The sequence below is a fragment of the Cydia fagiglandana genome, chromosome 15, assembly GCF_963556715.1.
Source record: "Cydia fagiglandana chromosome 15, ilCydFagi1.1, whole genome shotgun sequence".
NCBI classification, from domain to species: domain Eukaryota; kingdom Metazoa; phylum Arthropoda; class Insecta; order Lepidoptera; family Tortricidae; genus Cydia; species Cydia fagiglandana.
Window position 1 is genome coordinate 17,855,066 of NC_085946.1, and position 117,443 is coordinate 17,972,508.

Genomic DNA, 117,443 nt, shown 5'->3' on the forward strand with positions numbered 1-117,443 from the left:
TACTTACCTACTCGTATTCCCTATGGTAGGTTAAGCAACGTTAGTAAGTAAAATCTATCTTACTCAATCAAGTATCAAGGTTATGCATAAATATAGTGCGTCAAGCAAATCTTGTCAGTAGCAATGTAAAGCAAACTAAAGTAGGGCAACACTCAAAGAGTAGTATTGCGCTAAGAAAAGCAGCAATGTACAATGTACATCGAACCAAAACTTTTTTTTCCGCTGAGCGCGCCTTGTCACGTACGTCAATTCAAATTGTCACTCGCGGATTATCTATTGAAAATGTTTGAAATTGTTATTAATACGTATGGACGGACAATTTAAAAGCGGTGTGTGATGTTGATAAAATTGATTAACTAATTTGGAGATCTCAAAATAAAATTGTAAGTGGACTATACCGTTAAACAAGAATGTATGAATAAAATCATTGCTTCAGCAGGTATATGTCATACTGGATTTTCATATTTTATTAGATTTCTCAGTTGGCACTGTAGGCATTGTAGGCACCTTAGCTTTAATTAAGCACAGTCTTGTTTAATATATTGGTATTTAATGGTGACACAGCAGAAATATCTCTTGAAATAGAATGTAAACATTGTAAACCATTTGTAAACAAACAAGATGATGGCTGTCATTCACGATCCACATTCCACAGATAAAACACAGATGACACGCGGTTTTCGAATTATTCGAACACAGTGTTGCTAACCCGCGATTTTTCAAATTTGCCGCCGTTTGCTACTGACAAGATTTGCTTGACCCAGTATATATATACTCTGTTGAGCTATTTCCGTTAGAAGAAAAGAGCGGCAAATTTAAAAAAAATAGGTGCGAAGTGTTATCGGCGTCCCATAGAAAATTGGAATTTTGCGCCTTTTTCTACTGACAAACTTGTTTGACCGGCTATATTTCAGTTTTTCAATTTTCCTGCTTTTTTTAGTTCTAAAGTGGTTCTAGCGCACAGACCAACCCGGTAGGCGGTGTTCTGTGTTCTAGCGGGTTCGCCTATTGGTAATTATTTTGTACGAAAGTAGAGTTAGACCAAAATAAGTCTGCAGCGATACCACAGACTCTGCAAGTGTTATTTATGTATTTTAAGTATGACGTTTAAAATAACACTTGCATAAGTCTATGCTATCAAAATCGCTGCAGAGTTGCAACACGCGTGTTGAGGACTTAAAGCAGATAGAGAGACATGTCGCTTGTATAGGCAAAAGTGATAGAGATGTAGATAACTAAATTTTTATTTTAGTGTACATTTAAATAACAGTATAAAGAAGCATGCGTTTGAGCATGGCCAAAGCAAGAATGATCGTCGGAGCAAGTAAAACACTGTAGATAGTTGGTCAAACCAATTTGTCAGTCAGTAAGAACCAGGAAACCTATACTTATCCTTTTCTTTTGGGTGCTAGTACTAATGTAAGACAAAGATAGGATGATTCTCTCTATCTATGATTGAAATGAGACAGTCCTTTGACAAACTTTATATCCATGTTCCTTGTGCAAGTAGCCCGCTCTGAAAATTCATTTTTTTTAAAGATGCATAGTGTGCAAGTCTCGTTATATTTAGGTTAAGCAGTGTTTAACCTTGCCTTAAACAGTTCAGCATACGTGTGACATTTCTTTGACAGTTGACAATGTGTCAACGCAAATTTCCTAACCTAAACACGCTTTGTGGATATACAAGCTGCTGTTTTAATATCAAAAATAGTAAGTTAATACAAAATGCCGGATTCCGAATCAAAGAAAAGCCAGTGAGTATCAAACATGTTTAAAAGTCAAACTATCCGTTTCATTGGGGAACGTTTCTGGTATAAGTTAAAGTTGAAGTTTGGATGTTGTTTACTTCTTTTTAAAATGTTATCTTGCGCTCTATTTAATACCCGAAGGAGTAAAAAGGCTTAGTTTAATCGTAAACTATAGATATATAGAAGTTTTGATGTACAGTCACCAGCAATAATATATTACTCTTTGAAGGCCGCAAAAATATGTGACACGCTCTTATGGCTCTACAAATAAGATCGTGTCAGATTTTTTGCGGCGTTCGTAGAGTAACATATTATTGCAGGTGACTGTACGTATGCTAGAACCTGGAAGAAAAATGTAAACACATCACGTTAAATACATAAATTATTCATTTACAGACATAAGAAAGGAAAACATGATCCCAAAGAGCAGAGAAAGCCTCGCCAGCAGCGGAATCAAGGAGCCGGTGAAAAGAAATCTGAAAAAAGAATACAAGAACCTAAAGGTATGAACACAAATTATTATTAGTAATATCAAAGACATGTAACTTCGTATAAGATGAATAAAGTCTAAGGAATAAATTAAACGTGCCTCGAAAATAACAATAAGTCATTCTCGGATAGATGCCGCACACACCTTTAGCCTATGCTCGGCTAGATGGCGTGATGACACCGTTTCATATTTAACAATTTTAACACATAGCTATGAGTGAATGAACATGGGTCAAAATGATATAAAAATAATAAAATCATTTATCCATATATATACATTTTTTTGATAATTTTATATGTTTTTACTTTGAGTTTTAGTTGTGTCGATAGATGGCAGTAATTTTACTGTGACTACAAAATTCACAATGACAGGACCCCTCTCTACTATCTATTCTTTTTGGTAATATTAAACATGAATAGCACTTTTGATATTCATTAAATTAACTCAACAAACAGCCAGTGTATTAAGTATTGATTGTCAAGTGACATTAAATTAAACACATATTAATATAGGTATTATAACTTTGTAAACAGAATCCCAAATAAAATTAGCAATCCTGTAATTACCGAGTATTGGATGTCACCTAACAAAATACTTTTTTTAAATCTATTTTTCTTAAAGGGGTTTTGTCACACAGTGACAATATCACCCCTGTAATGAGGTCTGTATTAATACTTTACAAATTTCACAATTTCAGTTGCCGCTCCTGAAAAACCAGCATTAGAGGAGCCTGGGCCAGAATTCTACAAAGGCTTAAAAAGGGAAACCGATGACATCCTCAAAATAACTGAGGATGCCAACTCTAAGTACAAGAAGAAAGAGATTAAAAGCAACTGGTCCAAGTATGAGGTCCCAATAGAGAGTTATGATGATATTGAGGAACAGGAGAATCTGGGGGCAGATTATGAGGTGGGAAATAAAACAAAATATAAGTATAAGGTCCATATGGGGAAGACCAACATATACATAAAATTTTTGGTTGGGAAGTTGTGTCATTAACACATTCATTGCCACCCAGCCAAACAAGACATCTGCGCTAGGCCACAACAATTTCGTCATATAAAGCAGTAGTACCATCATCCCGACTATCGGGTTGTCCGGTCTGGGACCGGAATCATAAAATACCCGATAATCGGGTTTTCGGCACTGAATGTGTTAATAGGCTTATAAGGCAAGAACTCTCTTATTTGTATATTTATGTATGTATGGTACTTGTATGTTTATGTATGTGTTAGTTATGACACAGCAAGGAAAAACTTTATATTAGTGGATGATGGAATACACAATAATTACAATGCTTAAATATTGCTCAAGCTATACCATCTCTATATGTAAGCCTATCCTTACAAATATGTCCAAAAAATGCATAATAATAATTCTAAGAGCAACCAGTAGCAAGATTAGGACAATATTAGCTCACCTTTTTGCATTTGGTTGACTTCCCGCCACTTTTACCTACAACACTCTATTTGTATATTTAAGCATATGTACCTAAACATTAAATATCTCTTATAATTATAACATTACTCTGTATTCCGACTGGTGAATATTGCATTAGGTAAACAATGTTATATTATATATTTACTGTTGTTATCACATGTTTCATATTTGTATTTATTATTTTATATTATTTTTCAGAAACTCATACATGCACCCATGTCACTTGGTGGCCATTTCCAATTCAAACATGAGAAGTCCTGGGACATAACAACAGGCCCATCTCTGTATGATAAATACTTTGACATCACGGGAAATGATTTTGCCACTGCTCTCTGCACCATACCGTTTTATGAAAGAAATGGCATTGATAAAAGTATATTCTCAGAGACAGATGTACAAACCATGGACCATCGCACATCTAGATATAAACATAAGTACTTTAAAATAGCTACAACTGAGTCAGAAATACAAGACAAACTAATAAATAGTTTGAAAGAAGATTTAAAAGAACAAGAACAAAGTAATTTAGATGAAAATGTTCATGATGAGCGAAATTCTGAATCAGAAGTTGATAAAAATAATGAAATTAATTTTGAAGAATCAAAACTGCCTAAGACTGAGCCGTCCAGTAATCAAGTAGAAATATTATTCAAAAGTAATCAAGATGAGCATAAAATAGAAACAATAGTAAAAGATGATAAGGGATGCAGTGAAATAGATGACATTGATGATATTATTGTTGATAAAACGAAAAAATTGAATTTAAATAAGAAGCTAGAAGTAACAAAGTCAAACCCTGCTGAAAAAGTTGAAAATATAGGTGAGTTTCTAAAACTATTATACATCACTACATCAGGTGCTCGGAAGGGCCTACCTGGAACCAGGCGTAATCTTACCATCCTTTAACAACATCTTAGTGTTAAGAGTGAGTGAGGTTTATCCAGATCACCCTGTATAATTTTATAATTATTTGTATCTCCTTGGATATCACGGGCCTATAATCCCGGTTTTTTGATAGGCTTGCGTGGGGACACAGATCCAACACGTAGAGGCCCCTTGGAGAGCTTTTATGTCATGTAGAACGCCTGCTGGAACCCGTTCACAGGTGCAACAATAGACACCCGTGAACCGGTCTCAGCAGGCATTGGGACTATTGTAGAAAAAGAGAACAGTATACCGGTCTATGGATTGAAGTTTGGGTGGACTATGAGACTGGGCTATTGTAAAAGAGGTCCGGACACCTGCCATAACAATGTTAACACCGTCATCGAGGCAGGCGGTGACTCGCCGCTGACTAGATGGGCCCCTGAAACTGCCGTCGTAAAGACGACCAGGAGCAACATCGGTGTGAGCGGCTCAGGGGTGTCGAGAGGTGTGCGCCGCTTTCTACCCAGTGGCTGTTAATAGCCACTGTGCCAACTCGCGTCTTATGCATCTTTCACTTCCACCCCTGGAGCATATAGCTCTAACGACTCCTCTCTGGACGGCCAATGAAGGCAAGCCAGAGCTGAGAGTCCTGCGGGTCCCCTTGGGGTCCACTCCGACCGACGAAGACACGCCGGAGACGAAGACCCTGACCGACTCTCGGGAGCACTCGGGTCCGTGGGGTCGTTACTCCCCAACAGCTCGCCACAAGCTGCCCTGCGGGCTATAATATTATTATGTTCTACCTGTTAATGATACTGCAATTTAATTTTTACTAATTAAAGTAATTAAGTATAGTGTAATGTAGTCGATCGGCTGTTTGAAATTGCCAAGTGGTTTTACACTTAAATGCAATGAAACCGGGTCCTTTTTAATAGAAATTTCAACTAACAATAGTTTTTTTTATGAACTCCATCATTCAATAGCATCATTTCGGTAGCTAATGTATTCATTTTATAATTTTCAGCTGTACCTACTCCTACAGAACCCAAGAAAACGCCAGTTATTGAATCTCCCGAGGATCTCGAAAAATGGCTTGACGACTTCTTAGAAGAATGAAATAACAATAATCGTCTAGGAAATTATTGGATGGATATTGTAGACGTCAGATCTATCGGAGCTCCCAAGATGCTAAATTAATAATCCCATCATACAGTCAAAAGGCCCATCCAGGCGCGATTGTCAATTTGATAAGAAAAAAATTGGCTTCATCGTCCACAATTTCATAGTGGAATGCAATGCAAGCCAATCTCCTTCAATTTAATTTACAACTGATAAAATTGACAACTGCCCCACCCAAAAAATTGTCCCGTCTGGACTGGCCGTAGACCTTTGACAATAGAAAGGCGTGTTCAGTTCAGATATTTATGAGAGCATTGGCCGCTTCGATGTATCTGATGGCGACTGTACAAAAAAGAAACGGTCTGATCTGCTTGAAAATTATATTAATTTTATGAATCTTGTTACAATTGTATGTATATAAAAAATGTATGAACCTGCCATCCAGTTTTAGTTTATGGTAGTGAAATCAAAGTTCCCGGTTCCCCATCTAAAAGTTATGAGACACGCGTAGTTTTTGCATGTGGAGCTGTAGATATCAGAGGGGTTACCGCGAAAACTGAAATTCGCAAATTGCGGGGATCTTTCTCTTTTACTCCAATGAAGGCGTAATAAGAGTGACAGAGAAATATGCCCGCAATTTGCGAACTTCGATTTTCGCGGTTATAGCCCAGCCCGCGTAGCCAATCGCTTACGCTTCGTAGCGATCGAGCAACTGTCACAGTCGCGCTAATATGGAAGAGTGATAGAGACATAAAGCTTTTCGTTGTCGAAGCAATAGCGATTGTAACCTTGACTAGGCCGGCTCGTTATTTGCTTTCTCTGCTTTAATGGTACAGGTACTTTAACTTACCTTATATAATTGGATGCTGATACGTAATAATGTGTCAACCCGCATTCATTTTGCAATACGAATTCAACTCAAAAAAACCGGGCAAGTGCGAGTCGGACTCGCGCACGAAGGTTTCCGTACCATAATGCAAAAAAAAACGGTCACCCATCCAAGTACTGACCACACCCGACGTTGCTTAACGTTGGTCAAAAATCACGTTTGTTGTATGGGAGCCCCATTTAAATCTTTATTTTATTGTTTTTAGTATTTGTTGTTATAGCGGCAACAGAAATACATCATCTGTGAAAATTTCAACTGCCTAGCTATCACGGTTCGTGAGATACAGCCTGGTGACAGACGGACGGACGGACAGCGAAGTCTTAGTAATAGGGTCCCGTTTTACCCTTTGGGTACGGAACCCTAAAAATTACGCTTAAAGTTGACATTTTATTGGAAAATGAATGTGGCTTGACACATTTTTGCTAAACACTATCATGTCAGGGGCCATTGTAAAATCAGGCCGATCCTAAAGTTCCTGTGTATTATGTTTCGACACATTAAACCATCAACCAACAGCTAGGTAGGTTCGTTAGGTTGCTTCAGATGCCTGAAGGGCAAACTGTCGAGAAATAAATAGGAGCACCCGGTAGCGAGGTTCCGTCGACTCAAGGAATAAGTCAATGATTTTCACATTTCACGATATGCTTCATGACCTGCCTGATTTTACTATCCGCCGCCGAAATGTAGGTATATAAGGATAATAGCTTCTCGATATGATACAACACTATGGTGACTTCATACCTTCGTTGCGTGAGATGGTCCTTCCAGCCGGATAATTCTTCAATCAAATCATGCTTTATGAATATCCATAAAATCTAATATTTAGTACTCAAGATTTTATTAGACAAGCAAAATTGAAGAAAAAAAGAAAAATACTTTGAATGCAGTTTTGTTTCTTTTTAAAAATAAAGAATGTCTCCTTTAAGTAAAATGAGCCAGTTAAGGTAGTTTCCCTCCAGGGCCCGACTTATCTTTCCACCCTGTATACACTTATTGTAACGAACCTAATACCTATAAGGTAACCAGGTACTTCTTTTTTATATCGGTACCAAGTAATTTTTAGGCAAGCCGGCGGAAATCGAGTTGTACGGAGACGTTGTCGCTGGTAACTGACATCCTGTATTTTGAAACACTAATACTTCCCTAATTAAAATTGGATTGTTGTATAAAGTAATAAAATAGTAGCACCGCCATTCGTGGTTAGATGATGTCTTTTCTTTCCCAGCGTACTCCAGTGTTTAGAGGCTGTAGAAGACATGACAAGTTTTGCGTTGAAAGGGTTAAAAATAAAAACAAATCCGTTATACTATTATTTAATTTCATATGAAAACGTCTATTATCAGTTTAGAAATTAAATTGCTTGAGCCTTGAGCTGAGCATCTTCAAATTACATTAACCCGAATGTCGGCATTTCCCATAATTATAGTGGGCACTTTCACCTTACTTTGAAGCAGTAGTGATTAATTTTGTATAGGTACCAACGAATGGTCATAGGTATTATCAGTGCCAATCATTCGGCAGTTTAGTTTAAGGGGCTCCCCCACGCGAATGACCTTCGATCTGAATCCCTTAGTTTTCTTATGTTTTTTGTGCTTAATATATTAACAGCAACGGCTCTAAGCAATATAGTATCCCATATTTACCTTAAAGTTCATTGTCTTCGAGATATTTGGCATCAAAGTTGAACAACTTTAGGCAAAAAAACCGGTTTTCAGGCCATAACTTTTGTGTTAATTACTTTAAAATTAAAACCTTGGACACGATTTTCGAGACTTCAAAGACGAACCCAAATATGTAGATTTCGTACATGTAAGATCCTTCACTGCAAACTAGATACGAAAAAAGTGTTTTTTTAGACAATGTTTAAAAAAATCATAAAAAAATAAGTATTATTTTTTTTCAAAATCCGGTGGACATAACCGGACATAAAAGATTGAAAAACCGATAACCTTTGTCTTATAATTCTATCAAAAATCGATGAAAACCTCGGGTAGCCCCTTAAATAAAAACTAAATAAGAAAACCCTGAAGATTTTCACAAATATATATGTACCTATGTCATAACCACCCATTCAGTAGTTTTAATTTAACGATTCTTATTTATTTAGATGAATGATTAACTTGGACTTGATGAATGATTGACTTTATAATAGTTATTTGTTTTACAAGGGGGCAAAGTTGTTGTTTAACCGCTCGTGCTTATATTGATACCCGAGCAAGCGAAAGAATCCAAAATTGAACCACGAGCGTAGCGAGTGGTTGGAAAAATGGAATCTTGAGTGTTGCGAGGGTTCCAACCACGAGGGTTAAACAAAATTTGCCCCCGAGTGAAACACAAAATTTTTCACCACACCAACCCGAAGCAAATATTAAATGTAAAATATCAAACAAAATCAAATCCAAATGAATGTTATTAAATATTTATCATCCAAAATCATCATTTAAAAGTCAATTCTACCAGCAAACATAAGAAAACAACTCAAAATTTGCATTTGATTACTTTGCCTCACATGTGGATAAAATGCAACTTTGCTATTCGTTTTTGAAGTGCAAAGTAATTCTTTCCGAGCTGGTGTGGTGAAAACGAAGTTGTTATACACACACACGAGACGTGAAGAATATAAAGTATCTACAGACGGCCGCACCGGTCCTTGGTGCTGTCAAAATATTTCTTTCTCCCTGTCAGTTATAGGCCTTATAGGCTTAAGGGCCACCCCAAAATAGCGTGTTGTGAGAAGGTTGTGAGCGTCGGCGTCTAGTCGGCGTTATAGAAATTAGCGTCGCTGCGCAGTTGCGCCAACGTTGCGTCGAGCAGCAACCATAGAGTAGACTAGACGCTAGTGTGGGGTGGCTCTAACGGACGTACGGTTGGCTACCTTACATTGGTGCGGCACAGTAGTCTGTAAACACTAATACACTATTATTAAAAATAACTGGTATATTCCCATTTGTCCCCGCTCCCCGTCTCATATGTGGCGGTGGTCACAAAGGGTAGGGACAAATGTAAATACACCAAATAACTCACTCAACCCAGGCATAATAAAAGAAATAAAACTTACTCGTAAGTAAAGTATCGAATTTAGCACACTTGATAGAAAATACATAAACATATTTAACTATAAGTCTATCGAAATATTCTTAATTAACCACAAATAATGCAAATAATTTTGTGACTGCTAATAGGAAATCCCCTCCATTCAAATCAAGTGTGAAAAATACTGATTTTAATGAAGACCAACAATCAGCCTGACTTTGGAATTGCCACCATTGGAAATTGAGTTACCTAAATCTTCTGTGAGGCGTATGGATATGGATATTAGCCAAAAGGTTAATATCGATAATTATTATAGTTATTCTGATACTGCTGATCATACTGTTGATCATACTGTTGATCGTAGTTCGGTCGTCTCATATATTGGTTAGCGTTAGGAGGGACAGGATCAGTCTGTTTCAAGGTCTTGGCCCGAGCGGCAAGCTGCGAGACGAGCTGCGCCGGCGTCATGTGAGCGATAGAGATAGGCGCACCGTCTGCTATACTGCCGCTCGGAGCGAACACCGCTTTAGAACTAATAAGGTCCTGCTCTACCACTTGTGTATGCACTGATGAACAGATAAACTCCGCGTCCACACTGGTGCTTGCGTCGCAGTGCCGCGTCGACGCCCGGATCTCGCAGACGTCGCAGTACGGCTTGCTGGTCTGACACGCCGCATCCTTCATGTCTTTAGGCACCTTTATCTTCTGTCTCCCCACCACCTTCTCCAATCCTAGCGTGTTGATGATACTGTTCACTAACTGCTTATTCTGCTGTGCTGTGGCTCGCCCGCTCATCTTCGTGAAGTGGAACTCGACGGCGCCTTGACGTTTCAGCGGAGAACAGTATTTAGGGACGAGGCTCTTCTGCTCCGGGCCCACCATGCTGTTGTTCATTACCAGACGGTTCGGCAGCATCAAGTGTGACAACTTGCTGAGTGACGAGGTACACCGATTCAACACTGGAAACACAAAACGATCACTGGCTTCACGACACAGTATACGGCGAAATAACGGTTCACTGGCTCCTTAGGAATGAAATAAACGTAAAATATGTAATACTTGCTAATATATAGGTCAATTCTTAAATTTTATTTCACTGAACACTTCATTGAGTCTAATGAAAATAATATAAAATGTTATCTATAATTATATTTATAGTTGACACCAAGTAAAACATTCATTATTATGACGCGCCAAACGGAAAATCCATGGAGCTCCAACACTGCTAAGTTTGAAACAAAAATATTATAGACAAGATGTCAAAGACAAGTTTAAAAGTGAAGAACTAAAATACACACCCATTACTCTTTTGTTTGTGTCCATACTGGTGACTGCAACAAAAATAATGCAAATTTCAAGAAATGTTCAAAAGAGAAACTGTATATTGCAGAAAAAATGCACAAACATAAAAAATATGATTAACTTTTTATTTCTTACCCTTTGTTGGTGCCAGCTTTAAATAGTCCTCCTGACTAATTTTGCCTTCTGCCACTAACTGAAACATTAAGAACCCATATTCATATGTTCAAAAGACACTTACACACTATGGGACATTATTTACAGTGAATTCATTTGATGAAAACAGAATGAAGTCATTGTAAAAATGCTAGTAAATAACAAAATAATTACTTGAGCCAGTGCATCAAACGGTTTAGTGACATTCTTAATAGGAGTGGGAAGCGGAGGTTTCTCTGGAAGAGGTACTTGTGTCGGGGCCGGGACCATAGCCGGAGGAGGGACAGGATTCATCATCGGCGGCACCGGGTTCATCATCGGAGGTGGCACCGGATTCATCATCGGAGGCGCCGCCGGATTCATCATAGGTGCGGGTACAGGTTGAGGTGCAGGTGCTGAATTTGGAAACGTTACTTGAACACCCGGAGCCGGGGGCTGCCCGGGAGCCAGAAAGTTAAATGGAGGACCAGTATACCCCGGAGGATATTCCTGGGGCATCTGAGGGTACGGGTAGCCCGGAATCGACCCGGGATGTACTTGAGAGAACTGCGGGTCGGGAATGTCAAAATGTGGATAGTCAAGTTTAGATTCTCTAGGGTAAAGGAAGCTGTCTCTGTCTCGTTCTCTGGACGACGAGCGTGAGCGGCGGGAGTAGCGGCGCGGCGGCGGCGAGCGCGAGTAGCGCCGGCGGGGGCTGCGGCGCGGGCTGCGGCGGGGGCTGCGGCGCGGGCTGAAGTGCCGGTTCATGGGGGCGATCCACCGCGGCTTGTAGAACTGGTGTTTCATGCGGAAAGGTGACGCGCCGCGTCGACCCGGCGACCATCTAGGACTGCGCCGCGGGCTCCGACGGGGGCTTCGGCGTCCAGGGCTGCGGCGGCCCGGGCTACGTCGTGCTGGGCTGCGACGTGTTGGGCTCCGACGGGGACTCCTCCGTTGGTGTTTGACCGGTGACTGATGACGCTCTTTCGATCTCGAACGCTTCTTTTTCAGCGGCGTCTCCTCCGGCGGCGGTTTCGGGGCCTTGTTTTCTTCAAAAAAGTCGTCCAGCTCCGTCCCGGGCGGCTTCAGCTCGTCCGTGGAGTCCAAACTCTTGGCGAGGAACTCCTTGACCTTGACTTCCTTGTCGCGTTTGATGGCTTCCTTCGTCTTGTTGGGGTCGCGGCGACTGCCCGGTTTGATGTACTCGTCGAGGTCGTCCTTCCTGCGCTGCCGGTCGTTGCCGTGGCGATCCTTGCTGTGTCGGTCGTCGATCAGCTCGCGAAGGTCCTTCACGCTGTCCAACGCCTCCGTATCGATGCGCGACATCCGGCGTTTCTTCTCCTTGTCGTCCCAACTGTCGATCACCTGCAGACCCTCCATGAACTCGTCTTTATTGAAATCGTCGAAGAAATCGCTGGGAACATCTTCGTCCGAAGCATCTCCTTTCGTTGTTTCCATCTCTATCACTTTAAAATAACTCGTATGATTATTACTAAACCTTACACATTGTATTATACGGCACCTACACGAAGAAACACACCTTTACACTTCGAATCAATTTATTAACATAGAAATTGATTTAATTGAGGCAACAAAGCGAAATAAGCGAATATTTCGAATTGCTGTAAACAAATAAATGTTTTAGGTTATAAATAACAAGAACAGTGATCAACGGTTTGACGTCTACTTGCATCCATTTTGCTGCCATTATAATTATGGCCGCTCCACTCCTAAATTGTCTATGGTTCATTCATACGTTTGTGATTTTTTTTGTAAATTTGAGTAATACCATTGTCCGTTCCACTATTTTTTGCTTTTCGTATAAATTCAGTTATTATTTTTTGCACAAAATAGGCAATCCGATAATTAAGGAAGTTAAATTTCCAATAAAAACTTTTGTGTCGGTACTTGACATGGACATGACATTTGACACTAATGACAGTTTAAATAAAACGCGGATTACGCGGATGCGTCGTGTTTGCCGGGAAACTTCTACTTGTTTTACTATATCTTTCAATGTTAATATATGGATCATTAATTAGATCTTCATCATGGAGATAGAATGTACTCAAAAGCTTGAGTGTACCCAGGAGATATATAACATCCAAATAGAAAGAACAGACCCCGAACAGGTTAGTATTTAGGCTTGTTTACTAACTATTAAAGGGTTTAGGCGTCGATTGATGTTGCTTTTATAATTGTGACCGTACTAAACCATTACAAAACATTATACCTAGACTAGAACCGTCGATCATATACGTAAAATTCTGTGTCATTTTATGTACCTACAAGGTTGTTCATGTACCGACAGTGATGACTATGTGTACTTACTTAGTATATAGTCTGTGCGCAAAGAGAAGAGTCGTGGACTATAAGGGTACCAATACATAGAGGTGCTGCCATCCATTATTTAGATAACAGCTTTTATTTTACAGATTGGCTTCCTGGGAATACAGGGTGCCACATACCCCATAAAAAGAGGTCCCAACAAAATAGGCAGAGACCCGCAAGCATGTAGGATTTACCTGAATCTGAATGTAAGTATCAATTTCAGAGTTGGTTTACACTTACAACTCTTCTTAGTCAGCAGCAATAGTTGCTAAGCGGGTGAGATGTTCAAAATGATCTTGACACGACTTTATTGTTAAGAGAATAAGAGTGAATCAAGGTAATTTTGAACACCTCGCCCTCTTAGCAACTTCGGGGCTGTCCATAAATTACGTCATCGATTTTTGACGATTTTCGACCCCCCCCTATAATCATACAAAAATCGTGCTTCAAATGACCCCATTTCCTCCTACTTCATGCTACCGTCATCCGATGTCCAGACCCTCCCCCTAATTTGAAATGACGTAATTTATGAATAGCCCCTTCTGCTGCTGACTGTACAATTGTACATGTATTTTTCATTTGTGTATCTACATAAACTACTGAAATCCGGAATATTCCTATACCGGAATATCCTTAACGCCTGGAGCGCCCTACTGTCACACATGTGCTGGTAACTAGTATAGGAGTTCCATACTACGGTAATTCTGGGGCGCTCCACAGGTTAACACACATCTATGGCACTGGTCCCACCGCGAGCTAGTAAGCTATGAGCTATCGGCTATAAACACGAACAAAAGATAAGCACTCCCGTGTAAATAAAAGAGACACGGCGATAATTATAGTTACTCGCCCAGCGGTGAGCTATAAATATCGCCGTGTCTCTTTTATTTACACGGGAGTGCTTATCCTTTGTTCGTGTTTATAGCCGATAGCTCATAGCTTACTAGCTCGCGGTGGGACCAGTGCCTATTGGTTCATTATTTTAGATGAAACAGGGAGCCAAGATGACAATCGTGTGCAGAAAACTAAACAAAACGCTATTGTCTCTATATCGCTCTTCCATATTGGTGTGATAGAGGCAGATAGCGTTTTGTTAGGTATGTACATATATATTTGTTTTTTTTTTGCAGTCAATATCAAGGCAACATGCTGTGATAAATGTCTTGAGCTTGAGCGACATCATGCTTATGGATTTAGATTCTTCCAATAAAACTAAAGTACAAGGTGTAAGTAAAAACTTTATTGTTCAAAAATTATACATTTTTGTCATATAGGAGCAATATTAAATCATACATAACATTATACACATATTAGGCATTTTGGATGTCATTGCTTATCATTGGATGAAATCATATTATACAATTTTTATTAATTATTAATTCATCTTACTGTCCATTTGTAAAGAGTAACAATATTACCTAATATTTAAATGACTAACAGCTAGATTTTGAAGTATGTAGTTTTACATTCATAAAGATTAATCATAATAAATTAACCCGTGGAGCGCCCTACTGTCACACGTGTGCTGGTAACTAGTATAGGAGTTCCATACTATGGAAATTCTGGGGTGCTCCACGGATTAAGTATAAGTAGTCAATTTATCCAGTGCATTATATTTTTTTTAATTCTTTGTCATTTATTTTTCTTTTCTTTTAGAAAACCTTGCAGCCATACATACCTTACCCGCTCAAAAACGGCGACATGGTCCAGTTTGGCGCCATATTCGGTATGTTCAGATTGCTCGAGGACGACAATGACTTGCCGATGACACAGGCTATAGATCTGCCTTGTACCCCGGCCCCGGTGCCCAAACAAATGTCTAGACTGGGGGCTCCAGTTTTGGTGCCGGAGTCGCCTGAAGTCAGTGACATGGTGAGACATTTTTTTTTTCCTTTTTGATTTTGAGTTGACTCTCACTGCTGGGCAAAGGCTTGATCCACAGACTTAAATATACCCTAGATGAAGCAAATGTCACGATTTGTATTGAAACCAAGCGTGCCGACTTTTTACCACCTACTGTGACGTCACAGCCGCAATTTAGTGATGGGAAATCCTAACCGATTCAAAGACACCAACGCCCCTCTGCCCCGCTACGAATCAACTGTCTTGCTCATACTCATAGATTTTATATCTGCGGTCTCGCTCGCTCACTCCCCGCTCCCCCGCGAACCACGCCAAAAATCACAAATCGATTGTCATGAATGACATCGATTTTGTGACAGACGAATGATAAGACGGACGAATGATAAAAACAGACGAAAAGCTTCTTCCCAACTTTTCCCTTCAATGAAACTACTCGAAGTATTTTCAAAATCTATGACTGGATCATGTGGAAAACAAAAATAATGAAAGTTTTTTTTAACATAATAGAAATTTATAAACATACTAAACGTATAAACATGTAATCGTATAGGTATGTTCAAATTGCCCTCATTTTTAAAGGTGTGTAAAATTACGACGTTTTTTTTAATCAATAACTACTGAAACATTTTTTATAATAGTTATCATTCATCTGTCCGATATCGATTAAAATCGTTTATTAGAAGCGATCGGTAGAACGAACAACACTAGTCGCTAAATTTGACAGACGAATGATAAATGGGCTGTACCCCGAAGTCGTAGCTATGCGCGACAGTATCGCTGTTCCGATATTCATCGACTCTTTAACACACAACGTCAGATCAAACGCTCAAAGCAAACGCGCAATGTAATGTAAATATAGTTTTGTAACGTTAATCTGTAGTTACTTAGGTACATTATTGCAAACATAACCTGAAATACTTAAAAAATTGTTTAAAATGAATTCACGCATAATATCATTTTAAAATTACTTACCTGTGATAGGAAATATGTCCTTGTTTTTTTTTTTATTATGAATGGGCTTACTCATGGCCACAGACTAGCCGAGGCGTAGACGTGGCCTACGATGGAGCGAGCTCGCCCAGAAGGTGCCTGTTCACTCTTGATTTGAAGGTTGCCGGGTTATAAGAACACGGAAATATAGACGCCGGCAAGGAATTCCATTCCTTGGCAGTGCGCATAAGGAAAGTAGAAGCAAAGCGCTTCGTGCGAATTGGTGGAATATCTACCAAGTAAGGATGGAAACCGGCCGTGCGTCTAAAAGTCCGATGGTAGAATGGGGACGGTGGAATAAGCTCGTGTAGCTCTTGGGCACACTCCCCGAAGTGCAACCTGTAGAATACCGACAGGTCCTTGCCCTTGAGTGCTTGCAATTTTTGGGCTGTTGCAGTTAATTGTCACGCAACGAGGCATTTTTTAATTTTTTACGGACTATCGGCTGCTACAACTGACGTGCGTGGACTGTCAATAGCGACGGCCAACCTCGACGCTTGGTCAGAGTTCGGACACGCGAAGTAGATGCATTTGCGTCATCTAGGGTATATTCAAGTCTGTGGCTTGATCTCAACACCCGATTCACTAATTGATACAAATCTCAAATTGTGTACAATGGCCAATCACTTGACAAAGCCTAAAACAAGGCCTAGTGCTTCTCTGGGTTGATCGGCATAGTTTTTATAAAACGCTGAAAAAGCGCTATATGTTCATGTATATGGAGGTTTTGCGATGAAGTTTCATAAAATAAGTTCCACTTTTCTTGTTTTCAGGATGACTCCTTTGTAATGCCATCACAACCTAAAAAATCTTCGGAATTCAAGAGCCCCATGAACAAATTTATAAAACCTTCCAACAAAACTATTGCTATACAACCAATGGGCAGCAAAACTATAGACAATGCTTACTGGGCCTCCGCTAAGAAATCGGACTCATTTAATTTCCAATTAGATGATTCTGGAAGTTCTTTCAATGACTCATCTGTTTCAAACAAATCAAATAAAATTGTTGAAGAAAGCAATGATAATATCCATGAAATGGAAACCCAGCCGCCTTTTAAAGCTAATGATAGTACAGATTCTATTTATACTGCTAATACTCAAGTAGCTTCGCCTTCCGTACATTGTATGGAAACGCAGCCACCTGCCTTAGATATTCATATGCAAGACACGCAGCAAGCGCCTGACATTCACGCTCTGGACACGCAGAATGTACCTGACACTATACATAATTGTGACACACAAGCTCCAATCACAGATAAATTACCTGAAGTACGCAAATTAGATGACCAAAAAGATTTACAAATTGATCTATTCTCAGCAAATAAAGAAAATGAGAATAGTTTGGACAATATATTTAATGCAGAAACGCAAGCGTTTGTTGCTGAGAAGGAACCAGTTTTGGTTGAACCAAACAAATCTGAGAATATTAATAAAAGTGTTGAAGAATCATTTAAAATTAAGGATGACTCTGATGAAGAAATTGCGTTTGAAGAACTGAATACACAATCATTCCATGACGATTTTGAGTCGCAGCCGATTATACCGTCTGGCAAAATTTCCCCACCGATAGAGAGGATAGAAAAGATTGAAGTAAGCTTGAATAAAATCAGACGAGAGTCTGGCAGTTCAACTGATTGTGAAGACATGGATATCATACCAAATGAAAAATTATCAACTGATATTGACATGTTACCAACCCAAAAGATTATAGTTGATTCGAAATCTGAGAAAATAGATAGTGATATTTGTGTTCTGCCAACTCAAAAAATTGTTGAGGATATAAAGATGCTGCCTACTCAAAAAATTGTGAATAATGATGATGATGACCTGACCGATTGTGAAGATGAAGAGGAATTAGTAAAAAATGACGACAAAGCAGCAAAGGCGAGTCCAGAAATAGACTTTGAAGATATGGCTACACAAATTATTGGGGATGACGTAATAGAAGCTGAGATAAATAAAACTATAGACCAAACTGATGGCCCCAGTAAAGGAATCAGTTTTGAAGAGTTGCCCACACAAATAATTACGGATGACTCTAAGGAAGAAAATTTCGAAGAATTGCCAACTCAAATTTTAACCGATGAAGGAGAAACTGATAAACCAAATGAACAGGTTTATTCTGAAGAAATGATTATTAGTCCTTTTAAAGTACCTTCCCGAACTCCTTTAAAAACTAAGAGAACTCCCACGAAAGCGTCAACTCCAAAAGTTATAATAAATGTTGATGATGATGACGATCCCAACTATTATGCAGCCACGCAAGATTTATTTAATGATCTTTGTACTCAAAGAGAACCATCACCAGATTCTATTAAACCAAATTCATCAAACCAGAAAGAGAAAGGTGATGATGAATTAGTGCCTTGTTCTGTAGAAGGTTATGAAATGGGTGATAGATTTAGGCACATAGAAAGTGAGATGTCGCCACTCAAAAAATCTGAGAGTGGAGGTAGTGATTCTAAACTTAATAAAATTACGAATGAAAAATCAACTTCAAATGCTGTACTTAAAACACCCCAAACTCTTAAAATAATGAATATTGATCTTCCGGATAGCCAAGAAATAAAAACTAGTGTAACTTTAAAACATAATTCTATTACAGAATCTTCCAGTGACACTGAAACGGACGAGGTTTCTGATCAAGACTCGGGAATCACCCACATTAAGAAGCGGAAACCAAAAGTACATGCCAAACGAGATCTCTCTAAAAAGCTCGAAGAACTCCCTTCTAGAATTATCACGCGTGTTCGTAAGCCTACGCTTAAAGTACGAGAAGCTCTCAAGATGGCTGATAGTGATGATAATATTGATGCAGATATTGTAAGCGAAAATATATCACGTCTAAAAAGCAAAACTGACAAAAAGAAAGGGAAAGAAGAAGAGCACTCTAAAATATTATTAGACGAGCCTACAAAAAGGCCTCATTCACGAAATGAAAATAAGAAAAAGGACAAACCAACTGAAGAGTCTGCAAGTGACAGTAAGGGTAGAAGTAGTCGATCTAAAACAAAGAAATCTGAGGAAACTAAATCAAAAACTGATGATAAAGACTCTGATGATAAAAAAGTTAGAAGTACTCGAAGTACAAGAAATAAAAAAGATAACAGTAAAGACGAGAAATCAAAGGGTAAAGAACAGAAGAGCAAAGAGGAAAAGAAATCCAAATCAGGAAGTGAATCTAATTCAAGAAAAGATTCTCATTCTAGGAGTAATTCTAAATCTAGAAGCGATCCTAAAAACAGAAACGACTCTAAAACCAGAAGTCATTCTAAAAACAGAAGTGATTCAAAAACTAGAAGTAGTAGAAGCGCTAAAGAAAACAATAAAGACACATCAAAGTCCAAAGAGAAAACCCCAGAAGAAGAGGTACGAAGAAGCTCACGACAAAAATCTAATAAAGAAACACCCAAACATGAAAATAGTACTGTATACTTATCCTCAGAGTCCAGTACAGAATCGCCGAAGAATTTGAAAAGGACAGCCACGAATGAGTTGGAAGTGCCAAGTCCTAAAAGAACAAGGTCTTTGCCTAATTCTAAGAGCGCATGCGCGGCCAGTACGTCGGTACAGGGTGCTCCTGTCAGGGCTGAAACGCAATATGTTTTGTTCACGGCGTTTTCTAATGATGATGTGAGGAGTAAACTCGAGAAGTTAGGTAAGTGAATAAATTAGTGCTGTATGTCCTAAAAAATAATCAAATTTTCGTTCCCTTTTAATACCTCATGCATTGAATAACCTATCACATTAGGCCATGAAACAATCATCATAATATTTTTTTATTTATTATTTCATTGCATGGTTTGAGAAAAGCTATACATGTATACCTAGGCGTGAAAAGGGGTTGTCGGCCTCATAACCATCTATGTCTATGTGTAATCGGCCGGCAACCCCTTACTTCCCGGCCACTGTAGCAATGTAATATTCCAAATTTCAGGAGCAGTAATAGTAACAGACGTGATGTCGTGCACAGTACTAGTGACGCTTCAAATAAAGCGCACGTTCAAGTTGCTCTGCGCCGTTGGTCTCGGGCGGCCCATCGTCGGCCCCGAGTGGGTGCAGGCCTGCGCCGACACCAATACTATCGTTGGTAAGTTTTATTCAAAATACAGTGGAACCTGGATAATTGCAATCTCAAGGGACCGCCCAGTTTTTGTCAATTAACCAGGTTTTTCATTTAAGCAGGTCGTTTCAATTAACGAGGTTCAAAAAATCGTTGTGTCAATTATAGGGGTTTTCATTAATAGAGGTTGCGTTCTGACAAATTTCTTTTATGGAGGTGCAAATAACCATTTAAACTGATTTACACGCTTACGTTCTGGGTTTCTGGATTATATATTGCTTCTGTCTATACTTGCACTTTTAAACTACATTAATTACAGTACACTTTATTTTCTTATCATTTGGGTTTAAAAAATTCTCTTGAATTGTAGAAGAAAGTTTTATTAGAATGTAAAAAGCATACTTTGTTTTTTATTGATCAAAACTGTTTCACCTACTACAAGCTGTGATAGATACCCAATAAATAAATTAAATTCTGGATGGAGATATAAACAAAATAATAATTGCTATTAAAATATTGTTTCTGCTGTCTATAACTACATTATTTCAATTACAGAGGTAATAAGCAAGACTCGTTTCAATAATAGAGGTAAAAACAAGAGCAAAAATAACGGATTTTTTAGCACAGTGTCAATTATAGAGGTCTTAAGTTGCGATGTGGTCAATTATAGAGGCAAAATTACGAAAAGCACTAAAATTTGAATTGCAATTATAGAGGTTCCAAAATTTCAATTATAGAGGCCTTTTGGTCTTAAGGGACCGGGATACTGGAATCAGTTATGTAACGCTGCCATACATGACCCAACATTTTTTTATTAGCTTCATCACATCTGATATTTGAGTAATTCTAAGCATTTCTAGCCTGGGGGGGGGGGGGGGGGGGGGGGTACAAAGACGGCCGCCACCCGTCATCTTTAAAAAAAATCTATTCTGATCCTGGTGGGTACTAGGGCAAGTTTGGTATCATTTTCGTATAAACAAAGACGTAGAATTCATTGCTGATATTTGTTTTTTTCAGTTTCATAGTAATTTTACAAGAAAAACGTAAAAAGGTGAAAAATTTGGTTGGAGATTTTTGCTACGCGGAGCCGAAACTACAAAAGATAGAAAGTTGAAATTTGCACACTAGATTACATTTATAGAGTGTACAAGAGATAAGAAGCGATTTTGAGAAATTCAACCTCTAAGGGGGTTAAAAAGGGGATGAAAGTTTGAATGGGGTTCAAGTTTTATTTTAAGCTAGGAATTTGAAACTTCGTAAAACGATATATTATTAAAATACAAGAAAACTAATTTCAGCGTTTTTGAAAATTCATCCCCTAAGGTGGTGAAAAAGGGGTTGAAAGTTTGTATGGATATCAAAAAAAATTTCGAACGCGGGACTTGAATCTTTGTATTCGGGGATATTATTAAAAGACAGGAAAAGTAATTTCAGCGTTTTGTAAAATTCATCCCCTAACAGGGTTAAAAAGGGGTTGAAAGTTTGAATCCATTACAAATCCGAGTAGACGCACATTTCTTATTGCCTCCCAGGCTTGAAATGCTTAGAATTACTCAAGGAACATATGTGATGAAGCTCATAGCTTAATAAAAAATTTTTGGGTCAACTTTATAACTGCTTCCGCTAGGACCGGACTTTTAGTTGCAATTATTGAGGTTTTCCATTTATCCAGGTGCCAATTAACCAGGTTTCACTGTATACCTACTGGGGTAAAATAAAATCAATATTAGACCGTGGAATGGATTGTCATACAATTTTCCCGGTCTAGGTCGAGTAGGTGGGCATTTGCGGTGCATCATTTGGTTTTAGTGAGATTTTCATTCGATATTGACGGTCTAAGGCCAGCCATGTTGTGATAGAAGCCTGCGTTGCAACATATCTATTGCGGAAGTTTTATTCGATGCGCCGTCAATGAATTTTCACACACTATTTCTGGCTTGTGATGGTGAAAATGGATCTAATATCCACATATCGGTTATTATTAGTTTTATAATATCGTGTAATTTCCGCGAATTTCTTTTTTTATCTAATAAAAGCGCTACACATACATCGCTTAGAAAAAGGACAGCTAGAATTTGTTTTATATCCCTAATGACTTCGTTATCCTCAGCTGTTCAAATGATTAGGTCATCATCATCATCATCTCAGCCATAAGACGTCCACTGCTGAACATAGGCCTCCCCCTTGGATCTCCATACGTGCCGGTTGGAAGCGTCCCGCATCCAGCGTCTTCCGGCGACATTAACAAGGTCGTCTGTCCATGATTAGGTATCTTTACCTAAATTAATCCTTCTTTCTTTCCAGACCCATGGCTGTACCTAATAAAGGACTCGCAAGCAGAGAGACGGTTCCAGTTCAGTCTAGAAAAGACCCTCAAAGGCAGAAGGAACTTCCTCGAAGGATACCACGTTTCGTCCACGCCCAGTGTGATGCCTACTGCGCCGGAGATGAAACGTGAGTACCATCGCCCACGCTGTTAACTGTACATCGGTGGACCTTATGCCTTTTATAATAAGGTCCACCGATGTAGGTACAGTTAGTAGTGCTACTGATCAACATGAAATTTAGTTATTCATATTTATAATTTTTTTACATACATTACAATATTTATACATTTTTTGAAGGGCTGGTGGCCTAGCGGTAAGAGCGTGCGACTTTCAATCCGGAAGTCGCGGGTTCAAACCCCGGTTCGTACCAATGAGTTTTTTGGAACTTACGTACGAAATATGATTTGATATTTAGGTACCAGTCGCTTTTCGGTGAAGGAAAACATCGTGAGGAAACCGGACTAATCCTAATAAGACCTAGTTTCCCCTCTGGGTTGGAAGGTCAGACGGTCGCTTTCGTAAAAACTAGTGCCTATGTCAATTCTTGGGGTTAGTTGTCAAGCGGACCCCAGGCTTCCATGAGCCGTAGCAATATGCCGGGATAACGCGAGGAAGATGATGATGATGATGAATATTTATGCATTTTAGTAGTACCTAACAGTTATTTATCGTTGAATTCCTTCAATATATTTTCGTTGTTCAGTGATCGTGCAATGCTCGGGCGGCGTGTGGCAGCCCTCCGGAGCCAACTGGGTGTGCGTGACGTCAGCGGCCGACCGGGGCATGTGGGCGGCGCTGCGCCGGCGCGGCGCCGCGCTCGTCTCCACCGAGTTCATCCTCGGCGGCGTGCTGCGCCAGCGCGCCGATATCGAGGATACCGCTTTTGGGTGAATATACACTATCCCTTTCTTACAAGTATATAGATCAAAATGACAGATAAAGACACGATTCGTAGCTAATTCAGGCTTGTAACGCGTTTATGAATAACACCGTATCGGTCGCATTGACACTACTCCTTATGTCCCTCCAATCCCTCTCTATACAGGCGGAACTAAATTTGATGGCATCTCCAGAGTACTCCAGACTCCACGCGTATTCTAAAAGTTGGCACCGTTTTGTGTGTACGGTCCCGTCTCAAAATATCGCTCCGGACAAAGTGCCATAATTATGCGGAATAAGTTCGTGTATATGTATATTTTTGCCACTTTATTCATGTCAATATTTTTAGATATAACTGTACAGTCGATCTTAATAGATGTATCGGAGCGGCCAGGGAGTATACAAATATTCAGCATTTTATTTTTATATATGCTGTATTTTTATATTTTTTCGAGACGTCTGAGTGCATATTTAGCACCTTCGCCGCTTCGAAATATCTTATGGCGACCATGTGGACACCCATGTTTTATATTTCTAGCAATTATATTAACTAATTTTTTTCAGTTACTATTTGCCAACGCAATATCTCCTAGTCACATTTGAAGAATAGTTTTATTGGCTTCAAAGAGCAATTCGTTATTTCTTGCATGCCACATCACAAACATTTTTGAAAGAGAAATAGATAAATAATTTTATGACAGCTTAGTTGGTACGCGGCTACACATTTTTTTTACCTCTTGGGTAGTATGGGGCAAATTATTCTTTATTTTTATTCTTTGATATTCATTTGCATGCACGCATGATATCAGGCACGGAATCAACGTGTATTTGAGTTATATTTTCATTTTCTTTATGCTGTTTCTTTGAACTCTCCCTAGATATATCGACGCGCATTCGGAAAAAACCGATAGGAACAAGCTTTATGTCTACGCAATAAGAGCGAAAAAGCCGTCGAAGCATCGGCAGGCGCTGGCCGATGCGAGCCGAGCCGAACGACGTCTTTTTCGCTCTTATTGCGCGGACATCTTGTTACGGGCTCTTGTTACCGAACCGGTGAGCTCCATTTTAGGCTCTGTCTTCACTTTCCATCGGGTGTGACTAGAGCCAATCGCCGTTCAGTTTATAATTTAAAAAAAAGCCACAGCTTTTTCCTATCGGATTTTGCCGATTCCGCGTTGACATAATTATGTGGGGGAACCCCATAAACTAGGAAAGGGGAACCCTAAACTGACATTGTACAAATACAAACTAGCTTTAAAAGTTGTTAAAGGAGATTGCCATTGTTACCTTAGGTTCCTTAATTATAAAAGCACTTAGATTACATTACTATGTATAAATAGTTTTAATTACTTATCTACATTCAAGTTACTCGTTGTAACATGTTGATTATTAAATATGTTTGAACTATGTTTGCTTTATTATTGTAGTTTTTAGTAACTTAAATAAATAAATTCGTAGTTCAGTTTAAATAAAATAACGATAATGGTAGTTTATCTAAACGACAGAAAAGAAACATAAATAAGATTACTTAAAAATAATAATCTGTTCAACAATAAGTTTTATGGCATAGTCCTCGTTTATTGCTAACCCATTTAGGGTTAAATTGGTTGTCGAATCACAAGAAAACCCTAAGGGACATTTTATTTAAATTACAATACACTTTTTTACAGATCTGAGAATTCTTATGGTATTTCCAATCAGAATCACAAACAACCTCAATGTGAAAGAGTATATCTGTCGGCGGCCGATCGTAAGATCAGGCAGATCGTAATGTTCCTGTGTATTGTTTTGAGGATAGTCACATTAAACCAATATATAGGTAAGATAGGTTCGTTAGGTTGCTTCAGATGCCCGAAGGGCAAACTGCCCAGAAATAGGATCCCCGCGTAGCGGGGCTCCGTCGACTCGGGGAACGAGTCAAAGATTTTCACAGTTCACGATATGCCTAGGAATTTCACGATATGCCTGATCTTACGATCGGCCGCCGACATAATCCCATTTTTTTTCGTTCCTTCCATACCGTTACCGTAACAAATTCGAAGCACGGATTTATCTTAGACTTGATATACAATGGTTACTTGTTTATGGCTATAATGACTTCAATTAGTCCGAGAGCTGGTAGACATTTATGGATAGGTATTTGAGGGGAAGCTGAAAATTTGTCTTATACTTGTCCTATCATAGGTACCTAAAGTTACTAACTGCAGCTGGAGCTGATGGGGTAATCAACCTTTATTCAGGGATTTTTTGCACAACTTAACAAGTTTCCTGAAATTTTTCATTATTTATTTTGTGGCAAATAAGTTTGCGCGCGTGGCAACTAAATGATCTGGCTTTGTTGTTATTACAGACTGCCTAAAGAACATTTTTTGTAAAATAATGTCTTTCTCTTTAAACATACCTATATTTAAGGGTTGAATTAGCCTTGTTACCGGCAGCAGCTGCAGACCTTCTGAGTTAATAAGGGTATGATAGGCGAAATATGAGAGCAATGTACAGCTTGTCTCAAATACCTACCAGCTCTTCTACTAAATCTCGTAAGTCATACTATCATTGTCACCACTAGAAAGCCCACGGCAAGTGCAGCCAAGAAGGAACCTTCTGGAGACCTTACATCCACTACAGCAGCTAAGAAACCGGCGGGGGACTTCGTATGCCCGCAGTGCGGCCGACGATGCCTGTCCAGGATAGGGCTCGCCTCACACGCCAGGTCACACACGAAAACCTAAGTACCTTTTGATCACCATGACAATTTTATGTAACACGCAATGATAAACTGTATTAGAATGTGTTAAGGTTTATATTATGGCGTAACTTTTGTCGGCTATGACCGACTGTGGCGGTCAGAGTTAAGAAACAATACACAAAAAGCTAACGATCTGTGAACCAGTGTCTTCAGTGGTTCATCTGTACATATAAGTAACATATCAGTTTTAATTGTCTGTAGTCTGTAGAAAAACAAAACGCTAGCAACTCCCATAAGCTCACAAGTACCTATGCGATTTTTTTAATTCTACATTTAAACCTTAGCTAGTTATTTTAACTTCACTATTGTGAAATTATGTAGAAATCTGTAAAATAAAAAGTATGATTTTTAATTTTGTTTTTTTTTTTATACACTACGGGTAGAAACTATCCATAGACAAGCGATAGTGTTTTCGATTTTAATTATTTTGAACTTTATTTTTGTCGTTTTCACTTACGAAAAGAGAAAAAAAGGGATAAATAATACAAAAACGAAGATGTGATCTATCTTGTAATTCACTCCGTTACAAAAGTTACTTACACAATAATATATACACAGCTAAAGCCAGACCAGCGAGAGATGAAAATAACATATTTTTATATGATTTTAAATTTTACACAATAAATCATGTTACGCATCTAAATATTTTTCTATAAATTAAACACTTTTATCATCTCTTTTGACTAACTACTTCACATATAAAGCGCTTGACGGAATGTTACAGATATATATTATTGCAAATATATTTTATAATAGTGACGTATTATTATATAATTATGTACTTTCCTGTACATATTTTTACGAGCAGGCAAAGAAAAATTACACAAAAAAGATAAAAACTTGTGATGCTTAAATTCTTAAAATAATACTTTAAATTATACAAATTATAGCTTATAGCTAACATTGAAGTAACAAGTAATATAAACCAGTATACTATAATTATCAATTAATAAATGTTGTCACCAATATAGGCAACCACTGTAGGCATATACACCCGTTTTTTTCTGCCAGACAACAGTTGTTTGGGTATTTTCAACTGTCATGATTCGTAATTAGCCGATCGGGCACTATACACACAATGAAATTTATTTTTTAATACAGTTGCTCAAAAAGTGCTACTTTACGTAGCTGTTTAGCGTGCGGAAAGTTGGTTATCTCGAACTAGTGCTTTTTACTTTTCCAATTTTTTTAAATTTATACTTGTTCCAATTCACGACTACTTATTGATGAGTGTTAATATTAGTTTCCTTTAAACGTCGTAATCAGCATAAAAACCTACCGTTAATGTAAGAATACGAAAAATATTACATATTTCATATTTAATTACTTACCTCTTCATCATTATAACACATTTATTTTTTAATATTCAATATTGAAAATTCCGTTCTTAATAAGTTGACTGAATGGAACGGAATAGCTGCCAAACGCCCATAGATATAATATACTTAAAGACGACGTCTAACCGAGCTGTCACTGTTACCACTTTTGTTTAGTGTACGATTAACAATGTTTTTCTTATTTTTTCGCAACTGTATTAAAAAACGTCGTTCGATACACGTGCGGAAATGTCATTCTTCACTCGTCCCGAGTCTTGCCAAGATATCTCGGTACTCGTGAAGTAATGACATACCTTCCGCACTAGCATCGAAATGTACTATTTTAGTACATATGGTGTTACTTTCCCGCACTAGTGCGAGAATAAGCACTTTCCGTGCCTATGTCGAAAATTTAGAGGGCCATATGTGCTATAAAACGTTGTACGATACGTCGATACACGTGCGAATAGTAATTCCCTAGTGATATCCCTTCGGCCGTGTTTTAATTTCTCGCCACTCGTTTCCAATTTCCTCTTTTCCTCACTTTATCGTAAATAACTATTATACGGCATCGGCATCAAATAAATACATACATCTTTATAAATTGTGAAATGCATATCTCATATAAATTAATTCACTTGAAAATGAAAACTGACATTGCAAAACGGCCAATAGTTATTACAGTATTTTATAATATCTATCTAATTCTTTATTGCACACACAAACACTGCGGACTTACTGCCACAAGGCATTTCCTAACAGTCATAGCCCCGTTTTGTACGTATTATTGAAAATAAAAAGTATTACCAAAATTTACCAGGCATTTAGGCTGCACAGCTCAGATGATGAGAGACGATGGCGTCAACATCTACCCGGGACACATAATTTGAACGGCCCAGTTTTCTGCAATTCAATTGTAAAAGTAAATTGAGGAATTTGTATGTTGTGATGTCATTATACAGGGTGGCTAAAAAATAACTGCATTCCCGTTACCAGGGAGATTTTGGGATTATACTGAGCAACTTTTACTATGGGATCAACCACGAAATCATACATAGAATAAATAATTTTCTTTTATTATACGTCAGTTTTGAAAATTCTTTCTCTCATACAGTCAGCAGCAATAGTTGAAAGCGGGCGAGGTGCTCATAATGATCTTGACGGGACTTTATTGTTATGAGAATAAGAGCGCGTCAAAGTAATTTTGAACACCTCGCCCACTTAGCAACTTCTGCTGCTCAGTAGGGATACATACAAGGTTTGTGCGTCGACATATATATTTACAGTACAGCTTATTCTGCGGTCTAACCCACGTGTTTACAGTCACCCGCACGACATGTTTCGAAACCTAGAAAATGGAAACCTGGTTTCCATTTTCTAGGTTTTCATTTTCAAGGTTGAGTACGTTCTCGATGTAAAGTGGCAGGTACCTACGCCTCCGGGTCCTTGCTCATGAGCGCGAGGTCGGCCTGCACCATGTCCTGCACCAGCTCCGAGAACGACACTCGCGGCGACCACCCGAGCTTGGCCTTCGCTTTCGATGCGTCGCCGAGAAGGAGGTCCTGTGACAAAATTGATATTAACTTTAATACGCCATTTATATTTAGAATAGCATAGAAAAATATCAATCAAAACCAAAATATTACTTTGCTAATCCGCGTAAAGATAACGTGCTAGTCAATCAGTGCCCTATACTTACTTGCGTACATGCAATTAATGTAATATTTTGGTTTTGATTAATATGGATTTCCGCAAAGTAACGCCTGATTATATTCACTATTAGAAAAATATTTCTTTGCCGTAAAAATACATAAACACAACAAAGTAATTACTAATTAATTACAAGTAGGAACACCAAATAGGGCATCTCACCACTTCAGTAGTGTAGGCCTAAAATATTTCGAGTTCACTTTTGACCAGCAACTGATCAGTTTTGGTATAAGGTCCGGTCTCGTCCACACCGGTGCCACACGATCGTCCGTCCGACAACCGCGAATGAGCGCGATATTGTAGTACTATATCTGTCACTCTCAACTTATAAATATAATGGTAAATAAAGTAAGAAACTCACCACTTCAGTCGGCCTGAAGTATTTAGGGTTCACTTTGATCAGCAGCTGATCGGTTTTGGCGTCATGTCCGGTCTCGTCCACACCGGCACCGCGCCACACGACCGTCCGTCCGACGACCGCGAACGCTTTCTCCACGAATTCGCGCACGCTGTGCGTCTCTCCTGTGGCCACTACGAAGTCTTCCGGCTCGTCTTGCTGCAGCATCAGCCACATTGCCTGGAAAAGGATAGAAATATTAGGATCTATAACCACAAACCAAAACAAATATGTTTTATACGAGATTGTACGTACAATGACGATTCGACTAACAAATTTATTACCCAATCTAACAGTCATTTTAGTACAAAACTGGTCAAATTGGGAGTATATCGGCTAATCCAATTGTTAATTTCAAAATATGACGTTTAGTATTACAAAAACAGAGCTACATGATTAAAGATCATTCAGTATACGGATTAGAGATGAATGTACATGATAAGAAAATAAATTGTGACTTAATGTGATTTATTAAAATTTCCAAGATGACATGCCTACATTGGCAAACAAAAATAAACGAAAACATAACCTTAACCTAGCTAAAAATAATATATTTTTCCAATTATAAATCCGATGATGTTAACAATTTTTGTACAAAGGCTAAAAATATGAAAATTGCTTCTAAAATGCGCAATTTTAATTTGAACCGAACTCATCAATTACTTTTATAAATATTGATATTATTGATTCTCAGTGAGAGAAGAACCTGACCCCACGGGGCCTTAACATAACAGTGTGAAAACTCCGATGTTTATAAATCACATATCTGCACTGCTTGGCATAATATTATTGTTATCACTGCTGATAAGTAGATTATTTCTCACAGTCCAGATTAATACCCAATTCTATATGCTATGCAGCAACATCACCATCAAATAGGGATTTTACACTATGTAACAATAAAAACTTGTTATTTATAAAATTAATATTATCTCAGGCGTATTTCAAAAAAAGTTTATAGGACATTTTTGTCTCTAAATATGATCAGGAATAAGCTGTTAAAATTATTCGGTTTCATCATGTTACACCGTGTATGCTCTAGCATGAGCCCTAATTAGTGTGATCTTTGCGACGCCTCGGGTGATCTTCCTCGACACAGATCCCGTCGCAGACTCTCGTGGTTGGAGAGACCTATAGGATTTAAAGAAAGTAATATAATTACCTCGACATAATCCTTGGCATGCCCCCAATCCCGCTTACAGTTCAGGTTCCCCAGCTCTATATACTCCATGAGGCCTAAAGTTATCTTCGCGACGCCTCGGGTGATCTTCCTCGTGACGAAGTTCTCGCCTCGCCGTGGACTCTTGTGGTTGAAGAGACTTATTTAAAGAAACGAATATAATTACCTCGACATAATCCTTGGCATGCCCCCAATCCCGCTTACAGTCCAGGTTCCCCAGCTCTATATACTCCATGAGGCCTAAAGTGATCTTCGCGACGCCTCGGGTGATCTTCCTCGTGACGAAGTTCTCGCCTCGCCGGGGACTCTCGTGGTTGAAGAGGAGGCCGTTGCAGGCGAACATGCCGTAGGCCTCGCGGTAGTTTATTGTTATCCAGTAGCCGTAGAGTTTTGCGCAGGCTGGAATATATGGGAATTTTATGTTTATAAGAGAACAGTTTTGAATCAATGACGTCAGGCCCCTATTTCACCAACGTGACAGGCGCGACAATTCGACAAGTCTCATTGTTGCTGATGTCACAGGCATCCATGGGCTACGGTTATCGATTACCATCGGGCGGGCCGTATTCCTGTTTGTCACCATCATTGAATTATTAAAAAAAAACTATTATATCGGCAAAAAACAGGTATTTCTCTTGCGATGTTTATGATGATAATGATGACAATTGTCACAAGATTTCAAAGAACTTTCGGTAATTCTTGACAGCAAATGAGTTCTGTGTCGGAATTTCGTGACAATTGTCGTATTTCTTGTGACAACTGTCATTAGCTTCATAGCTTCGCAAAATAAGTACTTAATATTAACTGGCGATATAGTGGAGTTTTTTTTTTAATTAACATGTTGGTGGGAAACAACCACACCGCCCGTCTGATGGTAAGCGGTTACCGTAGCCTATGGAGGCCTGTGACGTTAGTAACAGTGATGTCGACAATTGTCGGACCTGTCACGTTGGTGAAATTGGGGCCAGGTCAGAATTGTTAAATGTCAACTTTTTAACAATACAATGTACCGAGTAGTACAACGCCATCTACATTAGCTGTCAAATTCAGTCACCCGAGAAAGTGAATCAAACCAGTAAAAGAGATTATTTCTGGTTTTTCAATACAATAGTGAACGGACGCGATTGCGCGAAATGGAAAGAATTCACCTCCCAAGTAAAGCCAGTGTTTTCCATTGCATTCATTATCTTGGCGAATACACAGAATCCAAAAACAAATGTGTGAAACATCCGGAGGGTATTCATTTTACTTTCTACTCAATGGTTTGCATTACTGGGTGATATTTGAGGTAAAAATCAATTCTAACAATATAATGCGTTTTAAGAATAATGTTGCCACGACTATTTTAAGTTTTGTTTATCGTATTAGGGTTTAGGATAGAAATGTTTGAGAAAACAATATCATTTTAAGTTTTAGGGGCTTCGACACATATTTATTTAGGTATGTAGATAGGTACCCAAAAAAAAATCGGACAAGTGCGAGTCGGATTCGCCCACTGGGGGTTCCGTACTTTTTAGTATTTGTTGTTATATGGGCAACATCACCTGTGAAAATTACAACTGTCTATAGCTATCATGGTTCAAGAGATACAGCCTGGTGACAGACAGACGGACATCGGAGTCTTAGTAATAGGGTCCCGTTTTTACCCTTTGGGTACTGAACCGTAAAAAAATACTAGGGTATCAAATACAAAATCACTAAAATTATGTCATATTGTAAGGAAACTCCTGCTTTGATATCAGTTCTGACAGAAATATTAGCACTTACCGTAAGGTGATCGTGGATGAAACGGCGTTTTTTCCGTCTGTGGGACTTCGACCACTTTTCCGTACAGCTCCGAGGTGTAGTAGATTCGCGTCTCGTTTTCTAAGCCTGCAGCTCTGACTAGTTCAACCTGACCTACAACTAATAGTTCAGTCTAAGGTCATGACCCCAGTTGTGGGGCTAAGTAGGTAGAACATACCGTAAGGTGATCGTGGGTAGAAGGGTGTTTTTTCCGTCTGCGGGACTTCGACCACTTTTACGTACAGCTCCGAGGTGTAGTAGATTCGCCTCTCGTTTTCTAAGCCTGTAGCTCTGACTGACCACCTACAACTTATAGTTCCGTCTAAGGTCATGACCCCAGTTGTGGGGCTAAGTAGGTAGAACATACCGTAAGGTGATCGCGGGTAGAAAGGCGTTTTTTCCGAGGTGTAGTAGATTCGCCTCTCGTTTTCTAAGCCTGTAGCTCCGACTGACCACCTACAACTTATAGTTCCGTCTAAGGTTATGGGTTACCCCAGTTGTGGGGCTAAGTAGGTAGAACATACCGTAAGGTGATCGCGGGTAGAAAGGCGTTTTTTCCGAGGTGTAGTACATTCGCCTCTCATTTTCTAAGCCTGTAGCTCCGACTGACCACCTACAACTTATAGTTCCGTCTAAGGTTATGGGTTACCCCAGTTGTGGGGCTAAGTAGGTAGAACATACCGTAAGGTGATCGCGGGTAGAAAGGCGTTTTTTCCGAGGTGTAGTAGATTCGCCTCTCGTTTTCTAAGCCTGTAGCTCCGACTGACCACCTACAACTTATAGTTCCGTCTAAGGTTATGGGTTACCCCAGTTGTGGGGCTAAGTAGGTAGAACATACCGTAAGGTGATCGCGGGTAAAAAGGCGTTTTTTCCGAGGTGTAGTAGATTCGCCTCTCGTTTTCTAAGCCTGTAGCGCCGACTGACCACCTACAACTTATAGTTCCGTCTAAGGTTATGGGTTACCCCAGTTGTGGGGCTAAGTAGGTAGAACATACCGTAAGGTGATCGCGGGTAGAAAGGCGTTTTTTCCGTCTGCGGGACTTCGACCACTTTTCCGTACAGCTCCGAGGTGGAGGCCTGGTAGATTCGCGTCTCCTTCTCCAAGCCTGCGGCCCTGACTGCCTCCAGTAGTCGCAAGGTACCTAGTGCGTCCACCTAAAAAATAGATTTTGGTCACTTAGCGTCACTTGCACCATCCCAATAACCCGGGGTACACTGGATTAATGGTTTAACGGGTTAACCCCGGGTTAGTGGGAAGCTGCAGGTGGCGCTAAATGTCTATAAATAACTTCTAATACTAAAGAACCGACTTCACAAAACAGTATGCCGTTAGCACTTAACTTAAATGTCGCTTACCGAAAGAAAATTATATGTACTTTACAAGACTTACACTTAGGGAGTTTTAAAATACACAAATAAATGAGTCGCTTAACTTCAAACTCGGTTAAATCCATCTGTCAGATTATGCGATTTTGGTATTAAGAAAAGGTAATAGGGTACATATTTGCTGAGAGGGTCGAATGGATTTACCCGACTTTGAAGTTAAGTAAGCGACACAATTTTATTGTGCCTATAGTGTTTCAAGTTTTTAATTTTATTTTTTAAATAACTTTTCAATACAATAGATCTCGACGATAACTTAGGCTCCCAAATTAAAAACCGCCGGTCATAAAATATTTAACGGAATTAAACCTTGAAATTAAGAAGTCGTTGAAATTTGACATGTTAATTTATCGAAGTGTATGGTCGCCCTAAATCTACTTGGCGCCGTTCTGTGGAGCAAGAGCTGGGTGTATTGGGGATGGGGTGGGAGGAGGTTACCCAAGCTGCCCGGACCGGAATCAGTGGAAGAAAATGATTCGAGCCCTACACCCCAGGATGGAAAGAAGAAACGAAGAGATGGTTGAAACTCACCTGCGCCGTGTATTCGCTCAGTTCAAAGGACACTTTTACGTGTGACTGCGCTCCGAGATTGTAGATCTCCTTTGGTCGAGTCTGGAAAAAAAAAATTCGGATGTTTAGGGCTCCTTTAGACGATGCGAGAACCCGCATGCGAGTTTCATTACATTGCGGGTTTTGATCGGTCGGTTGAATTGAACGTAACCAACAGTCCGCAATGTAACTAAAATCGCATGCGTGTTCGTTCGCCGTCTAAATCAGCCCTCTCTTTATTACGTCATGAGGCCTTTAACATCTTGACAGATGATTTATGCAGCGTCTGTATGCGAGGAACAACGTCTCTCGTGGCTGTAAGTATAAGCCAAACCGGGACCGGCATTTGCGACCGCATTTGCGGCAGCTACAGTATAGGTAGCCATGTCGCCAGTAACATTAGGTGGATTGTGCCTCTTTGCGCGTTTCCGGACAAGGTCTTGGAACTGTGCGTTATCGTGAATTTCGAGACCCTACCCTATAATAATTGAACGTACGCACGTAAAACGTTTCGATCGCTCTTTACCGATAAGGCCGCCTGTTTTTTCCACTACTTAATTGTTTTCGTATGGTATGTGTCGTAATACGAAAACAATACGACAGTCGTATACACATGTTTATGCTATCAGCTGCAGAGAAAAGGTACCCACTGTCCCCCCTGCATATAAGTTTGTATGCAAAAGTGCTAAGCTAATAATATCCAATTATATTTAGTTTGATACCTGCAATGAAAAGCGATTCACTGTTATACCGAAACCGCCAAATTTGGAAGACTTAACTAAAAATAGTTATTTCCAAGGATATATTTCATCCAAGGTTGTATTCCCTGTGATGAGTTCCTGCTCATCATTCTCTGACGCCGTCACAAGGGGCTAGTTTTCAAGACGCGAAACATACCTAAATCCCTCGTAAAAATGACCACGGCTCGGAATTACATTGAATCATAAACCATATCAACGTGTACGATTCGCAAACAACGATTCGTAATCCGTAAAGCGTGTAATCGCACTGTTGTTCAGGTATGAAAGCATGCCTCACTCAACCTTGCTGTATTTATTGAAATACATTTCATGCTATTATAACAGGCAGAGGCTGGTAGGTAAGGTGTGATCAAAATTAATTTATGTAATGCGGTCAAGGACACTTAACATATTATATTATGTATATTATCGGTTTTGCAGTTTAAGCCCGCCATTGTCGTCCAGAAATTACGTCAACAGCAGCACTGTCATAAGCGCATTGCCGACCCTTTATATTCGTATGCAAAAATTCATCGTATTTATAAGTAGTATCTATATAAGTACTATATAGATAGGTTATGGGACAAACACTAATACTAGGAACGCACCACTAATATCTACGCACAGGTACGCATCTACAGTTCCGCTAATTTGTTTATGTACCTACCTTGACAATGATGCTAATCAAACAGGTAGTGTCAGTAAGATCCCCGTAGTGTAAATGCATGCGTCCCCCAGTGTGACAAGCCGGTCTCTCGTAGAGGTGCTGAATGCGGCCCGTGTTAAAAGACGAGGAGCGTCTGAGGATCCCGTGGACCGTGTAGCCTTTCTCGATGAGGAATTCGGCGAGGTAGGAACCGTCCTGGGGGTCAAATGATACACTTAAGTTATTTTTTAAGGGATAACTAAGTTCGCCTTTGTACTAATGATGTGTGCTCTTTCATGTTTTATGTTTCTTTTTGTACAATAAAGTATTTTATTACTACTACTACTATTATTATTCTTAGGGTCAAGGCGGGAACAGTGGATCATCGCAAACAGTGGATCAGTCGCCTAAATATCGCTGTAAACTGTTGCACCCGTACGTTTTAGAATAACCGTTGCTCGTCTGTTTGATTTTGATCGATTACTGAATGTTTATTTCTGTTGTATTAGCACGGAAGCAAATAGCCTCTTTCTTGTTAGAATTAGGTTATGTGTCGCGGAGAACCGCGAGTATCAAACAATTGGTAAGTTGCACAACATTTACTTTATAAATTTTGACGTATATTCAACCCTGCTGGCAACACTGACCTCTAGGTTTGTCGATGAAAAAAAAAGTTAATGTTCTTGCGACGCTATTCAAAGTGAAAAACGGTTGGTGTGTTATGTGAGTAATAAAATAAAGAATAGTAGATCATCAGATTTGGTAAGTTTCTTATACAAATGCTATTATCTAATGAACTGTAGAACCAATCTTATACCAAGTATTCAAGTCCACACTAACGGTTATGGAACAGCAATATGTAGTACAAGCAGAGTGTGATACTCAAAGCAAGTCAAGACAAGTGAGGCAATAACAGGGCAGGTTGTAAGGGGTTGGAGGAGAGCTGTGGGGACCAATGGTCCCAACCAAATATGACTCGAGTAGGGGTATGTTATACAAGTGATCAATGTAGTGATAGCACACATTACCATGACCCCGTGTTGTGGTAATATTAGTTCCCCGCGATGTCAATAGCTCGTCGAGGCGAGGCTAGACCGTAGCCGTGCGGAAGCCACGGGTCGCTTGAGTCAGATTACAATGTTAATAAACGTTCACAAAGATTTATGTAAATATATAATTGCAGTTCCAAAACCTAAGTGCGGATACTCTATTCAATATCAACTGTTAGTCTTGTCGTCTATTACATCCTCATTAATAAACGCGGCGACAAGATTAATTGGTGGAGATGCCGGGGATCTTTCATGTTTGCTGTGGGGGAACAGAAAAATGGGAACTGGATCTTTGTGTTCAGTTACCTTACTAGTAGTAATTGTGTTAAAGATTCCAAGTAACAAGTAAAGTCTGGAGGCCTGTATAGGCTCCATCAATGTCTAGTAGGAGTCATGTTGGCTCATCAAGAGCTGTAAAACAACGTGGCTCCGAAAACCAACAAGGAGGCCAGTAGTGGCTCCGTCAGACAGGCTCGTAGTAGCTCCACAAGGTTCAGTAGGATGTCATGTTGGCTCACCAAGAGCCGTAAAACAACGTGGCTCCGAAAACCAACAAGGAGGCCAGTAGTGGCTCCGTCAGACAGGCTCGTAGTAGCTCCACAAGGTTCAGTAGGATGTCATGTTGGCTCACCAAGAGCCGTAAAACAACGTGGCTCCGAAAACCAACAAGGAGGCCAGTAGTGGCTCCGTCAGACAGGCTCGTAGTAGCTCCACAAGGTTCAGTAGGATGTCATGTTGGCTCACCAAGAGCCGTAAAACAACGTGGCTCCGAACACCAACAACAATGAACATAAGTCTATACGGACACTATTAAAGAAGAATAGTGGCTAGTCAATTAATCAAGTAAATCAAAGTTCAAGTTCCCACACAGCGACATGAAATTGCCCAGATTTAACTATTATATGTTTTAATTATATTTGCTGTGTCTGTAATTTCCCATATTTTTAGGTGAATGTGTACAATTCAGTAAGTATTCATCATTGATGCACTTTATTTCTAGGGTTCAGTGGTGCATAAAATTTTATATGATTGTTGCATAGTTCTTGTGTGTCAGGCGAACTCTGAATAGAGTACAGCAAGTACAAACTAAGTGTTATGAAATTATAATAATATTAATTATAAATGTTGTGCAAGGTTTCTAGGTTAATCATTTAAATAACAACAATAATTATGCAACAATTTTATGATAATGATAATAAAAAGAAGATAATAAATATATACACAATGAAAATTTGTTTTATTATTGCCTTATTACGATATTCTTTATTAAATTGCTTTGCGTTTCGATTTCTAGAGTAAGCGTGTTGGAATGATACATGCCTCTCATTCGGACTGATATTCAGTACGATATCAATTGCGTCTATGAAAACTTTAATATCTTTCAACCTTAATCGTGTTCCTGAACGCATCCATTTCTCAATCGATTTTTTACGTTTGGAGTGGCACATCACTATTGCCGCTTTTTTGGTTGTCAAAATGAAATTTTTTCACTTTGACATTGACGGGACGAAATTAAACAAACTTGAAGTTTTTTATGTTATCGAAATTTGAGTTTTAGTTAATACAGAAAGTGATAGTTACCAGAAAAAACTGTGATTTTTGATCAAATAAGGAAGTGTGAATTGTGGTAAGTAAAGTATGTATAAAAGACCCGGTGTGAAATGAACGGAAGAAAGTGCTCGTGGTCATCATCATTGATGCTGGCTTTTCATCAATGTGTGAAGCTATTTAGTAATAATTTAATGAATAAATATTATGTATTATAATTATAACATGTACGTATGACGTAAAGTCAATAAAGATTTCAAGTAAAGGAGTCCGTGCTTAAATTCCATACCCGAACCATAAGAATGAGACATTAATATTTTGTTAGCGTGAAATCTACCAAATTGCGTCTCGTTATTTCCAGGTAATTAAATTTTCATCAAAATGGAAGAGAGAGTGAAGATTAGACATCGAAAATTGAAGGAGTTGTCGGCAGATGCTGAAACAATACTGTCAGGGAGAGAGATACAGTTAACGGACCTTATGCAAATTCGCATACAAATCAAGCGGGCAGTTGATGCTTTGGAAAGGGAGACTCTAAATTTCATTAGTAGTACTGGCAGCACTTCAGACGAGTATTTGGAGGACCAAATAATAGCTGAAGATATCCTATCCCGTCTAGACACTTACATGGAGTTAAATACCAATAATGACCAGGAACAGAAAGGAACAAATAGTCAAGTAGCAAGGTTACCGAAATTGGAACTCCAAAAATTCAATGGAGATTATCTTAGATTTACTGAGTTTTGGGACCATTTTGAGGCCAATGTCGGGACACGAAACCTAAAGAATGTAGATAAGCTGTCGTATTTAATTACCTCTCTACAAGGAGCTGCGCTGGAAACAATTGAAGGGATTTCCATAACAAATGAAAATTATGAAGTTGCGGTCAGTATGTTGAAGGAAAGGTACGGGACAAAGGAGAAAGTTATTGATGCTCATTATAAAGCCCTAATGAATATAAACAAATGTGACAATGATGCTACTAGCTGTAGACAAACAATAAATGCCCTCGAGAGACACTTACGCGTGCTACACAACCTCGGAGAGGATATCAACAGTAGTCATCTTCGTGTTCTATTGACTGATAAATTCCCGGAGAAGGTAATATACCAAGTTCACTTATTATCTCCTCAAGATCAAAGTATTGAAAAATTGCGGATGGGACTCGAACAAGTGATAACGGCGATGGAGCGTTCCGGTCAAGATAGCCAAATTGCAAGTGGTGTTACATCAAGCTCATCACCAGCGCTTCCATCAACAGCTTCATTGTTAGGAGTAGCAAAGACGGGATCTAAAAGGAAGTACATTTCATATCAAAAGAAGAAAGGTGGTAATGAGCCATCTAAAAAAATGCGAAAAAGTTGCATCTTTTGTGAAGGAACCCATTACAGTAACGAATGCCGTAAGGTAGAAAATATAAAGGGTAGGAAAGATAAACTGAAGAATATGAGTAGATGCTTCAAATGTTTCAAGCGGGGACACACGGCGTCGATGTGTAGAATAAAAAAGAAGTGTTACTTCTGCAAGGATGATCATAATAGTGCCTTATGCCCGAAGCAATTTAAGAAGACTAAGCCTGAAATCAAAAATACTGAAAAGGGTGAGCCAACACATATTAATAGTGCTGTCATAGCAGAGACTGATACTTTGAATTCTACTACTAAAGAAACATCATCATTTTTACAGATGGCAGTGGCGACAATCCACAACAAGAATAAACAACTACCTTGCAGACTGATTTTGGATGGTGGATCACAACGTAGCTACATTACTTCAGCAATAGCAAATACTTTAAACATTATTCCAGATGGAGAAGATTTTCTCACAATGTATACTTTCTCATCAACTTCACCGAAAACTATATATAGCCCATCAGCTGAAATTAAAATTAAAACAAAAAGAGACGTCATTAAGGATTTAAGAATCAATATAGTACCTCATATAACAAGAAGGATTCCTATTGTGAAGATTGATATAGAGAAGCCCATAGATTTTCTAGCAGATGATGACACCAGGGGCGAGAATGTTGATTTACTTATAGGTAATGATTATTATTTTTCGCTTATACGAAACGAGCGCATTGAAAAGGACAACATGATTTTTATAAACACAGATTTTGGTTGGATTGTATCCGGGAATAGTGAACAAGACAGAGAACATAATACCTTATCAGTCATTACATACTACTGTCAGTGCCATGATACGGATTGTACATACTTTAATGAACCTGATCTACCGCTAAGAAGTATTGACATGAAATTCCTGTGGAGTTTAGAAAGCATTGGTATAACAGATTCTCCAAAAACAACCAGAGAAGAAGAAGCTGTTAAATATTTCAATGAAACGGTACGTTATAACAATGGCAGATATGAGGTTAAGTGGCCGTGGATCCAATACCCGCCTGATTTACCAACAAATTATGGTTTAGCCTATGGCAGGTTAAAAGGCTTGCTACGGAGATCTGATGAGAGTACGCTCAACGAGTACAACCGCATTATACAGGAACAATTGGATAAAAAAATAATCGAAGAAATAGAACTTAAAACAGTACCTATCTATCAAGTAAGTCCTCCTGTTCACTACTTGCCACATCACATAGTAAAACAAGAAGGAAAGAGCGGGCGGATCGTCTATGATGGGTCAGCAAAGATAAAAGACGGCAATAGTTTAAATGAATGTATGTACCGGGGTCCTTCATTACTAGAAGATCTCACTGCACTATTGATTAAATTTAGAACCGGCAAAGTAGGAATTACTGCAGATGTTGAGAAGGCGTTCTTACAAATTGGTCTTCAAAATGAAGACAGAGACGTGACAAGATTTCTCTGGGTTAAGGACCCTAGTAAAGAACTAACAGATGATAATTTACGACATTTCCGATTTTGTAGAATCCCGTTTGGCATAATTTCTAGTCCATTCTTACTAACAGCATCAATTCGATACCATATAACCAAAACAAATGAAGCTCTTCTCACAAAAATAGCTGACAAGTGCTACGTGGATAATTTAGTGACATCTGTTGAATCGTTAGATGAAGCTTTATGCTTGTATAATGAAACCAGGACAGTATTTAACGAGCTCTCAATGAATATAAGAGACTGGGTGTCAAATGACAGTAAATTTATGGAGAAGATCCCTAAGAACCAGTTGGGAAATCAAACAGGAAAATTGAAAATTCTTGGTCTCATTTGGAACCTACAAGATGACACTTTACAACTTAAAGTGGAAGATAAGGCGCTTGAGGCTCAAGCCAAAGATGAACTGAACAAAAAGGATATCCTTAGAGCTCTTGCCCGTGTCTATGATCCATGTGGTTTTGCGTCGCCTCTTATTCTACCAGCTAAATTACTGTTTCAAGATTTGTGCATCCAGAAATTTAAATGGGACACACCTTTACCAATGAATATTGTTCAAAAATGGAAATCCATTGTGGAGAAATTAAAGACAGCAAAAGATATAAAGATACCTAGATATGTGGCTGAAGACATGCCGGAAGGCGCAATGCAATATGAACTTCATGTCTTTACCGATGCTTCTAAGTTCGCTTACTCAGCTGTTGCGTATTTACGCACCCAATGTGGAGAGACTATTAAGACTGCGTTCCTAATGTCAAAATCACGCGTGACGCCTGTAGAAGACAAAGAAAACTTGAAGATTCCCCGTCTAGAACTATTGGGCTATTTGATAGGAAGTAGGTTACTTAAGTACTTAAAGAGTAGCCTAAATCTGACAATTCATAAGCAGTACTTATGGACGGACAGCCAGGTCGTGCTGTACTGGCTTAGAACTAACCACTTACTGCCACCCTTCGTAAAGAGACGCATAGATGAAATAAATCAACTAAAGGATGTTGAGTTCTGCTACATAAACACTAACGAAAATCCAGCTGATTTAGGGACACGTCCGGAACTATGGGAAGAAAAGCAAGCCTTATGGTTTACAGGCCCACATTTCCTCGTTAAAGACTCAAAGTTCTGGCCAAGTAACAGGTACTTAGAACAAAATACTTTTCTTTCGGCCGGGGAGGTCCTGGACATAATAGATGGTCCAGAAATGGTACAGAAAGGGTATGAAGTAGACCCACCTGCTTACCTTACGGGAGAAATTCAGGAAGTAGATGGCAGAAGTGAAACAGAAGTTACTAGTAACAAAGAGCCTGAAATTGGTATTGTAGATCCACCAGACAACCTCACAGGAGTGGATCAGGGGGTAATTACTAATGATACTGAGACTGTCACCGGTATTACAGAAATCTTGGAAGTACAAAAGAAACATTTCCCTGACGAGATAAACGGAAAGAAGACAGCGTTAATGAGAAGCCTTGATCTGTTCCTAGATGTGGATGGAATCTTGCGGTGTGGTGGACGCATGAAACATACGAACTGGTCTTATGACAAGAAGCACCCAATACTTATTCCCAAAAACTCCGAGTTTACCAACAGAGTTATACAAGAAGTACATGAAAAAAACTACCATGTAGGTCCACCTCATACTTTGAATATTATTCGAGAGCAATATTGGATCCCGCAAGGAAAAGCTCAAGTAATGAAGGTCATTAAAAAGTGTAAGAAATGTTTGAAGCAAGGTGGAGGACCCTACAAATTGCCTCAAACTGCAGCATTACCTCCCGAGCGAGTAAATTATAGTCCTCCCTTTACGTTTACTGGGGTTGATTACTTCGGGCCAATGTATGTTATCACCATGAATGGAAACCGGGAAAAAAGATGGGTCTGTTTGTTCACCTGTCTGGCAGTTCGTGCGATACATTTAGAACTAGTGAAAGACTTGACAGCAGAGGAGTGTCTCCTTGCAGTAAGAAGATTGGTGGCAGCTAGAGGTACACCAAATACAATTATATCAGACAACGCTTTGCAATTTAAGCTGACTTCCGAAATACTAATTAACTGCTACTGCACCGAAAATAAAATAAAATGGAAGTTCATTCCGCAGTTAGCCCCGTGGCATGGCGGATTTTATGAGCGGCTGGTTGGAATTGTAAAGCACTGTCTTAGAAGGACTTTGGATAAACATTTATTGAATGACAGTCAGTTAGTCACCGTTATCAAAGAAGTCGAATCAGTGGTCAACACAAGACCTTTGACAAATGTAGGTGCTGATTTGGAGTATGTCCTGAAACCTGCAGATTTTTTGACTCTAGGGAAATGTTTGGAATTGACTCCCTCAAGTGATGTTATAGACGTTGATGGGACTGCTACAAAAATGGATCTTATCCAAGGATGGAAACGAGGCCAGTCAATCTTAGCAGAATTTAAGAAAATGTTTTAAGAACGATATCTGACTAGTCTTCGTGAGAAACATCGGGGATCAGTAAAACAACCTCGAGTAACGTCAGACCGGACACCTCAACTTGGAGACATAGTACAGATAAAAGAGGAATTGAAGAGTAGGAATACCTGGAAAGTGGGGCGGATAACTTCGTTAATAAAAAGTCAGGATGGACAGTGCCGTGTAGCAAAAGTGAAAGTGGGTAATACAGAATATACCAGGTCAGTCGGTCATCTTTACCCACTAGAAGTTGACAACTGCACTGAAGACGCTCAATCTTTGGACATTTTAAATCCGGTTAATCCTATTCCATTGGATCTACCTACAAATAATGACCAAGTTGAGATCAACAGTTTGCCAACACCAATACCAATCAACATTAACCCACAAGTTCCACAACAAAGCTCCGAGTACCCAAAACAACATCCGGGACAGGAAGCTGATCCGGACCACAAAGAAGTGACTGATTCGGCAGAGGAAGCCAATTCAACTAATGAAGAATTAACTTATCAAGTGGACGAATGTATGTCAGAGCCCGATGACGTAGTTGTGACGGAACCAACCGCAGAAGACACATCCAACATGGGGGACAATGCTGTCCAAAGATCAACGCCAGTTAGACAAGCAGCCATCCGAGCGAAGGAAAAAATCGCCGAATGGACCCGCAACCTGATAATCCTGTTGCAGTAGACTCTCTGTTGTCGGGGAATGTCGCGGAGAACCGCGAGTATCAAACAATTGGTAAGTTGCACAACATTTACTTTATAAATTTTGACGTATATTCAACCCTGCTGGCAACACTGACCTCTAGGTTTGTCGATGAAAAAAAAAGTTAATGTTCTTGCGACGCTATTCAAAGTGAAAAACGGTTGGTGTGTTATGTGAGTAATAAAATAAAGAATAGTAGATCATCAGATTTGGTAAGTTTCTTATACAAATGCTATTATCTAATGAACTGTAGAACCAATCTTATACCAAGTATTCAAGTCCACACTAACGGTTATGGAACAGCAATATGTAGTACAAGCAGAGTGTGATACTCAAAGCAAGTCAAGACAAGTGAGGCAATAACAGGGCAGGTTGTAAGGGGTTGGAGGAGACCTGTGGGGACCAATGGTCCCAACCAAATATGACTCGAGTAGGGGTATGTTATACAAGTGATCAATGTAGTGATAGCACACATTACCATGACCCCGTGTTGTGGTAATATTAGTTCCCCGCGATGTCAATAGCTCGTCGAGGCGAGGCTAGACCGTAGCCGTGCGGAAGCCACGGGTCGCTTGAGTCAGATTACAATGTTAATAAACGTTCACAAAGATTTATGTAAATATATAATTGCAGTTCCAAAACCTAAGTGCGGATACTCTATTCAATATCAACTGTTAGTCTTGTCGTCTATTACATCCTCATTAATAAACGCGGCGACATTATGTGAGCCACTGTACTCGGTTATTTTTTCCAGCCACTGTACCCTCCTTGACCCTATAGTCAGGCACGGAGCACGTAGAAATGTAGACAATACAAATATAATTAAGACGATGCGAATTCACAAACAGTTTTTATTAGATTTTTTAGATTTCGGAAGTCTCGAACTCGATGAGTTTTTGGGTTTAAACAAAAAAGTTTCATGGCAAATAAATATTACAAGGTTCGAGCGGAAGTTAACTTGTCTATACTTCCGCTTTCGCATTTATCAGGTACTAGAACTAGTTAAACGGTTCAAGATAGGTGCCTGGAAGATGTCGTACGGTGCATAATAATATGAGACGTTATCTATGAAAAGGGACCTTATTGTCGATGGCGCTTACGCCATTATTATCGATGCTCCAGTATAAATACAATGCCGCGCGACACTGTGCAACGTAAGCGCCATTGAGAATAAGGTCCCTTTTCATAGATAATTTCATCTTCCATAGTTGTATGTAGCGTACGGCGTGAATCGCATTTCATTCATTTACTAAAATGTGTTAATATTTTTAGGGTTCCGTACCCAAAGGGTAAAACGGGACCCTATTACTAAGACTTCGCCGTCCGTCCGTCCGTCCGTCCGTCCGTCCGTCCGTCTGTCACTAGGCTAGACAGTTGAAATTTTCACAGATGATGTATTTCTGTTGCCGCTATATTAACAACAAATACTAAAAACAGAATAAAATAAAGATTTAAATGGGGCTCCCATACAACAAACGTGGTTTTTGACCAAAGTTAAGCAACGTCGGGAGTGGTCAGTACTTGGATGGGTGACCGTTTTTTTTTTCTTTTTTTTTGTTTTTTTTTTTGCATTATGGTACGGAACCCTTCGTGTGCGAGTCCGACTCGCACTTGCCCGGTTTTTAATTAGGTTAGGACTCGCCGTCATGTCCGAGTTTCGTGTACCTGTCACCGGGGCCCCGTTGCCGGGTTACTCGGCCGCATTCGGGACGCCAAATTTTATGATTCGTCTATCCGAGTACTCGGAACCAAGGATCTTAATATTCTTATTCACACGTTTTAATATGTGGCCGTGGCCCTAATGTTGTCTGTAATAAATAAATTCATTCATTCATTCATTTCTCGACGTATGATGGCGGTTCGATGTGTTGTGTACCTATAAGAGTGACGAATTGAATTATTCGTGAATAATTGCTATTAGTGAATTCTGTTCTTGGTACTTATTTGGTATGGTACTTATTTGTTGCAACTCGAACGACTTCTACTCAATACCCGAGTGGAGTCGAGGCCCGCGCATCCGGACCCAAACGCAGTTCCGGACCCGAACACAGATTCGGATTTGGATATTTCATTTCATTTATTCATGCTTAGAATAGAATAGCCGTTATTGACCAAAAAATAAAATTTCAGTACATATTACATTTAAATAAATTCAGATTTCATTTTTATCAATTAGTTTTAATATTTTTCCTTATTAAGTTTATTTATTTTATTTATTTAAGCCTTTATTATTCCTTAAATAGTTTTTCGTAGTAAAGGTTTCTAATATTTATTAAGTTTAATTTTTAATAATTATTTCAGTCTGCCTTCTTGGCATAGCTTTATTCCCCCAGCTTTATTCATGCTAAATAAAATATACAAAGGTATACAAAAATAGCGTGGGGACTATAGCCCAAGCCCTCTCGCGCATGAGAGGAGGCCTGTGCTCAGCAGTGGGACGTATATAGGCTGAAATGGATGGATGGATGGATAAATAAATAAATAAAATAAGCCTTTATTATTATTATTATAGCCTCTTTATTTCCATAACTCTATTTTTTAGTTTCTGTTAAAATATGTTTTTATGCTGTTGTTTCTGTTGTTTTTCCTCCTTTCGTGAGGTATGGATCCCGTTTGGGTAAAGGCCTCCTCCCATTTCTTCCATAAATGTCTGTGTTTGGCATTGTACATCCAGTCTTTTCCTGCAACCTCTACTATGTCATCAGTCCACCGTTTGACTGGTTTGCCAGCTTTCCTCTTCGCTGGTAATGGTCCTTTCCATCTTGTTGTTAGTGTTGTCCATCTGTCATCTGTGTATCTTGAAATATGTCCTGCCCATTGCCATTTGAGCTTAAGGGCTTGTGTGAGCGCATCTTTGACGTTTGTTTTTATTCTTATAGTGTCGTTTTTAATTTTGTGCATTTTGTTTATTCCCAGTATGCTTCTTTCCATGGCTCGTTGTGTGGTGTTTATTTTTTGTTTGATCTTATTGGTTTAAGTCCACGTTTGACATCCGTATAGTAAACTAGGCAGAAGGCATGTGTCCATTACTATTCTTTTTATCTTCATACTAAATAAGCCTTTATTGCTGTGTAACATAATAATAATATAAGTATTAAGTTGCACTATGTTTCTTTTATACTACACTATATATTATATATCTAATTCCTTAACTAAGTGAATCGGCAACCGGTTTTCGCTTCTTCCTTTTTACAGCTTGTCTTTCGACATAGGCCTCCTCTAAACCTTTCCATTTTATCCTGTCCTTTGCAGCTTGTCTCCATGTAGGGCCAGCTATCTTTCTTATGTCGTCTTCCCAATGTTTAAATTGTCCTCCTTCTTTTCTTGTCCCGTCCCTCGGGTACCATTCCGTTATTATTTTTGTCCACTTTACAAAAAAAAAAAGATGGATGGATACAAAAATATAAACGTCATATGAAACCCGGTTGGGGCAAGGCAGAATTAAGCCAAGTGGACGGAAACAGGCAATGGACGGTCAACTGACATTATTCTATTCCTATTTAAATACTTCAATGTAGGCATATATAAATTCCAAAGTTTCAACTAGAGTGGATATAATGCTCTAGATAAATGTAGGCCTGGGTTTTCCCATAATTAAATACAAAATTAGTCTGAAATTCCCCGGCATTCACAACATTAGGCCAGAGATCAACTGTTGAATGGAAATCCCACAACAATATCACGAAACAAACAGTCAAAGATCACTTTCCTAATATTTATGGCAAAATAAACCCATACCTACTACTCATATTTTACAACTATGTTTAATACACAATGCTCAAGTATTATTAAATTCCTTATCATAAACAACTAGTTGCTAGCTGATAATATTACATTTTGGTATTGTACTTTGGTAGTGAACTTTGATTAAAGAAATTTTAATTTAAGGAGTATTTCTATTTACCATTAGAATAAGAGTAGAGGAAAAATTTAATATTAGGTAGATGTCTAAAATTGCTGAACATAGGATTGTAGTGTACAGTCGATGTCAAAGATATGTTTACACTTTTTAACCATACTCCTTCGTAATAAGGCGAAAAATGTAAACATATCTTTGACATCGACTGTACAAGAAACAATTCTTTTCTTCTTGGAAAAACCCAAAACATCGTAAACGAAATGAATATTCAATTACTTACCTGTCCTGTGATACCGGTGATAAGAGCTACCTTCTTGTTTCCATCGCCGTTTGAACCTTCTCCGGACATTTTGTTTGTTTTTTTTTTTATTGTAGAGAGTAAAATATTTAAGGCACAGGGCGTAGTGTACACGTCCTCACCGCGCGAGCCGGCGACGCTTGATGCGGATTGATAAGCTTATCACAAACACTCATACTCAATTAACATTATCGTGCGAAGTAACGGTTTACAACCGATAGTAATGGATTTAATAGGTGAAATAATAAGTAATATAACTTCTAATATAGGAAATGCTCGCGTTTTAGGAAATGTTAGTGTATAAAAATATAAATATCACGAATTTAAGAAACAAATTCTGCTTCTGGAAATAGGTTTTAAAATACTTGTGTCAGTTTAGTGTCAATGTCATTGAAAAATGTCAATGTTGTTGTGTTTGAGCAACTGAATTAAACGTTGAGAATGTATAGAAAACGAACGATACACGATAAGACATGTATGGTTTCAGCGTGTGCTAGTGGCTTTATAGTTGCTTTATAGTGAGGATTTGATTTTGACGGATAGTTTTTTATCTTATTTATGTCAATTTTATTGCTGTAACTTTGCAAATTGTAATTCAATGTTTGTTTAATTTATCGACGTCGTCGTCTAAACTGTATTATTGTACAGTGCGCAATTAAATGTATATTCTCTTACATTGAGAAAAGTGCTGAGACAAGACCTGCGCGCTTACATCAAAATCAGCTTGTGATAACACGTAAACTTGATAAAAGAAGAGGTTATTACCACTTCGAAGGACAGGTAGTTACTTCATATCGTGTCCGAGCATGTGAATAGAATCTTAAGAGTTATTAATGATCACCCGCGACAGCTAACCTTTTGCTGAGCGGTAATTTGTTTGTACGAAGGTGGACCGCATTATTGCGCCATCGTGTAGAAGCAGGATAAAGTTCGTGTTAACGTCATGCCTGACATCAAGATTACCCCGCTGGGGGCGGGCCAGGACGTCGGCAGGAGCTGTATTCTCTTATCCATGGGAGGGAAGAACATTATGCTGGACTGTGGAATGCATATGGGTTACAATGACGAACGCCGCTTCCCGGACTTCTCTTACATTGTCCCTGAAGGTCCAATCACGAGCCAGATCGATTGCGTCATAATCTCGCATTTCCATTTAGACCACTGTGGTGCTTTGCCCTACATGTCAGAGATGGTCGGTTACACTGGGCCGATTTACATGACACATCCTACAAAAGCCATCGCTCCTATACTCCTGGAGGACATGAGAAAAGTTGCAGTGGAGAGAAAAGGTGAATCTAACTTCTTCACATCTCAAATGATAAAAGATTGCATTAAGAAAGTTACTGCGGTAACATTGCACCAGTCGGTGATGGTAGACAATGATTTGGAAATAAAGGCGTACTATGCTGGACATGTGCTGGGTGCTGCTATGTTTTGGATCAGAGTTGGATCTCAGTCTGTCGTTTACACTGGTGACTACAATATGACTCCGGATAGACATTTAGGAGCTGCTTGGATTGACAAGTGCAGACCTGATTTGCTCATATCAGAGTCAACTTATGCCACTACTATCAGAGATTCCAAAAGATGCCGTGAAAGAGACTTCCTTAAGAAAGTCCATGAGTGTGTAGAAAAGGGTGGTAAGGTCCTCATCCCTGTTTTTGCTCTCGGCCGTGCCCAGGAACTCTGTATATTGTTGGAAACATACTGGGAACGGATGAATCTTAAATGCCCAGTGTACTTTGCCTTAGGCCTCACAGAAAAAGCAAACAATTACTACAAAATGTTCATCACATGGACAAATCAGAAGATCAGAAAGACTTTTGTACAGAGAAACATGTTTGATTTTAAACATATTAAACCTTTTGATAAGTCATACATAGATAACCCTGGTGCAATGGTGGTGTTTGCAACTCCGGGCATGTTACATGCTGGACTGTCATTAAACATATTCAAGAAATGGGCACCTTATGAACAAAATATGGTTATCATGCCTGGGTTCTGTGTGCAAGGAACTGTTGGTCATAAGATTTTGAATGGAGCTAAAAAAGTAGAATTTGAAAACCGTCAGGTGGTGGAAGTCAAAATGGCAGTAGAATACATGTCTTTCTCTGCCCATGCTGATGCTAAAGGCATCATGCAGCTGATTCAATATTGTGAACCGAAGAATGTCCTTCTAGTACATGGCGAAGCTCAGAAAATGGAGTTTTTGAAGGACAAAATTGAAAAGGAGTTCAAGATTAACTGCTACATGCCTGCCAATGGAGAAACTTGCACCATTTCTACTCCAACAAAAATCCCGATTGATGTGTCTTTAAGGCTACTAAAAGCTGAAGCAGTCAGATATAATGCTCAGCCACCAGATCCAAAGAGACGGCGTGTAGTGAATGGAATTCTCTGTGTCAAAGACAATAGACTTTCTCTCATAGACATTGATGAAATGTGTGATGAAATTGGCATTAACAGGCATGTCATCCGTTTCACAAGCACTGTGCGTTTGGACGACCCGGGTCCAGCCCTCAAGACTGCAGAGAAGTTGAAAGGTTTACTCACGGAGAAGTTATCTGGTTGGTCTATCACTATATCTGATGGCAACATCTCTGTGGAATCCGTGCTTATTAAAGTTGAGGGTGACGATGAAACTACAAAAAATATTTACGTCTCTTGGACCAACCAGGATGAGGATCTCGGCAGTTATATATTAGGATTGCTGCAGTCTATGGTTCAGTAATTTTGAGATTAAGCATAAATGTATGTGTGCCTGAACGCATAGGAATAAGAACAAGCTTAAAATGTTACAAGCTCTCAAAAAAAGTATTTGTGGTGTAAGAGATTCAAATTCATTTTCCAGTTAAGATTATAAAACTCAGTAATATTTGATCCATACTTACTCATTGTGATTTATCTTAAGTGTGATTTTTCTCTAGTTTGTACAAAATGTACAGGGTACGAAATATGTAACATTTGTAAGAGCAAGTTTATTAAATAACTTAAGTAACAAATTGTTTTTATGTACACCAAGTGCTGTCGATGTTGCATTTTCCTTGATACCACAGATGTTGTAGCTTGTTGGCTTCACTGAGAGTTCCCAGGTGCTTGTAGTCCACTTGTGCTCCTGGTTGCTGAAATTTAAATAAATGGGATTCCTTAGGTATTGTGCTAATATAATACATATCAGTACGGTTACCACAAGCTGCTACGCACTAAAATATGCCAGTACGATCAAGTTGCGTAGAAAGTAAGTTATAAGTAGTTCGTTTTTTTAGCATTAGAAAGAACTTGCAAGAAGGTAAGCGATCTTACATGTCTTTTAATTGAAAAACGCTTTTTAAAAATAAAAACTATTATTAAAGCAGAAGAATATAAATGATCGTATTAGATTCATAATTGTTACATATTTGCCGTGACTTATTTTAAAAATGTGTTTTTCAATTAAAAGACATATCAAGATTGTTTACCTTTTTTCTAATGCTAAAAAAAACGAACTATACATACAAGTTGTCATGATGTTTTTTTATCAGGTATTGCGTGAGGAGATAAAACGAACTTCTTTTTGACTCCGTATTCGGGTGCTGCGGCATCGGCATTGTGTTAAACTGTTAACCACCTAACAATAGAATAATCTCAATAAACACCTTTGTGTGTTTTCATTATACATATATTATTGTAAATATTTATTTCATAATTTTCCCTCATAAGTCTCATAACAAAACAATATTACTTAATTGATGATTCTCGATTAAGAACCTGACGTATAATTAGGTACGAAAAAAATTGCTATTTCATCACCATCAGGTGCGCGGGAGTCGAGAACTCTCCCTTTAGTAAAAATATTGTCTTGAGGTATAATCAAACAGTAAAGTAAGTATATAGGTGGGTATAATCTTAAATCCCTTTTATTTAAGTGCTCCTTACGAGCCCTTAGCAAGCTATGCTTCAACTGGATGTTGATCGTCGTTACAGATTGTCTCATTTTTTGCTATAATTTTTTTATCAGGCGCTTTGCAGGATGCAAGCAAACTCGAATCCGTTAAAAGATTATCTTACCATCGGTGGAGGGTACAGCCTCCTAAAGTCCCCTTTATGTAAGTGCTCCCTATGTGCTCTCAGCAGGCTATGCCTCAACTGCCTGGTGATACAAGGCTTGCAAAGTCTGCAGATGAGAAGCGACCCCTCGCAGTTGTCCCGACAGTAGGTGTCGCACTCCTTCCCCCATACTGCTAGGTTCTTGTCGGTGGATACCATGTTTCTGGCAGCTGATTGTTCTCTGAAAACGACAAGTATTAGTTAGGTTTGTGGTCAGAAAGTTTTTACTTTTGGACGTAGTTTTACTTTTGGACACTTGGTCTAGCACCTATCTAAATGATAATTTTTAAGAAAAAAAAACCGACTTCCATGGGGGCCGATGAAAGATTATTGTAGATGGTACACTATGTAGAAAAGGAGGTAAAACCACCCACTTTTCTACTAGCATTTCGCTTCTGTATAATGGCTCCTCTACAGGATGGGCCAACGCCGCCCACTCCAAGGGACGCAGCCATGCGGTAGAATGAGATAGCAATATCACTTGCTCCCTCTAACGCATAAATGCGTCCCTTGGAGTGGCCGGCGTTGGCCCATCGTGAAGAGGAGCCATGAGGGTCGTAGTTCTAGCCTAACCTAACCCACTCCTCAGACAGCAGTTCGGTTCTGTGCGGATCGCAGTTCGAACCTAATCAAACCCACTTTTCAAGTAGCATTTCGTTTCTGTAAGGCTCGCAGTTCTAACCTAACCTAATCCTTGTTCGGTTCTGTGAGGATCGCAGTTCAAATCTAACCTAACCCACTTAATGGCGCATGCCGTACGGTGTACGGGGGTTTAAGCGGGCGGACCTAGTAAGATTGGCATCATCGTACTTTATACCTACATTAATTTTATGGTAGGTAATCATAGTTGTTTATTTAGTTAAGGTATCATAGTGGTTTTCTGGGTCAAGGTCCGGGTCCGAGACCGGGTCCGAGTCCGGGTCCGAGTCCGGGTCCGAGTCCGGGCCCGAGTCCGGGTCCGAGTCCGGGACCGAGTCTGGGTCCAAGTCCGGGTCCGAGTCCGGGTCCGAGTCCGGGTCCGAGTCCGGGTCCGAGTCCGAGTCCGAGTCCGTGTCCGGGTCCGAGACCGGGTCCGAGTCCGGATCCGAGTCCGGGTCCGAGTCCGATTCCGAATCCGGGTCCGAATCCGGATCCGAGTCCAGGTCCGCGTCCGAACCGGATCCGGGTCCGAACCGGATCCGGGTATGAGTCCGAGTCCGGGTCCCAGTCCAAGTCAAAATCGAAATTCGTAATCACCAAACGTGTACCATGCGTCATTGAAGAGTTCTGTTCTGGTCATCATCAGCAGTTCCACTTCATCAAATGCGACAGTTTTTAATGTAAATGCTTGATTTTATGATGAAAATACAAAAAAATCTATACGTATGCCTTTAATATTTGAGGAGTTCCCTCGATTCCTTATGGATCCCATCATCAGAACTCAAGCTTGACAAAAATGTGGCTTAAAAACTTAACTTGCTTAACGAACATAACGAAAAGGAAAAATCGCCAAACGTGAACTATGCGTCGTTTAAGAGTTCTGTTCTGATCATCATCAGCAGTTCCACTTCATCAAATGCAACAGTTTTTAATGAAAATGCTTGATTTTCTGATGTAAATACAAAAATATCTATACGCATGCCTTTAAGATTTGAGGAGTTCCCTTGATTCCTCATGGATCCCATCATCAGAACTCGAGCTTGACAAAAATGTGGCTTAAAAACTTAACTTGCTTAACAAACTTAACGACGAGGACAAATCGCCAACCGTGAACTATGCGTCGTTGAAGAGTTCTGTTCTGATCATCATCAGCAGTTCCACTTCATCAAATGCAACAGTTTTTAATGAAAATGCTTGATTTTTTGACGTAAATACAAAAATCTCTATACGCATGCCTTTAAGATTTGAGGAGTTCCCTTGATTCCTCATGGATCCCATCATCAGAACTCGAGCTTGACAAAAATGTGGCTTAAAAACTTAACTTGCTTAACAAACATAACGAAGAGGACAAATCGCCAACCGTGAACTATGCGTCGTTAAAGAGTTCCGTTCTGATCATCATCAGCAGTTCCACTTCATCAAATGTCACTTTTTTGGGTGTATATGCTTGATTTGTTGATAAAAACCCAAAAATCACTATATGTATGCCTTTAAGATTTGAGGAGTTCCCTCGATTCCTCATGGATCCCACCATCAGAACTGGGTTTTGACAAAAACGGGACCAATCTGTATGCATATACATTCAATCAAAAAAAGAATTTTCAAAATCGATCTAGTATTGACGGAGATATGGAGTAACAAACATAAAAAAAAAAAAAAAAAATAAAAAAAAAAAAAACATACAACCGAATTGATAACCTCCTTCTTTGAGATTTGGAAGTCGGTTAAAAAGTAGCAAGACCATCAAGAGTAAAACTTACATAAGCAAAGTTAAATTAGATTACATATAACATTAATTCCAATATGTATAACATTTCTGTCAGGATGTAGGAGGTAGTCGTCTCCCTCCTATTACCTCGAAAATAAACTAACTTTAATTTAGTTCACTATCGACTTGATACATCGGTAAGTACATAACTTTTAACTGGTATTTGTGCTATTTGTAGCACACCTCACCTCATTACAAAGTTGCTGGATGTATATTCGTATATAGCTATTTGATAAAGTTCAATGAAGATATCTTGGAATAAGATACACATTCCGCCCACGCGTTAGTATCAATAGATGTTATTGCTAATGTAACTCAACTGTTGTTATTAGATTAGATAGATACTTATTTGAAATATTTAGCTGTGTCTAGGGGCCTCTATTAGGGCCCCTATATTATTGATGGTTACCGTACTGTTATGTGCACTGGTGAAGGTGACGAATAAATTATTGTACCATGTTTAAAACCTTTCCTAGCGCATGCGAGTCGCAATACATAGCGGCATTTGATCGATCGAACGACATAGCCGGCAATTATCAAGTTGCAAGGTCTGTCGAGGCCTTCAGTGTGATATCCGCGTAATTATTGCACCATGGCTTCTTACCTTACATCTATAACACCCTTATATTCCCTCATATAATAGATCCTTACCTCACATCAATACTATTATAATCCCTCATATAGGTAACGGCTTCTTACTTCACATCAGTACTATTATATTCCCTCATATAATGGCTTCTTACCTCACATCAGTACTAATTATAATCCCTCATATAATGGCTTCTTACCTCACATCAGTACTATTATATTCCCTCATATAATGGCTTCTTACCTCATATCAGTACTATTATATTCCCTCATATAATGGCTTCTTACCTCACATCAGTAATATTATAATCCCTCATATAATGGCTTCTTACCTCATATCAGTACTATTATATTCCCTCGTATAATGGCTTCTTACCTCACATCAGTACTATCATATTCCCTCATATAATGGCTTCTTACCTCACATCAGTACTATTATATTCCCTCATATAATGGCTTCTTACCTCACATCAGTACTATTATATTCCCTCATATAATGGCTTCTTACCTCACATCAGTACTATTATATTCCCTCATATAATGGCTTCTTACCTCACATCAGTACTATTATATTCCCTCATATAATGGCCTCTTACCTCACATCAGTACTATTATATTCCCTCATATAATGGCTTCTTACTTCACATCAGTACTATTATATGTCCTCATATAATGGCTTCTTACCTCACATCAGTACTATTATATTCCCTCATATAATGGCTTCTTACTTCACATCAGTACTATTATATTCCCTCATATAATGGCTTCTTACCTCACATCAGTACTATTATATTCCTTCATATAATGGCTTCTTACCTCACATCAGTACTATTATATTCCCTCATATAATAGCTTCTTACCTCACATCAGTACTATTATAATCCCTCATATAATCCGCCACTCCAGTGACACCGAACAAGTTGTATAGCACTTGCTCGTACAGCAGTTGGTTGGGCGGGTAGTGCGCCGAGCTCAAGTTGGGAGACATGTTGGCTTCCAACAAATATACTTTCAGGTCTTCGTCGACTACCAGGTCTACTCGCATTAGCTCGAAGAAGTTGTCTCCAGATGGGTAGCTCTTTAACTGGAAAGGAGGATTTTAAATTCACATAAAACAGCCATTAGTACAGTCAGCAGCAGTAGTTGCTAAGCGGGTCAGTTGTTCAAAATGATCTTGACGCGACTTTATTGTTAAGTAACCCCTTTATTCATAAACGATTACTAAAGTTAGCAAGCCGATAATAATCGTTTGTCCTTTTCCGACGTATTAGTATGATGGAAAGGGACAAACGATTATTATCGGCTTGTTAACTTTGGTAAACGTTTATGAATAAGGGGGTAAGAGAATAAGAGCGTGTCAAAGTGATTTTGAACACTGCGCCCGCTTAAGGGACCCACTGATTAACAGTCCGCCGGACGGTGTCGGCCTGTTAGTTAGAACAAAATGTTGACAGTTCCGAACAACTGACAGGTCGATACCGTCCGGCGGCCTGTTAATCAGTGGGCCCCTTTAGCAAATCTGTTGCTGACTGGACAAAATTAATATACCTATGTATAACTATAAGGTTGCCTTTCCACTGAGGCGGAAACGAGTGGAAATGGGAGGAAATCAACTAATATCATTGCCAATTCATTGGCTGTAGTCCACATCTTTCCGCTTTGCTGGATTACAAGTAGATATCCTTGGCTAATCATACGAAATGTTCAAAATGGCCTAAACACAAGTTTCTTACAATTAAATCTATTAAGAGAACAATAATCGTGTGTAGATCATTTTGATTACCGTAGCGGCTGAGCTATTTTGTGAATTATTAGTTTGGGTCTGGGATCATAATAACAATATACAAAATAGCCTATTTCATTTTTAGATTCTACCAGCTCCCAATACCAATAGTCCTTACACCAGTTAGGTACACCCTGGCCAGTGGCCACAGAAGAAATAGTAGTACTACGGTACAGAAAGGACACTTCCTACAAAGCCGAAGTTTGACAGCGATTCAGGGTCGAATCATGCTATCCCTTTCTAATATATAGCACTATCCCTTTCGGCTATTCAGGGTTGTCAAAATTCAAGTGATTATGTTATCTGTGGTCGTGCACGCACAAGGAAGTCAAGTGATGCCAACCCTAACAATTGCTCGGAGCAATGCTGAGCCGGTGCCGAGTTCGACCGAAGTCAGGCGTGTCTCCCCACTGCCCTGGCAAAAGGGTACCATGTTGGCTTCGGCTCTACGCATGCCACCTAAATGTCCGGAAAACCATTGTTGCGATCGGAAAGACATACAAAATCAAAAATATATTTTGCCAATGAAATATAAAACTACTAGTACCATCGCCCACACTACTACATAACTGACAGTTCGTGACCCTTATTACAAAAGACATAAGGTCCACCGATGTACAGTTAGGTTGCTGTTTGTACAGATGATGAATTGTATCGGACATATTCATTCACCATCCCACATACTTACGTGTCTAATCCATCTAAACCACAGACTATACCACTAGACTCCGCTTCAGATTTGACTTTTAAAAGAACTATCTAAAATAATTATATCACACAATATTTCGATATTTTATACCTCTCCCTTCGCCCTTGTCACACTTTTTCATACGAAAAGATAGGTCGTTACGTTAATACGTATTTACTGTCATACTTGGCATTAATGTACCTACTACCAGACGATATGGAAAAAAATATGAATAAATAAATAATAAATAAATAAAATAAAAAAACCCATTTATTCCATAACCAAAAATTAAAGTAACATATCAAAAAGGTAATTAAAATCTATTTTTTTAAATTTTGTTTTGGAAAAAAATATGATTATGACTATTTATTTAATTTGTAAATGCACAGTGGGATGGATTTGCAACATACATTGACAACTCCATCAGATGGATTCCGCCGAAAGCCGAAAACTACGAGAGATTGGTTGGTTTAGTCATTTCAGCTGCCAAAAAGTACGTCCCCCGAGGCTTCCGAAAAACGTACATACCCGGGTGGACCAAGGAAAGCGAGCAACTTTACCAACAGTACAAAGAATCAGGCGATCAGGAAGTAGGACGTGACTTACTACAATCTCTGGATATCGAACGGAAGAACAAATGGGTAGCCACTGTTGAAAAGCTTAACTTCAAAACATCAAGCAGAAAAGCGTGGAAGGTACTCAATAAACTTACAGGCAAATCTGGGTCAAAAAATCACAATGTTTCTCAAAAGCTTACGGACTCCATAGGAAAACGCATTGTAGAAACATCACGTGTACGAGGAGACCGTGCCACTACTAGAAACATTAAGATGCTGGCCAATAAACTCAAAGATACACTCCCAGATGACGCAAATCTGTCCAGGCCGTTTTCAATTGATGAAACATCTGCCGCTATTAATCAACTTGCTCTAGGTAAAGCAGCAGGGCAGGATGGTATCTACAATGAATTTATTAAGAACCTCGGCCCTAAATGTGTAAAATGGTTAGCAGCTTTCTTTTCCGACATTCTAGCTAGAAACAAACTACCCCCAGCGTTTAACTTCGCCAAAGTAATTGCTGTACTCAAACCCGAAAAACCTGCTTGTGATGCAAAGAGCTACAGACCAATTGCCTTACTTAGCTGCACGTACAAGCTACTGGAAAAGCTACTGGCGTTCAGGATAAGCCCGCTTATCGATAAAATTGTCCCTGTGGAGCAAGCGCGATTCAGAAGTGGTCGTAATTGTGTTGATCAAGTCCTGTCTCTTACATCACATATAGAAGCTGGGTTTCAAAAGCAACTAAAAACTGTGGCCGTCTTCGTGGACCTATCCGCAGCTTATGACACTGTGTGGAGACAAGGGATGCTCTTTAAGCTAATGAAGGCGGTGCCCTGCCGACGAATCACAAATCTAGTAAACAACATGCTCAGCAATCGGGAGTTCGTTGTATACCTAGGGGACAAACGAAGCCGTGTCAGAAAACTACAAAATGGCCTCCCACAAGGTTCAACATTGGCGCCGCTACTGTTTAACCTCTACACATACGATTTACCGAGCACGGCCTCTAGAAAATTTATGTATGCTGACGATATTGCCCTAACTTACCAGCACAAAACGTTTAAGGCCTCTGAGGAACAACTCACAAGTGACTTGGTTACAATAAACAACTACTTCAAAACGTGGAGATTAGTACCAAACGCTAGTAAAACTGAAGTATCAACATTCCACCTACACAACCAACTGGCCACATACTGCCCCAAAGTCACTTTTGACGGTAAAATCCTGGAATACAACCCACAGCCTAGATATCTTGGCGTCACTCTTGATCGTTCGCTGACATACTGATCTCACCTGAGCAAGTTAAATAATAGTAGAAGAGCCGGCCGCAAATTTTTTAACCGACTTGATACCACGATGAAATACACAATGGGAAACCATAAAAGTGATGCTAAGTCCGAATTCGATAGTCTGCCACGGCGGAACTTGCCGAAAGTACGAAAAAGAAGGCCACTTCCGGTGCGAAAAAAGGGGGCTGATTTAACCCATCTGATACCGAAATAATAATTATGGCAGCAGTTAGAAATTTACATGTAGACACATAAAAGTGAAGTCTGCCAGTATTTTTTTAGCCGGAAGTGCTTGGCAGACGCTCTCAAAGGTGGCCAACGGGACCCCTAATTTAACCCATCTGATACCACCATGAAACCAATTCCAGTCGGTAGGTATGAACCCTCATGTCAGGAATATATAAGTCTGCCAAGGCTATTCCTGCCGAAACACCTTGGCAGACGAGATTATGTAAGCAAGGTCGGCATTGGTTACCCTACACTAACCCATCTAATACCACCATGAAACCAATTCCAGTCAGTAGGTACGAACCCCCATTTTAGGAATATATAAGTCTGCCAAGGTTTTTCCTGCCGAAACACCTTGGCAGACGAGATTATAAGCAAGATGACCATCGGTTACCGTACACTAACCCATCTGATACCGCCATGAAACCAATTCCAGTCGGTAGGTATGAACCCTCATTTCAGGAATATATAAGTCTGCCAAGGCTTTTCCTGCCGTAACACCGTGGCAGACGAGATTATGTAAGCAAGGTCGGCATCGGTTACCCTACACTAACCCATCTGATACCACCATGAAACCAATTCCAGTCGGTAGGTATGAACCCCCATTTTAGAAATATATAAGTCTGCCAAGGTTTTTCCTGCCGAAACACCTTGGCAGACGAGATTATAAGCAAGATGACCATCGGTTACCGTACACTAACCCATCTGATACCACCATGAAACCAATTCTAGTCGGTAGGTATGAACCCTCATTTCAGGAATTTATAAGTCTGCCAAGGCCTTTCCTGCCGAAACACCTTGACAGACGAGATTATGTAAGCAGCATCCGCATCCGAGGGATCCGTATTTTGGAATTATACAGATTACGGACATTATTAATAGCTGTAGGCTTATTTATTACTTTATGATTATACATATTTGTATATTATTATGTTATTAATAAAATATATTTATAATTTATTAAACCTAAACTTAATACATTGGAAATTCATTACCTGCTTACGGCAGTAGTAGGGATTAGTGGGTGAGTTCTGGCTCACTGAGCCAGGCCAACATTACAGTCCCTCCCCCTTTTTTCCCTTGTTGAGGCCCTGCAACCTTGCCTTGAACCCAAACTAATGTCATTGTAGCTCGAATCTAACCTAATCTATTTTTATTGCTTTTAAAATATTTCAATTATCTACTTTTGCAAAGTTAAATGTTGTAATCTCTATTTCGCAAAATGGAATTTTAATGTGACTTTAATGTATGTGCAGTCTACTTAGTAATTGGGTTTAAAGATATAAAAACACACATTTTATTTCCTATCCTAAGTATCCTATCCTAAGTTTATTCAAATAATATTCTGAACATATATAGTAACATCATTACTTATTCTGTGTACAGTGGAGAAAACGAATGAAATCATGCAATTTGATTTTGCTATTTTTAAATAAAGAGTAACCAAACAGTATTTTCCACAGTTGTTGGTAATGATACCATCTCTTACAATTTCTCTTCATGAACATTTTATGATACCTAACCTAACCTTCCAGTTTTCGCCCGAATTAATCAAAAAATTCACCAACACCATTTACACCAACCAAATAGAAAACGGGTCCGTGTCCGAATTCGCGATCTCGAGTCCGGGTCCGCGTCCGGGTCCAGGTTCAGGTAGAAGTCGAATTCAAAATCTTGCTTCTTTTGCCAGTGGGGTAACTTGCTTAACAATCAATTAGAAAAAGACAAGTCGTCGAGGAGTTCCGTTCTGATCACCATCAGCAATACCACTTCATCAAATGCCACTGTTCTTAATGTAAATCCTTGTTTGCCTGATGAAAATACAAAAGTCACTATACAATGCCATTCAGATTTGTAGAGTTCCCTCGATTCTTTATGTGTCCCATCATTAGAACTTGAACTTGACGAAAATGTGACTTAAAAACCTAACGTGCTTAACAAACATAACGAAGAGGACAAATCCCCAAACATGAGCTATGCGTCGTTGAAGAGTTCCATTCTGATCATCATCAGCAGTTTCACTTCATCAAATGTCACAATTTTGAATGTAAATGCTTGGTTTGTTTATAAAAACACCAGTATCACTATATGTTAGGGTGGTTCAAAAAACATTTTTTTTTCCTAAGGGGCACCCCCTTATTTAGTTACACTTATTATGTTGATAAAATACACCAAGTTTCGTAATTTATCTCAACTACAAGGGGACGCTTCACCACGTTGAAATTTTGTATGTTGTTTGAAACCCAAAAAAAAGAGTATTATTCAGAATTTTATTTAAATATCTGGTTTCACACTATTTGCACATGTGATGTATAAGTTTTGAAGTAGAAAAACATTTTCTTTCAAAATAATATCTTTTAAATCACACTTTCAAATAATGTGAAAACTACTACTTACATAAAAATCTAAAAAATAGTAACTTAGTTTTTTTGGATTTCATACAATTTGAAAAATTTCTAAGTGTTTGAGCACCCCCTTGTAGTTAAGATAAGATTACAAACTTGGTGTATTTTGTCAACATAATAAATGTAACAAAATAAGGGGGTGCCGCTTCTTCTAGCTAGAGTTTGAATTTTTCCCATACAAACGTGAACCACCCTACTACTATATGTAGCACAACGTCCTGAGTGGCGCAGGCTGGTGCATGACAAAGTGCGCGATTTCGAGAAGCAACGTAAAGTTGACCTCGACACAACGCGATGATCTGAAAGCGCGCCAGCCTGCTTCCATTCACTACCACTATGTGGCTGGTGTTCTCACGTGCCCTCAATGTGCGCGGAGGTTCACCTCCAAGATCGGCTATGTCAGCCATATTCGGGCGCACGAGTGCCGAGCTAACTAGGAGTCGAAGTGGTCGCCATGGTCGAAATCGGCCGGAAGGATCATCATCATCATTTCATTCACCTAGAAGATTTGAAGAGTGTCCTCGATTCCTCATAAATCTCACCATCAGAATTGGGTTTTGACAAAGACGGAACCAATCTGTATGTATATACTTACAAGTTACAACTCAACTAAAAAAAGAATTTTCAAAATCGATCCCGAAATGACGGAGATATCAAATATTAAAAAAACATTTTCATAAATCATTTATTTTATTTTTCGTGATAAACTTAGTGTACATACAAAAGTAACATGCAAGGCTTTTAATACAAACATAATTACAAATTGTTTACCACGAAATGGGCTCGCCTCAGCATAATGCTGACCCGAGAGTCGGCGCTGGTCTTCCGGCGAGTCCATTTTGGTGGGCCACGATCGCAGCTGTACGGCACGGCCTCGTAGAACTGAACGCAATCATGCGGCGGCTGCCAGCGCCATCTGGCCTACGGGTGTGACAAATGACAGATAACCTAAAAGGCAATGCCGCGCAGACAGGGTGCTAACAATAACAATTGAGAATACTAGAACATTTCAAACATAAAACACATGGAATAACTGTGAAAACATTACAAATATTCGGATACAAACAAACAACATAAATAAATAAGACTACATACGTGATTAACGTTAAAAAAGGTTACCAAACACACTGTTTACCAAATTATTCTGTTTACCAAAGTGAGAAGTGAAGGAGAGGTCAAGAAAATATCTCTTACATAAAAGGCAGATAAAACACACGCGCAAACAGACAGCGATAAAGAAGGGATATGACAGCAAAACTATACATACAGACGCATTGGGTTACTTACAGTGAGGAAAGGACATAAAAACAGGTATTTATTATTATACAATTGCTTGCTATTTAGGACATACATATTAAAATTCAATCTAAAAATATTATATTTATAATTATAATTACCTTAATATAATTATTGACGAGTAGTTATATTCGCCAGTAATTACCTTAAAAGCAACTAGTGTCATGCCTTAAAGTTTCCTGTTGCCGCTGGTGTTGTAGTGTGAATATTTTGAGTTTGGCTTTAAAACTTATAATACTTTCTAGGTTCCTGAGAGGGGGTGGAATGTTATTCCAGCAACGGGTGGCCATGTACTTGAAACTCCCACGGAAGGCAGCTGTAGCATGTCGAGGAGTTACCAACTGCACGCTGCAATTACGTGCGCCAAGTGATCTACGAGTGGACATCCAAGACAACTTCTCAAAAAGATATGACGGCGATTTGTATTTTACAATGCCGAATAGAAAGCTAGATGAAGCTTTCGACGGTGCAGCATTTTAAGAACACTGTGTTTATTTAAGAAAGGAGTCACATGGCCTCTAGGTGGGATATTGAAGCAAAACCGGGCGCAAGCATTTTGCACCCTCTGTATAAGTCGCTTTGTTTTTGATAGGAGACATGGACCATACACTAAATCCATATAATTTAATTTGGAAAGAACAAGAGCTTCAACTAACTGAGTGCGCAAGGTTTCGTTGATAAATGGTCCTATATTATATAGTAGTTTGAGCCTGTAAAAACAGTTTCTAACAGATTCAGTAACATGTTTCTCAAACCTAAGTTCGCTGTCCATAATCAAGCCTAAATTTCGAGCCTCATATACGCGTTCAATGGGTTCACCTGATAGGAATAGATCTACAGTAGGTCTGATTATGTTCAGCTGATTTTTGGTGCCAAATATTAGATATTTTGTTTTAGAAGGATTGAGCATTAAACTATTATCTAAAGCCCAAGAGGCTATACTTGCAAGGTCTACATTAAGTTTTTGAATAGCAGTGTCAATTTCAGAAGGTTTACAAGTAATATACAGGGCGTCCCACGGCGATGCCACATGGAGGGAAAGTACCTTAAATATCATAGATAGCATATTTTGCTGAAAGAAGACTTCATTTTATTTTTAAAACTTAGTTAAATTGCATTCATACTTTTTTATTTTTTTTGGAAAAAAAATGTATGGAAAAAAATTATTGCGTCATTGGAGGAAAAGTACCTTAATTATTGTAAATGAACATCTTACTGAAAGAAGACATTATTTCGATTTAAAAAAACAAGTTGAATTGCATTTCAAATAATTTCATGGTTAAACCGGGAATCGAACCCGCTACACGAGAAAAAAAATACCTTGTAGCTTTGTCATACCGATCGAAAGGCTTCAATGTGAGAATTATTTTTTTGGTACAAGGTATTTTTTTTTCTCGTGTAGCGGGTTCGATTCCCGGTTTAACCATGAAATTATTTAAAATGCAATTCAACTTGCTTTTTTAAATCGAAATAATGTCTTCTTTCAGTAAGATGTTCATTTACAATAATTAAGGTACTTTTCCTCCAATGACGCGATAATTTTTTTCCATACATTTTTTTTCAAAAAAAATTAAAAAAGTATGAATGCAACTTTACTAAGTTTTAAAAATAAAATGAAGTTTTCTTTCAGCAAAATATGCTATCTATGATATTTAAGGTACTTTCCCTCCATGTGGCATCGCCGTGGGACGCCCTGTATATCTGTATGTCATCTGCATAAATATGATACTTGCAGTGTGTGATGTGAGTTGTGATGTCTGCTGTCCAGGCGGACAATAAGAACTCCAGCAATACTTTTATATATTTATTACTAAAAATTACGAAATTATAAAAATTATAAAAATTGACTCTGAGCGACGTGCGCGTGCTTCAGAGGTGACTCGCCGACTGGTCGGAGCGGCCGATCGGCCGCGCTCTTCTAGCCGTGTGCTGCGTCCCGCACCCCGCAACCCTTCGTGGCCATCAGGTGCTCGTACATCCTCCCGGCGTTGAAAGCCTGGCTTTCAACTAAACAGTTGCAATTCTTTAAGTTGCCTTTCACAGGTCTAGAATGGCGATCTAGTCAACCTTTCGACAACCTGCAACCCCATGCTTATAATGTGCATAATGTGCTTGATTGCTTTCGCTTGAAGATGAAAGGTGAAAACAGTAGTTTGTTCTTAAACTGTATCTTCTTTAGGTCGTTTTTGGTAGTGTGACAAAGTCCCTTCTACAGAATTCAGTTTTTGTTGCCCTTAATGGGTAGGTAAACCATTCTTCCCTTCGACAACGTCTGTAGTTGGGATAACACACATCTTGTTGATGGCTCTTCTTATTGTTCCTCGATTTGTGATTACATCAGCGACACGATTGACTCCGTCTACACCCGGATACAGACGACTTATCCGCGCAAGTCGCCATTGTAGAGGAGGTAGCTGATCTTCCTTTAGTATGACGAGGTCCCCGACTCGAAGCTCCTGCTGCCTGGTCTTCCATTTTGTGCGTTGCTGAAGCTCTGCGATGTACTCTCGCCGCCACCGGTCCCAGAAGTGCTGTCTCAGTTGCTCTATGCGCTCGTATCTGTTGGGGTACTTAGTAGTGACGGTTCGGGACGGCACTGAAGTGAGAGGCCGTCCGATTAGAAAGTGCCCAGGAGTGAGAGGAGATGGGTCTGTGGGATCCGACGAGAGAGGGGTTAAAGGACGAGAATTTAAAATTGCTTCAATTTGCGAGAACAGAGATCCTAATTCCTCAAACGTCAGGGAAGCCCTACCGGCAATACGTCGAAGATGATATTTAGCTGATTTAACTCCAGCTTCCCAAATGCCACCAAAGTTGGGAGAGTAGGCTGGACTGAACATGAATTTAATTCCTTCCTCATTAGCAAACTCAGTGACCGACTGACGACTAGACTTAATTAATTTACTCAGTTCATTGTTAGCACCCTTAAAATTTGACCCATTATCACAAAATATTACAGATGGCTTACCTCTGCGAGACACAAACCGTCGCAGGGCTAAAATAAATGCTTCCGTACTAAGGTCGCTTACCAGCTCAAGGTGCACCGCTTTAGACGCTAGGCATACAAATATGCATAGGTAACATTTGGAAGTGCGGCTTCCTTTCCCTTTCTTACTAGCAATCATAAACGGACCTGCCATATCGACACCACATGTATAAAAGGCGTACGGGGAGCTTACTCGTTCAAGTGGTACATTACCCATTATTGGTTGCACAGGGTTTCCTCTAAACCGGATACAGACTACGCACTTTTGCACTATGCTACGGGCCAAGTTCCTGCCTCCTACGGGCCAAAATAATTCCTTAATTGAAGCTAAGAGAAGTTGAGGACCGGCATGAAATAAGCGCAAGTGTTCGTGTCTCATTATCAGTCTGGTCAGTCGATGCTTAGCATCTAATATGATAGGATGTTTTTTATCGTATTCAAATTGCGAGTTTTGGAGTCGACCCCCTACTCGCAGGACTCCATCAGAGTCAATGAACGGATTTAATGACAGCAATTTTGACCTACGATTTACTGACTTATTTTGAGCAATATCTTTGATTTCACTATCAAAGCATTCAGACTGACATGCCTTTACGAGACATTGCAACGAATGGTCTAATTCGGTAATATCTAGCTGTCCAGATAATTTTGGCTTATGAACCTTACAATTATTTATGAAGCGTAAGACATATGCGTAAGTTCGCTTCATTTTGTTAAATTCGGAAAACCTATCAAACTGTATGACCCCATCACTCGTGACTCCTACATGGCACTTTATGTCACTGCTTTCCTTAGAAGGTTTTGTCTCTGGCAAATCGACAGTAAGTATACGTGCATGGGTTTGAATAGGCCAGTCACAAGGGTCGGACTTAAGAAATGGTGGCCCGAACCACCAAAGCGAACAAGAGATTAAGGATTTAGGATCAGTACCTCTGGACGCAATGTCTGCAGAGTTTTTGTCGGTAGGTATATGATTAAAAGTATAGCCTGGCGTCAACTCGTGTATTTCATTTACGCGGTTGCATACAAAGGCCTTTAAGTCTTGAGTATGAGCTTTAAGCCATCCTAACACGACAGTACTATCGGTCCAAATGAACTTCTTTTGTATGTCACAACGTAGTGACTTACAAACCTTGTCACATAGCCTCGCTCCTAAGAGCATTCCACATAATTCAAGCCTCGGGATAGTGACCTGTTTAATTGGGGCCAACCGCGTCTTTGCACACAATAAACTAACGTTAACTTCGTTATTATAATCCACTGAACGCAAATAGACACATGCGGCGTATGCATTCTGAGAAGCGTCAACACAGCAATGCAATTCGATATATTTTGGGTTATCACCTAACACACGCCTAGGTACTTTGATTTGTGACAGAAGAGCAAAATCTTTCACCAGCTTCGACCAACTCTTTGCAAACTCCTCAGGAACAGGCTGGTCCCAATCAAGTTTTTCGCTCCATAGGCGCTGAAGTAGAATCTTAGCAGTGACTATGCATGGACACATCAGTCCCAGCGGATCAAAGATTTTGCTTGTAGTGGAAATAACTGACCTTTTTGTACATACAGCCGCGGGTTCTTGATCCCTTGAAAATTGCAACGTATCCGATACTGGCGAATAGTTAAGACCTAGAACACTAGACTCTTTAGATAAGTCGAGAGACGTTGACGCGTTTTCGTTGCCTTCAAACAATTCTACGCAGTTCGTACGAAATTTACGCAAAGGCAAACAGGCAGAATCTAAGACTTTTACTACGCCGTAAGCAATATGTTTTAGTTCTTCTACAGAATCAGCTCCCGTATTTAGGTCGTCTACATAAAAATCGTTTTTTATCACGTTTGAGACCACGGCGTCTGGACACTCTAATGACAACTGCAAAAGACAGCGTGTACTTAAAAATGGGGCTGACGAAGTCCCATATGTTACTGTATTAAGTTGAAAAACTTGTATTGGTTGATTTTCACTGTCTCGCCATAAAATTAACTGCAAATAACGCTGCGATGGGTCTACTTCAATTTGGCGGTACATTTTCTCTATATCAGCAATTAAAACAAACTTGTGCTGTCGAAAACGCAATAAAAGAGACATCAAATCACTCTGTACGATGGGACCAACACGCTGGATGTCATTTAAAGACTTTCCAGATGACGTTTTGCATGACGCATTATAAACTACCCGCAATTTCGTAGTTTCGCGATTTTCGCGCACCACAGCATGATGTGGTAGGTACACACCGAATTTAGGACGCTCAATTTTAGTTAAATGACCTAAATCACTATATTCTTGCAAAAACTCTTTATATTTTTGTTTTAGGTTAGGCTGTCTAGCAAACTTTTTTTCTAAATTTTCTAAACACTTTTTTGCTGTGTTGAAATTATGCCCTAGCGCCTCCTCAGGCGCCTCCTTCAGAGGAATTTGAACAGAAAACCTCCCATTAGGTAATCGAGAAAAGGTTTCTACAAAATGCTGCTCACAGAGCTGCTCCTCCGGAGAATAGGTTTTTTCAGAAGGTAAATCATCAATTAACCAAAACCTTTCTAGTGAGTCACGAATCTCCTGACTAAAGTTGCAAACAACGTTTGATGTTGTATGATAATTGGGCGTAGATCCCGCAACTAACCACCCTAATTGAGTATTCTGCAAAACCGGTTTATCTTTGCCTAAGTTTATCATCTCAGGTATGACCATGGCCCAATACACTTTCGATCCCAACAGAATGTCTATCTCTGAAGGAGAATAAAATCTCGGGTCCGCAAGCTCAAGTTCACTCGGTATCTCAAATTCAGTTGTGTCTATTGGAAACTCAGGCAATACACTGGTAATATCTGGGATTACCAAACATTTGACATTTATGTCATACGTTCGAACCCGAGAGCTTATTTGAAGCCGACATTCTTCCGAAATACGAGTTACATTTTTGTTTATTCCAGTAATATTTACGAACTTTGTGTCTGTATCTATGCGTAACCGCTTTTTAAACGCATTCGTAATAAACGAAGACTGACTCCCGGGGTCCAAAAATGCACGCGCTGTATATGCTTTACCATTGCAAACTACCTTTACTAAAGCGGTACATAGCAAGGCCTGACCTTCAGATTCCTCAGATACCACCGCCGACAACACCACCGGCGCAGCAGAGGTACTAGGCGTCGATTTCTCTACTTCCACGTTTTGTTTATGTAACAACGTATTATGCTTCTTTTTACAAATGCGACAACAACCTCGCAAGTTACATTGGAATGCATTGTGACCTTTACGAAAACAATTTTTGCATACTCGAAGCTTAGAAACCTCATCAAATCGTTCTTCAATATTCATTTCTTTTAATTTGGGACAGTCATATAACCGATGAGCCTGGCTACACATATCACACGTGAGGTTTGATTTCTCGTCTACTGTAGTCGCAAAACTTTTATATTGAACAGGTTGCCCTTTAGGTTTTTGTTCCCGCGACCCAAATTTATGGTCACCCTTGTCCGAGTGATTATTGTATGATGTTTCTAAAACATCAGCACGGCTCCGCAAAAACGAATAGAATTCATTTAGAGTGGGCAAATCTTTAAGACTACATTTAAGTTCCTCCCATTTTTTACTTGTTGTTACATCCAATTTCACAGATACCATAAATATAATGAGCGCATCCCACTTGTCAGTAGGCTGCCCTAGTGTTTCGAGAGCTCGCAAGTGTTTAGAAAAATGGTCGACAACAAACCTGAGAGCTTTGTAAGACTCCTTTGACATACATTCAAAATTAAATAGTGCCTTTAAATGGTTATTAATTAAAATGTTTTTGTTGTTGTACCGTTCGCATAAAAGATCCCACGCAAGATTGTAGTTATTTGCACTGAACTCGATTGACTTAATAACTGTACTCGCACTCCCTTCCAAGGATGAGCGTAAATAATGAAATTTATTAATCAGCGGAATATTGTTGTTGTTATGTATCATCGACTCAAAACTGTCCTTGAACTCGAGCCACTGCAAATAACTTCCTGCGAAAACCGGTAATTTTATAGTAGGTAACTTAATGCCACCGAATGAATTTGAATGACAGCTGGCCATAGACTGATCATCGTGAACTGATTGCGCTTTGTTACAAAAAGACGAATGATCCAATATATCCTGCCCGACAGCTAAACACGACATAAATTTATTTTCAATATCATCGCGCTCCTGCACTTGATCAGAAGAATCACTATGCAGTAACTCAATTTGACCTTGAACGTCATCAAATTCACTCAACACAGATTGCAACTTATTTAGCTTCAACTCTAACTCTTTATACTTTGCCGAAGTCGAAATGGCAGGCTTGGATTTCAGCAAATTATTTAAATAATCGTTAAACTTAGTAAGCCGGCCCTTAATACTTCCGCGTTGTTTAATTAATTTAGCTAACTCAACCTCAGGTTTCACTATTCCGTCCGTTGGTGACATATTTGTAAGAATAAATGTATGTAAATTTAAGAGTCAAATTCAAAAACACTGAACAATGAAATAAGCAACAATAAAAGTCTAACCAGTAAGTCCAGTCTCAGCAGTGACCGCCCGAAGAAGAAGATTGCCCCGGCCGAACACACAGCAGGCCAGCAGGCACGCCGATGACAATGCTGCGCGCCAAGCACAGCAAGCGCTTCACTCGATCTGAGCCCGAGCGAACGCTGAAATAGTCGGCAAATCACTATGAGACACTGTTAATGACTAGGCAAATTCAAACCCTAACGGGTTTTTTTTATATGCGCAACTATGCCGGTATGCAAATAAAAAATTTAAATGCGTAATTATAAATACGTACAGCCAAAATAATTATCAGCCGAATGTGCAATGCGTATTATATTTAACAATGCAAGCTTGATAAGGAAAACAGGCAATTATACCTAAATGATGCTTGAAAATAACTAACTTCGATATTCAAAGAAAAAGAACAATAGAAGTAGATAAGCACAGGTGCGTGCAGCAAATAGTCTTGTTTTTTAGGCAAGCTAGATTAGGAATAAACCTAACGCTTAAGATGCAAGAAAGCCGTCACGCAAATTGAAACAATTTCTTTTTAAATAGGATTGAAACAAAGGAATGGAATTAATTAGGCGTACTTCCCCCGGAATAGACCTGCAGACGCCACGTAGACACCGTAGATAGTCCTTGCAGGCTCCAGCAACGCAACAGCAAACTCCTTTGTTCTCCGAGTCGGTGAGTCGGCGAGTCGTTAAACAACCGTTACATTTAACGGTTAAATGATAGTTTAAATTTGAACGTTCTTGCAAGTTTCTTCCAACGGTCGCCACTATTGTCCAGGCGGACAATAAGAACTCCAGCAATACTTTTATATATTTATTACTAAAAATTACGAAATTATAAAAATTATAAAAATTGACTCTGAGCGACGTGCGCGTGCTTCAGAGGTGACTCGCCGACTGGTCGGAGCGGCCGATCGGCCGCGCTCTTCTAGCCGTGTGCTGCGTCCCGCACCCCGCAACCCTTCGTGGCCATCAGGTGCTCGTACATCTGCTGTATATAAGATGAACAGGATTGGGCCGAGTATCGACCCCTGCGGAACACCTCTGGAAAGGGGCATTTTTCCTGAGACTTTGGCCGGTCCATCACTTGAGGACAGCTTTACATATTGGTGCCGCAATGTGAGATAACTATGAAACCAATGCAGAGCACTATTATCAAATCCATAGTAACTTAGCTTCGATAGTAACAGGTCTATATTAATACAGTCAAATGCCCTGGAAAAATCAAGTAGCACAAGCATATTAAATATATTAAGAACGGGTCACTCACGTATTTTAAGTCGAAAAACGCTCGACATGTTTCACTCCGTACCGAGGAGTGTCATCAGGAGCTTGCGTTTACGGTGACGGACCGGCGCAGACTGCGGGCCGCAGCTCTCCGCGCCCGATGACTCGGCGCAGGCGCCGGTGGCGGCAGGGGGAGCGGGAAACTACCCTCGTTTACACAGCACAAGCAGTGTACACATATCTTGTGAGCACCCTTATCTTGTGAGCAAAGAATGTTGTCCGTGACATCAAGCAGGGCCGTCACAGTACTGCGCCCCGAAACCGAATTAATACCTCCTTTTTAGGGTTCCGTAGCCAAATAGCAAAAAACGGAACTCTTATAGATTCGTCATGTCTGTCTGTGCGTCTGTCCGTCCGTATGTCACAGCCACTTTTTTCCGAAACTATAAGAACTGTTGAAACTTGGTAAGTAGATGTATTCTGTGAAACGCATTAAGATTTTAACACAAAAATAGAAAAAAAAACAAAAAAATTGGGGGGTCCCCCATACTTAGAACTGAAACTTAAAATTTCTTTTTCATTAAACCCATACGTGTGGGGTATCTATGGATAGGTCTTCAAAACAAAAATGATATTGAGGTTTGTAATATAATTTTTTTCTAAACTGAATAGTTTGCGCGAGAGACACTTGTGGTAAATTGTGTGCACCCCCCCCCCAAACCCAAAAAGCGGCCAAGTGTGAGTCGGACTCGCCCATGAAGGGTTCCGTAGCAGCAAGCAACATAACAAAATTGCGGTTTACGATTTATGACGATTAAAAAAAACTACCTACTAGATCTCGTTCAAACCAATTTTCGGTGGAAGATTGCATGATAATGTACATCATATATATTTTTTAGGTTTGTCATTCTCTTATTTTAGAAGTTGAAGGGGGGGGGGGGGGGGGTGCACGCAATTTACCACTTTGGAAGTGTCTCTCGCGCAAACTATTCAGTTTAGAAAACAATTATATTAGAAACCTTAATATCATTTTTGAAGACCTATCCATAGATACCCCACACGTATGGGTTTAATGAAAAAGAAATTTTAAGTTTCAGTTCTAAGTATGGGGGACCCCCAAAATTTATTGTATTTATTTTCTATTTTTGTGTTAAAATCTTAATGCGGTTCACAGAATACATCTACTTACCAAGTTTAAACAGTTCTTGTAGTTTCGGAAAAAAGTGGCTGTGACATACGGACGGACAGACACACAGACAGACAGACAGACATGACGAATCTATAAGAGTTCCGTTTTTTGCCATTTGACTACGAAACCCTATAAAGGAGGTATTAATTCGGTTTTTTTTAATGTTTGATATCTCCGTCATTTCGGGATCGATTTTGAAAATTCTTTTTTTAGTTGAGTTGTAACTTGTAAGTATATACATACAGATTGGTTCCGTCTTTGTCAAAACCCAGTTCTGAGGGTGAGATTAAGGAGGAATCGAGGGCACTCTTCAAATCTTGTAGGTATACATATAGTAGTAGGGTGGTTCACGTTTGTATGGGAAAAATTCAAACTCTAGCTAGAAGAAGCGGCACCCCCTTATTTTGTTACACTTATTATGTTGACAAAATACACCAACTTTGTAATCTTATCTTAACTACAAGGGGGTGCTCAAACACTTAGAAATTTTCAAATTGTATGAAATCCAAAAAAATTAAGTTACTATTTTTTAGATCTTTATGTCTCTCTCTCTTCAATCGGTCCCTCATTGCTGAGGATCGTGACTCCGTTTGATTCCGTCAACTAGTTGTCTCCATCGGTCCCGTTCTGTAGCTTGGTGGAGTGCGTCGCTGACAGGTATTTTTAGTTCCTCCGCTATTTGGTCCGACCATCGTTTGGGACTTCTACCCCTAGGCCTTTTTCCCTCTATTTTACCGGTCACGATAAGGCGTTCCAAATTGCTGGTATACCTGCGTGCGTAGATTTTTAAGTAAGTAGTAGTTTTCACATTATTTGAAAGTGTGATTTAAAAGATATTATTTTGAAAGAAAATGTTTTTCTACTTCAAAACTTATACATCACATGTGCAAATAGTGTGAAACCAGATATTTAAATAAAATTCTGAATAATACTCTTTTTTTTGGGTTTCAAACAACTTACAAAATTTCAACGTGGTGAGGCGTCCCCTTGTAGTTGAGATAAATTACGAAACTTGGTGTATTTTATCAACATAATAAGTGTAACTAAATAAGGGGGTGCCCCTTAGGAAAAAAAAATGTTTTTTGAACCACCCTAACATATAGTGATACTGGTGTTTTTATAAACAAACCAAGCATTTACATTCAAAATTGTGACATTTGATGAAGTGAAACTGCTGATGATGATCAGAATGGAACTCTTCAACGACGCATAGCTCATGTTTGGGGATTTGTCCTCTTCGTTATGTTTGTTAAGCACGTGAGGTTTTTAAGTCACATTTTCGTCAAGCTCAAGTTCTAATGATGGGACACATAAGGAATCGAGGGAACTCTACAAATCTGAATGGCATTGTATAGTGACTTTTGTATTTTCATCAGGCAAACAAGGATTTACATTAAGAACAGTGGCATTTGATGAAGTGGTATTGCTGATGGTGATCAGAACGGAACTCCTCGACGACTTGTCTTTTTCTAATTGATTGTTAAGCAAGTTACCCTACTGGCAAAAGAAGCAAGATTTTGAATTCGACTTCTACCTGAACCTGGACCCGGACGCGGACCCGGACTCGAGATCGCGAATTCGGACACGGACCCGTTTTCTATTTGGTTGGTGTAAATGGTGTTGGTGAATTTTTTGATTAATTCGGGCGAAAACTGGAAGGTTAGGTTAGGTATCATAAAATGTTCATGAAGAGAAATTGTAAGAGATGGTATCATTACCAACAACTGTGGAAAATACTGTTTGGTTACTCTTTATTTAAAAATAGCAAAATCAAATTGCATGATTTCATTCGTTTTCTCCACTGTACACAGAATAAGTAATGATGTTACTATATATGTTCAGAATATTATTTGAATAAACTTAGGATAGGATACTTAGGATAGGAAATAAAATGTGTGTTTTTATATCTTTAAACCCAATTACTAAGTAGACTGCACATACATTAAAGTCACATTAAAATTCCATTTTGCGAAATAGAGATTACAACATTTAACTTTGCAAAAGTAGATAATTGAAATATTTTAAAAGCAATAAAAATAGATTAGGTTAGATTCGAGCTACAATGACATTAGTTTGGGTTCAAGGCAAGGTTGCAGGGCCTCAACAAGGGAAAAAAGGGGGAGGGACTGTAATGTTGGCCTGGCTCAGTGAGCCAGAACTCACCCACTAATCCCTACTACTGCCGTAAGCAGGTAATGAATTTCCAATGTATTAAGTTTAGGTTTAATAAATTATAAATATATTTTATTAATAACATAATAATATGCCCCTGGTCGTCTTCACGACGGCAGTTTCAGGGGCCCATCTAGTCAGCGGCAAGTCACCACCTGCCTCGATAACGTGTGTTAGCATTGTTATGGCAGGTGTCCGAACTCTTTACAATAGCCCAGTCTCATAGTCCACCCAAACTTCAATCCATAGACCGGTATACTATTCACTTTTGCTACAATAGTCCCAATGCCTGCTGAGACCGGTTCATGGGTGTCTATTGTTGCACCTGTGAACGGGTTCCAGCAGGCGTTCTACATGACATTAAAGCTCTCCAAGGGGCCTCTACGTGTTGGATCTGTGTCCCCACGCAAGCCTATCAAAAAACCGGGATTATAGGCCCGTGATATCGAAGGAGATACAAATATGTATAATAATAAAGTAATAAATAAGCCTACAGCTATTAATAATGTCCGTAATCTGTATAATTCCAAAATACGGATCCCTCGGATGCGGATGCTGCTTACATAATCTCGTCTGTCAAGGTGTTTCGGCAGGAAAGGCCTTGGCAGACTTATAAATTCCTGAAATGAGGGTTCATACCTACCGACTAGAATTGGTTTCATGGTGGTATCAGATGGGTTAGTGTACGGTAACCGATGGTCATCTTGCTTATAATCTCGTCTGCCAAGGTGTTTCGGCAGGAAAAACCTTGGCAGACTTATATATTTCTAAAATGGGGGTTCATACCTACCGACTGGAATTGGTTTCATGGTGGTATCAGATGGGTTAGTGTAGGGTAACCGATGCCGACCTTGCTTACATAATCTCGTCTGCCACGGTGTTACGGCAGGAAAAGCCTTGGCAGACTTATATATTCCTGAAATGAGGGTTCATACCTACCGACTGGAATTGGTTTCATGGCGGTATCAGATGGGTTAGTGTACGGTAACCGATGGTCATCTTGCTTATAATCTCGTCTGCCAAGGTGTTTCGGCAGGAAAAACCTTGGCAGACTTATATATTCCTAAAATGGGGGTTCGTACCTACTGACTGGAATTGGTTTAATGGTGGTATCAGATGGGTTAGTGTAGGGTAACCAATGCCGACCTTGCTTACATAATCTCGTCTGCCAAGGTGTTTCGGCAGGAATAGCCTTGGCAGACTTATATATTCCTGACATGAGGGTTCATACCTACCGACTGGAATTGGTTTCATGGTGGTATCAGATGGGTTAAATTAGGGGTCCCGTTGGCCACCTTTGAGAGCGTCTGCCAAGCACTTCCGGCTAAAAAAATACTGGCAGACTTCGCTTTTATGTGTCTACATGTAAATTTCTAACTGCTGCCATAATTATTATTTCGGTATCAGATGGGTTAAATCAGCCCCCTTTTTTCGCACCGGAAGTGGCCTTCTTTTTCGTACTTTCGGCAAGTTCCGCCGTGGCAGACTATCGAATTCGGACTTAGCATCACTTTTATGGTTTCCCATTGTGTATTTCATCGTGGTATCAAGTCGGTTAAAAAATTTGCGGCCGGCTCTTCTACTATAAGAAACTTACAGGCACGTCTTGGGGAGCTAGCGCGGAAGTACTGCGCACAAGTGGGCTTAGCCTGGTGTATTCAGCAGGAGAATACTGCGCCCCGGTTTGGTTGAACAGTGCCCACCCAGACAAGATCGACGTCCAGTTGCATAAAACTATGCGCTGTATATCTGGCACGATACAATCAACCCCCCTACAATGGTTGCCAGCACTGAGCCACATACCGCCTCCCCATCTTAGAAGGCAACAGGCTTTACTAAATGAAGCCAACAAAATAGCTCGAAACTCAAATCTACCGGTTCACCAGGAGTTTATGTGCCCGCCTCGACATCGTCTGAAATCCCGACATCCGCCCTACCAGACAGCACAGTACCTGATGGAAAAGCCGTTCAATATAAAAACAAGATGGAAAGACGAATGGATAGCAAACCCACCCAGGGCTGATGTCTCTAACTATGACCCCACGCAAAAGCCATTTGGCTTCTCGGGCTCTAGACGGGACTTGTGCCAGCTGAATAGGCTCAGAACCGAACATGGACTCTGTGGGGATTACATGTTTAAGTGTGGCTGGCGAAATTCACCGGCGTGTGATTGCGGGGCTCCAGTGCAGACTATTAATCACATCATCTACGACTGCCCCAAGAGGAAATATACCGGAGTTTCCCTGGACCTGCTCCGCCCTGATGTGAACGCAACCCGTAAATTTAGACAATGCCTAGCTGCTCTATCATATTCTGATGTATTAGATGCAAGTGACTTGCAGGATTCCTTTAGATTATTTTACGATTTAGTCTGCCTATTTTTTAATCTCTGCTTCCCGCTGATAAAAGTAAGAGTGAACAACCGTCGAAAAAATATAAACTGGCTAACTAAAGGATTAAAAAAATCCTGCCATATAAAACGCAAGCTGTATATCATGTGCAGAAAGAAAAGGAATAATAGTTGTAAAACTTGTTTCAGAGAGTATAGCCGCATGTTAAGAAAATGTATGCATAAATCTCAACAGTTGAGTAATAATCGGTATATACAGTCAAACAAAAACAAATGTAAAGCGACCTGGAACTTAATAAATCGGTGTAACTCCAGTGATCCTAGTAATAACATTAATGTATTGACTTATAATAATGTAACATATTATAATCCTCAGGACATATGTAATATTTTTAATGACTTTTTTATCGATATTGTTAATAATCACATTCCATATCATAATTCACCAATTAATTTTAACAGTCAAAAGAACCAAGTTAAATCTATATTTTTAAGACCCGTTGATGAAAATGAAGTCTATAAGTTAATAATGTCGTTTAAAAGTAGCAAGTCTTGTGGCTATGACGATATATCAACAATTTTACTTAAAAACAATGCTCCATATTTATGTCGTCCTATGGCACACCTGATAAATCTGTCATTTGTTCATGGCGCTTTTCCTGAACAGCTTAAATTCTCTATTGTAAAACCACTTTTCAAGAAAGGAGACCGGAAAGATCCAAATAATTACAGACCCATTACTTTGGTCCCTGTTATGTCAAAGGTTATTGAGAAAGCTATGATTGTAAGACTAATTGACTATCTAACTTTACATAACATATTATTGCCTGAACAATTTGGGTTTCGAAAGTCACGCTCAACTGAACTAGCTTGTTTTGATTTTATTAAAGATATATCAGAGGCTATTAATGACAAAATACCAGTGACATCAATATTTCTCGACATGAGTAAGGCTTTTGACTGCGTTAATCATTCGAAGCTCCTTTCCAAACTTAGTTGCTATGGTATTAGAGGTAATGCCCTTGATTGGATGAGAAGTTACTTAGTCAATCGAATCCAATGTACTGAAATCTCAAGAATGGTTACTGAGGATAATAAACTTATAAGGGAGAAGTACAGGTCTCAGGGTCGTGTAAATGGGTCAGGGGTACCACAAGGGAGTAATTTAGGCCCTTTATTGTTCTTGCTGTATATCAACGATCTGCCGCAAGCAACATCACAAAAGTGTATACTTTTCGCAGACGACACAACATTAATAATAAAAGGAACTGACAAAATTATGTACGAATCGAACGTAAATAAAGCACTGACTGATGTAAACACATGGATAGAAAATAATGACCTCAAAATTAATATAAGCAAAACTTCATTTTTACAATTCCATTCGTATAACTCAAATCCAGTACATTTAAATGTTAACCTTAATAATACTCCTATTGAAGAAAATCAAACTACGAAATTCTTAGGTTTAGTTATCGATCAACATTTGAATTGGAAAGATCATGTGGACTTGATATGTTCCAAGTTATCGAGGTTTGTGTTCGCCTTAAGAAGTCTAAGGAATTCAGTTTCTGTTCGGGCCGCGTTAACTGCTTACCATGGGTATGTCTCGTCCACTCTCAATTATGGACTTTTGCTCTGGGGCAATTCTGTTGACGTTCAGAGGGCATTCATAATACAGAAAAAATGTTTAAGAGAAATAGGTGGAGTTCGATTTGACGATAGCTGCAGACCTCTATTCCAAAAATTTAAGATTCTCCCCTTAGCTTCTATGTACATTTTAAAGGCATGTCTATTTATTAAAAGCCACCCAGAATATTTTAAAAACAGAGAAGACATGTTTGCAAGGGAGCTACGAGCCCAGTATAAAAATATGATATACCAGCCAGCTTGTAAATCTGACATCTATAGGAAAAATGCGTATAACATGTGTATTGTTTTGTTCAATAACCTTCCTCATGAATTGAGAATATTGCATGGAAATGAATTTAAGAAAGAACTGACTAAGTGGCTACAAGATCATTGTTTTTATACTATTAAGGACTATTTAAATTTCAAATTGTGATATAAGTAAATTCATTCAAGACATAACTCTGACATACCAAATCATTTTATTTTAGCTTATTTTTTAATTTTTAATTTTTATATGTGCAATTTTAAGTATTTCTATTTTTAATTTTATTTGTAATGAATTGACATTGTTTTATTAAGATTATTGACATTTTATGCATGTACCTGATGATGTACCCTACTAGTAAATGTAATTTACATACATTTTGCATGTTGGCTTCATGTCGACTGAATACTGAAACTAAAACTGTATTAAAACCTAATTGTAACGTATTCTGGCAAATAAACATAAAAAAAAAAAAAAAAACCCAATGGGTGAAGAAACTAGATGTTAAACTATAGTACCTATTCAATAAGCAATTAATTATCAAGCGGCTAGTTTGTAGCCATACGATAAAATAAATAAAATTTGTAAAAAAAAATAATAGAACACCTTGTTAGCACTAAAACAGATTTTGAACACTAATTTTGTCTGGAAGAGATCCCACTTTAGTGATAAGTTCGCCTGTTGTTTACCTCCACTTTTAAACTAAAGTTTTTTAATATGTTGTGTTCTAGGTATATATCGATATGTTTATCGGAAGTCGATAAATGAGACCCGCGTAACGGGATACGCGAGGATAAAGAAGAGGAAGTCGATAAATGAGAACTCAAAGCTGCCATGAAAATTCCGGTCTCTGGTAGTCACGTAGAGCGATGTTGATGTAGGTAGACTGTAGAGAAATATATGTAGGTACATGTACAGTGATCTGTGATCCAAGCCCACATATCTTATTCACTTGCCTTCTTGGTAGGCGTGTACCTAATATTGATATCTATAAGCACTGTATCTAAGTATAATATGTCACAGACTAGTTACAATACAGTTTGATCTCATTCAATTTCATCAGTTCATTCATTATTATCAATGATTCTAAGTAGCTAATGTAGCTATGTCTGGTGAATGGCATTATATTCAATTCACTTGGATAATTAGTTAGCATTAAATTGCCGCAAATAGTACATTAATGGTGTTGATCCTATACATCTGAACTCTGCGTAGTAACAAGGATGATTAAGGGGCCGATTTGAGTCGAGTAAGTTACACTGGCGACACGACAATCATAAACCTTAAATTAGGAAAGCCGCTGGGATTCGAGTTATAATTATTCGGTTTCCTCATGTTACATCGTGTATATGGACGCACTATGATGGTGTTTATTGCTTACTTTGTGATATTTCAGTAGTGATTTAAGAGATAGGTAATAAAAAAGTCGCAGTCTGTCTCATTCTATTCCCGGGTAATTTTATGAATTTTAATTTCAAACTATTTTACCATTGGCTATTATGAATGTATGTATATATGAGGATATCATGTATATATATATATATTAAAGAAAATAAAAACACTGCTTCGGGCAAGACTCAAACTTGCGACCTTTGATCCTCTCTTAACCAACTAAGCTACCGAGCCGGAAATTTTTCAAACTTTCCTCTAATATAATGGCTCCTCTACACGATGGGCCAACGCCGGCCACTCCAAGGGACGCATTTATGCGTTAGAGGGAGCAAGTGATATTGCTATCTCATTCTACCGCATGGCTGCGACCCTTGGAGTGGCCGGCGTTGGCCCATCGTGTAGAGAAGCCATAATAAATGTAGTACACTGCCACTCGCATATCTGATTGATACAAAATATAGATGTACTATTAGTGCATAATTGTTTTCCATCGTATTTTCACGGAAACACATTTTCGAGAATTGGTCCGCTTGTTGCTATTTCTATTGCACGCGCATAATTACCTTATATTGCTGCATACTCGCATAGTGACATTTCAGCCTGATTCGAACTTTAAGATACGTCAAAAATTTGCTAAAGATACGACATATCCGTTAAATATTATGGTAGGTATCTCTAGTGAATTTTTGATGTATCTCAAAGTTCGTATCAGCCGGCATCATGGGCGGGACAACAATATAATAGCGCGTGCAATAGAGATGGCAAGAGGCGGGTTAATGTACGGAAATCTATCTGGAAAGCGTCTTTGCCTTAGGATGTCATTTGTCTCATTAAACTCGAGTCAAATCGGGCCCAAGGACTTATTCGTATGAATACTCACAGCTTCAATGACATATTTCTCCTTCAAGTGAAAGACGCCCGCAATAGCCTCCTGCACATCCTCCCACATCCTTACAGGATCTTTGCCCTGGAAACATTCAAATGTCAAAGTGAATATTGCTTTACTATAAAATTTAAATACGCCGTGGGCTGGAGTAAATCGACAGATTTTAACCACGCATGTCTGACGTCATAACTTATGACTAAAAAAATTCAGCATGAAACACAAAATATTTTTTACAGGAGGTACATGGGTACATCTATGGTGCTACTCTCGTGCTACTTTACTGCCCTAGGGTCGGATTGCCTGGATTATGTACTGTATTACGTTGTACCTACAATACACGTGCGAGAAGGTAATTTCCTATTTTTGGCATTGGTATCGTAATGTACTCTTGAGCGTTTGTGTGTTTTTTTGCACTAGAAACCGTATTTGTAGCGACCCTAGCGGTGAATTCTCGCGATATTCTCTAATTTAAACTTTTTTTTGTAAATATCGATATGAACAGCACTGGTCAAAATGGAATTTTATGCCCTGGATGCCAGAAGGGATGATATTAATGACAAATAGACTTACCTTCGACGTGGCATAGATGTCGAAGGCATCTTTCATGCTGAACCCGAGCTCCGTGTAGCTGTGAGCCAGCGATGGCACCTTCCACGTCGGCAGGTAGTCGTCGCCCACCACATACTTATCCAAAACTGAGGGGTCGAAGGGGTGGTACTTTGCAGGACAGTACCTGAAAATGGAAGTGATCACAATATATCTGAACAATGTCTCTGTTATTAGTGGCTCTGTGAAATGTAAGGCTCCGCCATTTCGACAACAATCCAAAAAATAAATTTAAACGACCAAAAATCTAACCTAATCAAAAAAAAAACACGAGCTTCAGGCCTCTAGAGGAGAACATCCGGACATACGAAAACGTTTTTGTCCAAGCGGAAACGGAGACCTTTGCTAACGCTTGTGTAATCAAGATTCAGATATTTTCTCTCTGATGGAGACTTTACATGGCGGGCGATATGTTCGCTAATCTAATGGCTCCTCTACACGATGGGCCAGCGCCGGCCACTCCAAGGGACGCAGCCATGCGATAGAATGAGATAACAATATCACTTGCTCCCTCTAACGCATAAATGCGTCCCTTGAAGTGGCCGTCGCTGGCCCATCGTGTAGAGGAGCCATTAACAATGCTTCGCGATTGTTGCGCCATTTAGGGTCTTGGCTACATTGGTTGTTCAATACTTAAGCTATAGCATTTCCAATTAAGCAAGAACCCTATAGTTTATTTTTTTAGCATTAGAAAGAACTTGCAAGAAGGTAAGCGATCTTGACATGTCTTGTAATTGAAAAACGCTTTTTAAAAACCAAAAATTATTACTTATGAAAGCAGAAGAATATAAATGATCGTATTAGATTCATAATTGTTACATATTTGCCGTAACTTATTTTTAAAATATGTTTTTCAATTAAAAGACACATCAAGATTGTTTACCTTTTTTCTAATGCTAAAAAAAACGAGGTATATATAAATGGCATAACAATCCCGTGTGGTGACTACAGAACTGATAGGCTCTGATTAGTATCATTATATAGTAACAGCACCAGTCATGGGACATTTAAGAGGGAATTTGGAGTATTTGTGATATTTCCCTAATACATGTGAATGGTCTACCGCTTAGCGTATTGAAAGATGAAAGTCCTACCCGTCTTTCATGTTTCAGGCGTGTTGTATCAAAGATACTGCAATGAGTTTCCACATACTTAACAAATTAAAACTATGCTATTTTTCTCCAGAGCTTCTCCAAAGCTCCAGTAATGGGCCCCCCAGTAATGGACACTGCTGTGTCAGTATAAAATAGTGAAATAGGTCATCAGATCTGGTCCATGTTATCATAATATTGCATTATCATCCGATTTGCATATTTAATTACGAATACAAAATTTCAACTCAATCGGAAAACCGGAAAGTGGCTCAAACTCGGCTACCAAGATTTGACCCACACTAAAAAACGATATTAATTTATCCGAAGTCCGAGAATACTTCCTGGTTGACATATTTCGTAACTAAATTTACTTCTGTATTGTTTAAACATGAAATGATGGCATGGCAAGCATCATTATGTAAATTGTCCCATTATAGGAGGTATGCAGTTTTACAGCTCCTATAATGGGATTGGGCCAAATACCACTATTTTTTTACATCTGTGGAGTCACAACATAGTATGTTATATACCTTATCTCATGGTAAATGCAATTAACAAAACACATTCTAGTTTTCATCAAGTATTCATTAATTAAAATTTAATAAATTAACTCACCTCTCTTAGCGAAGTTGTTAAGAATTCGTAGTGGTATTTTTTTTCAGTGACACGACAACTTTTGGGTTGACGCCAATTTCTTAAAAAACAACCAAATTTAATAAAAATTCAAACTGAAACAGCTCTAGGACTCTTATTTATGATAATATACAGGCAATGTTTATAAACTACTTTTAGACACTTATTTTACAGGATTTGTGGTTTTTTGTCCCATTACTGGTTCCACGCCCATCATAGGGTACACTACTATAGTTCGTTTTTTTAGCATTAGAAAGAACTCCGCAGAAGCAAGCATGCAGTTTTTATCAGGCTCGTTAATTGTTAATAATTATTGAATTATCTAATGTAGCATGGTCAATACATATAATTTACTTCAAATTATTGCCGCTAAAAGTGCCAGATTTAGAACCACAAGCGAACTTCTGCGAAGTTCTTTCTAATGCTAAAAAAAACGTACTATAGTCTCTGGAAATCTTTGAGTGACCATAGAAAATAAATAGGAGCTCGTAAACATTCTGGATATACATTAAGATCCGAGTAGAGTTTGATGACCTCAATACAGTACCATCGGTCGTAGGTACCTACGCGTGTACCACCAGACCTTCGTGGAAACCATAAATATTTTAGTACTTACCTAAGTTTACCTCTCATGTATTATTAAAAGTCAGAAATACCTTCTCAAACAATTCCCAAAGCTAGTTAGGTGCTCGTTATTACTTAGACCATAAAAAATATTTCACCGTAAGAAATACTGTTTAAGTTGAGAGATCTTGCTACAACAGCATGGAATAAGTAGGTAACTGTACCTACAGATGCGATAGCTCTTTGCGAAAATAATAATGTAAGTACAAACAAACAAATGCATGGGATTACAAGGCTAACTTTCTTGCTGTGCCTAGTCATATATTATTATGAGGCTTTTGTCAAACCATCTACTACTTAAAAGCTGTGTTATGAAAGCCTTAGTAGTTGGTCAATCAAAAAAAGATGCTCATTTTACATAATGTACCTACTTAATCAGTAAAAAATAACACATAAGTCATAACACAACACGGGAGATATGGTCAAATTTTTTAACGAGAGATTTTTTAAGGATAGATAAAATTAAGGCAATAAGTATTATATTTCAAGTGTTAATCACTTACCGAAACAGAACATCGCCTTTGTACCAATACACTCTCAAAGGATTCACAGATGTCAGCACCACGTACACGCCAATATCGAACTTATGTCCATCCACCAAGAACGGTTTCTGCACGTACTCCTGCACGAAACTTTCCCCATTTGACAAGTCAATTTCGCTCACGTTTTTTAAATACACTTTTCTGTGTTGGTTATGTTTTTCTACGAATAACGCATTTTTGTTTTCAGCGGCGTATTTTATGAAGTCTTCCTTGTTCTTTGGCAGTTTGAAAGCTTTCGGGATGTATTTATAGTCTGTGGTAGCTAGATCCACTTTGTTTGTTATAAAGCCTGTGCCAGGGAAGTGGTTTACTTTTTGATGTGGTTTTAACTTGTGTAATTTAGGGTATAGAACTCTAAATGGGTAGTCGTGGGACCAAAGGAGACTCCACGGCGTTTGATTAGTGCTTTTCTCGTATCCGACTCTCTCTAAAACTAAATGCACGTGTTTGAGAAGACCGTTTCTATTCTCAACGTCGCTGTAGGCAGAATAAACCCAGTATTTGCTGACAGTCTTCATTGTTTCATCTTTGCACGATCTATTTTGAATGTTTAGTATTTCTAATAAGATTCCTAAAGATACACCAATTATACAAATTAGAAGGAATATGTTTGCGTTCGAGTCTTTGCTGTCCTTTTTGTCTCGTGGCTCATCTTTGGAATTTTCGCTGTTTACTTGGTTTTCCGATATTTGGTCGACCTATAAACAAATAATTTTGTGTTAGGAATTGAATGAATCCATTCACGTCACGGGATTATTTGCATTTTTATTCAGAAACTTGGAAGAAGTTAGTCAATGAATATTGTTAGTAAGTATGCGTTATTCGGGGATCGAGACGTTTCTTGGAATATTGAAAAATTTTCTAGAATTAAAATAGGCATGTGGAAAGGATTTATAATACAGAAAATAAATGAGAACTAAATCTGCTTACGATCCCCAGTACGAGTAGATGGAAACAAAGTACTTAAATTTAGAATTTTTGATAGAGATAAATGTAAAAAGACTCAGTAGCATGTAACTAAAACACTTAATGATAATGTTCAATAATTATGATAGGGGTTGCTCCCCATGTGTCTTAGTTCTGATAATCTTAAAAATGTAAGATTAGTTCTAAGCTAATGGAATGTTAATTCTTTTTTAAAAATAAACAGTTTAATTTTTTTTTTAATTACTATGTACCTATGTATGTACTATACTTGGTCAAGCAGATCTTGTCAGTAGAAAAAGGCGGCAAATTTGAAAAATGTAGGCGCGCACCCAGCAAACATTTTAAGTATTTTTTCCTAGGCTCGAAGAAGGTTTTACCAATTTAAGTGAAAATTACGTCCTAAGTCACCAATTATTTTACGTATTGTACACTTTTACTTCCAAGTCAAAATATAGGGATAATAAAACGTAAATTTCACTTCATAAATACACCATGAAGTCAGGGACTTAGGGGTTGAAAATAAGGCGAAATATTAGGTAAAATTAACCTTAAACCCTGACCAATAGGTCAAATCTACTAATAAGGTATTTTAGGTGTATTTGCGACGTAATTATTACTTATACGGGGACTATGAAGTCACGGACTTAATGGTTGAAAATAAGTCGAATTACTAGGTAAAATTAACTTCGTACCCTGACCAATAGGTCAAATATACTAATAAGGCCTTTTAGGTGTATATGCGACGTAATTATTTCTTATACGGTGACCATGAAGTCAGGGACTTAATGGTTGAAAATCTGTCTAAATATTAGGTAAAATTAACTTCGAACCCTGACCAATAGGTCAAATGTACTAATAAGGCATTTTAGGTGTATATGCGACGTAATTATTTCTTATACGGGGACCATGAAGTCAGGGACGTAATGGTTGAAAATAAGTCGAAATATTAGGTAAAATTAACTGCAAAGTCTGACCAATAGGTCAAATGTACTAATAAGACATTTTAGGTGTATTTGCGACGTAATTATTTCTTATACGGAGACCTTTAGGTCGTCGAATTTATGTTGATTTAGCTACTAATTTTAGGTAAATGTTACTTAAAATAGATACCAAATTGCGACCAAATATTTAAAATCACTTGTAAAGTACAATCAATACCATAAGGTTGTGCCGCCATGTTCTTTCATTATAACGAGATGCTAAATATGAAATTGCATAATTTAAGTTATTATATCTTGAATGGTGCCATCGCACGGTACTTCATTGTGCTAATATTCAAAATAAAACAATATTTTTGATCAAGTCAATACACTCACACACACAAATATTCAATTACAACACTCAATTACAAGCAAATATATGCATTTTGATTTTATAAAATGTTGAAAACTTAAATATTTCAAAAGCCCATCGATAGTTTTGTATGTAAACCTAATATACTGTACGAAAAAATTTTCTGTGCACTAGATTTCATCGTTCTTCATCAGCGTAATCGGCCTAAATTATTTTACATGACTTAGTGGCCGCCATTATCATTGCACAACTTAAAGGTATTTTCTTGTTAGACATTTTGTATCTGAGTGAAAAGAATATATAAGCGTAATGTTTGTGTCTCTTTTTCTCTTCATCGCGTCTCATCTAAATATTGCCTCGCAGAGTAATTATATGGATAAAAATATGTCGCCATCAAGTCTAAAGGTGGTAAAGATTACCAAATTAGTACATTTTAACTACGCGGCACGTCGTGGCGACGTCGAATCCACGTCGGAAATATGATCTAGTGTTGACCTAATGGTTGTAATCACTAATTTACCGTCAATAAATACGTCGCCGGCACGTGCGTTTTTTCCCCATTTATGTCGACTCGACGTGCCCACGACGTCGATTCGACGTGCCTCATTTTGGTCCCCTAAATAATGCGACCTAAAATAGGTGCCTTTTTCGGAATATCGACCAAAAATGTTTGCTGGGCAGGGATATCGTCTCATAGAAAATTTGAATTTCGCGCCTTTTTCTACTGACAAGATTTGCTTGACCATCTATATGTATGTAGCATGGTACATATTTTAGTGGAGTAAGTAAATGAGTTCTTTATTTCAGATTATACGCAAATAACTAAGTAATATCCAAGTATCATCATATTTATCATGAATAAATAATCGTAAGCACTTAAATATTAATCATAAACCATTACTTACATTTTCATTGTCTTCCATTTTATAATTCATCAAACACAATTAAAAATACCTAAATAAACAAAACTACAATATCTCGGAAAACTTTTAAAGCATGCGTGTGCGCAAAGATGTACGTCAAGACTGAATGGTCCATAATATGAGGAGAGAAAGAGATGCAATGTGAAAGGCTATCTGTGCGAGAGAAGGACAAGCAACACTTTCTAAAAGATGGTAAACTGGTATGACGCATTTAAGGTCATATGCGAGTAGTTGCCGGCAAATGTATGTATGTTTACAAATGTGTACTTTAATACATTGTCATAAGGTTGAAAATTTGACGTCACATGGACTATAATAATGTACTTGTTGTATGTTAATTTTAGTACCTCTTAGTTTAGTTCTCCTAGCGCCACTTGTACCATCGCACTTACCCGAGGTTAAGCGGTTAAACCGTTAACCCAGTGTCAAATTGTACTGGTAACTATGGTAACTCCAGGTTTTAACGGCTAATCCAGGGTTAGTGGAATGGTACAAGTGGCCCCTAGAGTCCTAAATTGTCCTAGAGTTATGTCTGGTTGGTTGGTCATTACAGACAAGGTGCTTTAAAACGGAGCAGTGTTAGAAAATCAGAAACAATAAAGCAAATTATTTATTCGTTGAAGTTTCATTTTAAATACTTAATTGGTCCCATCATGCTATTTATTAAAGAAAATATAAGACTATTAATATCCGAGGAGTATCACCAGCAGTGATCGTACGTTTTCCAGCATTTTTGGTGCAGCGGAGTGGTGTTAACGGAATTGGTATACCTAAATAATTTCAACCCTAATGATTAATTAGCGTTAATTACGTTAGGGGTCATCCATTAATTACATCACACGTTTAGGGGGAGGGAGGGGGTCAAGAAAATGTGACATATTGTGACATGGGGGAGGGGGGAGACACAAACTTTGTAACGTCACTTTAACATCATCAGTAACCGAAAATTTATTTAAATTATTTTATTCGCTGTACATTTAAATAACAAGTTTTTAAAACGATAATCGTTTTTATTCGTTTAATTTTCTTTCCTAAGCAGTTTTGGGTTATAAAATTACTAATATTTATATAGTCAAAAATATTTTGATAAAATATTAATAATACTTAGATAATTACTTAATTCGATTTGGCGATTTCGTAGAAAAAATGTGACGTCACACTGGGGGGGAGGGGTTTGCCAAATGTGACCAAGTGTGACAAGGAGGGGGGGAGGGGTCAAAAAACCTAAAAATTCGTGTGACGTAATTAATGGATGACCCCTTAATATTAACCTTAATTTACCATTTCAGTTGAAATTATCTATATCAATTCCGTTAACACCACTCTGCTGCACCAAAAATGCTGGAAAATGTACGATCACTGATCATCAGGATTCGATTTTCGTTTTTCGCGGTAGGCCCTCTGACACTCTGTATACTTTTGACAGAATTTGGCATGAGGATTATAGAAGTACAGTCACCTGCAATAATATGTTACACTACAAAGGCCACCAAAATAACTGACGCGATCTTATATATGTATAGAGCCATAACAGCGTGTCACATATTTATGCGGCCTTCGAAGAACAATATTATTATTGGAGATGACTGTACCTAGTTGAATAAAACAGCACTTAATGAACCTTAAATTGTCGTCTAAATAAAACAATCCTTAATTACCAGTAATTAGCTTCTAACTTTCACGTTTGGTAAACAAAGGGACGTCTGTAGGTCACGGTGCCTTTCCTCGAATGTCGAAGTAAATATTTATATTGCACCACAAAGAAAACAAATTGAAAAACATATTTACAATGTTGATAAAGGTAACAACAGGCGGTCTTATTGCTGTAAGCGATATCTTCTCTCTTCCAGACTTTCTTAGGGTAGGGGGATATAAAAAAACAAAAGATTTTTTTAAGCAGGTATTGTAAGTAGGTATATAGTACAGGAAATAAGTAAGTACTTATATAAGAAAGTGAATAAGTATTCTTTATTGTGCCATATAAAGTTTAAAAAACACACAGAAATTAAAAAAGTACAGCCAAAACAGGCGGTTTTATCGCTAAAAGCGATCTCTTCCAGACATTATTTAAGCAAGTAGGTACACTATTTAAGAAAATTAAAGATTTAGTTTACAATGTTGAAAGCGCATTGAAAAAAATAAAAACTGGTCAGCTTCCATGCTAATTGATCATGATATTCATGATGCAAAGTGTAGAGGGGCAGGTTATGGCATTTTTTTCGTGACACGTTGGCTACGCGCTATACTAACCTAACCTAAAAACTAATTCATTGCTCAGCAAAACATTTTGCTGTATAATATAAAAATAAACCATCAGTCGAATAGGGTTTATTAACAAAAAAAAGTATTAACAGAATAATTAAACTAAACATTAAAATTAAAACTAAACTCTAACAACTATATTTTGCTATTGTGCTATTCAGTATTTTATTTTATTTTATTTATTTAAACTTTATTGCACGATAAAAAAATGTACAAATGGCGGACTTAATGCCTTGAGGCATTTTCTATCAGTCAACCATTGGGTCAAACAGAAAACTTGTACTTAGTGCAGGATTGTAGATAACGAGAAGAATTATGAATCACAAATCAGGTTATTCTAAACAATATTCTAATTATAAACTACACATATAAAGATAATAGCAATATAAACCTACATTGTGTTTACCGTGTGTTTTCTGTAACAGGAGTAATAAATAAAACTGTAGGCTGTACTCCTCAAACTGACCAACATTTGTTCAGCAACTTTTGAAAATAACTTATGTTTTGATTTTTATTACACTTTAAAGTTTATTCTAAGACGCAATGTATTGCAAATTATTAAAAGCGTGACAAGTAACGTCAAACACACTGATGTCAGCGTACATTGAAGGCAATATTTATTTTATCAAACTGCACAACGGGACTTAATCGCGTATTTAAGTTTTAAGATTTACCTCCGACGTTTCGAGGACGGCGTTGTCCCCGTGGTCTCGGAGAAGACTGGCTCAAGTTGACATCAACATCTTCTAGCCGCGCGAGTTTTTCGAACTACCCGCACTTGGTCTTGTTTATCAGTTTGAACGTTTTGCGCACTAGGGATGTCACTCTGTCGACACACAACACTAACGATATTCGATTTATCGACTGTCGATATTCGTTTCCGCTTACATTTACTAATGACTGGATTCCATGTGGATGAGATCTTAAAACCCTCGTCCCGATTAAAATTGCAATGTTTTTTGATTTCAATGGCTTCCCGCACTTTTCTACTGTAGAAATGGCGATCCGTGGAGAGGATTTTAGGGTTATGCAGCTCAATCCAGTGGTTTGGTCCTGACTCCAGCAAATGCTCAGCCACCGCAGACTTGTTGACCTGACGATTTTTGACAGCTGCGATATGTTCCTTAACTCTTTCTGCTATGGTGCGCTTAGTTTCTCCGATATAGGAACTACCACAACTGCAATCTATTTTATAAACGCCAGGTGACTGGAACGGAATAACGTCCTTCGGTGACCTTAGGCTCCCTGCTACTTTGGATAAAGGTGTGTACACCGTCTTTATAGAGTACTTTCCAAGTACTGTGCCAACTTTATCCGTTACCCCTTTTACATACGGCAAAAATGCCGGCTGTCTGGAGACATCAGGACGTTTCCGCCTTGCCTTTCGTCTGGGTTGCCACTTTTTTACCTTGTACCCGTTCCTCCTTAGTACCTCCTGAATATGCGACATCTCGCTCTCTAAATATTCAGGGTCACACAGATCATGTGCTCTGTTTCCTAGCGAGGTAACCACCGATTGTAAGTGACGAGGATGGTGGTGAGAAAGGGCGTTCAAATACCTGTCAGTGTGTGTAGGTTTCCTATAAACAGTATGAGTTAGGGTTCCGTCCACTCGACTAATCACTTTCACGTCCAAAAACGGCAAACTGCGCTGTGATTCCAATTCATACGTGAACTTCGTCTTCGGATGAATTGAATTTAGATATCGGAGTAGTTGCTCCACCTCCTGCTTCCCACCCTTCATAATACAGAAAACATCATCCACATAGCGCTTCCACAACTTCACCGCCCAAGGCTGCAAGTTTATACTGGCTTCGATATGCTCCATCCAGATATTTGCCAAAACCGGTGCTACAGGGCTACCCATGGCTACCCCATCAATCTGGAGGTAATGCTTTCCACAATACAAAAAGTAGCTTCCTTCCAAGCAGTTCCTCAGCAACACCATTACTGACTCCGATATACCCTCATCGCTCAGTTTCCTTCTGACTACTTCTAGACATTCTTTAACGGGAACATTGGTGAAGAGCGACTCAACGTCAAAGCTCACCATTACTGGATGACAGTCTCGTATACAAGCCTGTTTCGTACAACCCTACAGCTAGGGTCTCTCGTCGCATTAGGGCTGTCATCAAAGACAACAGGGAGTTGTTCGAAGAAGACGTGTTCGATCGGTTGTACAAACCCAAGATCGTACTGCCACCTAAACTGTACGGATTGCCAAAAGTACATAAAAGGAATGTGCCTTTGCGGCCTATCGTGAGTCAAATCTCTTCTCCCACTTACGATCTTGCAAAGCATGTTGCGTCGGTGTTGCAGCCGCTTGTGGGTAGTACGTCGTCTTTTGTGAAGGACTCTCGTCACTTTATAGATATTCTCAAGGGAATAACGCTGGAACCAGATGAGGTAATGGTGAGCTTTGACGTTGAGTCGCTCTTCACCAATGTTCCCGTTAAAGAATGTCTAGAAGTAGTCAGAAGGAAACTGAGCGATGAGGGTATATCGGAGTCAGTAATGGTGTTGCTGAGGAACTGCTTGGAAGGAAGCTACTTTTTGTATTGTGGAAAGCATTACCTCCAGATTGATGGGGTAGCCATGGGTAGCCCTGTAGCACCGGTTTTGGCAAATATCTGGATGGAGCATATCGAAGCCAGTATAAACTTGCAGCCTTGGGCGGTGAAGTTGTGGAAGCGCTATGTGGATGATGTTTTCTGTATTATGAAGGGTGGGAAGCAGGAGGTGGAGCAACTACTCCGATATCTAAATTCAATTCATCCGAAGACGAAGTTCACGTATGAATTGGAATCACAGCGCAGTTTGCCGTTTTTGGACGTGAAAGTGATTGGTCGAGTGGACGGAACCCTAACTCATACTGTTTATAGGAAACCTACACACACTGACAGGTATTTGAACGCCCTTTCTCACCACCATCCTCGTCACTTACAATCGGTGGTTACCTCGCTAGTAAACAGAGCACATGATCTGTGTGACCCTGAATATTTAGAGAGCGAGATGTCGCATATTCAGGAGGTACTAAGGAGGAACGGGTACAAGGTAAAAAAGTGGCAACCCAGACGAAAGGCAAGGCGGAAACGTCCTGATGTCTCCAGACAGCCGGCATTTTTGCCGTATGTAAAAGGGGTAACGGATAAAGTTGGCACAGTACTTGGAAAGTACTCTATAAAGACGGTGTACACACCTTTATCCAAAGTAGCAGGGAGCCTAAGGTCACCGAAGGACGTTATTCCGTTCCAGTCACCTGGCGTTTATAAAATAGATTGCAGTTGTGGTAGTTCCTATATCGGAGAAACTAAGCGCACCATAGCAGAAAGAGTTAAGGAACATATCGCAGCTGTCAAAAATCGTCAGGTCAACAAGTCTGCGGTGGCTGAGCATTTGCTGGAGTCAGGACCAAACCACTGGATTGAGCTGCATAACCCTAAAATCCTCTCCACGGATCGCCATTTCTACAGTAGAAAAGTGCGGGTAGCCATTGAAATCAAAAAACATTGCAATTTTAATCGGGACGAGGGTTTTAAGATCTCATCCACATGGAATCCAGTCATTAGTAAATGTAAGCGGAAACGAATATCGACAGTCGATAAATCGAATATCGTTAGTGTTGTGTGTCGACAGAGTGACATCCCTAGTGCGCAAAACGTTCAAACTGATAAACAAGACCAAGTGCGGGTAGTTCGAAAAACTCGCGCGGCTAGAAGATGTTGATGTCAACTTGAGCCAGTCTTCTCCGAGACCACGGGGACAACGCCGTCCTCGAAACGTCGGAGGTAAATCTTAAAACTTAAATACGCGATTAAGTCCCGTTGTGCAGTTTGATAATGTTTAATAATCGTGAAAGTTTAAATCAGTGTTTTGCAAACCGGTACGGGCCGGAATTAGCAAATAAAATAAAACGTCTGGGATATTTGCGTAGGAAACGAGTGCGAATAATAACGTCGTTGTCATTTTTAATTAAGTGTCGCGATTCGGACTTACTACCTACGTGTGTTAGGATAAAATCGCGTAGGGACATACCGTTTTCTGCAAATATTCTAAGGGCTGCTAGCATCCGTCTTTTTTTTTTTTTTAATTTATTTACTCAATAAAAAATACACAGTAATCCATTACACATATTTTTTCGCCAAACTGCATGACAGTTTGTTGGCGAACGGTAGCACTCAACAATCTTCCTTAATCTACTGTGTAAGGTATAAGTAGGTACTATCGGCAGTACACTTACCCGAGCAGTCGTTAGGCTTTATCTCCTTGCAACAAAGTTCAAAACTGGTCAGATAACTGTGACGCCGATGGAATATTTGTTAACAGGTAACATACTTAAATACAATCTTATATCTAGTACTATGCTATATTATATAATTATATGTTTATTCTAAAGAAATTTAACCAATAGGAACTGGTATCAGGTACCTATGTTGCACTTTATAGCATTATATTATTATAACTGCTAATCTAGACACGCGGCAGCGTGTCAAGCCAAGTTCAAGCAAAGGAACTGGCTAGCCAGCGCCGAGTGTAATATTACACGAACCACTTGGTGCCACTTTTGACCCTTCTATAACTCAAAACATCTTTGACGTAAACACATAAAACTACGTGTGTTTAATTATATCCATAAGGATATCTAGAAGCCCAAATTTCATGAAGCTAGCTCAAACGGTTATAAAGGTATGAAGGTCAAAAAGTCGTAAATTTTAAGACTGACTTATGACTTATAGTACCTAAACCTAACCTACTTCCAGATGACCTAGAAGGATGAAATTTGGAATCCAGCTTGGTTATTGTGTGTAACCGTAGGAAAAAATCTAAAAATAAAAGAAAGTTAAAAAATAGGGGGGGTCCCCATACAAAAAAACCACTTTTTATTGGGACTGACATATAAGTACCTAAACCTAACCTACTTCCAGATGACCTAGAAGGATGAAATTTGGAATCCAGCTTGGTTATTGTGTGTAACCGTAGGAAAAAATCTAAAAATAAAATATAGTTTAAAAATAGGGGGGGTCCCCATACAAAAAAAACCATTTTTTATTGGGACTGACATATAAGTACCTAAACCTAACCTACTTCCAGATGACCTAGAAGGATGAAATTTGGAATCCAGCTCGGTTATTGTGTGTAAGCGTAGGGAAAAATCTAAAAATAAAAAAAAGTTAAAAAATAGGGGGGGTCCCCATACAAAAAAATATTTTTTTATTGTAGCGTTGGAACCGTTACAAGCAGATATTTGAAACTACCCCAATATATGTATTATTATATTTGTTATATTAAAATAAAGTTAAGTCAAAAAATAAGTGGTATCCCCATACAAAAAACTTGTAATACGCTCTAAACAACCGGCCAACGGTGTGTCGTCGGCGGCGCGCGGCACCACATAATTATACAAAGAACAGAAGTAAAAACCATACAGCGGAAACACAAGAAAAAACATTAAATCTCAATACCTGCCTAGTTTTCTTTACAAAAAGTATTGATATCCCACCAAAAACATAAATGTAAAAAAGGAGAGCCAAGTTCAATACAAAAATTATGCTTGGCTGTGGGGCTCGCCGCAAAAAGAATGGAGATCTAAATGAGTGCCACTGCCAAGTTCTATGCAAAATCCAAATATGTATTTATAGGAACAAAATAACATTATTATAAACAAGTATTAAACTCTATTTCTTTGCTTTATTGGATACCTATAACAATTGCTGTTATTTAAAAAAATGTGAGATCTTAAAAGAGGTTAGATTTGGCTTGGCCAGGTTTTATCAGAATTACAATATAATATAAAATGATTGATATAATGAAAACTGGCCAAGTCAAATCTAACCTACTTTAAGATCTCACATTTTTTTAAATAACAGCAATTGTTATAGGTATCCAATAAAGCAAAGAAATAGAGTTTAATACTTGTTTATAATAATGTTATTTTGTTCCTATAAATACATATTTGGATTTTGCATAGAACTTGGCAGTGGCACTCATTTAGATCTCCATTCTTTTTGCGGCGAGCCCCACAGCCAAGCATAATTTTTGTATTGAACTTGGCTCTCCTTTTTTACATTTATGTTTTTGGTGGGATAAGAAACAATTATTCAGACTTGAACAAAGTGCAGTGTGAGTTGTACGAGGTGCATTGTATGTGTAGTGCAGTGTTATCACGTGATGATTTTGATTTACTCGATCGGATAACCTTTGAACAAGCGGATCGTATTTCTAAGTCTAGTAGTGATGTGCATGATAAGAAATATGACAGACTGCTTTATCGATATGGGAGAAACGTGAGTACAAGTGATCATCATGGGGACAAAACTACCACCACAGTTGTGAATTTATCGAGTGCTACACTGGATAATGCAACTGTTAGCGTACTGAAAAAAGGCTTAAATTTTGCAATGACGCCTAAGAGGGTTCCGTATGAGACTGTGATCTGTGGTGTTGAGGAGGCTATAACGCGTAACAAGGTGCCGTCGTGCGACGCGGAAGAGTTAAGACAGGATGTTGCCGTTATTCTAAGGAAAGCCAAACTTCCAAAGAGTAATACCACTGCGGAGGAGCGATCAGCCCTTAGGGATCTAAAGGAAAATGAGGACATCCTGGTTCTTAAGGCTGACAAGGGAAACGCCACTGTAGTGATGAACTCAACGGATTATGACAGCAAAATACGGCACTTACTGGATGACAGTCTCGTATACAAGCCTGTTTCGTACAACCCTACAGCTAGGGTCTCTCGTCGCATTAGGGCTGTCATCAAAGACAACAGGGAGTTGTTCGAAGAAGACGTGTTCGATCGGTTGTACAAACCCAAGATCGTACTGCCACCTAAACTGTACGGATTGCCAAAAGTACATAAAAGGAATGTGCCTTTGCGGCCTATCGTGAGTCAAATCTCTTCTCCCACTTACGATCTTGCAAAGCATGTTGCGTCGGTGTTGCAGCCGCTTGTGGGTAGTACGTCGTCTTTTGTGAAGGACTCTCGTCACTTTATAGATATTCTCAAGGGAATAACGCTGGAACCAGATGAGGTAATGGTGAGCTTTGACGTTGAGTCGCTCTTCACCAATGTTCCCGTTAAAGAATGTCTAGAAGTAGTCAGAAGGAAACTGAGCGATGAGGGTATATCGGAGTCAGTAATGGTGTTGCTGAGGAACTGCTTGGAAGGAAGCTACTTTTTGTATTGTGGAAAGCATTACCTCCAGATTGATGGGGTAGCCATGGGTAGCCCTGTAGCACCGGTTTTGGCAAATATCTGGATGGAGCATATCGAAGCCAGTATAAACTTGCAGCCTTGGGCGGTGAAGTTGTGGAAGCGCTATGTGGATGATGTTTTCTGTATTATGAAGGGTGGGAAGCAGGAGGTGGAGCAACTACTCCGATATCTAAATTCAATTCATCCGAAGACGAAGTTCACGTATGAATTGGAATCACAGCGCAGTTTGCCGTTTTTGGACGTGAACGTGATTGGTCGAGTGGACGGAACCCTAACTCATACTGTTTATAGGAAACCTACACACACTGACAGGTATTTGAACGCCCTTTCTCACCACCATCCTCGTCACTTACAATCGGTGGTTACCTCGCTAGTAAACAGAGCACATGATCTGTGTGACCCTGAATATTTAGAGAGCGAGATGTCGCATATTCAGGAGGTACTAAGGAGGAACGGGTACAAGGTAAAAAAGTGGCAACCCAGACGAAAGGCAAGGCGGAAACGTCCTGATGTCTCCAGACAGCCGGCATTTTTGCCGTATGTAAAAGGGGGTAACGGATAAAGTTGGCACAGTACTTGGAAAGTACTCTATAAAGACGGTGTACACACCTTTATCCAAAGTAGCAGGGAGCCTAAGGTCACCGAAGGACGTTATTCCGTTCCAGTCACCTGGCGTTTATAAAATAGATTGCAGTTGTGGTAGTTCCTATATCGGAGAAACTAAGCGCACCATAGCAGAAAGAGTTAAGGAACATATCGCAGCTGTCAAAAATCGTCAGGTCAACAAGTCTGCGGTGGCTGAGCATTTGCTGGAGTCAGGACCAAACCACTGGATTGAGCTGCATAACCCTAAAATCCTCTCCACGGATCGCCATTTCTACAGTAGAAAAGTGCGGGAAGCCATTGAAATCAAAAAACATTGCAATTTTAATCGGGACGAGGGTTTTAAGATCTCATCCACATGGAATCCAGTCATTAGTAAATGTAAGCGGAAACGAATATCGACAGTCGATAAATCGAATATCGTTAGTGTTGTGTGTCGACAGAGTGACATCCCTAGTGCGCAAAACGTTCAAACTGATAAACAAGACCAAGTGCGGGTAGTTCGAAAAACTCGCGCGGCTAGAAGATGTTGATGTCAACTTGAGCCAGTCTTCTCCGAGACCACGGGGACAACGCCGTCCTCGAAACGTCGGAGGTAAATCTTAAAACTTAAATACGCGATTAAGTCCCGTTGTGCAGTTTGATAATGTTTAATAATCGTGAAAGTTTAAATCAGAATATTTATTTTGTATGAAAAAGAGGAAGTCTAAAGGATTCATAATTTTTTATAGTTGCTAAACAAATGTTGGTCAGTTTGAGGAGTACAGCGCCTTTAGTTTAATTTATTGCTCCTGTTACAGGAAGCACCCTGTATAAATAAATATGTTATATTATGTTATGTACCCAAGAATACAAGTAAAATGCGGATCATTTATCTTTAAGCGAGTTAGAGAGGTGTTTACGTAACTTGCTTTTAATAGAAAATTTGCTCTGTGTTTTTTTGAGGTAGGTACGTTTTTTTTAGGAACGATTTATTATATATTTTATTCTTATGTACATCATAGGAAACATAGCTGAAGCCCTTAAATTAGGCATGCAGAGTAGCTAGCAGCGTTCATCACGTACTTCACGTAGCCCTAAATATATTCTAAAGGTCGCTCCGGTTCGTTATTTCATTAGGCTTCCGTTTGTTAAAAATACTGTTGCTAGGCGAACTTTAATGCTAATGTGTTATCCTATGCTATATACCTTTAAACGAGCAATTTGTGTATATTTATGTATTTATATGTATAAGTATATATTTCGGGGATCTCGGAAACGGCTCTAACGATTTCGATGAAAATTGCTATATGGGAGTTTACGGGGGCGAAAAATCGATCTAGCTAGGTCTTATCTCTGGGAAAACACGATTTATACAACGTGTCCCAAAATTCAACGATAAGGTGGCACCAGAAGATGGACCTGCTCATGACTATTCGAGGAAACATACTTAACAAAAAAAAATTTTCTTGTAATTCTATAATAAATTGAGATATATATTTTTTATTATTTTTCCTCGAGTAGTCATAAGCAGGTCCATCTTCTGGTGCCAGCTTATCGTTGAATTTTGGGACACGTGGTATGTTTTCCGAGCAAAGCTCGATCTCCCAGATATTAATTACTTAGGTACCCAAGTCAAGAATGGAGCTGTAAAAGTACATGCCCACTTCATAAATGAATCCCATGTGAATTTGCACCTTGGTGTACTAAAAATTTGCCACTCATACACGCGCACACCACTACCAACAATAAATAGTAAACAGTGATCATTAAAAAGCTCCCCTCTACAATCTACAAGGGGGGGGGGGGTGCATTATCTCCGAATACTGTTTGTTCGACGGCAGACAGTCTGGCGGGCGCCGGGCCCCTGTGGTATGTAGTTGCCAAGTCTTACAAATGTTGAGAAATTGGATATTATCATGGAAGCATATTCTGATTTTAATAACAGGTTATAAATTTAATATTGTCTTCGGTTACCGCGATAGTTACTCATGAAATAAAACTAATACACACACACCTACTACATGAAACATCGGGATGAATTCAATATACGCGATTTAATGCGTTTCAATGGTTTTATTTTAGGTTATACATTTGTTATAGATATGATTTGTCAACGTCCTGAAACCCAGAAGCGCTGGTTTTGTTTTTGAATTTAAACCTTTAAAATAATAGTAGGTACAAACCAGATTATAGAATGTGTACTTACAAAATTTGTACGCGGGCTACACCATACAGGAGAAGGTTCTCGTAAAATCTGGTGACGTCAGAGGCCTTACTGCGAAAATCGAAATTCGCAAATTGCGACGATCTTTCTCTTTTACTCGAAATTGGAGTCTCCAATCAAGGAGTAAGACAGAGAAAGATACCCGAAATATGCGAACCTCGATTTTTGCGGTCATCATCATCATCACGATTAAGTAATAGGAGGAGGTTAAGGGCTCGATTCGGATTTTGAAATAGACATCTATTAGACATCACCAAGATACGATAACGTTTAAGATCTAACCTGTCAAATTTGACATTTGCGCGATTCTGGAGATACTCTTGAACGATTTCCACAGGATATGACTTAGAGATCTAATTCACATCTAATAGATATCTTACTCTATCTAACGTAAAAGTGACATTGGTTGCCCGAATTGCGCTGCAAAAGAGAACTAGTTGATATCTAAACTATAACGTATCTAGAATAGGTCCAGTACGTAGTAGTGTCGTCTCTTGTGAATATCTTGAAGTTCGAAATGAAGCGAGCCGTGCGGCGCAAGTACTTACCGAACGATAGTAGGTACGTATTGCGTCGAAATAGGGTTTATTACAGGCTGGCAGGCAGTTGTGTGTTGTTGATATCTATTACCTACCTAAGTACTATTGTTGTTTTTAGTTTAGTTGAGCGCATCGCCAAACGGCGCACATGGCGAAACTTTAATTATAGGTAACACTGTACTTTGTGTTCTGTTAAATAAATAAAAAATAAAAAAAGAATACGGAAATAAATCGTAAGTATTATCCAAGAGCTACTTACCACCCCGCGACAGATCGGCGCCGCGTTGTCTCCGGACATCGATCGCACGCACGACGACTGCGACTGATAAATCGGAGCGTCTCAATCGTACCTTAGTGCAGGGCTGTCAAAACTAACGACGATATTATTGTATATTTTATTTAAACAGAAAATTTTCGAATTTAAACTGTCGTGAGTCATAAATACTAACATTAAAGGATGACTCACGCTAGACCGGGCCGTGTCCAGGCCGGAGCTTCCGGCGCTTATTTTTCTATGACATGACAGGCGATCACGTGATGCTTTCCATAGAAAACGATGCGCCGGAAGCTCCGGCTCGGACACGGCCCGGTGATTTGAAACTTGAAAAATTAAACCGAGATGATGAGGTGATGAGGAAGATGAGTTAAACCATAAAATTAACTAAGGAAATGTACGTAATTGTACCGTAAAATCCACCCCGCTTTGATATGCAGCTCTGACTTATAAGTTTTAGTTTTGTAGCCTAAAATAAATATTTTTTACGCATGACTTTTGGTAATCATCACCATAGGCATTTGAGGCTAGAGAGGACATAGGTAGGTATCCGTTTTAACACAAGTTTTAATCATATCTCGGTGTTGGCAGCCCTACGAAGTAGATGGACGCTGCAGACTCTTTTATGTCCATGTTTTATTGTGAGTCTGCCTACATTTAAGAGATGACTAAGCATATAGAATACTGCGGTCGGGTCGATAATATTATGGTTTGAATCTCTTGCGGAACTGCACTACCAGTATAAATGATAATCAACAAGAATAAGAATAATTTATTGAGAAAATAGTTATTTGTTTTACAAGAGGGCAAAGTTGTTGTTTAACCGCTCGTGCTAATATTGATACCCGAGCAAGCGAAAGATTCCAAAATTGAACCACGAGCGTAGCGAGTGGTTCGAAAAATGGAATCTTGAGCGTTGCGAGGTTTTCAAAGCACGAGGGTTAAACAAAATTTGCCCCCGAGTGAAACACAAAATTCACCACACCAATCCAAAGCAAATATTAAATGTAAAATATCAAACAAAATCAAACCAAATCAAATCCAAATGAATGTTATTAAATATTTATCATCCAAAGTCATAATTTAAAAGTCAATTCTACCAGCAAACATAAGAAAACAACTCAAAATTTGCATTTGTTTACTTTGCCTCACATGTGGATAAAATGCAACTTTGCTATCAGTTTTTGAAGTGCAAAGTAAGCCTTTCCGAGCTGGTGTGGTGAAAATACAATTGTTAGGTATAGGTAGGTTTAAAGGTAATAGGTTTATATTTAAAGTATTTTTTATAGTAAAAAAAAAAAACTCTAAAACTGGTTATTGTTATTTTATTTAATTTACTGCAAAAAATACTTTTTACTTATGCTCTACCGTGGAAGTGGAAACTTTTTAAGTACTTATCTAGTAATGGCACAGATTATATAATAGTTCTTACGAACAGATACTTATCTCTCAAACAAAACGCAAATACCTACCGTTTTGATACCTACACAAAAATACAATGGAGTGACCTTCAACGCGCCGCTCCTCGCACCGCGCGCACCGGCACAACGCTAGGGTTGCTGACGCTTAGAAATGATAAATAAATACCTACTTAAACAGCGGAATGAAATAAAAGGAAAGCTAAATCTTAAATTATACTTCATATTCCAATTATACGTTAGTGTTTGCGAAATAGTCATTTTAAAAGGTCACATGTCCCTGCAGTAACCGTAGTGTTTACGCCGTTTTATAAGCCGCGCAATGATCCCAGCAAGTATTAGTTTTAAAACTTCGTGTAATTTAAAACCAGATAGAGATTAATGTTACACAATAAAGAAAAATAATAGAAACCCCATGAATACAGGTAACTATAAGGGAAGGGAGGGTATACAGGCAATTATAAGTTAACCAGAGCAAAAATGAGTAGGCACTTTCCGGTGTAAAGTTAACTTACTGTCGTTAAAATAAACATTTACCAAAATAAATTAAAAATTTGCTACCTATTTCAAATAGATAGATATCTAAAACTATACATTTGTCATACATAATAAACATTACATGTTTAATTAAGTAAGGAAATTGCTCAAGAACAAGCTGGATTTGTCAAAGGAAAGGGAACACGGGAACAGATCCTCAATCTAAGGCAGATCATAGAAAAAGCGCGAGAATTCAATAATCCGCTATTCATTTGCTTTGTGGATTTCCGAAAGGCCTTTGACACCGTTAAATGGTGGAAGCTATGGGAAGTGCTGCTGGAAATGGGTGTACCACAACACCTAGTCTACATTATTAAAAAACTGTACACAGACAGTACAGCCGCAGTTCGTGTGGATGGGATTGATTCGGGGATTTTCAAAACCGAGGCTGGTGTTCGACAGGGCTGTATTCTTTCCCCTCTTTTATTTAATATATACACCGAATACATCATGCGGATTGTTTTAGAAAAGTGGGACAAAGGAATATCAATTGGCGGCCGATTGATATCTAACCTGAGGTATGCAGATGATACCACCCTTCTTGCGACGTCAAAGGCGGAAAGTGAGCAGCTCCTTTTACTTTTGGAAACAACCAGTTCCGATTTTGGTCTCACCATAAATCGGGACAAAACGAAGATGATGATAGTGGATCGTAAGAATAACAATCGACCAGATTTACACAGCATAGCCAATTGCGAAGTCGTCCAGAGTTACGTTTACCTGGGATCCACTATCACAAATACTGGAAATTGTGAACAAGAAATTAAAAGACGTTGTGCTGTAACACGATCAGCTGTGGAGAAGCTCACGAAAATATGGAAAGATCGCCGAATAACCAAAAACACAAAGGTTCGACTCATGAGGTGTTTAGTATTTCCAATTTTCTTGTATGGAGCTGAAACATGGACAATCCGTGAAAAAGATCGCAAGAAGATTGACGCACTTGAAATGTGGTGCTGGAGACGGTTGCTGAGAATAAAATGGACGGCTCGCCGTACTAATCTCTCCATCCTAAAAGAGTTAAATGTTAAGCAAAGACTTTCGTCGATTGTGCAAGTGCGAATACTGAAAATGTTTGGACATATCATCCGCAACGAAAAGTCGATGGAGCGGTTGGTAGTGCAGGGTAGAGTGGAAGGTCAACGTTCTCGTGGCCGATCTCCTACAAGGTGGACGGATCTCATAAAGTCCACGACGAAATGTTCCCTGACTGAGGCTGCTCGGAGTGCCACAAACAGAGAGAGATGGAGGAGTATCGCAACAGCCACAATAAACATAGAAAAGGACAACCCATAACCACGACCACTCTGGCAAGAGTGTACGACTAAGGAGGAGGAGGAGTTTAATTAAAGAAATCCAATAGTAGGTACTAGGTAGGCACCTACTACGTAGCTTGTAACTATCGTAAAAATTGACAGTGCGGCGCGCGGTGACGTGCGTACGTGAGCGCGTGTGGCAACCAACTGGCTTGCCTATCTACCGTGAACGGGAGCAGATTCGTAGGTATAAATCCGAGCTCGCGCGGAGAGTTCCATAGGCCTGGTAATGGTAGCATGAATAGGTTGTCACCCTACCACCCTACCATTACTAGTTAGGTAGATAATCAATGTTATGTCAACACAAGCTTTCTTGAGCTTACCGTGGGCCGTGGGGCTTAGTCAATTTGTGTAAAAATATCCTATAATATTTATTCATTTATGTAAGCAACGGTTTTCCGAGCGATTAAAAAGATTATGTACTTTATATGTACCTATCAACCTTAATAAGGTTTTGTAACTTAAAATTAATTCATTTTCAGTATGGTTATGGTAATAAATGTAACTAAAGACCGGGCCGTGGCCGGACCGGGGCGGGCCGGAGCGAGCCGACACAGGGGCTGTCAGGAGCGCCACCGTGACCGGGCCGTTCCGGGGCGAAAACGAAGCTCCGGAAGCTCCGGCCCGGACACGGCCCGGTCTAGCGTGAGTCATCCTTTACCCAGCTTTAAAGAATTTTGTTTGTGAAAATTCTTAGGTACTTACTATTTCTAGTGTGTGCTTTATTACTCGACTTTCTCGTTCGTTAGGAGGATTCTGTTATTTTCTCTTTGTCATCTTGGCAAATATTGTCATAAAAGATGACGTAGTTCAGTCAACTTTTTTACGTAAGTAGGTACCTACACCTACCTAAACTGATAGGTATTTTAAATTTTTAGTTTTAGTTACTTTAATTGTAGTTAGTTTTAGTTTTATATTCCTGTTTATGTCTTTTAGTAATTTATATTAATAAACTGAAGATATTTTTTAAAGTTTTCGTTTTTATGATTGCAATATAAAGATTGCACATGTCGTTTGCACACGCAAAGTTTTGATCCCACCTTAAGGATAGGTAGTGTGATTCATATGCTACCTAAAATATGGCTGGAAGAGATTACTTTTTAGCGATAAGATCGCTTGTTGTTTACCCCTGCTTGAGTTGAATTGCTATAAAAGAGTATTTCTATTGTATGCTCCAAGTATTGTCTAATTTGTGTTTGAAGAGAATGATCTGCAAAACATCTTTAATTGGCATCAATTTAATGATATCTTAGTAAATAGGTAAACTATTGTCGACGGAGTAAATAAAAGAAGACGTAATAATTATGAAAAAGTTGATTTATTATTATAATTATAATAATTATTATAATACAGTTTACAATAATTACAAGCGATCACCAAAACGGTGAAAGAAAACGGCGTATTAAATTATTTAGGGCGTCTACACACGCGCTCGGAACGTCGCGGGTGCGCGGCGCGTCACGGCGCGGCGCAGCGCGTCGCGTCGCCGATGCGATTGCACGCAGAAAGCCTATTTGACTTAACGGTAGGTATTTGTATAGGGAAGCTATGTAACATGATAGAGAAGCGTAACGTGCAATAGCAAGGGCTTTTACTCAGAGAATCTATACAGATGTAGTACACAATTATTTTCCGTCGTATTTTCTCGGAAACGTTCGTATTTGTCATGGTACTTCAGTCAACCGCAGTACTTTTTGTACCGAGATTGTCTGAAATAGCAAGACGTTCGTACGTTTCCATGAAAATATGATGGAATATAATGCACTACATGTGTAAAACAAAGACTTCTTCTTCTATAATTGTTATAATATACTAGATAGATTTAGATACGTCTTTGGTCCAACGTAATACATTACTATAGATTCCCTCAGTACATCACCCACGATGTAACCAGTTCGCGAGTAGACGACCATTAATTTTTATTCGTTTAGGATATAGTCTTTCGAACGCGAGGAACAAAATATTACACATGTCGAGAATATTATTTATAATCGAGTCGGATAATCTGAGTCGAGAGCGGCAGAAGCGCGAGCGGGCGCGGGCGCGGGCGCGGGCGCGGGTGCGGGGCGGGCGGTGGCGACGCTACTATGTACACACGCCAACACACACAGTTACACCATCTGAAAGGAAAAACTAATATAATAAACAATTACAATATCTTATGCACACTGACATCTGGAAAAACTTAATTCGAGAAAAGGTAGGTAGTGCCCTTGCGCTTCGCTTTGCTCGTCTTGGCGGATTTGTTTAACATGGTCGCAATGAGAGTTGACAATCCCAGACCGTCACGTCGTATGCCATTAACTAAACAGGAACTAATACCAGTGACTATGATGCCCACAGGAAACTGGTATGTGCCAATACCATAGACACTTTTTTCTAACACCCTCGCACATTCAGTCATTAGTTTCATCATCCTTGTCGTAAATATATCACAGAGAAGTGATGGTGTGAGCACGGAGTTGAGGAATGCAGCTGCGGGAGGCACGGGCAAGAAGGGACACTTAACAGAGGGACACGGAACACGCTAGGTGACGCGTGTAAATTCGACGCAGCGGTTGTCATTTGTTGTCGGAGTCAGCGTCTCGGAGCGTGTGGTTCATGAGCGTTCGTTTGATGTAAAAGTCGTTAGCTTACAGTGTTGGTGGCTACGGGCAGTCGCACTCCTCCACGACCATCTCGGGGAGGTCGCGCTTGACGATGTTGGAGTCGGCGCCGAAGTAGATGAGCGACAGCGCGGAGAAGCGCACCGGCGCGCAGCACGCTGCGCGCTCCAGCCGCGCCGCCTCCACCACCTGCACCACAGAAGAAATAATAGTACAGTCAGCACCAATAGTAACGGATGAAACAACGCTCCAAAAGTATCACACTTCCTACAAAGAGACTTCCTACAAACCCGAAGTTTGGGAGCGATTCAGGGTCGAATCATGCTATCCCTTTCTAATATATAGTACTATCCCTTTCGGCTACTTCTTCTTCTTGATCGGGACACTCTTGACAGAGCGGTCGTGGTCATCATTGGAAGTCTCCCTTTGTGACACGTTTGACGGCTCGCCTCCACTCCTCCCTGACGGCTGCGCGTTTAGCGCATTCGTGCAAGGGGCCGTCCATTGCTGCCTTTATTTGGTCCGTCCACCTCATGGGCGACCTTCCTCGCGCTCGGGTACCTTCTACTCTGCCCTGCACTACCAGTCGCTCTATGGACACATCTCCACGTCGAGAAACGTGTCCAAAGAAAGTGAGGATTCGGCTATTTAGGGTTGTCAAAATTCAAGTGATTATCTTATCTGTGGTCGTGCACGCACAAGGAAGTCAAGTGGTGCCAACCCTAATAATGGCTCGGAGCAATGCTGAGCCGAACGGAGCCGAGTTTGACCGAAGTCAGGAGTGTCTCCCCACTGCCTGCACACCAATGGTACTGATCATCGTCATAACTCCACAAGGGGTCACCATTACCCAACCTTTTTCAGCTGAGCCTTTGAATTTTGGCGAGATTTCTGCCTTTGTCCCCGACCATAGTTATAAAATGAGGCGACACGAAAGATTCCGCTGACGTTACCTGTTTAAAAGCTGACTGCATATGTAGGTAATCAGTTATCAGTCTTTAATTTTGCATAAATTAAACAGATTGAAACAATTGTAAAAGGTGGGCAAGGAATGTTGACAATTCTTTTAGCGAACCTGGCTGGCTGGACTTCGAAAATGTTCCTATGTCACTTAAGTCACACTTCATCCGATACTATCTGGTTGTGTAGTAAATGGTGGGTAAGCTTGGGATTAAGTCTAGCATTTTGACTCACAGAGCAGAATCAAACAAGTTTACTTCGAATTGTCATAATTACGAGTAAGTGGTAGATGAGTGGCAATTCTCTCTCACCTGCGAGTGGTAATTAAGGAAGGGTGCACAAGCACCGCGGCAATAGTTCGCGTAGTAGCCCTCCGGCGCGACTATCCAGTCGTCCCAGCCGAGCGCTCGGAAGCTCACGTAGTATGTCTGCCGGCAGCAGCGGCCGTGCGAGTTGGCGTCGCAGTCGAGCGCTCGGCGGCGGCGCGGCGGCGGCGGCGACAGGCGGAGGCGGAGCAACGGCCGCGCTGCCTGACCGCCGCCCAGCCGCAGCCGCACGCGGCCCGTGCACCCACTGTAAAACATGCACTATTAAGGTTACAGTCCATTTCCAAAGACAGCTGCACTACTGTTCATTTTACTATGGAAATTGACATAATAACACCAATGCGTTCAGTACCAGTAGTGCATCGATCAGAAATGGAATGTTACCATTAGTTCCAGCCCCTGTCCAGAGTGTTCAAGTGCTTGTCTCTGGTCAAGAGTTATGAAGAAACAGATACATTGCTGCAACCAAACAGTAGCACAACACACCACAATATCAGTGAGACAGTCAGCTAGACAATTATGTCGTAAAACAGTAACGTAAATGAATGAAGCTATTCATACCTATTAGGGTAAAAATTTAGAAGAAGAAATAGAGGACTATTGGGGATGTTGAATAAAACTTTAGCATGTCACACTTTGGGAGTCTAAATCTAATGCCAGTTTCACACGAGGGCAGAGCAGTGGGGCAGAACAGTAGGCCCCACTCCTCTGCCCTCTGCCTCTGTGGTTCTGCCCCACAGCTCTGCCCTCGTGTGAAACTGGCATTAGATAAGGACTAACCCAGTGCAGTCAAGCAGTAGCCTGAGCGGCTGGTGCGCGCCCTTCGCCGCCCAGCGCCTCGCAGCCGCCGTGACATCCAGCCGCTGCCAGCCGCCCTTGAGCCGCGTGACGCCCGCCAGCTCGCCCACGCTGCCGTTCCCGCTCACGGTGAACGCCCACAGCGTGTACTGAGCCCGCGGGCCGGCTTCAGCCAGCACCAGCAGCTCGGCGGACGCGACAGAGAGACTGTCGCCGTCTCGCTCCTCCTGGCCCAGGCGGAACTCGATCAGCCGCTGGCCGTTTAGGATGTCACCTGCAAGAATAGGGTCTTCGAAAACTTGGTCAAAGCCTGAACTGATTAGTGGGAACTGCTCAGCACAACTGGTTACCAGTGCTTGCAAAAATTCTTAAGAAGGGTTAGTATTGGAGCTTTTCAGCTCCGTGGAGACATTCTTGGCAGATTGGAAGGTAGATTTTGAAGGCATTTCCAGTTATTTGACAGGGATCTACTACTTGAAACACCTTGACAACCCACATCTACAAAAATATGTCCACAGCCATTTGGAAAATTCAATCAGTTGCGCTGAACAAGATAAGCCACACTCTCACAGTTCTCAAGCTTACAGCCTAAACCTACGTTTCCCTACAGTCCCTACCTAAAGCGAAATGACTCATAATAGTGCAGCGGTTATGACGAGGGAAGGAAGGGATGGGACCGGTAGGGTACGCTCGGTGGTCGCCCTTGGCTGTGGACTACGCTTGCCCGCTCGCTTCGCTCGCTCGGCACGCTCGCTCGAACAAGCAAATCGATTCGTGCTCGCGCTAGCCGAGCGTACAACCTACTTTACACTTTTAAATCCTAATGTTTTAAGGAGTATTGTTGCATGTCTAGTGCTAAGACGTCACAACCACGTACACGGCTGTTGAGATAAGAAGGTATATAAAGTTGTTGTTTAAATACTGATCCATTTTCAGGCGATATGGAGCGGCTGCTGGTCACCTCACGTCCTGTTGAAGAAGAAAACTAAGTCAGTATTAAAGTTTGATTAGGATACCTAGTGTTAGACCAAGAAAAGTCTGCAGAGATATGCAATTTTTGATTTGCAAAGTGTTGTTTTAAATGGCAAACGTCTATGAAATTATGACGTATAAGTAAATAACACTTGCACTACGTGAGCTATTAAAATCGCTGCAAACTTTTCTTGTTCCAAGTCTATTAACCTTTTACCGCGCCTTCAGTGCCATACAAAAGAGCGTAATGTGTTTATCAGTCTATGTATGTTTGGTAACTTTGTACCACATGCTCCATCCGATTAACCCGTGGTTAACCGGTTAAACCGTTAACCCAGTATCAAATTGTACTGGTAACCATGGTAACTCCAGGCTTAAAGGGTCAACCCCGGGGTAGTAGAAGGGTGCAAATGTCATAATGGACCGTTCAATCAAAGCCATAGGCACGTATACATTAGTGTAACGAATGTGTGTAACCCGGATATTTCCACCGGACTGGCGATCAAAGCGCTGTGCATTGTGACCCCTCGTCTGATTACACTGGCTGCAGTAGAACCTCGATAACACGCTCAATGGAAAATGTTAACTTTTTATAATTTTAGTTTATTAGTGAGACTTACGAAATACACTATTAGCCTCTTAAAAATATTCAATAAAATAATTCGTTGGTATCGCTAACGGTTTTTCATCTTATAAAGGACCGTAGTTATGCAGAAATTGACCAACTCATTTTTTTATCAATGCAGAAACCGACCAAAGCAACTGAGTTAGGGTGTAAATCACTTTAACAACAAAAATAAAAAGTTGGTCGCTTTCTACAGAACTACGGTCGCTCACTGGGCAATTGGGCATCTAGGTACTAAGAGATTTTCATACACGTAGGTTTTTTCGCCATTTATAAAGAGGTTTCGAGTTGAAAAGGTACACCGAATGAAAATTACTAACTAGATAATGATGTTAAATATTTCGAGTGTAGGTTTTGGGCTTTGTACAGCATTTTATTTCGTCTTAAGTTGTTAAGGAAGATTTCGCCTTATCGAGGTTGGAGTTATCGAGGGCTGACTGTATTTCCGTCCTTACTATGACAAGGACCTATGTTACTAGGACAGTTCAAATCAGTTATGCCTTTTTCTCTTAAAGTTAAGAGCATCTTAGACACGTGTAAGCTCGCAGTTCTATTATTAGTCATTATTATTCTTAGAATAGTAAACAAACTTAGTGAATATTAATAACGGAAAAGGCTACTTTTTGTTTCTTTCCTCATTCAGTAACTATTAATATACAGGTGAGCCTAAAAATAACTGAAACTGATTTTTACGATGCACCTTTTTTCAAAACAAAAGTGAGTGAGTGAGTGAGTGAGTGAGTGAAGTGAGTGAGTGAGTGAGTGGTGAGTGAAGTGGTGAGTGAGTGAGTGAGTGAGTGAAGTGAAGTGAAGTGAAGTGAAGTGATAAATGCCTCGTCAACAAAGTTTTGTATGGAGCACTAAAAACTGCGGATTAATATTTTCGGTTCAATAAAAGCTTGTAGGCAATAACACTTATAACATAGGTAGGTACAGCATAATCAAGGCTTACATTTTAAATAGCGACCTAAATCTGAGATCCCGCGCTTTTCGGAACATCCCTCAAAGTGAATGTGTAAGAGTAAAAGATACACTTCAATCTTCTTCTTCTTCTCGTGTCGATGGTTTCGTTCATATTAAGCGGGACCAGAAGGTAGCGACGCTTAATGCCCTGTCTGTTGCGTCCCGTAGATCTTGCACGGAACATGTGTGCGGGTTCGCTGGGCAGGACAGCATGTGTATCATTGTTTGGGGAGCCGTGCCACACACGCATAGAGTATCCGAGCCATTCAGGCCGCCCCACCTTACTAGGTTCTCTTTGCTGCGGCCAACTTGGGAACGCAGCCTATTTAAGGCTTTCCAGATCGGCCATGGTTCTTTATGTCCAGCCGGGAGCGTTTCGGCAGGACGGACGTAGTCATCGGGAGGGGTGCGAGTACTTCGCCATTGTGCCAGCCGGTTTTCGGGTGGCGAAACACTGATAGCGGTAGTGCACCGCATGAAGCTTTTTCGGCTCTTTAGTCGCGACGGTGGAAGCTTGTGGCCGTGGAGAGGGTGTCTTGGGTCTTGTTCTTGTTTGAGTTTTTCAACAGCGCAGGCCACCTCCCTGCGGGTCTCCGGGGGCGCTATGCCCGCCAAGGGGTAGAGTTTGCTGAGTGGAGTGGGTTTCAGACAGCCGGTGATTATGCGACACGTGTCGTTGAGTGCTGAAGAAACTTGTCCTGCATGGGGGGAGCGGTGCCATACCGGGCATACACTTCAATGTATGACCTTCATTTCATTTTGAGCATTTAATTTTAGTTGACCTCGTTTTTTGAGATATTTAGTGAGCCGAAATAATTAAGAAAATCAAGAAAAATGGCGGTCAATCTAGACGAACAAAATATGATATGATGCTTCTTATCTTAGTAAAAACGCATAGCAGTTAGGGCCTTATCAGATAAAAATAAATTATTGATTATCTTCAAAATGGAGGTAATTGGAATACAGGTCTTTGAAAAATAACTTAAATTTAAGTTCTGGAAACCACCCTTGAAAGTGTATAAAATAGATTTTCTCAACCGAATCGAACATTGTAATTCGGTAGGTATCGGTCTCTCTATCGTTTGAATATTCGTATGCATGAGCTATTGAGGCAGATAATATTATTTCGATCTTCGATGATCGCAATACCTTACACTTATCTTAGTGTAAGGCCTGAGTGGACGCTTGAGTTGGGCGTGCAGCGGGGCGGGGCGTGCGGCGTGCATTTAAACAAATGCAAACGTATAGGAGCGTGCATTAACTACAGCGGGCAGCACAGCGTAAATGTGAAGTGCTGCCCACAAGATGGCAGAACCTACTATGCACAAGAAAACATAAATACGAGAACGGTATTTGGTAGCACTTAATGCTTTGGCAATTACACATTTATGTTTCCGATTCAGGCCAAGCGAGCAAGCAAGTTGTCAAGCGGACCCCAAGGCTCCCATGAGCCGTGGCTTAAATACCGGGACAACGCGAGGAAGATGATGATTTAGGCCACAAGATGGCAAACCCTCCAACGCGCACGGTCCCTAAAAGTCCCTATAGGAGCGGCCTTAGTGCACGCTGCTCAAATCAATTGTGAGCCCGACGCCACGATGCACGCTCAGCCCTTACTCACAATCAGTCAGAGCGTCCACTCAGGCCTTACTCAGCCATAGCGATGGCACAGCCTTGATTTTTACCACCATGGCCGGACAGAATTAGCCCATTCAATAATGCAGCTCGATCGACCGTGTTGCAACAATACCGGGAAATATCGCCTCAGCAAGGGAATATTAATGCGCCGTTAGCGGGTCGAATGTTAGAATTATTCACAGGCTATCGACTGTTTTTCTATTCATTGCCACTAAGTGCTATGGGTTACGCTCGTAGCGCGTAGCCACGGTTTCGCCGTATGGAGCGCGTAGTCGCTGAGAATAGTGTACTGGACAGTCAGGTCACAAAAGAGATAGGTACAGAAATCAATCTACATACAAAGCACGCTCGAGCAACGCACACATAGACACTGCTCACGGACACGATATCTCGGACCAGTTGGAACCAGTGCGAGCGCGAGTGCCATCCGCTTGAGACATGCGTCTGTGAACTTTGTGCAATAATGGAGAAACAAAACAAAAAGTTATTATAACTGTACAGTGGACGGTTGTTTAAATTCAACATTAACCGGTGAATTGTCGTTTTTTAAGCTACCAGTGGTTTCAGAGAGAATGCGTATGCGAATTTATTACATTGTACATGAGAATGCGAATTTATTACACTTTAAAATATAATAATCGTGCATTTCGCCAAACTCGAAATCATCGCAAGATATTTTCTGTGGCAAATCTGTAATATAACAATGACATTAAAATGAACTACTTGAGTGAACTATTTGAGTTATTAATGTCATTATTAATTTATATTTCCATTCTTCCCGTTTCATCCTCAACAATAAATCAAACAACTAGATACGAGATACGATACGATGGATACGAGTGCCACTACCACGATAGTTTTTTGTGCATAAGTCATAGTTCGCAACAATCGCAACCCTAGAGCGACCGCCGAGCGTAGGTATGAAAAGTAAAGTACATACATGTGATTGACTTCTGTACTTATCTGTTTTGTGGTCAGGTTCTGGGCCCTGAATGTGTCAAATATGCGGAATTAGACTGAAATTATTAATTTTAATGTCCCATATAACGCAACGTTCCTGCACCCCTGTACGGATATGATGGTCGTATTTGTCTACGTGACAGCGTGATTAAACGGTGTCCGTCTCTTTCTATCCCGCAGAGTTAAAAAGTGGCAGTTGTTTTATCACGTGCATAAAGCGATCCATAATAGGCTTGCTGGTGTAAATTTCATTCGATAGCGTGACGTGACGAGTTTGCTTTAAGTGTCATTTTGTATGGGGTTTTGAGTTTTCAAAAGTTTTCCGCTTAGCGCGCTGTTGAGTGGCGATAAATTAAAACACGCTCCGATCGTTTTAGATCGACACGATTTGATAATTAGGTACCTATTCGCATGTGTATTGTGCAACGTTTTGCAGTATAGGTCCTTAAACTTTTCAACATAGGCACCATCGCCTACTGTAAATTATTGGGACCTCAAAGTCACACGCAAAATGGGTTCCTCTTCAACTGTCAAGAATAGAAGGGACAACATTTTTTTATACTACGTCGGTGGCAAACAAGCGTATGGCCCGCCTGGCGGTAAGCGGTGACCGTAGCCTATGGATACCTACAACTCCAGAGGTGATACATGATCCGAACACCTCGCACCCTGGTTGAGCTTTGGCAACCTTACTCACCGCTCACCGGCAGAAACACAACACTAATAAGTATTAGGGTCTAACTATACGCGTACATGACCCAAATAACTCTATTTACCATTACTAAGCTCCTATAAGTAGATGCAGAATAATAAGTCAGGTAGTTAGGTGGAATAAACCACGGTATGAGCCGTTTTGCATATCGTAACGGAGCTATGTGGTAGCGGGCACGCAAATTTCTGACGGAGGGTTATTCTGGAACGTTTTCAGAGCGTGTTTAAAACTTCACGTGAAAGTATTCTTGGTAAAGTGAAACAAGGAAACCTTGATATAGAGGTCATCCACGTTAAGTTGGCATTGGCTTATCAGTGATAATGTGTGGGCGCCATAATTTGCGTGATAGCGTAATAGCGTAATATCATAATGATAAAAAATATCCTTAATGAGTTAATGACTTCCAAAACAAAAAAAAAATACCATTAGATTTTTTACATTTCATTAAAAATATAGATCGTACGTGTAGCTTATGATTTGACGTACGTGTAGCTTAATATTTTACAGTGAAACGGATTTTTTCTTATTTTCCATACTTCAAGACGGCTTCAACCTTATCGTGACGTCACGATCATATACTTTACGAGTAGGTATGTAGTGAGGGGCGCTACGCGCACAGAGTATGGACATAAATTATATGGCGGGAATTTTTCGTAATAGGATTCTTAAGCAGCAGGCCATAAGAAAGGCCTAAGTGGGCTGACCTCGCGCGGCCTCACATGTTACCAATCTAATACACTTTCCCTACCTATTGTAATAAAACGCTTTCAGCGATTAGGGCGAAAATGCACTACGCGAACGGCTATTCTTTACTCAACTTAAAGCTGAATTAAACAGATACTTTTCCAGGCTACTGTACAGTCACCTGCAATAATATGTTACACAACAAAGACCGCAAAAATATCTGACACGATCTTATTTGTAGAGCCATAAGAGCGTGTCACATAATTTGCGGCCTTCGAAGAGTAACATATTATTGCAGGTGACTGTACCCTAGTGTAAATTTTATTCGATAGCGTGACGGACGTCTCATTTTGTTGTATGGGATTTTAAACAGCGCGCCAACGGGACGTTTTGGAATCTCATAATCCCATACAAAATGAGGCTTAACGGAAACGCGTACGTCACCTCACGCTATTGAATGAAATTTACACTAGGGGTGTAGTTTTTGTATAGGATTACTTTTTAATTTTTCTGTACCTAATGTAACTTATTAATGTCTTTTGTATATTCTACTCATATATTTAATAAATC

At 39.5% G+C, this 117,443-nt stretch overlaps 8 protein-coding genes across 12 annotated transcripts; 4 read left to right on the forward strand and 4 right to left on the reverse strand.

Annotated features, from left to right (window-relative positions):
• Positions 1-1,648: 1,648 nt before the first annotated feature.
• LOC134671457 (uncharacterized) lies at positions 1,649-6,072 on the forward strand. The gene is made up of 5 exons (XM_063529319.1): positions 1,649-1,754; positions 2,145-2,251; positions 2,936-3,147; positions 3,877-4,498; positions 5,570-6,072. The coding sequence occupies exons 1-5, from the start codon at positions 1,726-1,728 to the stop codon at positions 5,659-5,661; spliced, it is 1,062 nt and encodes a 353-aa protein (XP_063385389.1). The 5' UTR covers positions 1,649-1,725; the 3' UTR covers positions 5,662-6,072.
• A 3,426-nt stretch (positions 6,073-9,498) lies between these two features.
• Positions 9,499-12,719, reverse strand: LOC134671458 (uncharacterized). The gene is made up of 4 exons (XM_063529320.1): positions 11,216-12,719; positions 11,024-11,081; positions 10,885-10,917; positions 9,499-10,545 (listed from the first exon to the last, which is right to left on the reverse strand). Exons 1-4 carry the CDS (start codon positions 12,476-12,478, stop codon positions 9,881-9,883), a joined length of 2,019 nt encoding a protein of 672 aa, XP_063385390.1. The 5' UTR covers positions 12,479-12,719; the 3' UTR covers positions 9,499-9,880.
• Positions 12,720-12,907: 188 nt separating this feature from the next.
• LOC134671473 (mediator of DNA damage checkpoint protein 1-like) lies at positions 12,908-26,573 on the forward strand. 4 transcript variants are annotated; one of them, XM_063529339.1, is made up of 10 exons: positions 12,908-13,152; positions 13,456-13,557; positions 14,482-14,577; positions 15,008-15,223; positions 16,978-18,553; positions 18,812-19,864; positions 20,144-20,296; positions 22,574-22,723; positions 23,300-23,483; positions 26,042-26,573. In XM_063529339.1, the coding sequence occupies exons 1-10, from the start codon at positions 13,072-13,074 to the stop codon at positions 26,202-26,204; spliced, it is 3,774 nt and encodes a 1,257-aa protein (XP_063385409.1). In that variant the 5' UTR covers positions 12,908-13,071; the 3' UTR covers positions 26,205-26,573. The 4 variants fall into 4 exon arrangements, with proteins under 4 accessions (XP_063385409.1, XP_063385407.1, XP_063385405.1 ...); XM_063529337.1 differs by having other exon boundaries at positions 12,922-13,152; positions 16,978-18,658; XM_063529335.1 differs by having other exon boundaries at positions 12,923-13,152; positions 16,978-19,864.
• A 154-nt stretch (positions 26,574-26,727) lies between these two features.
• Positions 26,728-49,042, reverse strand: LOC134671459 (GDP-mannose 4,6 dehydratase). Of its 2 annotated transcripts, none has more exons than XM_063529321.1 (8): positions 48,658-49,042; positions 35,949-36,143; positions 34,524-34,604; positions 33,605-33,764; positions 30,991-31,223; positions 29,609-29,824; positions 28,972-29,099; positions 26,728-28,440 (listed from the first exon to the last, which is right to left on the reverse strand). In XM_063529321.1, the coding sequence occupies exons 1-8, from the start codon at positions 48,724-48,726 to the stop codon at positions 28,362-28,364; spliced, it is 1,161 nt and encodes a 386-aa protein (XP_063385391.1). In that variant the 5' UTR covers positions 48,727-49,042; the 3' UTR covers positions 26,728-28,361. The 2 variants fall into 2 exon arrangements, with proteins under 2 accessions (XP_063385391.1, XP_063385392.1); XM_063529322.1 differs by having other exon boundaries at positions 28,968-29,099; positions 48,658-49,041.
• Positions 49,043-49,216: 174 nt separating this feature from the next.
• Positions 49,217-51,677, forward strand: LOC134671476 (integrator complex subunit 11). The gene has a single exon (XM_063529342.1). It carries the CDS (start codon positions 49,619-49,621, stop codon positions 51,404-51,406), a length of 1,788 nt encoding a protein of 595 aa, XP_063385412.1. The 5' UTR covers positions 49,217-49,618; the 3' UTR covers positions 51,407-51,677.
• Positions 51,634-93,576, reverse strand: LOC134671616 (probable tubulin polyglutamylase ttll-15). Its single transcript, XM_063529475.1, has 7 exons — positions 92,932-93,576; positions 86,080-86,816; positions 83,190-83,352; positions 82,614-82,700; positions 56,617-56,840; positions 52,723-52,942; positions 51,634-51,797 (listed from the first exon to the last, which is right to left on the reverse strand). Exons 1-7 carry the CDS (start codon positions 93,574-93,576, stop codon positions 51,684-51,686), a joined length of 2,190 nt encoding a protein of 729 aa, XP_063385545.1. The 3' UTR covers positions 51,634-51,683.
• Positions 93,577-93,932: 356 nt separating this feature from the next.
• On the forward strand, positions 93,933-108,160 carry LOC134671617 (uncharacterized). Its single transcript, XM_063529476.1, has 3 exons — positions 93,933-94,577; positions 97,934-99,199; positions 108,068-108,160. Exons 1-3 carry the CDS (start codon positions 93,933-93,935, stop codon positions 108,158-108,160), a joined length of 2,004 nt encoding a protein of 667 aa, XP_063385546.1.
• LOC134671618 (inhibin beta chain) lies at positions 106,929-111,652 on the reverse strand. The gene is made up of 5 exons (XM_063529477.1): positions 111,643-111,652; positions 110,302-110,686; positions 109,507-109,768; positions 108,267-108,424; positions 106,929-107,749 (listed from the first exon to the last, which is right to left on the reverse strand). The coding sequence occupies exons 1-4, from the start codon at positions 111,650-111,652 to the stop codon at positions 108,278-108,280; spliced, it is 804 nt and encodes a 267-aa protein (XP_063385547.1). The 3' UTR covers positions 106,929-107,749; positions 108,267-108,277.
• Positions 111,653-117,443: the final 5,791 nt, after the last annotated feature.

What these genes read in the sequence shown, in the direction of transcription:
- LOC134671457 (XM_063529319.1), top strand. Translation starts at nt 1,726, where the DNA reads ATGCCGGATTCCGAATCAAAGAAAAGCCA. An exon ending in TCCGAATCAAAGAAAAGCCA is followed by an intron (nt 1,755 to 2,144) that starts GTGAGTATCAAA and finishes ATTCATTTACAG; the next exon opens with ACATAAGAAAGGAAAACATG. An exon ending in TGAAAAAGTTGAAAATATAG is followed by an intron (nt 4,499 to 5,569) that starts GTGAGTTTCTAA and finishes TATAATTTTCAG; the next exon opens with CTGTACCTACTCCTACAGAA.
- LOC134671459 (XM_063529321.1), bottom strand. Translation starts at nt 48,726, where the DNA reads ATGTCCGGAGAAGGTTCAAACGGCGATGGAAACAAGAAGGTAGCTCTT. An exon ending in TGATTAGCATCATTGTCAAG is followed by an intron (nt 34,605 to 35,948) that starts GTAGGTACATAA and finishes TTTTTTTTCCAG; the next exon opens with ACTCGACCAAAGGAGATCTA. An exon ending in ATGCCAAGGATTATGTCGAG is followed by an intron (nt 29,825 to 30,990) that starts GTAATTATATTC and finishes ATCCTTTTCCAG; the next exon opens with GCAATGTGGCTGATGCTGCA.
- LOC134671458 (XM_063529320.1), bottom strand. Translation starts at nt 12,478, where the DNA reads ATGGAAACAACGAAAGGAGATGCTTCGGACGAAGATGTTCCCAGCGAT. An exon ending in CGTTTGATGCACTGGCTCAA is followed by an intron (nt 11,082 to 11,215) that starts GTAATTATTTTG and finishes TTAATGTTTCAG; the next exon opens with TTAGTGGCAGAAGGCAAAAT. An exon ending in AAAGCTGGCACCAACAAAGG is followed by an intron (nt 10,918 to 11,023) that starts GTAAGAAATAAA and finishes TTTTTGTTGCAG; the next exon opens with TCACCAGTATGGACACAAAC.
- LOC134671618 (XM_063529477.1), bottom strand. An exon ending in CTACTGCTTGACTGCACTGG is followed by an intron (nt 109,769 to 110,301) that starts GTTAGTCCTTAT and finishes CATGTTTTACAG; the next exon opens with TGGGTGCACGGGCCGCGTGC. An exon ending in TCCTTAATTACCACTCGCAG is followed by an intron (nt 108,425 to 109,506) that starts GTGAGAGAGAAT and finishes TCTGTGGTGCAG; the next exon opens with GTGGTGGAGGCGGCGCGGCT.
- LOC134671616 (XM_063529475.1), bottom strand. Translation starts at nt 93,576, where the DNA reads ATGGTGAGCTTTGACGTTGAGTCGCTCTTCACCAATGTTCCCGTTAAA. An exon ending in ACATCTATGCCACGTCGAAG is followed by an intron (nt 82,701 to 83,189) that starts GTAAGTCTATTT and finishes GAATGTTTCCAG; the next exon opens with GGCAAAGATCCTGTAAGGAT. An exon ending in TATAATAGTACTGATGTGAG is followed by an intron (nt 52,943 to 56,616) that starts GTAAGAAGCTAT and finishes TGTCGTTTTCAG; the next exon opens with AGAACAATCAGCTGCCAGAA.
- LOC134671476 (XM_063529342.1), top strand. Translation starts at nt 49,619, where the DNA reads ATGCCTGACATCAAGATTACCCCGCTGGGGGCGGGCCAGGACGTCGGC.
- LOC134671473 (XM_063529335.1), top strand. Translation starts at nt 13,072, where the DNA reads ATGGAGATAGAATGTACTCAAAAGCTTGAGTGTACCCAGGAGATATAT. An exon ending in ATAAAACTAAAGTACAAGGT is followed by an intron (nt 14,578 to 15,007) that starts GTAAGTAAAAAC and finishes CTTTTCTTTTAG; the next exon opens with AAAACCTTGCAGCCATACAT. An exon ending in CGCCTGAAGTCAGTGACATG is followed by an intron (nt 15,224 to 16,977) that starts GTGAGACATTTT and finishes TCTTGTTTTCAG; the next exon opens with GATGACTCCTTTGTAATGCC.
- LOC134671617 (XM_063529476.1), top strand. Translation starts at nt 93,933, where the DNA reads ATGGTGAGCTTTGACGTTGAGTCGCTCTTCACCAATGTTCCCGTTAAA. An exon ending in TAAGGAGGAACGGGTACAAG is followed by an intron (nt 94,578 to 97,933) that starts GTAAAAAAGTGG and finishes ATGACGCCTAAG; the next exon opens with AGGGTTCCGTATGAGACTGT. An exon ending in TAAGGAGGAACGGGTACAAG is followed by an intron (nt 99,200 to 108,067) that starts GTAAAAAAGTGG and finishes AATATATCACAG; the next exon opens with AGAAGTGATGGTGTGAGCAC.